General features: G+C 44.9%; 9 protein-coding genes and 1 non-coding gene across 17 annotated transcripts in view; 3 read left to right on the top strand and 7 right to left on the bottom strand.

Annotated features, from left to right (window-relative positions):
- kat7b (K(lysine) acetyltransferase 7b) overlaps positions 1 to 18,917 on the bottom strand; it is a 19,319-nt gene extending 402 nt beyond the window's left edge. Inside the window, exons 1-15 of one of the 3 annotated variants that reach the window (XM_068737022.1) lie at positions 18,719 to 18,917; positions 16,773 to 16,917; positions 14,621 to 14,848; positions 11,213 to 11,497; positions 11,023 to 11,105; positions 10,443 to 10,529; positions 9,022 to 9,120; positions 8,821 to 8,931; positions 7,757 to 7,948; positions 6,388 to 6,477; positions 5,773 to 5,913; positions 5,400 to 5,493; positions 4,861 to 5,007; positions 1,388 to 1,494; positions 1 to 1,178 (exon numbers count right to left, since the gene is read on the bottom strand). The exon at positions 1 to 1,178 is cut by the window's left edge and continues 402 nt beyond it. In XM_068737022.1, the coding sequence (XP_068593123.1) occupies positions 1,080 to 1,178; positions 1,388 to 1,494; positions 4,861 to 5,007; positions 5,400 to 5,493; positions 5,773 to 5,913; positions 6,388 to 6,477; positions 7,757 to 7,948; positions 8,821 to 8,931; positions 9,022 to 9,120; positions 10,443 to 10,529; positions 11,023 to 11,105; positions 11,213 to 11,497; positions 14,621 to 14,848; positions 16,773 to 16,917; positions 18,719 to 18,733 (1,923 nt within the window). In that variant the 5' untranslated portion in view covers positions 18,734 to 18,917 and the 3' untranslated portion in view covers positions 1 to 1,079. The remainder of the gene's footprint in view (positions 1,179 to 1,387; positions 1,495 to 4,860; positions 5,008 to 5,399; positions 5,494 to 5,772; positions 5,914 to 6,387; positions 6,478 to 7,756; positions 7,949 to 8,820; positions 8,932 to 9,021; positions 9,121 to 10,442; positions 10,530 to 11,022; positions 11,106 to 11,212; positions 11,498 to 14,620; positions 14,849 to 16,772; positions 16,918 to 18,718) is intronic. The other 2 variants (XM_068737024.1, XM_068737023.1) reach the window with 2 other exon arrangements.
- Positions 18,918 to 19,430: 513 nt separating this feature from the next.
- Positions 19,431 to 30,187, top strand: aldh16a1 (aldehyde dehydrogenase 16 family, member A1). 2 transcript variants are annotated; one of them, XR_011105395.1, is made up of 18 exons: positions 19,431 to 19,673; positions 21,657 to 21,756; positions 21,858 to 21,984; positions 22,063 to 22,220; positions 22,306 to 22,383; positions 22,643 to 22,830; positions 22,980 to 23,138; positions 23,408 to 23,566; positions 23,794 to 23,950; positions 24,239 to 24,314; positions 24,462 to 24,567; positions 24,671 to 24,807; positions 25,154 to 25,324; positions 26,063 to 26,267; positions 26,418 to 26,603; positions 26,766 to 26,891; positions 27,046 to 29,685; positions 29,866 to 30,187. XR_011105395.1 is itself a non-coding variant. In XM_068737035.1 (17 exons), exons 1-17 carry the CDS (start codon positions 19,584 to 19,586, stop codon positions 27,211 to 27,213), a joined length of 2,391 nt encoding a protein of 796 aa, XP_068593136.1. In that variant the 5' UTR covers positions 19,431 to 19,583; the 3' UTR covers positions 27,214 to 30,187. The 2 variants fall into 2 exon arrangements, 1 of the variants encoding a protein (XP_068593136.1); XM_068737035.1 differs by having other exon boundaries at positions 27,046 to 30,187.
- A 2,061-nt stretch (positions 30,188 to 32,248) lies between these two features.
- On the top strand, positions 32,249 to 34,066 carry LOC137892108 (ferritin, middle subunit). Its single transcript, XM_068737029.1, has 4 exons — positions 32,249 to 32,574; positions 33,057 to 33,203; positions 33,380 to 33,505; positions 33,628 to 34,066. Exons 1-4 carry the CDS (start codon positions 32,473 to 32,475, stop codon positions 33,781 to 33,783), a joined length of 531 nt encoding a protein of 176 aa, XP_068593130.1. The 5' UTR covers positions 32,249 to 32,472; the 3' UTR covers positions 33,784 to 34,066.
- A 5,243-nt stretch (positions 34,067 to 39,309) lies between these two features.
- Positions 39,310 to 46,083, bottom strand: LOC137892098 (deoxyribonuclease-1-like). The gene is made up of 9 exons (XM_068737016.1): positions 46,077 to 46,083; positions 45,993 to 46,003; positions 45,741 to 45,829; positions 45,495 to 45,581; positions 43,953 to 44,065; positions 43,453 to 43,565; positions 43,167 to 43,318; positions 42,642 to 42,735; positions 39,310 to 39,500 (listed from the first exon to the last, which is right to left on the bottom strand). The coding sequence occupies exons 1-9, from the start codon at positions 46,081 to 46,083 to the stop codon at positions 39,453 to 39,455; spliced, it is 714 nt and encodes a 237-aa protein (XP_068593117.1). The 3' UTR covers positions 39,310 to 39,452.
- Positions 46,084 to 55,913: 9,830 nt separating this feature from the next.
- On the top strand, positions 55,914 to 57,758 carry trir (telomerase RNA component interacting RNase). Its single transcript, XM_068737013.1, has 3 exons — positions 55,914 to 56,738; positions 57,087 to 57,158; positions 57,257 to 57,758. Exons 1-3 carry the CDS (start codon positions 56,448 to 56,450, stop codon positions 57,362 to 57,364), a joined length of 471 nt encoding a protein of 156 aa, XP_068593114.1. The 5' UTR covers positions 55,914 to 56,447; the 3' UTR covers positions 57,365 to 57,758.
- A 64-nt stretch (positions 57,759 to 57,822) lies between these two features.
- Positions 57,823 to 67,413, bottom strand: LOC137892094 (ubinuclein-2-like). 2 transcript variants are annotated; one of them, XM_068737010.1, is made up of 17 exons: positions 66,720 to 67,413; positions 65,625 to 65,758; positions 65,402 to 65,503; positions 64,511 to 64,642; positions 64,287 to 64,393; positions 63,218 to 63,728; positions 62,953 to 63,023; positions 62,728 to 62,857; positions 62,388 to 62,494; positions 62,136 to 62,246; positions 61,588 to 61,731; positions 61,374 to 61,424; positions 61,229 to 61,271; positions 59,740 to 61,047; positions 59,344 to 59,551; positions 58,733 to 58,801; positions 57,823 to 58,490 (listed from the first exon to the last, which is right to left on the bottom strand). In XM_068737010.1, exons 1-17 carry the CDS (start codon positions 67,081 to 67,083, stop codon positions 58,444 to 58,446), a joined length of 3,639 nt encoding a protein of 1,212 aa, XP_068593111.1. In that variant the 5' UTR covers positions 67,084 to 67,413; the 3' UTR covers positions 57,823 to 58,443. The 2 variants fall into 2 exon arrangements, with proteins under 2 accessions (XP_068593111.1, XP_068593112.1); XM_068737011.1 differs by lacking the exon at positions 58,733 to 58,801.
- A 1,721-nt stretch (positions 67,414 to 69,134) lies between these two features.
- rpsa (ribosomal protein SA) lies at positions 69,135 to 71,848 on the bottom strand. Its single transcript, XM_068737050.1, has 8 exons — positions 71,782 to 71,848; positions 71,043 to 71,212; positions 70,768 to 70,886; positions 70,213 to 70,458; positions 69,777 to 69,905; positions 69,515 to 69,677; positions 69,392 to 69,412; positions 69,135 to 69,272 (listed from the first exon to the last, which is right to left on the bottom strand). Exons 2-8 carry the CDS (start codon positions 71,173 to 71,175, stop codon positions 69,178 to 69,180), a joined length of 906 nt encoding a protein of 301 aa, XP_068593151.1. The 5' UTR covers positions 71,176 to 71,212; positions 71,782 to 71,848; the 3' UTR covers positions 69,135 to 69,177.
- Positions 70,535 to 70,675, bottom strand: LOC137892141 (small nucleolar RNA SNORA62/SNORA6 family). Its single transcript, XR_011105396.1, has one exon. It is a non-coding gene; the product is annotated as a small nucleolar RNA SNORA62/SNORA6 family (small nucleolar RNA).
- A 1,334-nt stretch (positions 71,849 to 73,182) lies between the features above and the next one.
- Positions 73,183 to 77,963, bottom strand: LOC137892107 (mitochondrial glycine transporter A-like). Of its 3 annotated transcripts, none has more exons than XM_068737026.1 (9): positions 77,895 to 77,963; positions 76,760 to 76,918; positions 75,897 to 75,997; positions 75,480 to 75,604; positions 75,197 to 75,281; positions 74,899 to 75,078; positions 74,397 to 74,565; positions 74,112 to 74,272; positions 73,183 to 74,021 (listed from the first exon to the last, which is right to left on the bottom strand). In XM_068737026.1, the coding sequence occupies exons 3-9, from the start codon at positions 75,909 to 75,911 to the stop codon at positions 73,899 to 73,901; spliced, it is 858 nt and encodes a 285-aa protein (XP_068593127.1). In that variant the 5' UTR covers positions 75,912 to 75,997; positions 76,760 to 76,918; positions 77,895 to 77,963; the 3' UTR covers positions 73,183 to 73,898. The 3 variants fall into 3 exon arrangements, with proteins under 3 accessions (XP_068593127.1, XP_068593128.1, XP_068593129.1); XM_068737027.1 differs by having other exon boundaries at positions 76,760 to 76,913; positions 77,895 to 77,954; XM_068737028.1 differs by lacking the exon at positions 77,895 to 77,963 and having other exon boundaries at positions 76,764 to 77,129.
- Positions 77,964 to 78,184: 221 nt separating this feature from the next.
- Positions 78,185 to 109,058, bottom strand: LOC137892087 (myosin-9-like). Of its 2 annotated transcripts, XM_068737001.1 has the most exons (41): positions 108,771 to 109,058; positions 97,242 to 97,573; positions 95,410 to 95,566; positions 93,980 to 94,007; positions 93,748 to 93,841; positions 92,496 to 92,516; positions 91,303 to 91,395; positions 91,127 to 91,190; positions 90,880 to 90,978; positions 90,648 to 90,791; positions 90,453 to 90,548; positions 90,060 to 90,331; positions 89,781 to 89,954; positions 89,456 to 89,629; positions 89,190 to 89,304; positions 87,834 to 88,018; positions 87,626 to 87,747; positions 87,460 to 87,529; positions 87,209 to 87,369; positions 86,992 to 87,100; positions 86,731 to 86,862; positions 86,340 to 86,546; positions 86,089 to 86,226; positions 85,803 to 85,926; positions 85,506 to 85,677; positions 85,198 to 85,410; positions 84,942 to 85,086; positions 84,649 to 84,855; positions 84,312 to 84,416; positions 84,004 to 84,156; positions 83,629 to 83,877; positions 83,168 to 83,380; positions 82,871 to 83,083; positions 82,074 to 82,235; positions 81,839 to 81,967; positions 81,658 to 81,746; positions 81,431 to 81,554; positions 81,041 to 81,249; positions 80,525 to 80,633; positions 80,239 to 80,411; positions 78,185 to 79,927 (listed from the first exon to the last, which is right to left on the bottom strand). In XM_068737001.1, the coding sequence occupies exons 2-41, from the start codon at positions 97,566 to 97,568 to the stop codon at positions 79,819 to 79,821; spliced, it is 5,880 nt and encodes a 1,959-aa protein (XP_068593102.1). In that variant the 5' UTR covers positions 97,569 to 97,573; positions 108,771 to 109,058; the 3' UTR covers positions 78,185 to 79,818. The 2 variants fall into 2 exon arrangements, with proteins under 2 accessions (XP_068593102.1, XP_068593103.1); XM_068737002.1 differs by lacking the exon at positions 92,496 to 92,516.
- Between the last annotated feature and the right edge of the window lie 458 nt (positions 109,059 to 109,516).

Below are 109,516 nucleotides of genomic sequence, written 5' to 3'. Positions count from 1 at the left end.
TCTGTTTAGCCATGTGACCCGAGCATTAAATCAATGCCGGGGCTCTTATTCCTACAAACTTCATTCATTATTTGTTTTTTTTTGGCCCAGGCCTTGCCCCGTTTAATCACAGCCAGCTGGTCTGTGTCGGCCGAGGCATGAGTCAATGTGCTGCAGACCTGCGTTGTGTCGACCACCTCGACAACAGAATGAAAAGCAGCACCGGTTCAATACCGGCTGCAGGAGATTGGGTTAGAGGGTGTGCCTGGTGCACTAACAACGCACAATTACTTTCACTTTTCAGACAACAAATGAGGTCGAGGAGACATCAGCGGCGATCTTACGTAGACAGACGTCATCTGCCGCTGCTTAGCTCATTATTTTGTAATTTAGTCACACTGTTGGTTGGACCCTGAAACCGAATATATATATATATAAAGAAATTATGAATAGCTGATTCTCTTCTATGGAACCCCAAAGTGGTCAATATTTAATACGTACAAAAATACATTCAATTAATAAATTGTAAATCAACAATTTGTGAAATTATTAAAATTCTATTTAAATGAGCAAAATATCTTAAAAAGCACGATGTAACATATTAATGCTATTTAAGTTAGTAATAGCGAGTGGCATTCGCTTGTTTACATGTATGACCCAAACATAAACAGGCTGTAGTGTAATATATTGTCCCTAAACTAACTATTTAGGGACATCTGAAGCTGCAAGATTACTTTTGTTTCATTTGCTTCTAAACACAACCATTAATTGAACATTAATGATATGCATGTTTGGTTTTTTTGTTCACTTTTAAGTGTTTATAACAAAAGAATTTTTGTGTAATGTCCAGACAAATACTCTGGACAGGCATCATACCGGTGTTCTCATGTTCCATCTCCATGACAGTGACTGCTGAACCCAGAGTTAGCGGCGGACACGACAAGTGGCTGACGGCGCTGTAGCTGTTGAAAAGGGTTTTGTACAAGAGTGTGTGGGAAGGGTTTAGGCTCAGGGTCTGTGAGCATGCCAGTGTGCGGTGGAGGATCTGTCTGTGTGTATATACGTGTGTTTCTGGGTTTGTAGTGTGAAAGGAAGCTCCTCTACGTCCCTTTAGGCGGTGTCCATTTTAAGGCTTTGGGGTCAATGGTCTTTCCATTGCCGCGTTTGGTCTCCTTGGACTTCCAGTCGTCGATAAGGTCCTGCAGAGAGAAAATGCCCCTTAGTCGGCTGCGCTAGTGTAGAGCTATGGGATGAAGCTGAAATGTGCTCGTCCTCAGTGCGCCAGAAATGAGGCTTTTCAACTTAAATGACAACCAATCAGCTACCAGCAGGGCAAAGTAGGGATTCCCTACCAAACGGTCAGAACAGCATGGAACAAATTTCTAATGTGATGGTTTTTGTTTCCTACCTGTCTCTTTAAAACCAAGTGCTTTCCCTTCCAGTACTTGAGCATCTGGAGGGATTGCAGCGTGCTGACAATATCCACTGGGTTCACCGCCGTCTCCTGACTGATCTCTGTGAACACAAGAGTGGGACAAGACGAGGTCAGAGTGATGGGATCCGGACTGTCTGATTGAGAAGACTTAAATCTTCAGCCATGCTAGCGGCTCTGTGAGGCAGTATACAGCAGTGCTTTGAGCTAAATGCTGAAACCAGTATGCTCAAATGCTCACAGTGACATTACATTACAGTCATTTAGCAGACGCTTTTATGCAAAGCGACTTACAATAAGTGCATTCAACATTGGTAATCAAAAGAACTACTAGTCACCAGAAGTCATAAGTACATTTCCTTTTCCAAACAAGCATCTAAGAGCATGAAGCAGAGCATAACTCAGAGCCAAAGTACAGTGCAGAAACAAGAAAAACAGTTAGTGCTATAAGTAATACGAATACAATAAGTGCAACAAGCTAGTATGAATACAATAAGTGCTAAGTGGAAGGCTCAGGGTAGCACTTCCTGAAGAGGTGGGTTTTCAGCCTGCACCGAAAGATGGGCAGCGACTCCGCTGTCCTGACGTCAGTGGGAAGTTCATTCCACCGCTGTGGGGCCAGGACAGAAAACAGCCGTGACCGGGTCGATCGGCCGCCAGGACCTCTGAGCGACGGGGCGACCAATCGCCCCGAGGCAGCAGAGCGAAGTGGTCGGGCGGGGGTGTAGGGCTTGACCGTGGCCTGGAGATAGGAAGGATCTGTTCCTTTCACTGCCCTGTAGGCTAGCACCAGAGTCTTAAACTGGATGTGAGCTCTTACAGGTAGCCAGTGTAGAGAACGGAGAAAGGAAGTTGTGTGGGAGAACTTGGGGCGATTGAACACCAGGCGAGCTGCGGCTTTCTGGACAAGCTCCAGAGGTCTGATGGCTGACGCCGGGGCTCCGGCGAGTAGAGAGTTGCAGTAGTCCAGGCGGGAGATGACAAGAGCCTGGATGAGAACCTGCGCCGTCTCGTCAGTCAGGAAGGGACGAATCCTCCTGATGTTGTAGATGTGTGGGAGAACTTGGGGCAATTGAACACCAGGCGAGCTGCGGCTTTCTGGATAAGCGATGGACAGGTCCCGGTGCGGGCAACCTTTCCCCGGGAGGAACAGTAGCTCAGTTTTGTCTAGGTTGAGCTTGAGGTGGTGTGTCGTCATCCACTTCGAGATGTCAGCCAAACACGCAGCGATGCGCGTCTCCACTTGGGTGTCACCGGGGGGAAATGACAAGACCAGCTGGGTGTCATCGGCATAACAATGGTAGGAGAAGTCATGCGAGCGAATAACAGAACCCAGAGATGTTGTGTAGAGCGAGAAGAGAAGGGGGCCCAGAACTGAACCTTGCGGAACCCCCGTAGTCAGCATGCGTGGTTCCGACACGGCCCCCCTCCAGGTCACCTGGTAGGATCGACCCGTCAGGTAGGATGCAAACAGGGAGAGTGCAGAGCCTGAGACGCCCATCCCCTCGAGGGATGAGAGGAGGATCTGGTGGTTCACAGTGTCAAACGCCGCAGACAAGTCCAGGAGAATCAGGACAGAGGAGAGAGAGTTAGCTCTCGCGGCGTGAAGCGACTCTGTCACCGCAAGGAGGGCCGTCTCTGTCGAGTGACCCACTTTGAACCTGGACTGGTGTGTGATGAGTGAGGGTGAGTGACGATGTTCAAGAAATAGTTAGGAAATTGCCCAGAGTTAAATGAGATGATTGAAACCACTCTCATGTCTGACAGTAAACGTACGGGCTACGGCCAGCAGCTGGTTAGCTTAGCTTAGGATGAAGACAGGAAACAGCTAGCTTGTTTTGGTCCAAAGCTAACACCCACCAGCACCTCTAAAGCTCACTAATGGCCATGTAATGTCTTGTTTGTTTAATACATCGCCAGAGAATCAGAGATCACAGACTTCACTAACTGAAACAATACTTAACATGTTCGCTAATCTCTACAGACGTGGTGGAGAATGGCGGAGGCAGAGCGGTCGCATCATGGCAGCACAGAGGGTACGCATTTTGAATGTCGACTGGAAATGACTGAGAGGAGTTATTTGTGTTGCTCTGTACGAGTTGAACAGATCTTCCTAAAGGCTAAATGGCATGCAGGAATTACTGAAAAAGAGGACACAAAGAGGGAACAGAGTGTTATCACGGAACTATTCGCTGCTTTGTCACACTGTCGTGGTTGCCGTCTGACCCCGGAGGCTATTTATTTTTTGATGCTTTTGCTACCTCTACTAAGCGTGAATAAAAAACGATGTTTGAATTACTGTGAATCAGTTATTTCTGAACAGTAACTCATCTAAAACTAAGTGCAATATTGTGTCTTAACTAAATGCTTATGAATGCCATCATCAGGTCAAACCTCCAACACTTTTAAGACATTCCCATCAGCCTCAGCTGTACTTTGTGTTTCGTGCGAATGTTAGCATGCTATCACGCTAAACTAAGTTGATGAGCATTATACCTGCTTGACATCACAGATGTAACTGGGAGCATGTTAGCATACAGACATTGACCGTCGTGCCTCACTTGGGACATTTTTTGTCTTTTCAGTTTTACAATCATTTCGTCTGTGCTAATACATTTGGCACACATTTTGGCAAGGTTGTGAGTTTTCCATTTTATTTTCTATTTCTGAACTTCAACCTCAGCTCCTATAATAAACTGTGTTGCCAAAATACAGACACTTGGCCCATTCAGGACAAAAATGTTATAATCACAAATGTTGACCCCACGGCCATTACAGCATAAAATCCTGCATTCTATTACATAAGGCTTTCAATCTAGAGCAGCACCTTCAGAACTGTAGTTCTTACTATTTTGAGCCATTTTCTCACTCGGGGCAAATACATGCAATTCATCTGGTTTCCACTAGGGGCACTGCTGCCATATTATGGAGCAGTGATTGACATAATGCATCAAAATCAATGTTGTTGCTAATCACTGACATATCCCAGACTGTGGAAAAAAATAATAAAAAGATCAGTTTTAATATGTAAACAAACTGGCATTTAAATGGTTAAAATTGTGAAAATGAATGAATATTTGGTATTCATTCCAGGAGAAAGGAGAAAGAAAATGGGTTTGGGATGACCCAGTTTTGCTCGAGTTTAAGTCTTGGGTGCATCCGCCTTCATTTATCACCTGAACGCTGACTTGGAGTGGCTACAGTGTTCTCTGGTCCATTCACTAAAGACAACACGCATGAATGCACATCTCTCTCTCTCTCTCACACACACACACACACACACACACACACACACACACACACACACACACACACACACACACACACACACACACACACACACACACACACACACACACGGTCTTAAATCCCCACTGCCCATCTTTCCTCTCCCCTAGGTTTTCCCCTATCTCTTGCCAGAACTTCGGAGAGTGCGGTCCAGCTCTGACCTTTGATGGAGATCTCTTTGCCCTGAAAGTTGTTCAGGTAGCGCAGCAGCACCTCCTTCCAGTAACTCCGGTAGCTGATGAGGCCCAGGTCAGACAGGGGGCGCTCAGGTGAGCCCACCTTCTCCTCCACTTTGGACAACAGGTAACCTTAAAAGGGGAGATTAGAAAGAGCATTTTTTGTTGGCAACACTCCTCAAGCATTCCTATCTCCCACTGAGGAAATGTAATAAGGATACAGAAAAAATGCAGTAGATGAATTAATGCATGTAATAGCCAAAAAACAAGAGTGTGCTACAGTATCCTCGGAAGGGACAGTTCCAGACAGCCTCCTATATCTGGTGTTATTGTGCTGTGCAGAATCCCTTAGCCTGTGTTTAAAGTTTATGAGGCAAAGACACACACACACACACACACACACACACACACACACACACACACACACACACACACACACACACACACACACACACACACACACACACGCGCACGCACGCAAGAACACACAAAGAGGAATACACACACTGGGCGTCTGCACTCACTGAAGTCTATGAGCATCTTGCCGTAGCCCTGCCTCATGTACTGCGGCATGGTGAGAATACAGGACACGTTGTAGTTGAGGAAAGAGTTCTTCTCCTGCAGAGGGAGAATAAATCCGTAAACAGGTTTGGCTGAAATGGCTTTTTCAGGGGCCGATATCCGTACTAATAATTTGGAATCTGAGGAAGTTGATATTTTGAGCTGATATTTACATATTTACACAGGCAGAGGATATATTTCATGGCGGAAAAAATCTGATCTGATCTTTACTTTTACCGATCTCATTTTGGCTGTGCATATTCACTTAAGCTAGTTTCTTTTCTCTGGTAAACACTGGACACTTGTTGTGAAAGTAATCCGTGTCTCCCAAGTTACCTTGGAGAAGTATCCGACTAGATGGCACCCTGTGTTGTCAGCTTCGGTCATGACATAGAAGAGGAAAGGTTCTACATCGTAATACAGAGTCTTGTGGTCCAGGAAGAGCTTCGCCAGCAGACACAAGTTCTGGCAGTAGATCTGTGAGCGAGAGCGGTGCAATTTATCAAAGTTTACAGGGAACACAGCTGGCTAGTCTCACACAGACAGATCATTAGGTATGATTCAGGCACAACAGGTCAGAGAGTCCAGAGACAGAGGTCGTACTTTTAAGTATGAATGAAATTCACAAGTGATCCAGACGGATTGCCTTTCACTACAGCGGGAAAAACCCTTGTTTGACTTAAGAATTTAAACAGGAACACCTTGAAGGGATTGATATTTTCTAATTGTTTCTAGTCTCCTAATAAGACCACTGCGATGGCTACATGTGTTATGTCGTAACGAAGCAGAACAGTTCGCCCTGACACGAGTAATTGTGACGCGTTTGTAAAGAGTTCGGTCAGTCCGACTTGGGACAAGAAAACCTCAGCGAAAAAAGTAAGAAAAGCTTACGATAAGAATAGGAAAAATGGTCTCGCGTGATGCCCAACGATAGCCGGGCCTTCCTTTTACCTTGTTCTTCTTTCCGTCCACCTCAAAGACAGAGATGTTCCCCTTCCTGTAGATCTCGTCACCTGGAGGATGCTTCCACACACACTTGGCCTTTCCGCGACAGAGATGAGAAAAAAGCAGCGCAAGTTAGTTTACATAGAAGTTAGCAAAACATTTTACTTTTAGTTTCGCGTGGTGCTCATTCTGGATTTAGGAAAAGAATCAAAGAACAGAGCCAGAGATATTCTGACTACACTAGATCCTCCCTGTTTGATAAACTGCCCTCATCTTAGATAAACCTGTAAGCGTCCCTTTAAACCATGATAGTGAATCTTTTTAATCCCAGTGGACCGTTCTTAATTGATATTTCAAATTCTAATTCTCATTTCAATAATGGCCACAGTCTACTACAAACAGTGTTGTGGCCATACATTTGTTTGACATCCGAGCTCCAAACCATGAAGTTCAGCAGAGCTCCCGCTCCGGTTAAAGGTCCTCTTTTCGCTTCTCTCACTCCAATATAAAAAAAACGGTGTGAACTGCATGAAGAGGGCAAAGTTATACAGGCTATCTAAATAGAGTCTGCATGGTCTAGGAATACAATTATGAGTTGCCTCCGGCGTCGAGATAGTAAGGTTATGGTTGGAACTAAGGCCCAGACTCATTTCGTGCCACAGTCCATTTTCACTTTGATGCTTCAACATCACTGACTGGAAGCTTCAATCTTCAAGCGATCAGAGACATTTCAGCTACGATGAAGTACCGCTCCCTAACCTCAGCAGGCAGAATTTGCAGTATTTGCTCGTGTTTCTTCAGCCTTATTATTGAAATGTGGGATAAGGATAGACAATTATCAAGGAAATACTGAAACAGAAGAATGCAATTTCTGTATCCACTTTTTCTAACGACGCATCATCTCCACAGTGAAAAGACCATTGAAACTTCAAAGAACCGCCGGACACATTATATATACTGCATGGTTGCCAGACATGAGACTAGTGTTGTCACAATACCAAAAAATACTACTAAAAACAGTGTATCTGCAGGTCTAAAAACACTGAATTAAAGACTTTTACAACATAAATGCAAAATGGAATTGGATTACGGTAAAAGTTGCCAAAACCAAGAAGTTTGTGAAAGTACAGTATGCATAAACTAGCAAAATTACAAGACAAAGACGAAGGGTTCAGAAGTTTGCTGTGTTGTATCAGCCCCACTCTGTATTAATCTGACATTGGACATGGGTGACCAGGAGGAATTGCAAGTACGGTTTCAAGACACATTGCATTGTGGGATTGTTAGTAAAAAAGGTGCATGAGATAGATTTCAGACACAGCCATTCTCTGATTTCAAAGGACCTCAAGACGCTCCGCAGAAAAAGCTGCCTCACCATGTGCCGCCGCAGAATGGTCTGGCTCTTCATGTACTTGAGGCAGAACTCGCACATGTAGAGCCTCCCCAGGCGGGCGTATTCCTCTGGGTATGGGGAATGGTACCACGTGTCCAGCTCGTAGCGGCCAAACACGATGGTCTTTATCATGTTGCTGCCCTCCGACACCTGGCCGGCCAGCCGGAGTTTCTCCTATAGAGGCCAGGACAGGAGGAGAAAAGGTACAAAGAGGACGAGAAGGAAGGAGAGAAGAGAAGAGAAAGAAGAAAGGATCCCGATTATTCAGGGAAGAGGATCCGGTGAACCAAAGATCACACGTAGGAAAACCTCAGTGGAGGCAACCAGCCCGATAAAACAAGAACAAGATGCAGGAAGAAAGATTACGATGGGGAACAAATAGGAAAAGGTGTAAAATGAAGCTCTGAAACTAATTTACTAAGTTTACATGTTAACTGCAAGGATTTTTAAGACGTGGCAAACAGAAGATAACATTTGGGTCAGAATTGTGCCCTTTTGGTCCCGAAGTATTTTTCAAAATCCATGAAACTGAATTTAAGACTTAAATAGTGTGAAACATGATTTAAGGCCTTGAATCGATGGCAAAGGAATTTAAGAGAATTTAAGCGGCGTTACCGTGCAATGAGAACATTACTTTGACAAAGAAAGTGTACCTATCTTACGTTTTTAAAGAAAACCCAACAGCAGCTTGAAACGCCAACTCTGAATCTATTGTGAGATTTGGAAAATTCACATGCCATTTGTAGGTAACCAACTGAAACATACAAAACCTTCTGTGCGATTGGAGGATAATAATGCCTTCTCATCTCAATGGGTCACAAAGTAACAGAGCAGAGGAAAAATAACCAAACACAGAATAACAGGAAGTGATTGTCCAAACTACCAAAAATATCTCAGACTCCTCCTGTGGCTGCAGAGGAGGGTTTGCTGACTGAAACAGAGAAGAAGAGGAATAATGCAGAAAAAGGTAGGGGGGGGGGGCAAAAAAAACAAAGGGAAGCGGGAAAGAGTAAGGGAGGGAGGTGATGATGACTTTTCTCTCTTACAAGGTCCTCCGAGGCACGTGCCTGCGCTTTCCTGAACAGCTCGAGGTCGTAGTCGCTGGTGATGTTCTCCAGCAGCGGCTCCCTGCTCGCTCCGTGGCTCTGACGGTGGTCCTGGAAGTGGGGGGGGGGGGGAGAGACTTTTAAAATATGGAGGTGGAGGTGTATGAAAGGGTTAAACACTTTCAGTTCTCACACACTTACCACGTACTTGTCCTTCTGCTCCTTATTGAGGCCAGAATTCCTCTTCCTCCTCAGCTCCGTCACCTTCTCCTTGTAGCGCAGCTGGCGGTCTGACGGGGCCTGAAACCACACGGACACAAACACTTTAAACAGGGAAGAGGAAGAGATGTATAAAGAAATTATGTGCACTGAGATAGATCAATTTCTATTAACACTGGTGTTATTGATATTGTATTACTGCTTGATGTAATGGAAAAAAAATAACAAAAAAAAAAAGTACATTGCTTTTAACTGCTCTATTGGTGTCCCGCAGGGAACTATGCTAGGACCACTTCTATGTAGTCTTTATATAAAAGATATGCCTATGTCTGAAGAGATCCAGCAATATGCTGATGATACAGTCATCTATACTCACGGTTGCCATATATTAAGGCAAATAGTCTGGTTTTATTTCAATAACTTTTGATTTATAGGAATGTCAATAAACTCCAAAACAGCTATGTTCTTGTAAACCTATTATGAGTAGATGAAACTGAGACTGAGACATGGTATTATTGTCTTGTTCATTGTCTCATGTTCTTGCCCATAAGACTTCATTGATGTATGGTATGGTACAATAGTTTTCATTCTCCAATACTCTCAAGGTTCAGCTGTTAATCTGTCTGTTTTGTTTTTCTTGAAAATATGAAATATGAAAATATTGTTAATTTGGGATACTGTATTTGTCCCTACAAGTCCAGTAATAAATGTACATTATATACATATATGAATGCTTTATCGTCTCATATTTCACATATTGTTGAATGAGCTGTGCACAGGCTAACAAAATGTAAATGAATTTACTCTTTAAGTTCTGGACCAGAAACCAAACGGCCTTCAGAACCGGTAAAAAGTAGGTTTTAAATCAGTTGATATTATTCATGTCCTTGCATGTTTCCTTTTCTACTGACTTACTACGTATAGTTTGCAGCAAACTACCATGTGTTACACTGTGCCATTACTTTTATCCTGCTATTTTATAAAACATGTAGTTCTATTCTAGTTTAGGGGAAACGGGTGAATCAGTGTTCTGCAACAACTCAGACTCATGTTGATCAATGAGCACAGTCCCTGTCAAATGAACTAAGGAATGACATCAGAACCAGGAAGCGTCACTTCACACTCACTGTGACTCAACCAAACAGCAAAACAGCAGCTCTTCGTCACTTTGCCTCTGACGCTGCTCCACCGAGGAATCAGTGTGATCTCAGACCTGAGGTATTACTGCTTATAGAGTAATTCCCGGTGTGTGGGAATTTCTCTCACCCTTACAATAACATATATGTGTACATGTATCTCTCTGTTTTAGGTGTGAGCATGTGTCACCGTTTGTTCGACCTGTCAGATGCATTTGCTGTTTATATCTATATGTGTGGGTGTGAGTGTGTATGTGTGTGCGTTACCTGGTTTCTTGTGGAGTGTCTATTCTCGTCCTGGCGGTGTGACAACGTCCTTTCCTCGGCCTGTTTGTCGCGCGTCGATGCCTTGCCCTAACAAAACATCAACACTGTGTCTGCCACCAACGACTCACAACAACCCCCACAGCGGGGAAAGAAAAATAAATTGCGCCAACCCCCTCCGTGTTCCTGGAAGCTTCGCAGCTTGACAACTTGGATTTAAGTCTGTTGGTTTCGTCCACTGGACACTCGGCCGCAGTGCGATGGCTGAGATATTTTCCACAGAGGAAACTTGGTTTGACTAGTGAGTAATATCATAAAAGCACCAAAGTAGCAGAAAAAAAATGTTTTACAGATGTTGTCAGAAACGTGACAAAAAAAAAATGATAAAAAAGGAAGATAACAGAAAATACATGAAATGATCAGAGCTTCCAGTGGAATATTTTTCTGTTTTAAAATAGCTTTCAACGTCATGGTTTTTACACCTACTTCTTACCCTGGAGTCCCTGTGGATATGTCTTTGTGCGTAAGTGTGTGTGTGTGTGTGTGTGTGTGTGTGTGTGTGTGTGTGTGTGTGTGTGTGTACCTTGCATTCATCAGCAGAGAGATTGTGGTAGAGAGGACATCCCGATATGGAGAAATGTCTCTCATGCCTCCCCGTTAGATGACCTGAGAGAGAGAAAGGGGGAGAGATGTACGGAGAGCTAAGGGTTGGTGGGTGGTAGCGGGACGTCTGGTCCAATAAAAACCAAACGTTGCGGTGTTTGTGCCCTCACCCAATGAGTTGCACCCAGGCGTGGGACACTTCATGTTGAAGTTGTAGCTCTCGTGGAAGCGCCGTCGTTTGGGCCGGTGGGAGAGGTCGTGGGCGGCGGCCTCTTTGAGCGACAGCTCTTTGGCCAATCTCTCGTCCTCCTCTTGCGACACTACAATGTCGTTGCTGGACGACACAAGGTCGTTGCTGGGGCTGGAAACGTCGATGTCGGACTCCGAGGACGGGGCGTTACCCGTCGGGGTGCGGGGAGGGGTCTCGTCCCGGTCCGCCCCCTGCTTCAGGTCTGCTGAGCCAATCGGGGACAAAAGAGAGGGAATGATCGCAAGGACGCTGACCTCTGCATAAATCTGTGGTTTTTAAACTGTAAATGACAAGTGCACAACGTTTCGTATTCTCATTTGACTGCCTCACGTTACTGTTGGACAGCCCTTTACAGCAAGGAACAAAAGTCACAAAAAATAATCAATGGAGGCAGATGTAGACCAGCAACTCCAGAGTTCTGCAACGCAAAATTACTGTATTTGTCAAAGGAGTCTGGTGACTTTGAAGAGGCTTCAGTTCCCCGTCAGAAAGGACTGTCTGTCGGCAAGGTAGAGAAGTGGAAATATTCTAAATATAGCGTACACTTATACTGATATTGATGTTTTTAGGTGGTTAAAATAATGCAACCGTCCACAGCAGCACATTGCTTTTCTCCTGTGCTGGTGCTACTGTCTGTTTCTCCAAACTGGAGGGGGGTGTTGACCGACAGCTATTGTAGTTAATACACTCACTATGGATAAGCACCTCATCCAAACCTACTTCCAAAGACACAAAACTGTATCCCACTGAACCCTAATGATCTCATTTCAAAGCCTTGGTTGGAGGTAGATAAAGCATTTTTACGGCTTCCCCAGCGAGAACGTTATCCCAGCACCAACAACACAGAATGTTCAATAACATTAGAGCGTTCATGCAGCCCAGCAAGTGCTGGAGTAAATACAACCACTGTGGGTTGGAAAACAGCGGTACAGAAACAAAAGCACTAACAGGAAAAAATGCCAACGAGTACAATTGTTTTATCATTTTTCAATCTTTTACCGCAAATCTATCTAAAGGGATTTCTCTGTAGGCTGCAAATGTGACCAGCAGTGGCAGCCAGCAGAGAAATCCAATAGTAAAGACTGATGTTACTGCAGCAGAAGACCAAACACCCGTCTTCTGCTGCAGTAAGGCTGACAGGTGAAGGGGACACATAGAAGCCCCTCTCCTCTCCTATTTTTCCTCGTCACATTGTAGTTTTCGGGCGATTTCTTTTAACTCCAGAGATTGCAAACCTCTGCCAATAATGCTAAACAACGTCTTGAAATTTGTGTTAAACCCTGAAACATCTTTCCCAATACCACATGCAAATATGACAAACCCAGATATTCTGCTGAATCTAACCAAAAACCCATCGACTTTGAAACGAGGGAACCGGAAGTGGCAAGAAATACCATCTAATTTCCGGGTATTCCTGCAGCACTCCTATCCGACAATTGTGAGGAATTTAAGTTTAGAAGTACAATAGTTTGATTTAAAGCACACCTAAAGAAAGTATAAAATATCATATGTTCACAAAATATTCACTTATGAAATGTATAATAGCTTTACAGTATATTCACTTGTAAAGGATGGTATATATTACTTACAAAAGTGTTAAACCACACAATCTTAATCAATTGAATGTATTAGACTAGAAGTATAGTAGTTTAGAGTAGAGAGAGGGCAAGGAGAGGAAGGGCGAGAGTTTCAGAGTTTTTCATGACCATATATGGAGATGTGATGGGTCGGAGGTGAATCGGCGCCGCGGGAGACAGGACGGTGGTCAAGCGGGGGTCGGATGGACGGAGCTTTTAGGAGGAGGTGGACCAACGGACATTACCAGGATCATCATGTGGACCAATGGAGAGCATTGTCTGAGGCCAGGAGGAGACAATTGAATTTTAGCCAGCCACTGAAGTTGTTACTAGATTTTGAATGTAAACCGTTGACTTTTGGGTATAAAAACATTGTTCGGAGAGACGTTATTCAGTTCTTGGCGATCTTCTTTACTGTAAACTGGCGTTTGTTGGCCGGTTAGGGGGGGAGTGTTTGAACTCGGTTTTGCGATTCCTTACTGTCGACAGAGTAATTCAGTTTGTAATTGTTTTTTTAGCATTTGTGAATTATAAATACTTTTTCATTGTAAGCCGGATCCAGCTGATTTTTCTTAGCGTGACTTCGTTGCTCAAACAACAACGAAAGAGCGAGAGGTCCGCGGCCTCCTGCGAGCAGAGGTCTCACTCCATTACAGAATCCAAAAATCTTCATGGTCTATGTCAATTTGTCACCTATGGAGGAATTAGCCATAAAATCTGGTGTTCCACAAGGGTCCGTTTTAGATCTTGTGACGTTTTTAATTTGTCTAACGTTTGTAAACTGGCATCTAAGATTTGAATTTGCAAGCATCAACAGTATCTTTTATTCTCACAGAAATCTTGATGAGAATTTTATAGTTCTCTGCTCCACATATCTGGAACAAAGTCCCAGAAAGCTGCAGGTCTGCTGAGACCCTCAGCTCCTTTAAATCAAGACTGAAGACTTCTCTGTTTGCTGCTGCCTTTAATTGAACCACATTCAAGGATATTAATCAAACTCCTGCATTTTACTACTGTATTGTATTTCTTACACTGCTTTTTAGTGTTTCAATGAATGTTCTTAATTGTTTTTTAAATCTCCTTTTCTTTTTCCTTATGTTTTAATGCTTTTACGTGAAGCACTTTGAATTCCCTTGTTGAAATGTGCTATACAAATAAACTTGCTCTTAATATCGTTTTGCTGTTTGACTCCCTGTTGAGGCACCAAACGATATAGTTGAACAACCAACCAATCGAAGGCGCTGACACATCTCTTTTAATGGGTGCAGATCAGCAGCTCCTACAGCGTGTGAAGTTAGACAACAGATCCTGGTTTCCCCGTGAGGTAATTCAATTATCCCAGCGACAGAAAACACAAGGTCACGATATGTACGGAGACACGTTCGTCTTCATTATAAATCGGGAACACACTGTGATCACAGACGGGGCTCGTGGCATTAGCTGAATGGCACTGAATGAACCACGCAGATAAGACGCTCTTCTTCCTCCTTCCACCCTTCATCTTCACCTCATTCCTTCTCTCCTCTTCCAGCTTCCTTTTATAACCCCTTCATCTACTCATCAGTCTTTCCCTAACGCCCTCGCACTCCTCTCTGACTTTACTGCCTAACTTCCACCCCCTCCTCTTTTCATCTCTTCTTCCTTCTTCTGTGCCTCCGTTTCAACTTTTAATGGAAAAGGTTGAAAGTATCCCTTTAACGGCATGTATAGGTGTAATATCTAAGACATACGGGAAACACTACCGGGCTCACCATTAGCCTCGGTATCTGAGCCAGACGACCTGCTCTGGCGCAGTGGGTATTTTTTGGCCGCGGTGTTTGTCGCCCCCTGCTGGCTGCGTGTGATCCTGCGCCCGGAGGAGAAGACGGACGCTGCCACTGCTGCCGCCGCCGCCGCCGCCGCCGACTCTGCCGCTGAATCCAGGCCTTCGTCTGGACCAGTGGCCGCAGGAGAGCTGCTCCGTAATGAGCTGCAGTTATCTAGAAGAGAAGAGATCACTTGGTTTTAGATACTACCTACAACATTAATATACCGATTCAATATTAATACACTTAGAAATGTAATGTGGATGCATCTTACTGTTAATGTTTCTTCACATTTATTTCCCTTTGCAGTATTGCTACTTTTAGTTGCCTACAATTTTAGTGGGCTTTTAATTGACAACTATTTTGATGATTAATTGATCATTTAAGTTAAAAATTGTGAGGATTTGCTACTACAACTTCAATAAACTGCTCAGCTCTTTGATTTGAATTCACATATATTGTACATATATACATATTTTGATTGTAATGTTCTTTTATATTTACGTCTCTTGATGTTTGCAATACTTGCATTTACTTTTATTTAAATTTTCTCTTACTGTGTTTATGTTATGCACCAATGCAAATGTCTTGTATGTGAAAACCTACTTTCCAATAAACAGGATTCAGATTCTGCTACTCCTCGTCTCATGTAACAGTCAAATGAGTATATTTGGGTTTTAGATAATTAGGGGTTTCATCATGTCAGCAAAGATTAATCAAGAAAATAATCAGCAGATTAGATGATAATGACTCTTAATCGTCTACCTGGAAACTTATCAGAAAAAATTGCAGCAAAAACTTAAGTTGACAATCGACTTAACTGCCTTAAAAGTTTCATAATTTCTAGATTGATTCATTTAAACCTGAGCAGTCTGTAACGGACTAACTGCAAGCAAAACAAAATGGTAAGAAGAAGACAGAGATACTTGTTGCAAATGGCCTCAATGATAAAGAAGAGATTAATCCCGTCGCAGAAAGGAAGACTGAACCTTTGAATACGCTTCTTTTTGAGAAAAAAAACAGCCTCTGTGCTCTTTATTAAGCCTCTACAGGGACGAGGACAGCGTAGCCAACTCCTCTCAGTAACAATAAGCAGAGGAAACAGTGTCGCCTTTTATTCCCCCGCTGTAAACCCCCCGGCAGCCACAGCGGAAAGAGGTCACACAGGGGGTAGGGGTAGTGTCTATGTGTGTGTGTGTGTGTGTGTGTGTGTGTGTGTGTGTGTGTGTGGGTTGATAGACACTGTTGAAGTGGGGGGGGTTGAAGTCTGCCCGTGGTCCCTGAACGAAAACATCCTCCCTCATTCAAATGACACGTAAATGAAATTATACTGTAAATGTCTGGCTCTGTAATAAATACATATGATTAAATGTGTATGAAATGAAGAACATAACCACAAAAAATTCACTACAAATAAAAAGCAGAAAACAAAACTGTGTTATAATAAATGGATTTAATTAAAACCAACCAGGAAAACTGGCCAAAATATATATATATATATATATATATATATATATATATATATATATACACACACACACACACACACACACACTTCTAACTTTCTAAAGTCCAAGGGAAGAAAATACTGGTGTTATTAAATTAGGCTTTTAACAAAAAGTTACAACCATGTTGCATGGGTGTCACTTTGAAGTTAAAATGTAAGGTTTATAATGTGTTACAGTGCAGCAGTTAGACCCAATGCAATGTTAACAGTGGAATGCTATGCTAAGCCAGTCAACACATGGCTAAAAGCGAAACTAACTAATTAAAACTAACTGAAATTGAAATTACAACCGACCCAAGCAATTACTTCAACACTCCATGCATAGTGTATGAGCTATAAGAACTATTTTGATAGAGCTGACACGTTAGCATGTAGCTCACTGATGCTAACCTACAAACTGCATTTAAGAATTCCTTTCAGTGCTTTAAAAGACCCTCATGTTGTCTCTTATTCCACAATGTATCATCCCTACCTTCCTATTGTTCTTACCTATTAAATATGAATACATGGAATTAGTTAATAATATATATTTTTTGTTCTTCCTATATTGGTCTATTTAAAAAAAAAAAAAAAAAAACTTGAAACGTTTACCTTGTGAGCTGCGGCTGAGGCGCAGTGAAGCGCGAGTCAGGCGCGTGCTACTGCGCCTGTGCACGCTCTCGGAAGCTTCCGCGTGCTCGAGATCGGCGGAAAAATCCGAGTCCTCCGTCCCGTCCGAGCTGCTGCCGGCGGTCCTCTGCAAACGACAACGTTCATCAACTATCAGCGTGATTTAAGTCAAAAGTCGGGACTGTCACCAAAAATAAGTATCAGACGAGTTAGCAAAATTCTGTGAGACTGATGTTAGCAAAGCTTTGTGTGTGTTTGTTGTTGTCTGTTTGTTTTATTTTACCATCGGGTAATTCAGCAAGGATCCCATGCTGGGGGAGGAGCATCACCCCCTCCACATCTCCTCCGGCTCTGAGCCCCCTCTTGCCACGATGGACTTTATGGTCAATAAATACTCAAAATAAGGCTAATCGCCATCAGCACGAGTACAAGCCGAATCACGGTGATCGCATCAATTGTACCAACCCCAGTTTGCCACAACGCCTGAGTGCACCTTCCGCGTGAATCTCCAGTTTGTAGTCAATTAAGTGGACTAGAAGACATTTACCAACAAACAAAAAAAACGCCCAACAACTCGGCAAAGACAAATGAACTAATGAAACGTCCCATGAACTTGTGTCTCTGCATAATTTGTCGTGTGCAGGCTGCCTATGTGCCTGCCACACGGAATGAATGGGGTGATGCTCACCTCACCCCACCAGAGACACAAAAATCCGGCAGGGTGGGGGTGGGGCAAGAGGACTCGAGCACTAGCCAACATGTCATTTGCATTGATATGAAGAAAAAAAAAAACATTTTGTACCCTTTGAAATAATAACCAAAATGTGATGTTATAGGACTAGTCAACCCACAATTGTTTAATATGAATGAATGTGGTGCAATAATAATGTGTATATTCTTCTGTATTTTATTCGTTGCGCTTAATATTTAGTTCACAATCATTTATTTATTTTACTAATTATTACATATTACACATTGATTTTACACAGGGCCACCCAAGAAAATATATGAATAGGATATGATAACCTTTTATTGATGCACACGGGGTAAAGTATGTTACAGAAAAAAAGTCAAATTTAGAAAAGCTACACCATGAATCAAAATGATATTAAAGCTACTCACAGATGTCAATTGTGCAAAATAAGTAAACATTATAAGTTTACTTATAGGCTACTTGTCTATTAATTGTCTACTACTTAATTGTATTAAAAAATAAAACTACATTTTAATAGCATTAGAAGACAGTAACAAACAATATACAAATGAAAAAGATTCTACACTACAGCGTGGACCACAGCGCACATTCGACGTTAAGCGCGTTTGACAACTTCACAACAAGAAACTGAGGACCTCATTTACATACGGCCAATCACATTAAAGAGGAGGCGGGGTTTGAGAGAGTCGGACCAATGAACGCAACGCTTGTCCAGATTCTGTCCAATGACAGCGTTGTTTTGGTGCGGACGCTTCGTTTCCATCCTCGTACTCAAAGGACAGCCTGTTCCTTTTCCAACAGTTAAAGCGGCCGTTATTGACACGAACGGAGGTCAGCACCTCCATGCTCTCCGCCAGCTGGTAGAAATCTGACCAAATCTCGTAAAGGCCAAATGTTCAAAGCTCTTCTCACTACACCACGAGGAAGTGACGCTTAATACACTGCAACACATTCTAGCAACTCAGCAACAAACATTAGCTAGCGTAGCTTTTAGCATCAACACAAGACTGTGATAGCTCAGTCGAGTGACTCTGCAAACGTCCGCATTCAACACACACCCACAACTTATTAATGGCGACTTGTAGAATCGCGTTTCAGCTCACATGCGGTCGGAGGTGTTCCCACACAGTTAGATGTTTGGCTGACATGAACTGTGACGTTGTGTTGTTGTGTGTCCGATCTGCAGCCTAACGGCTGCAAACAGCTGTCTTACCTTTCTCCGGGGCATTCTCAAAGGTGTTACGTGTGTCGCCTGTGGCCGGTTACTACTCCCTACTCTGGGGACAATTTATTTCAGCTTGTATAAATGATACGAACAACAAATCACCAGCTTTTGATATGAGCCAACTCAGCTGAAAAAGGCGCACCAATTTGTCCGCACTTCCTTGTGAGTACAGCGCAAACTCGTTCGTTTTTCGGGTCCGTTGACAAAATGCCTCCGTGTGGAATACGAAGCTGCGGTGGTCCTTTGATTCAACATATAATGACAAGAGTTGTAAAGTATCTACAATTTCTAAAATTTAAAGTTGACAAACAGTTATTATAGGTCTGTTACTAAACTGTTATACAATTAGCTGCTCACAGTAATTACAACCGTTCTTTAAAACGAATCAAACGTGTCACGTAGCACAGAGCGGAACCACCTGCTAAAACACAACTAGTGTTTTAACACAATTTTAAATCTAAAATATGTATTTTAAATAGATCTCGGTAGCTTACAAACACACACACACTCACACATTACGTTGTTCGCTTATCCAGTCTAATAAACGAACCCTGAGAAACCGGACACGACACCGGAAGTAAGCAGAAAGGAAACCTCTCGCTCGACGTATGTCACGTTATCTCTGCACGTTCATTTCTACAGCGCAAGTTGTTCCAGTGGGCGGGATGCTAGCAGCACGTTGCATTTGACGTGGAGTGGGACCACAGTCGCCTTCCTGCCAGCCCTCTCCCCTCAATACGTTGCAGTTACCACACTATAAACATCAAAGCAAACGTTTTCACCCTGAACGCAAACCCAGAAAACGAATACCAAGCGCCAGGGAGACGTCTATCCTCACCGACTTGTAACTATTATGGCTGGTAGCACCACCAAGACAGTGCACGATATTTTCCAAAGCATGGAGTACGGACCAGCGGCAACTTCCAGCGCTGCCACTGCACAGGTAAAGCTGTCAGCTTCATTCACGACAGAGGGAGAGATTGAACGGCATTGGTTGCCATAAAAGTATTCCATGCTGTTAATGGGCTAATATTATTAGCATGTTGTACTGCATTCCGTGGTTGGCGTCTCTCGGGGGTTAGCATAAGGTTGACCCCATGTGAAGTTCATTAACTGTTAGCAGTCTGTAACTCACAAGACAAACATGTGACTTAGACTGTACAGCACTAGTTATGAAGTGTCATGGCTGAGGCCAGATGTTTGGACACATGTTTCCTCTAAAGGGGATTTTTTTTCCCTTCACAATTGTTCCCACTCAGTGTCTCTCAAATCAAACAATTAAGACTTCCGGATGTAAGCAGGTGTTAAATGTGGGTTGGTCGGTGTCATTGGTTAGATTTTGGTTAGATTTTTTTTTTTTTTTTTTTACGATAATAATGTGTTGGTCCATTTTGTTTAAGGATAAAAAAAAAAAGTAGTGCAGTCACTAAATGTGTTGTCATGGTAGTTTGATATAACAGCTCTAATATTGTGTTATAGTTGACCTCATGGCTGCAGTCTGTCTTCATACTGGAGCAGGAGACTGACTACAGCCGATCAAACGATGCATGTTAGCTGTGGACTATTCTAACGTGACATCAGACCTTCTGCACAGAGACGGTCAGCTCTGTACTTTGGTCTTCATGTCTGTAAATAGTTGACACACTCCGCCTGGCGTACCCGTCTTGTATCAGTCTGTCTGAAGAGAGTTCTCTCGTACACAAAGGTTTTGAAATTGTGCACGTGAGAACCTCAGCCCATCGCAAGCTTGTGCAACATGTGTCTCCACTGAGCTGAGAGAGATTGCAGTCAGTTTTCATGCTCCAGTGCATCCTCATCTTTTTCTATTAAACCAGGGCATCCTTTTTTTTTTTTTTTTCATGCTCACTCACATAACAGCTACAAATGACACAGACGAAATCCGTTCTAAGAGTTTATTGCAACGACTTAACAAAACAAGTAAGGTCGCTGTAAGACGTGTGACGTGTGTTCAGTGTTTGTTCTTGTGTTAAAGAGTCAACTTTTCATCTGGAAATGTGTTGAAAGTGTATCGGCGTTCCAGTTTGAGCTCTATTTACAGTCTATATCTCTGAGTGCTGTGTACCTGGAAAACTCGCCTGCTGGAAAGTGTGTGTGTGTGTGTGTGTGTGTGTGTGTGTGTGTGTGTGTGTGTGTGTGTGTGTGTGTGTGTGTGTGTGTGTGTGTGTGTGCGCGCGTGCGTGCGTGTGCAGTGTTACTGCACATTCATATGATTTACATTTGGTTTTTCTTTCACTTGGATTGGTTTGGAAATGTGACATGATGAACTGTAGAACCATTTTTTTTCCAGTCATTGAAAATGAGAGGAAAAAGTCAAATGTCCTGGAAAGTCATACGTCCTCCTGGGAAATTATTCCAATATTTTCCTTTGCCCGAGAATAAACTACTATCTAAGTTGCACTCAAAATCATATTCATTTTCAAATTGTAGTTTCTGGACGAGAGTATTTTGAATAGGCGTCTCTAGATTATGTGAAAACAAAATGTAACAATTAAATGCATGGATATAAATTTACTAAATTATTATTTATTATTATAGCAAAGCTAATGAATCGTACACCAGCAACGTAGTCAAATACATCTTTAAAATGAACAGCAACTACAATTTCAAGTGTACGTTTCTTTTAATGCAGCAACAAATTGGTCAGAATTGAAACGGAGGTTAAAATTCCAGTATTTGTATATAAACAAAGAATTTAATTCAATAGAATTTGAGTCAGTATCAACCTGATGTTGGTATCAGGTTTATACTGAGCTGTTTTAAGTCCCATCTGCTTATCAAGACATATTTTTCTTAATGATGGCAAACGCCCTCAGCCTGGCTCCGTCCTCAGAGGTGGCTTTGGTTGCCATCTTTTAGGCTTCCTCAGCAGCTAGAGCACCGACTGACGCTTCCTCTTCTCCGCCAGGCCTGGCTGGACCACCATTCCCGCTCTCTGGGCCTGTTCATCGATGGCAAGTTTGTCCGTCCGGCAGACCGACAGAGTCGCTCCTTAGCTGATTCTAAAGGTAAGAGCAGCCAGAAATCACCGTGCAAGAAAAACCCAACACAGCTTACAGTTAGCTCTTTAAACCAAAAATGTGCATGCATGTTCTTCACTGCTCTCCAGGCGGTAACGTGTGCAGCACGGTGTGCGCCGCGCAGGACGACGTTTCCCGGTGTGCCTCCTCTGCCGTTAAGGGCCACAAGGCCTGGGGGGACCTGAGCTGCTGCCAGAGGGCCAAAGTGCTGCTCAGGTAGGACAAACCCGCCCCTCTCCACATCTCGGGAGCCTCAGAGCTGACTGATTTAACGGCCCCGCTCTGTGCTGACAGGTCGGCGAGCGTTCTCGGGCAGCACGGCCCGTGCGTGTCGGAGCTGTGCGAGCTGTGCGAGGCGTCCTGCTCGCCCTCCAGCCTCGTGCGACTGCTGCAGTACTACAGCAGCTGGGCGCAGCTCAGAGACGCTCTCATCGCCGACTGGACGCCACTGGGTGAGCTTAACGGGGGATTTGGTGTTAGTATTCATTTTGGGTCGAGTCATTTATTTATTTATTTTTAACCTTTATTGTTTCCCAGGTGTGGTGGCAGTGGTCGCCTCTGATGACTGCTCTCTCTATTCCCTTATGCTCAAAGTCCTGCCAGCACTGGCCATGGGTAACACAAACACACACACACACACACACACACACACACAATTAAACACACACTGAAAAAGTTTCCTTATAGCTTAGAATAGAAAGACGAGGGACATCAGCAAATTTAAGGAGCCAAATCCATTAAATATGTGGCGTTTTTGCTTATGGATAATTTGTTATCAAATTTGCCTAAATTTCCACCTCAGATCAAATCCAATTTTTGTTCACAACTGTTCTGAGAGGTGTTTTGAGTTCTGATTTATTCCGCCTCCTTCCAGGCAACTCCGTCGTCGTCGTCCCTGGTCGGACCAGCGCCCCCCCAGCGCTCCTATTGGCGCAGCTTTTTCTAGGAGCAGGACTTCCTGCCGGGGCTCTTAATGTCTTAACAGGAAGTGACATGTCGCTGGGTGCCAGCGTGGCGCAGAACGCCAGCATCAGCTACGTCACCTACAGCGGCAACAAGCAGGTACGGTCGTGAGGAAACTGGCGTAACATTCCCGACCAGAGCGTTGACAGCCCTTCTATACATTTGTTAGAAAAAAAGCTTTCAAAGCTGTTTGAAATGTCACCAACAGTTCCTGCTTCATTACAACAATGTTTCTCTCTCTCTTTCAGGATGGGCTGTCGCTCTGTAAGGCCACAGCAGGGATGGGCGTTCCCGTTTCTGTCTCCCCGAACATCGGCGCCAGGTGTCCCTTCATCGTCTTTGAGTCCGCCGACATCGACAGCGCAGTGGACGCAGCGATAGAGGCGGCCTTCAAGAAGAGAAGAGAGGTGATTTGCACTAAAGAGTATTCCTCTATAGAGTCAAGGCAGCACATTGCTTTGCTCCCTTGCTGGTACTCCTCTCTGTTTCTCTAAACTGGGGGCGTGCCGACCGCCATCTACTGCAGATACACTGATTATGCATAAGTGCCTCATACAACCCCACTTCGAAAAATCCAAACCATCCCTTTAACAGTTTCCCCTTCCTCTCTCTCTCTCTCTCTCTCTCTCTCTCTCTCTTTCTCTCTCTCTCTCTCTCCCTCCCTCCCCCCGCTCAGGTCCACTGGGTGCTGTGCGTGCAGGAGAGTGTGCTGGACAGCGTTGTGGCCCGTCTCAGGCACCGTATGGCAGGGATGAAGTGTGTGGCCCTGCACAGTGACGGGGACCGGGACCTGGTGGACTCTGCAGTACAGGAGGCTCAGCAGCAGGGGGCCACGGTTAGTCGGTTAAGCGCAAAGAAAAAGCTTTATTAGCTGCAGTGGTGGTCCAAATACGTGACTGAGAGGAGAGTAGGTTCACACCGTGACTATAATCGAGGCGATAGAAACTAACTGGACTTGATTTATATTTATTTATTTTATTTATTTATTTATGCCAAGGCCAAGAAGTAGATAATGAGCTGTGACCTACAGTTTTCTTACTTTTTCTCTCTCTGGCCCCCCAGCTGGTTCAGTCCTGCGCTGCCCCCCCTTCAGGGGCTCAGTACCCTCCCACGGTGCTCTGCGGGGCGGCCCCCTCCTCTCCGTTTGTGGTCAACCCCCCTCCCGGACCGCTGCTGCCTCTCATGACCTTCAGAAGCAACACAGAAGCGGTGGCCCTTGGTAAGGGAGCCTCCATGAATAGTTGAAGGAGTTATCTCACTTTGGACAGTTAAGTTCCCTTTCGAACGCTTTGTGAGAGACCTCGTTAAGATATTATATGTAGCATTTTACCGTTGTTAGTTCACCACACTGACTGAGATTTTTTAAAAAAACGTCTATTGTATGAGAGCTTGTCGTGGCCTCTACACTGCATTTCCATTGTTTTGTGTTCAGTAAAACAGACTCCAGAGGAGTAAAGCTCTTTGTATTTTACTATTGCACCACAGTGACAGTCTCTGTTCTCCACAGGGAACCACAGTCCTCACGGCCAGGCAGCCTCCATCTGGACTGAAGACCTCACACTGGCTTTGGAGGCGGCTAAGAGGTTCCTCTCCCTCCTCTTTGTCTTCTTCCACAGTCACCTCTTTTCTTTTTACTTGTACACTTTCACTGTACTAAATGTTTCCTATATATCTGTTTCCTGTCTGCTGTGAAAAGGATCTTTTACTCCCTACTGTTCTCTCCTCCTCAGTCTGTCAGTGGGCTCAGTGTGGGTGAATTCCCACTCGGTGTCTGACCCCTGTCTGCCCGTCTCCGGTCACAAAGACAGCGGCACCTGCACTGACGGAGGACAGGAGGTATTCACTTACAGTTTTGACTTTGTCCCGACTCCCTTCGCTGCGTTGCTTAATCACCAGCCACAGGAGCAAACCTAACGACCTCCTCTCCGCTGTCTGCCAGGGTCTGTACCAGTTTCTACGCCCGTCCTCCTCTTCCTACCCTCCTCTTCCTCGCTCCTCCCCTGTCTTTCTGGACTACTCAAAGTTTGGAACAGCAACATCCCCGGCTATCATTCCTGATGACTCCGACTCTGCCAGGTGGGTTTATAATGTTTCTACTTTAAGTCGTGTTCATAAGGTATCACAAGGCATCACAGCTGCACATTAGTAATATAATATTAGTATCAGGCCTGTACCAAATGTATTTATTTTTTATTTGAAACTTTTATTGACTTTTTTTTGTATTATGACGTCAACACCCTAAAAAACAATTAAAAGAATCCTTGATAAAAATCCTCAATTTGAATAAAGTTATTGATCGGATTGAAAAGGTTATTTTTTTTAATTCTGGAATGAAAGAAGTAAGTCATTTAAATAACAGCACACATTAATATATGCAGGGTTAATGCATATCTGTCCACATGCCTCCCTCCTCTCCCCTCAGTGCTCCAAAGGTCCACCTGCAGTTTGTCGGCGGTAAGCCATGTAAGTCCGTGTCTGGCTGCAGTGTGGCTGTGCAGTCACCAGGGGGCGGCGGTGTTCTAGCCTACTGTCCCGATGGAGGCCGAAAAGACGTCCGAAACGCCGTGGAGGCTGCTGTCAAAGTCCAGCCCGGGTGAGAGAAAATTAACAAATCGCCGACTGTAAATAGGTACTTACTGGGTTTTCAAAGTCACAAACCCGAGCCCATAGTAGACACAGTCACACATCCAATGTGGTAAAGAGCTGATGCACTCACACAACACTGTTTTTTGTCCATTTGGATATACCTAGGCAATATAAACAGTTGCAACAAGGGATAATATCAAGCTGAGTAATGATAAATACTAGAAAAGCAACAAGTCAACAACATTTGCTCACCGCACTAAATAAACAGAACAAATTATTCAACGTGGCCGAGGGTGAAACACCCTTGATTTCTTACTTAAAATTGAAAACATATTTTTCAGGCTAGACAGATCTTTAATCCACTTTTGCTCATAGAAAACTTTCAGAGGTGAAATTTGGCCTTTATGCTCTCAAGGACACACGTGAGTACAATCCAGAGAGGGAGCAATGTATTTCACAACCCAGTGGGCTGTTTGTGTGTTTATCACCAGTCAAAGTCCAACATTGAAATTGAATGAGTCATACGCAGAATACAAACAAAGCACATGATGATCATGCTGAAATCCAATAAACATACAGCTCTTCATGTCAGTACACATAAACCATCACAAGTACAGTATTAGCTCAGTGCATGTGTCTGCAGGGTCGTTCCTAACCATCATTCCCAGTTTACATATCTTAACCAAAATAATAGTTAAGATATATTTATCATTTCATTTCTCTAAACGTCCTTCCCCTCCTCTAGCTGGATGAAAAAGAGTCCGTCTGCACGCGCTCAGTCTCTCTACTCTCTGGCCAAGGGCCTGGAGGCCAAGAGGCGGGACTTAGCTGCATCAATCAACGCTCAGACCGGCCTCTCAATGGACGAGGCTGACGAGGAGGTGGAGCTCAGCATCGCCAGGCTCAGTGATTGGGCGGCTTACTGTGACAAAATCCAAGGAGGAACTCCGGTGAGGCTTTTTTTATATCGTACAAAGTTTCTAAAAAATACTCTTGTCCAATGATGCTCAAATGAGATGATTGTCAGGACGCTTGGCATCATTTTCTGTCTGCATTATGAATAAACTGCATTTCTTTGTTGTCGTGTCGCTCTCCTGCAGCCTCTGCCACAGTGTGGCTCGGCTCTCTCCCTCCCCGAAGCCCTGGGAGTCGTGGGGATCGTCCTCCCCGACAACACCCCCCTCCTCTCCATGGTGACGCTTCTCGGGGCAGCCGTCGGCAATGGCAACGCCGTCGTCATGGTCCCCGGTCAGAAGCATCCACTACCGGCCTTGGCGTTCATTCAGGCAAGTGACGAGCTGTTAAACGTGCTGGACGGCAAGTTAGTCAAAACAATAAGTTAGAAAAAATGCTTCACAATAAAAGCTTTTACCACAAAATAGTAGCCAAATACCAGAGCGAGTGTACATGTATCTATAAACAGAGATTTTCCTCCTCTTCCTCCTCAGGTGCTCCAGTCTTCAGACCTGCCAGCAGGATTGGTAAACATCATTACGGGAAGTAGAGACCAGCTGACAGTGGCTCTGGCTACTCACAGCGTCATCAAGGCCATCTGGTATTGGGGCAGTGCCGAGGTGAGCACTGCACACCAACACATGCACCAGTGTTCAAATGTCAACTCGGCAGAAAAGAGGCGTGGGGTTCGATTAAGTCTTCCCTTTCGAAGTTAACAGTAGCGCCGCCCACATACGATGATCTTCACCCCCGCTGTCTGTGTCCCTGCCGTAGGGCTGTCAGTACCTCCAGTACTCCTGCACCAGCCCTCTGAAGACCCTGCGCCTGTCCTGCCAGAAGGAGGATGGAGGGAAGGACTGGGCTCGGTCTCACCCCTCGCTCCTGGAGGAGATGTGGAGAAGCGGCGTCCAGTGGAAGAGTGTCTGGATTCCGACTGCATAAGAAGACGAGAGGAGGGGGAGAATGAAAGGGGGAAGGGGACAGGAAAGCTAGATAGGGGGAGAGACGAGTTGCCGATTTCCACCGTTTTAACGTCGGCCTGTAGAGTTAAAGTGTGAATGAAGGATCAAGAAATGAACTGTGATCATAATAATGTCAGGATGTAGTTAACAGTGACCAAACGAGTATCCCCAGTAATTATTTGGGGGGGTCTGCTAAGCCCAACCTTTCTTAAATACTGTTGCTATGTCTGCCAAGTTGCACGGCATATATGCAGCTTTCAATGATAACTGGGTCAGATTTATTTCTCAAAATTGAAAACAATGTGTCTCTGATTTCAGACAGAGGTAGACAAAAGCAGGATTCTCATTTCTAGATGACAACTGTCGATTTTGCAGATTTTTTTCAGCTGTAGCTAGCCAGCTAATTAAGGGGTTTGGCGAACGTTCAACTCGGATGGCTCCTTTTTTTTTTTTCTTTTTTTTTTCACTGTTTTCCACAATTTCTTATTCATGTTTTTGTGGAGTCCTGTGATTGAGAGATTTATTCCAACATGTTATGGCCAAGTAGGAAGTTGTATGAAGTAAAGAAATGTGGAACCAAGCAGCCAGCCACAGAGACAAAACCCACATTTTATAATCATGGAAATGTTATCATCATAAAACACACAGTCAAAGGCTTTTCAGGTCTTGTCAATAGCTTGTGGTTTCAACAGCCCCAAGATCTCATGAAATACTTTATAAATGAACATGCAACTTTAATATTAAGGTAAAATATGAAACTCTGTCCTGTTATCTGTTTAAAACAAAATGCAACTAAATGTTAAGTTTCCTTCAAAAATATCAAAATGCTTCTTAACATCAGAGACATGAAGGCTTTTGGTCCGTCAGCTGGGATTTATTATTAACAGGTTATGAACATAAGAGGTTAAATATATTAACATATTCAAATATTTCATTTTAAGAAAACTTACAAATACAGGAAAAACACAGATTTTTACTAAAAACTTGAAATAGAAATACTTTGAGATTCACATGCTGGCTGATGTATTAACATAGCATTAAATAACATTGTCACATACTAAAAAGGGTTCATCAGATCATTGTTGGTTTTGGTGTTTTGACAGGATCTCTTGATAATTAAAAGATATCTCAGACATGGGAAACATGTAGCTGTCAGTGTTACACTGATGTGCCAAATGTGTTCCAGTTTAGGTCAGACGCCACAGCACGATTAGTGGAGCTACAGCACGGCCCTTCTGACTTCCTACCTCTATTCTCACGTTAGTCATTGCACCGCTGCTTTGTTTAAAGTGCCTTGACACAAAGGTCAGCTTTTGTTCTCCAGACTGATTTGTAGGAAACTACGGAAGCCCAGAGAGGCAAGTGAGAAAAAAGAAATTCTGCTGATCACTTTTCTGTCTGTTCTCCTGTGTTTCTGACTCAAATTAGAGTGAATTATTCTTTTTCTATGTTCCTTAATTTTGTTTTCATCTGTGAAACATGTTAAAATGTTGCTGAGTGTTTCTTGTTGTAATGCTGAAGCGCACTACTCCCACATGTTTTAAATAGGACTAAAAGCACTGTTTTCTCGTGTGTGTGTGTGTGTGTGTGTGTGAGTGAGTGAGTGAGTGAGTGAGAGAGAGAGTGTAAGTGTAAGTGTGTGTGTGTGTGTGTGCGTGCGTGTTTGCAAGTCATGCAACATTAGTCATGTTTTTCTATTAGCTAGAAGTGTATTTTAATCGATGCTAATCTGCCATTAGGGAAAACATCTGTTCTTCAGTCATAAACACAGGAGACAAGGCAATTTAGATCAGACTTAGAGAATGGATCACCAGAAGGGAAAACATATTCTCACCCGCCTCTCAGGGCTTCCGTAGAACGCCTTAGATAAAAAAAATAAATTAAAAAAAGTCTTTAGAATATATATATATATATATATATATATATATATTGAAGTGACAAAGTATCAGAGGTACAATAGCAGATTGGTTCATTAAAATATAAATGTCTCGGTTGCATTTTGTCCTACAATACATCCCTTTTTTCAGTCTACAAACTGAAACCACATCTGCCTTAGAATTCTGTCAATGACTGTAAAAAGATCCGTTTTTGTGTGAACGCAGTCTGAACATGTACTGTACTGCATATCTTTATCACTGCTCATTATACTGTAACCTTTTTGCTGAGGAAGCACACAAACATTCCCTGTGAGATCTGGTTTGTTTCCATGTCTAAGTTCACACTGAAGTGTGTGTGTGTGTGTGTGTGTGTGTGTGTGTGTGTGTGTGTGTGTGTGTGTGTGTGTGTGTGTGTGTGTGTGTGTGTGTTTCCAGACAATGACTGTGGTGTCTCGCTGTATAAAAACCATAATTCAAATTTCAGTATTCAATCATTTCCCAATTTGGGAATTTCTACACTTGTGTTTTTTTCCAGAGTAGTGCGCTGCGTTATGGACGGTCGCTCCGGCCTGTTGGTCAGTCGCTTTTGAGTTTACTGTCATTCTAGAAGAGATTTGTAGTGGTCAAGTCCAGTGGACACACTTTGTTTAAATCAACAACGTCATCATTCAGTAAAATCCTGTCTTGTTTCAGGTTCCTTTTTTTATTTTTTTTTATTGTCTTGTTCCTTTTTTATTTTCTCAAACCGGTTCCAGCCGGCTGAGCCCTGCGGTGAAGTTGCCGTCAGACACACCCTTCGGTCACAAGACTCTGCCCTTGAGACTGTGGAATGCTGAGTCACAGCAATGACACAGCACAAACCTCAGCTGAACCTGACACCACTTTTGTGTGATTAAGGCCGACTAAACTTGCTTCGTGACACGGCACAAAATAGAGACGGCTGCTGTCCGAAAGTGCCGAGTCACTTTATTCCAAGTATGAGAATGTGGGACATAAAGTGAGTACAACCATAGAGATTGTGCTGTAAGGGCAAGTTCTTATCTTTTCAAATAAAGTTTAATTGCAGGACAGGTTAAAGTGCTTTCTATTTTTTCATGCAGGTTGAGATCCTGCATACAAGAGTGATGTAACTTCTGTGAAAAGAGCCGAGTCATCATCTGCTTCTGAAGCCAACAACAAACCACATGAGCGATCCTAGACGTTTCTAGAACGAAGCCCTCCTGAATACTGCAATGTAAAGAATATGGCTCGGACAAGACGGGATGAGGGCGAAGTAGTCGAGGTGTTTCCTGAAAAATGAATGCATCTTCAGAGAGCATGCAACAAAATGCAGCGATTCTGGAGGGAGATTGTTTATATTTGAACTCAACACTCAAACAAATACCCCCCCCCCCCCCCTCCATTTCTACCGTCCCTCATGCTCCCACAAGCCTCTTTCTCGCCGTGACCTTTCACCTGTCCGATGCACAGGCACGAACCCCCCCCCCCCCCCCCCCCCCCGAACAGCTTAGCGGACCGTGAGGAGATACTCGCTGAAGTTAACAAAAATTGGATCAGAATCGCTGACTTGCACCTTTAAGAGTTTCTTTTAGTGGTGCGCTAGCCCTCATGGAGCCCAGACTTACTGTGTGCCAGATGAGACGATAGGCCTCAAGGAAGCTACTGCTCTTAAGATCTGACATGATCACACGTTAGCCCTCTCGTCAAACATTCGTACTGTAGTTTTAGCTGATACTTAACTACCACAATTTTATACTATTTAAAAAAAAAAAAATCCGCACTACAAGTAATCTTCACCAGCAGAATTAAAATAGCAGTTTGGAAATGAAATGTAATCGTTGTGACCCTTGACGTCCATCTGGCACAAGTGGAAAGCTATCGGCTCAAAGTGCTGTATCACTTTGTTAAAGATGATGTCTTGTGTTATTTAAAGCATGATATTCAAGTGTACATGAGGACAAACCTCAGCCCAAAATCTCAGTGTGTGTTTCAGAGGCTGATAAATAACAGAGCATGTAGACTATTTCAAAGTCCGTTCCAAACAGTGATCAAATCACAGTTTAACATTACACCGTCATCCAAACCGCCCTTTTTAGGGACACCTAATGTCACTTATCTGACTCTCACATTAAACGGATATGAGCATGCATAAAGAAAAAGTCACATTGAAACAGGACTGAGGTTTTTAGAAGCACGACTTTCATTAAAAAACAAAAAATGATCACCAACACTATGTTGTGATCATTGCTTAGAATATCATGGCTCCCCCATGTTATTCTAAGCAATGCTCGGACCTTTCAGGCTTTTCAGACTCTGTCGTGTCTCGCAACAGTGCTGTGGTGTTGAGTAATGCAATCCAACCTTGGTGGAAAACACATTATCAGCAGTTTTGAGATGTTGCGTTGTATAACGAGATAAAACACGTTGAGCTGCATCAGGCCAAAGTCAACTACATAGCTAACCAAGGTCTATAGAGATAGATGTAATATTGGGTCGCTTTATAGAGAGAAGGCAAGGTCAGAACTTAGTCTATAATCTCTGTTTAAAAAAATCATAAAAATGTCAAGAGCACTAAACAGAGGATTCTAAGTTATTCTGATGATTATCATTTGCAGTTGCAAGTTATTGCATTAACGATTTTGAGACAAGAAACCGTTTTCTATTTCTATTTTAATATGCCCTAATGTATTGTAGTTAATACAATAACAGCAGAGGATTTTTGTCGACATGTAGGAGTATTCCGTTTTTTAATCTTTTTTTTTTTTTTTACAGATTTATATCTTTATGCTGTTTGTAAAAAGGGAAAATGATAACTTCACAACCCACCTTTGCACAAATACATTGAACACTCAACCTATTCTGTATTTTAATTTACATTCAAATATAATTCAGTTTATTGTCTTTTGAGATAATACAAAAAAAGTGCTTCGTCACTGCAGCTGTGAATAAATCAATGGAATGTGAAAAACCTGTTTATCCCCGAATGAGGAAGAGGGATACGATACAGCCTCATCCCTTGTCTCACAGCCTTGCCACCGTCATGTGCTCTCTGAGCTCAGTGATTGGCGGAAATGCGTGGAGTGACGTAACGTGTGTCGCGAGCTCCGGCAAGGGTATAAAAGCGCGGAGCGAGACGTCTACCATTTCACACCAGGGAAAGAAACCACAAGGAGTTCTTGCTTCAACAGTGTTTGAACGGAACTTCTTCCTTCGTCCCGCGTACTATTCCTTCTACTCTGCATTCCGGACTCGACAAACCTTTACTACTTGAACACTACCGATAAAGTCGCCGTAAAGCTCTATTTTTGTACCGTTTTGCTAAGAAAAAAAGAGGAAAAAACCCGCAAGAAACGCCAGCTAAAATGGAGTCTCAGGTACGTCAGAACTATCACCGCGACTGCGAGGCCGCCGTCAACCGGATGGTCAACATGGAGCTGTTCGCCTCTTACACCTACACTTCCATGGTGAGAATAACATTTAATTTATTTTGTCTTCGTAGTATGTATTAATGTCTGCTAAGTATCTGCATCTAATTTGTCTTAATTTAAAAAAAAAAAAATTGGCTGTTTAAAAGAAGAAATATAAAATACAAATTGTTTTATAAGTAAGGTAGCACTGTTTCTCTGCATCTCTCACTTTATCTGATGGTTGCCAGATAAGGAGTGTTTTATCCCCCACTCACGACATTGAGTCAAACATGCTGCGTCATGTTTATGCTGTTAGGGGTTGTTTTGTTTTTTTTAGTTGTAAACTTCTTCAAACATGACTCTTGTCTGTGTCCAAACCAACTGGACCTCAAAACAATGACTCATGTGTCTGACCACTACTTGGCTGCATAACTACTGTTTGTCACAACCATTTTTTAAAAATTTTTAATAATGGGTGAAGTCTGCTAATCACAGTCCCTAACCTCCGCTCTTCCTCCCCTCTTGTCCCTTGTTTACAGGCCTTTTACTTCTCCCGTGACGACGTGGCCCTCGAAGGCTTCGCCCATTTCTTCAAGGAGAACAGCGATGAGGAGAGGGAGCACGCCCAGAAGCTGCTGGCCTTCCAGAACAACCGGGGAGGACGCATCTTCCTCCAGGACGTCAAGGTTGGTACACGCTGTAGGACCCGTTGAGACGAGTCTGCTGCACCATGAACGTCTAGGACACATAAACTGGGATTAACGTGCGGCAGTGTGACACTCGGTCCTTCCCATTTACCACCTGTTATTGTTGTTCTCATGACCATTCAGTCTGCTATAATTGAATGTTTTTCCCTCTGTAGAAACCAGACCGTGATGAGTGGGGCAGCGGGCTGGAGGCCATGCAGTGCGCCCTGCAGCTGGAGAAGAACGTCAACCAGGCCCTGCTGGATCTGCACAAACTGGCTTCTGACAACGTAGACCCTCATGTAAGTGTGAATTGGAGCCGAGAGGTCTGCCTAAGGCGGTCCCGGCTACGCCACAAACTTGTGTGCTCTAGCATTCGTCGGTACTCGTAGTAATCTCTTTCTCTCGCGTCTCCGTTCCTCAGATGTGCGACTTCCTGGAGACCCACTACCTGAACGAGCAGGTGGAGGCCATCAAGAAGCTGGGCGACCACATCTCCAACCTCTCCCGCATGGACGCCAACAAAAACAAGATGGCGGAGTACCTGTTCGACAAGCACACCCTGGGGTCAAAGAGCTAAATGTGCGAAGTCTCAGGGTTGAGCCTGGAGTGAAAATGTGGCAGACGCACACAGGCTTTAAACGCACCCTTCTGCTCCAGTGAGCCTGAATTTAAATCTAATCTGCTTGACCTGTGCAGTTGATGAGTTCTGGTGGTGTCACTGGGTTTTTTAAATGTCATTTAAGGATAGATATTTATAAGGTGGTGACTTTGCCCTCATTACCTATAAATCTCCTCTTGTGTGACATTTTAACAACTATTGTGACTGTTTCTGTTAATCTGAATAAACATTTTGAGCTGGACTGTTGTCTGATCTGCATCTGTTACGCACCCTTGTCATATTGACTTAAAAGCTGTTATGTTTACACACCATTTATTAAACCAAAGTGCTGGTTAGTAGGGTAACTCCTAAATGGGGCTAATCTAACTCTTTCCCTTATGAAGTGGACATCCCCATGAATGGCTACACTGCCTTAAATCCACAAGAACTGCCATTGAGTCGCCAGAGCTTAACACTGTGGTTTCTCCTTGTATTCCCCACGCACTTCAATGATGTGAAAGTCCTGATTCCTCCCATGCTATGTTTTCTTTTATCACTGAATAAACTAAGGAATTCAAAAATGGCACACTGCCACTACATGTTAATTATGAAATTCTCTGACTAAGAGTTTAAGTGACATGTTTTTATTAGCCTGCATTGTTGGAAGGAACACTTGTGTACAGAATATATCTAATTTTGTTTATACAAATTTGCCACAAGGGGCTCTGTACAGCCAGGTCTGAAATTATTTATTTTACTGTGGCTGGTAAGTATTTAAAGAGATGTTTGACACATTTAGAAATAATGAATTACTGAGTGTCATTTATGAAATGGTCAGTCACAAAAAGCCATCAATCATGACAGAACTTGGTGGAAATCATTTCGCAATGATAGTATGTCATTAGTCAGTGTCATGGTCCTGGCATTTGGTTGTAGAGTTTCCTGTTCTATTTATTTTGATAAGTTCACTCACCCTGTCATGATTGGTTTAAATCACTGTTTTCCCGCCTTTTTGATTGTCTGCACTGCTCTGATTAATTTCACCTGTCCATCGTTCACACTCTCCTCCCCTTGCGTATTGAGTCTGTTTTTTCCTCCTTGTTCATTACCACTTTGTCCTTGCACTCTGTGCTCAGAGTTCTCTGGGGTCAGATCAGTCTCGATAATTGCAAATGCACACAAAGACTCACAAATGCAAACGGAACAATTCACAAATATATTCGAATTACAAATGCACACAAAGATTGACATAAATTTGACTCACAAATGCACGCAGAACGATTCACAAATACATTCCAATGCACACATAAATTAATTACGATTTATATAAATGTAAAAAAAAAAATCACAAATATATTTCTGTATTTGTGTGTGGATGTTTTCCATTTGTTTGTGGATCGCTCCACATTTGTGTGTGGGTTTTTTGAGACTCGCCTGACGCAAATGCGTTTTTTTCAACTTGGACCTCTCCGTAGCCAATCAGATATCAGCCTCATTTTCAACCAATCACATGAGCGCAGCTCCCCCCTCCCCTCCCCACGAGGCTGCTGGCATTAGAGTTGCGCAATTAGCGGAGGCAACAGGTCAGAAGTCAGCAAACAATGGCGTCTGGTAGTGGCAGCGCTCTGAGTGACACCTTGAGGTGGTCTGCTAGTAACCTGAAGTGAAATGATTTCGTAACTACGCACCATTTCCTCTAAAATCTCATCTGAAATTAGACAAATTGTCTCATGACTGTGATTTGAAGTTGGCCCATGAATGAGCAACGGATACATAGTTCGATAACTTTTTGATCTTTAAGTAACTTTTAAATGCCAAGGACTTAAGAGCATACTGACCGAATCTGAAGTCAATCGGGTCAAATCTCTGGGAGGAGTTCGTTAAAGTATGACGCCTTCAAATGGTCCAAAAACGTCAGAAAATTCAAATGGCCCACTTCTTGTTTGGTTTAGTGAAAAATTGCTGGAGGATTTTTTTTGTACGTCCCATTACGTTCCACATACCTACCAAATTTCATACGGCTAAGTGAAACCCAATGTTGGGGCTACTCAATAGGGGGCGCTATCGAGCCAATATTCCATACTGCAGCTGGACACCCCAATCAGCCTTCAATTTGTGCAAATTATGGCTTGAGTGCCAAATTTCCCAAAATTCCCAGTATCTCAAGCGCCTCCTTTTTGCAACGAAACGCGCACGATAATAATAAACATTAGAATAACAATAGGTCCTCTGCGCCAACTACGTTGGTGCTCGGTCCCTAATAATGCTCTTTACGCTAAATTTCACCCCACTTATGTATGTATGTATGCAACTTAAAAATAGTAACATAAGATCATTGTACCATTTTTTAGATAGATAGATAGATAGATACTAACTTTATTGATCCCGCGAGGGGAAATTATTTTGTTACAAGCAGCAATAGGTTACAGAGCAGCAATAGGTCACAGGTAAAAAATCTTAATATTATATAAAAAGAAAAAGAAAAATACAAGAAAAATACACGTCACAATATATACAGTTATAATATAGTAAAGATGTTATATAAAAAATGCACACTATATACACAGTGAATAGAACAGAATAATATTAAATCAACTAAATAAACAGTAGTGCAGAGGTTTAACGATTTGATTTGGCCCGAGGTGATTTATTGTACAGTCTTATAGCGGTAGGCAGGAATGTTCTCCTGTACCTGTCCTTATGACAGCGGAGCTGGATCATTCTGTTGGACAAAGTGCTCCGCTGTCCCTGCAGTAGGTGGTGGAGAGGGTGGTCCTGGTTATCCAATATGGATGATAGTTTCTTCAGTGTCCTCCTCTCCACCACCTGTTCCAGACTGTCCAGTTTACAGCCGATGATGGAGCCGGCCTTCTTAACCAGTTTGTTAAGTCTGTTGGTGTCTCCGGCTCCAATGCTGCTCCCCCAGCAGACTACGGCGAAGTACAGTGCACTGGCCTCAACAGATCTCCAACATCTTGCTGCACACGTTGAAGGATCGAAGTTTCCTCAAGAAAAAGAGTCGACTCATCCCCTTCTTGTACACAGCGTTGATGTTGGCCTTCCAGCTCAGTCTGCTGTCGATGGAGACACCCAGGTACTTGTACTCCTTCACCATGTCCACATTCTCTCCCAGAACTCTCAGTGGCTGTGGAGCCGTCGTCCTCCTCCCGAAGTCGACCACCATCTCTCTGGTCTTGGCCACGTTCAGAAGCAGGTGATTTCTACTGGCCCACTCCACAAAGTCATCCACTACTGCCCTGTACTCCTCCTCCCGTCCGTCCCTTATACACCCGACCACTGCAGAGTCATCAGAGAACTTCTGCAGATGGCATGACCCTGAGTTGTACTGGAAGTCAGTGGTGTATAAGGTGAACAGGAAGGGAGACAGAACAGTTCCCTGTGGGGCTCCAGTATCACTGACCACCGTATCAGACAGCACACGGCCCAGTCGGACAAACTGTGGTCTGCCTGTGAGGTAGTCAGTGATCCAGGAGACAGTGGACGCGTTAACCCCCACCTCCCGCAGCTTCTCACTCAGTAGCACTGGTTGGATGGTGTTAAATGCACTGGAGAAGTCAAAGAAAGTGATTCTCACAGAGCCACCGGTTCCATCCAGGTGCGACTGAGCTCGTTGCAGCAGGTAGATGATGGCGTCGTCCACTCCCACATGAGGCTGGTATGCAAATTGCAGAGGGTCCAGTGATGATTTCACCTGCAGTCGGAGGTGGGCCAAGACCAGCCTCTCCAGCACCTTCATCACATGGGATGTGAGGGCAACTGGTCGGTAGTCATTGAGGCCAGATGGTGTCGTCTTCTTAGGAACAGGAACCAGGCACGACGTCTTCCACTGCACCGGGACTTCCTCCTGCTTCAGGCTCAGGTTGTAGAGGTGTTGTAGGACATCAGACAGCTGGATGGCGCAGGTCTTCAGGACCCTGGGGCTGATGCCATCAGGTCCCTCAGCCTTTCCTTGGTGGAGTCTCTCCAGCTGTCTTCTAACCTGGCCAGTCGTCACAGAGAGGGGGGGGAGAGTGGTCATGGTGTCGGTGGTGGAAGAGCCCTTTGAAGTAGAGGGCTCATTGTCCGTGCCGCTCACCAGGGGGGACAGAGGGGGGAGGGGAGGAGGCAGCCGAGGTGTTTGTGAGGTGAGGTGTGTTGAGGAGACAGATGAGGGCTGTGAGCTAAATCTATTGAAGAAAGAGTTTAGCTCGTTGGCCCTCTCCAGGGAGCCCCCTGGTTGTCTCCCTCCAACCTTGAAGCCAGTAATCAGCTTCATCCCGGTCCACACCTCCCTCACAGATGCCAGGAGTGAAATAAATCCTCCTCACCATTTGTTGTGGTTTACAAATGATGAAGAAGTTGGAGAACAATTGTTCATCTGTCCACTTCACAGACCACGCCAGAGCGATCACCAAGTCCATGATGAGGAAGCCAACCATCGACAAGCTGACGTCCAACAGAGATGCCGACATCAAACACTTTGGAAACTTCATCACCAAAGACTCCATTCAGAAGTCGCTGGGCATGTATATGGAGATGCTTAAAAAGAGAAGGGGCTAGAGGAGAGAGGGGAAACTAATAGAATGATACATGCGTTTGGGGAGTTTGTGACACTAGTTGAAAAACGGATCTGCCTTTGGTGTCACATGTTCATTTGTGTCAATTGTGCTAAGATCATTGAGTACAGCTCCCTGCAGCAGCTCACCTTCACTGTTCAACCAGCAAGCTCGTGAAACACTCACCATAATAAGTAGTTTGTTTGTTTCACTTATGTAGCAGAAAGGAACAACTGCATTTGGTTGCTAACCCTGTGTTGGACAATGACAATAACTTAACCTTGAACCTTGATAGACACCAGTGATTCAGTGACAAAAATGTTTTCTATCCAAATTTCTAAATACTTTATTTAAAGTTACATCAATCCGTTCTAATTTACCATTAAACCATATTTTGTGAAATATTCAGTATGCTAGTTAGCCAAAGCTTCACAGACCTACTGTGCCCAGTTACGGTTGCTAAGCTGTGATTGGACATTTGCTTTTCGGGGGAGGTCTTTAGCGAACAGTCAGTTATTGCCACAGGCCGGTCTCCACTGAGTGCCTAGCCTTGCTGTAACTTCAAGAGCCATAACTAATGAAAGTAACTCTGGGAGCATTTAAACAGCCCACAGTGGGCGATGCCTTTGTGATCTCACAGTTTTATTTACATTTAGCCTGAAATATCTGAAGCAATGATAGTTTTTGTTGTCAGAGGATTGATTCGTGTGATTAAGGAATGAAATGAAGCTGTTAAAAATCACATCGTCACTTTCATTTTTAGCCGTGTACTTTATCTTTAACAATGATCCTCATAAAGTCTCTTTCAGACGTACTGCTACTGCTGCTGGCGTCACGACATGCAGATAGCTTTAGTTTATTGTGCAACATTTTCGATACATACCTCTGAAAATTGTGCTGCTACTTGATACAATGAAGGTGAAACATTGAAAAAAATGACAAAACAGAATAGCAGAAATAATTTGTTTATTTTGGTCTAGTCAATTCAATGCTGCATGGTTGCAGCGGGTTGCACCCCCATGAGTCATCATTATCCAAATTCACCGTGGAGGTCTCTGCAACGGTTTTGGCAGTCGTGATTCAGGTACTCTTTTACGCCAGCGTCACCTCCACAGGGAAATGGTCGCTGACAGCCAATGCCTGAGAGAGAGAGAGAGAGAGAGAGAGAGAGAGAGAGAGAGAGAGAGAGAGAGAAAACATTGTGGGTTTCCCCTGTGGCACAATTTCTAGTTGGTCCAGCTTCAGCAAGATGTCCTCGGTTCGACAGAAAACAGGTTTATTATGTTTTGTAAAACTCAAGTCATCAAAACACCCTCTTCACTTACATCACTGAAGGACTACACACAGTACTGGTTTTGCATGTTTCAGCACCATCAACCAAAACTGATGACCATTTACCAAGCATGTATGTGTGCAACAATTGAAATAAAAAAAATAAAAATGTGCTGCATTATTTGGGGCCCTAAGCTAAACTATTGCTCGACTGGTCTGGGAATTTCCTTAAGTCTCCTTCGGTTGCCTGGCAACTGCTCAAAGGAAAGAAACAGTCCAGCACATAACCTTCCGTAAAATCTGATTATTTGGTGAGTTGAGGTGAACTTTGATACACTGATGCGCAATAATCATGCTCTTCTTGGCAAAACTGCCCTGTGTAGGTTTAGGCATTAGACCTTGACTAGTTTGGGCCAGTATAGCCCATTGGTCAGGGCATAGAACCTGAACAACTCAGGCTACCAGTACCTCGGTGAGCATGGTTGCTGGCCAATCCTTGCTCTTGAATGGCTGCGCAGGGCGGGTCTTGCCAAGAAGAACACTGGGATTCATAACAACGTCTTACTGACACCTCCTCGTGTTCACAATCTGTTTCACCTGTAACCTCCCAACAGGGATGTCACCGTGCATTGACCAAGCCGTCACTATACTTCTACATCACTGCTGCAAGGAGAAAACCATTGAAATGGAACAGAAGTAGAACGCAATGAACGGTTTTGTGTTCATTTGACCAGCACAAAAGAAAATTGTGATTTTTGATAGTTATGGTAGCTTGTCCTTCCCTGGAGTGGCGGGGAGTAAGACCCAGAGCTGCTGCTGAGCTCATATTCTGTAACCAGTGTAGCATTAAAGCATGCTGGAACTAGCAAGCTAGCCACTTAGTCAGCTGTCCACTAGTTAGCTAGCTAATTAATGCTGGTTACAATAAATGATCCATGGCAATAGCGATGTGCTTTCCTACGCTGTGACAAGAGGATGAAACATGAAGTGGTTTGTAGGATTTAATCACTGCAAGGAGCTACTCTTAAATACTCATGACTAAATCATTGCTTTTACAAACTTGTATAGAATTTGAAAAACAAAAAAATTCAGATCAAGATTAGAAGTCATTCATAATTGAGATACAACTAAATATCGTCTCTAGAGCAGCAACTGTAATGTTTATGTGCGCGGCCTTTGGGGGAAAATGAAGGAACCAACAACGCCACCTGGGGAATCACACCCCAGGAAGTTTAAGCTTAACCGTAAGATATCATTTCTTTTAGAATTGTTAAGGCCTACAGATTCATTACCATTATGAGACAGAGACATATTTCCTAAAAATTAACCAAAGGTTTTATTTAAGGAATCAAAGAAAATAGTCAAATTTGCAGGGATGAGAGCCGCGGGGAGGGAATAATATTAATGGACAAAAAAATGACTGGAACCAGTAAGGGATCTTAAATAATTATTACATATTAAGCTATAAAGGCCTTACTAAAAACTCTAAGACTACATTATAATATAATATCCTAAAATGTCCTATCCATCATAAACTAAGCAAAATGGCGGGCTTTAAGTAGAGGCCACAAAATAATACAAATGACCACCTTATATATGGGGTACTAACATATGCAGTCACTCATCGACGGCACAACGATGATGGAGCTTCTAAAAGAATTTCCAACCAACATGTTAGTCCAGAGTTATTAAAGGCGGCTGTATTTCATAACGGTTGGCATGTTCCTCTCATTTCATGTCACTTCACTTCCTGCCTTTGTGTGTTTTCCCGCCACAGTGATTGTCTGCCCCGCCCCTGATTGATCCCACCTGTGTCCCATCACCTACACCTCCCCACTGTACTTGAACTCTGTGTTCCCCTGTCTCTGTGCCGGTTCATCTTAGTCCTTTGTGTCCAGCGTTTCAGTGATTCTCCTAGTGTTATGTTCTCTGCCTGTTTTTCATCGACTACGTTTTTTTGTCTGATTCATTTGAGTGCCTTTGAGTCCTGTTTGTCCCCGTGGTTCATTGATAATATAGTATCAGTCATTGATTCTGTCCTCCTGTCTGCTTCGTCTCAGCCAGCAGAGAAGTTCATAAGAAACTAACAGAAACAGACTGAGGACAGACAGCTTCGGTTTTAGCATGTTTGTAAAAAAGAAAAGAAAAAGCTTTTGGCCGATCGTTGTGTTTGTTTAAACATAGCAGCGGTGGATGAGAGGCTGCGGACAGAGCAGATTGAATTAGGTTTCACTTTCGTTTACATGTTCATGTTCGTTGAACAGATGTATTGATAAAGTTTTGGATTTTTCCACCGCAGCCTCTGTGCTCTGTATGCTGACTTAGTTCCATGTGTGTGTGAGTGTAGTTGAAGGAGATCAGCCCTGACAGACAGAGCAGAGGAGATGCTCCCTGCAGCGTGATAATAAACTACACCGAAACATTACAACGTACTAATAAAAAGCACCAGTAACGTTGGAGCTTATCACTACCTTTAGTTAAAGAAAGGCTCATGGCGGTGCAACATGGCGGACTCTGTGGAAGAGGACCCGCTTCCTATAAAGATAAAAAATGTCTTTTTCTAAGCTAAGTAAAGCATAAGCCTTCTTAGTTTCAGGTCATTATACACTAATAAAAACAAATGTATGAATATTATGTTCTATTTCTGCCTATTAATCTACATTCTTGACACACTCTTCCTTTCTACTCATTTACTCATTTACTCTCTACACTTCGTAACCGTCAACCATCTGGTTGGAGGTCGACACGCTCTACTCACTGAGCTACAGCCGCCTCAAAATCAGAGAAGAGGTCAAACGATGTCTGCCACGCCCACAAATTATGCAGTCGACATCGTCACATTTGGGGAACGGTCCTGGATGATCCACCTTTTTGATCACTGATTCTCCCTTGCCGTGGAAGTATAAATTTAAACCGAAATTAGCCCGCTACAACGGCCACGATGACAACGGCACACATAACAATGTGAATTCTAGTATAGAGGAGAGTTAAAGCTAAAGTTGTTTTTACCTGTGGCAAGTTGAGACCAAAGGCCACCCTGAAGTTGTAGACCCCAGCACTGTTGGGCACCACTCCAGCGTTCATGGCACCAGTGACCACAATCCTGCAGATACAGGAAGAGGAGTGGAATTTAGAGTCTGTACACCTGTGTGTGTGTGTGTGTGTGTGTGTGTGTGTGTGTGTGTGTGTGTGTGTCTGTGTGTGTGTGTGTGTGTGTGTGTGTGTGTGTGCATGCAAGTGTGTATGCGTGTGTTTGTGTGGTGTGTGTGTGTGTGTGTGTGTGTCTGTGTGTGTCTGTGTGTGTGTGTGCGTGTCTGTGTGTGTGCGTGTGTGTGCGTGTGTGTGTCTGTGTGTGTGTCTGTGTGTGTGTGTGCGTGTCTGTGTGTGTGTCTGTGTGTGTGTGTGTGTGTGTGTGTGTGTGTGCATGCAAGTGTGTATGTGTGTGTGTGTGTGTGTGTGTGTGTGTGTGTGTGTGTGTGTGTGTGTGTGTGTGTGTGTGTGTGCATGCAAGTGTGTATGTGTGTGTGTGTCCACCTGTCGTAAGGTAAGCCTGTTCCCACTGAAGTGGCCGCAGCGTTGTTGATCAGCCAGTGGAACTGCGGGTCCATGAAGAGGCGGATCTGCTGCCATCTGGGGGGCGTTACGTAAGTGCCTCCAGCGTTGAAGTCGCCCAGCAGCACGATGTTCTGCAGAGAGAGCAGAAATAGTTTCAACCATCCCCCATCTCGTATTTTAACAAATTAATCATCCTTTACACTCTTTTTAAAAAAAATTCCACCAAATAATTGGTTTTGCGTGTTTTCTGGAGGAGAACATTCACATTGGTGTTCCATTGATTGATGACATAAGTCGCCACGTCATAGAGGGCATCGATTTGCTGCACAGCGGCTGTTGGAGAGGTGTGCTGGGGGATCAGAACAAAGTTCCTCACAACTATAAAACAGGAGGAAGGAGAAAGGAGTGAGTGAACGAAGAGGGAAATGTGAGATGACAAGAGACAAGTTGATGTTTTGGATATGGCAGACATGATTCATATAACAAAAAAGTGAGCTCACTGTCTTTTAAATGTGGCAGGACAGAGTTGCCGGCCCTATGTGGCTGACATAAATACTGTATGGCAGTCAGATTTCAACTGAAGACAAAACAGTTTTTAAAGGGGCCTTGGTGACCAACGGATCGTGACCTCAGAATCTCTCACACACGTCTGGTGTTTAGCTCTCAGTTGGTCGCCTAACAAGAGAGGCAATCTCCATCACTGGCGTCTGACAGTGAGAAAGAGTTATCGCTCTCTGTTCTTTGCCGCACTCTTTCAGAGCGTACCGGCTTGTTGGGAGGAGAACTCGACCATGAAGGGCGGGCGGCTGAAGCGACCGTAGAAACCGTAGGGAACGTCGTTGTAGATGGCGGATCTAACCACGGCCACCGTCGTCGTCCTGCAGAGGAAAGATAGTACTTAACCACATCTCTCACTAACTGTAAACACATTGCCTTTGAAGTAGTCTTCAAAAAGCGGTTAAAGCTCATCAACCCTTTCCTGTAGTCAGCTATTCACAGCATCGCTGGAGCATTTTCAGAAGTCATTTATCGGTCCTGTGACCACTAGGGAGCAGCTTGACCGGTCCTGAATGTGTGAATGGATGAATGTAATGTGCAGATGTGTCATGTTTTTGGTTTTTTTGCCCAACAAATGTAAGTATAATTACCAAAGGAAGTCTGTGTTACTAAATACAGTTGGACCAAAAGGTATTCTGTATTCACCAGTATTCTTTGCAGAAATTAAATTTCATGATGTGTTTGGTGTTTTTAAAGTGGGCTATTTATATAGTAGCTAGTATGGTGGGCTATGCTGTATATTGTGCATGTTATGCAATTATGTGACACTCCATATAATATGGGAATTTCAAATGCATTTTAATTTTTCACAACACATCTGCAAGTAATTTGCATTCAAAAAGGAACAGTGTGTAGGATTTATCTATTGGCAGAGTGTTGTTTGAATGTTTTCATCACCTGAAACTACGAATCGTTGCATTTTTGTTAGCTTAGAATGAGTCTTTAGCTACGTAGAGAGTGGGTCTTCTCCTTCATGTTTCTACAGTAGTACGTGACACATGATCACCCATATTTACTGTAAACTCCGATCTGCTAATATCTGTACTGAACCATCTTTCATAAAAACCAGTGGTGGGGAGTAACCGTGTTGTGTGGATTATGTTGTGGAACAATCTGTGGATTAATCTGTGGACTTCTTGAGTGTGTCGAGATAAACAGCGATACTTTTAGGAAGAAAGGAAGTTGTTTCACCAACTTGTACGAGGGAATTGGATCAATAAAAGCTTTCTTGCTTTCACCTACGTCGGTGTGAGTTATGTGCATAGGACCAGAAACACGTCAGTTACTTTACTTAAGGTTACTTTTCAGATTGTGCTTTCACATACAAAACATATAACATACATTATAACATGAGGCATTGGTACAGATTAAATTAGGAAATTAGATATCAATTAGTTGAAATTGGCTCCACCAAGACCAGCTAACAATAATAATCTAGCATTGTAATCTATTACTCTGACAGGGCCCAGTCTGCTGCATTATGTGGTTATACTTGTGATACTTTACGTTTTTCTGATAATACTTATGTATTCGATGTTGAATGCTTGTAGTTGAGTATTTTAATTGTAATGTTGGCTACTTTTACATAAGTAGTTTTCTGGCACTAATCGCTGACAATAAGGACAAAGACACTGTGCAGATCTGAAGTATAACTTTAAAAGAGAAATAGTTTGTTTTCTGTTCACTGATGTGGGATCTCAACGGAGGATTCCAACAGAGGATCGGTTGTTTTTGCCTCTCTCTGTTTACCTGTAGAAGAAGGCATATTTCTCCTTGTGTACATTAGGACCCAGAGGGTTGCTGGCGATGTAGTCGTACCCGTGCTGACCACACACACTGTGAAAACACACACAAACACACAGATGTAGAGCATCATTTTGTTTGTCTCAAATCATAATGTGAGTTCATGAGCCTTCCAACTTAACTTCTACAGAAGGTCACTATATTCTGTGTGTAGTAATATAAGCACTATATAAGGTGTGTGGTTAGTCTAACCCGTTGACGGCCGTCTTGAGTCTGTTAGTCACTGTCTGATCATTGTCTCTGACCTCCTGGATCAGAACGATGTCGTAGCGACAGACAATCTGAGAAACAGAAAACAACACATATCTGATTAGAGTTCTTGCGGCAGTGCCGTCTTATTATATTAGTGGTCTGTTTAGTTTCATTCGATTCAAGTAGAGTTCTCCTGAAACTATTGCAATTGAAGGGAGGCCAGATGTCGAGTAAACCTTGTGGTATTTTAACGTTACTCAGCGCTGTTCAAAATATATCCTCTTTATATTGATGAGATACAGTCTTAAAAAAAGGAATATTGGATGCCAAAAAAACAAAACATTTTCAGACCGTGCTGATTTTGTTCATGAGAGCCGCGTTGGAGGATTTCTGGTTTCCAAATGTCTGGATGTTGAAGGCTCCCAGCAGCAGCAGGGAGGTAGACAGATGCAGCAGGGCCGACAAGAGGCCCAACACACACACCCAACGCATCCTGGGCCAAAGAGGTCACATTAGTGTGTATATTTAAAATTCATCATTCTAAATCTTGATTTTATGACACATGGACAGGTAGCATGTAATAGTTATACTGCATGCTAGAGGAGCCTGAAAGACTCTCTGCCCAGCTGTGGGAGTCAGAGACGCACCAACATCTGCACCCCTGGACACACGACAGCAGGATCTCTATTCCTGTAAGTTTATCTCACTGCGAGTCGACAACCCAGCGTTTCATGTGCTGCTTTTTGCAGAGGCATGCTGGGTAAATTATTACTCCAGCAGGAGAATCATTATTCTGTCACCCTGGTCACACTGTTGTGGAGGTGATTCTTGGTACAAAGATTTTAAAATACAGTGTGGTGAACTTTTTATTATCCTATACGCATACTGTTGCCATATTTTACATTTAGTCAGCCATATCCTGTGTTTAATGAATCATCTTCACCTTTAAAATAACATCTTATTAAAGATCAAGCAAAACCAGTCCCTGTGTATAATGTTAGATAATCTGCAAGACTTGTTCTCCAACTGTGTAACAAAAATAGGTTCAAGATTATTAATGCTGTTAACACTTAATTCCTAGCCTAATTAAGTATGTTATGGAATTCAAAAATAGTAATAAGACAATCTTTGACTTTTTTTCATCCTCAACATTTGTTGGGCTACGGTGTCAGAATGATGAATACAGTTTGAGAACAAGAAGATACAATATAGGATGATTGTTTCCTTGGCAACTCTCATGTTTTTCCCGAAAGATGTATAGGTTTTAGGCGTTCTATTATCTCAATTTGCTTGCGTGCATAAAGCTGCCGTAAATAGGGCACAAAAAAAAGACTGGCCCCCCCACCAGGTTTGGGCTGAGCCCCGAATGTTTACAATGTCTGGATCCGCCCCTGCTGTGTGACATTTAGAGTGTGTACTGCTAAATGAAATACATTTTCTGTCAGCTCCCATGTAAAGGTTGCATGCAAACGCATTGAACCTGACAGTAGGTGTATGTGGAAGAACTTTTTGGGAAAATATTATGGAAGTAAAATTCCAAATGACAACTTTTATTTGACAGCTTTTGAATACCTTGCGGATTCAGATTATTAATAAAAAAAAACAAAAATTATAATATATGTCTTATTATCGATAAAGCTACATGTAGGTATATACAGTACATTTGTTAATATTAGCTCTGCCTTTACCACCTGCACAATTAGTGACTATTACATAAATCCATAACTAATTTGAATAAATTAGTCTTACTTATTATTCTATTAAAAGTGATAGCTGATAGCTTAAAATAGTGTTTGTCAAGTTTGTCCTTTCTGTAGGACTGGCAGGGAGACTCTATAAATGGCCAGGTCTGGTTTCCTCTCACAACTGCCTGTTTATGCTGTCTACATATTCAACAGAACATTCCTAAAACTAAAAAGAAAAACTTAAATAATCCCCTATTCATTCTCTATGTACTGTATTTTATCTATCTATCCATTTATCTATCTATTTATTTATGCATATATGTATTTATGTATTTACTTACTTACTTACGCCCCCCTAATATAATGGTAGGGGAAACACTGTAAGGTAATAATGATAGTTTAGTGTACATGGGTAATGTAGTCAGAAATAACAACATGAAGCTTGTTTATGTGGAGCATTCTCGTTGGACTAACACACTGTGACACATTAACACAGACTGGTTTGGTGTGAAATCATTTCTGTTTTCGAGTCTGCATGCTGTGAAGGCTTGATGACAAGAGATGGACACAATGCATTCTCTGCACGCGTTTATTTCTTTGTTTTCAATATAGTCTTTGTAGGATTTAACTTTTTTTTTGTGTGCAGCCAATAACCTGGAGAGGAGACGGCATCATGTGTCTGTTCTGCACATCAAGCACCTGACACCACTTAACTTTGTCTAGTGTGTGAATTTGTTCAACACCATAAATACAATGTTAGGACATATAATAAATGCTCTATTATACACCATATTGCAAATAAATTAATTAATCAAAACATATTGCAGCCTTACTATTATAGTGGTACAAAAAGGAGTTATCAGTACAGACTCAAATGCACTAACAGGTACGCACGGCCAAATCAAGTCCTGTGCGGAAAAAAATACCTTTAATAATGACGCATTTTAACTTTTTTTGGTAATATGCATCTAATTATCTGATATAATGTAGACAGACAAAATAGTCTGTAACTTCAGGTACTGAAATCTTTCACCTGAACTATTTTTTTTTAAGATTCAATTTATTTGATTATTTACTAAACATTTTTAGTTTTGTTTAAGACAAAGGTTTTTAAAGGGAATTGGATAGAAAAATGTAATGAAAATTATAAAGTGGACGCTGGCTGCACACTCATGACTGAGAATGAAGATCAAAGTCATGTCAGGCAGGGACAGCACTGTGGATTTTTCCTTTTTGACCTCCTGATAGAGGCACAATAATACTCGGACTGGTACGTTCAGGGACCTGAAACAACAGCTTTTTGACAACTGTCAACCGAATAGGCAGAGTGGCGCACACACACACACACACACACACACACACACACACACACACACACACACACACACACCTCATAATCTCATAATCTCTCACATCCAGTTTAACAGCATACACATCCTCTTGGCAGAGCAAAGGAAGAACAAAGACAAAGCAAACATTTGCCAAAATATCACACTTTAACAAAGAAACTAATTAATAAAAAAATGCTAATTAAATAGACAATTAACATACCTTTCTTTGCTCTCTGTTGGTCTCCGCAGGTGTGAATGAGTGACGTGGTGCCTCCCACAGCTCTCAGTGAAGTCCAGCTCCGCTTCCTCTGCCACGATGACATAGAGAATGTCAAGCTGCTCTGTGGTGATTGGTTCCCAATCGAGTAAGCGTCACGCTCAGCGGGGCCAACGGCGGCACTTGTTAGAGTTGTCGTAGTTTGAAGCAAGTTGTCAGATTTGCATCCAAGTCTGAAAGTGCCGTCATCGAACATTTCTTCATACTTTGTAGGGTGAAACATTGAAAGAAAGCATCAAAAATCCAACTTTCTTTTCAGATTTACATTGATATGCACTTATTCACTGCACTTGTGCCTCCACATTAGTTGACTATGGCATGAATATTGGTTGCACTTTGGGGCATTCACAATGCTGGCCACTGGAAGATCTGGAAAACACCTTGGTAGTTCTCGTGCGCCACCGTCGACACACCGGCGATAATTCAATATGAGAATTTATCGCCTTTTTAATGGAATCATGTCGTAATGAAATCATATGTTGAGATATCGTGATACACAATCATGTCCTCTTCATTGATAATAACACTAACATACTAATTCAGATTTCTGTGCACTAGAGTTCTTAATTAAAGGAGAAAAGTACTTTTCACTTGTCAATCAATCAATCAGTCAAACTTTTATTTCAGGGTCCAGATAAGACAGGACATTAAATATAATAATCTGCATACAAAAGCACATTAAAGGTACATAGACACAATTGTACCAATGTCTCTACAGCTGGGATTAGCAGCGTATAGTACTTATTTCACACTAAAGTATACAAAACCATGTGGTTATTTCAAATAGACTTTATATGTTGAACTACCAGAAAACAGATCTCTGTCATATATAATTACAATGTCCTGTTTATGGGGGACATTGCTTTGCCCGTTGCTCATATGGATGGAGTAAAATTACAGATACGTTGGAGATTTAAATTGCGATGTGGTGTCATAGTTAAACCTGATGGTTCTAACAAGGTTAACAAGAACATTTAAGAATGGCGCTTCACATCAAAAGGTTTGCAGACCCCTGGAGTAGAGGAAGGAATGAATATAGTTTGTATTATTGCGTCATGCATGTAGCCTGATGGGCTGACAAGACACCACAAATTCACATCAGAGGGAACAATATTAACCATATCATAAAAACGACACCATAGACAAATTAACACAGTATTAACGCTACTGCAGATGTAAAAACAAAAGCAGTTCACTTACCAAAGCTGCTGTTGACTATTTAAAGACAAAGTCCATCCTTCTTTCTTTGATTACAAAGAGTTTAATGGCGCGGTTGTTCGGTACATCGGTGCGTTTTAGTTCCAGCAAGAGGTCCTTTTCGATCCATGGACACCAGTGATGACAGTCAAGCCTCCCCAGTTGTAGTTGTCGTCCCTATTTACTTAAACTGCAAAGGGATTCACTTGTAATTCTGAAGGCCTCCGGGCAGATTTTTTTAACCTAGAGACAGCATAGGGGCCAAATCTGATTGGATAAAAGCTCTACTTAAAACAAGCAGTGCTGGAAGCAGAGCAACTGAGCAACACAGTATCTGTGCAATGAGAAAATAAGCTAATGGGAACAAATATCTTATCTTATGAAAAATAATTAAATTATAAAATAGCATAACTTTGTGTTTGAGAAATTCACTCGAGGCCGATGTAAAAGTCATTATCACAGGACATTTATTCTTGCAAGAAGGAGACAGAGTTGAAACATACAAGTCATGCATCAAGGCTGCTCAGAGGTCTGTCTCTGGGTCTCTGTTATTTATACTGCGGATAACACACAAGTGCGTTTGCACAGAATCATTTGCATAAAGCTACATGTCTTGAACTTGTTCTTCTCCCCTTCCGCACAAACAAACGTCATCTTGACGTTTAGTAAGATATACAATCGGCCCTTACAGAAGGTCACAGTGACTGCTAAACGAGGAACATCTGAGATACCAAGTGTGAAGAGACACAGGAGCCACAGACTTCACGGAGCCTTGTATGTTAAACCATAAGAGCTGATCATTCTAAAAGTGATTTTTCTCCAACAGTCTCCTTCAGTTCCCATCACGAAGGCTGCAGGTTTTAGCCAGGTGGACTCTGAGAGGATTTGCCTCAGACAAAGAAACAGCTTTTGTCAGTTTTGGGAATGTGGTCCTACTGCCGCACATTCATCCCAAATTATGCTTCCCTTGAAGCCCCTCTGGGAGCATTGATCCATGGAAAAGGCCTCTCATCACATGACAAACTGACCTGGACTCCTGAAGCAGAAGCAGCCTTTACTGACTTAAAGCTAAAGTCAGCACCGACTTTGGGTCTACCCGACCCCACACGACCTTTCACCCAAGCCGTCGATGAAAACAATGGGTGTATGACATCAGTGCTATTGCAACAACATGGCGACAGATTGCGACCAGTAGCGTATTTCTCAGCTAAACTTGACCCAGTCGCTGCTGGACATCCGTGGTGTCTCCGAGCAGTGGCTGCAGCAGAAAAGGCATTGTTAGCATCTCGCGATATTGTTGGTTATGCTCACGTTACATTGCTCGTTCCACACACCGTCTCTCTGATTCTACTCGAGCAAAAGACATCCCACCTGTCCGCTGTCAGGTGGCTTCGATATCACACCATTTTACTTGACATGCCGAATGTAACTGTGAAACGCTGCAATGTTCTCAACCCTGCCTCTCTCCTTCCCGGTCCGGACGACGGCGAGGAGCATAACTGTTTGGCAGAACTCCAGGTTTTGTGCACTCCTCGCCCCGACCTCACTGAGACTCCATTGGGTAACTCAGATCTTGTTTTGTATGTTGACTGTTCCGCTTCGCGGGACCCATCCACAGGTACTAACCATGTTGGTTTTGCTGTTGTTTGAGACTGGTCCACCCTCGTGTTTGGTTCTCTTCCTCACCACTTCTCTGCACAGGCAGCCGAACTGGTTGCTTTCACAGAAGCATGTAAAACCGCAGAGGGTAAAACTGTCACCATTTACACAGACTCCAGATATGCCTTTGGTGTTGTGCAGGATTTTGGAACGTTATGGCCTCATCGCAAATTTCTAAAATCTGATGGCAAGCCTGTCCTTCACCATGACAAAATTTGAGAACTACTAGATGCCATTTTGCTCGCCTCTGTGCAGCACACACACATGATACAGACACTGTCTCGCAGGGGAATGCAAGGGCGGATGCAGCTGCCAAAGCAGCAGCTCAACTACCCCTGCCGAACTCACCAGATCCTAATTTTCTCTCACATACAATGGTTCCACAGCCTTCCTCTCTCTCAGCTCTCCAATCCATGTCAACATCAGCTGAGCGGGCCTGACGGTAAGCCGTGCCTCCCCAAACACCTTTTCCCTCATTATGCTAAGCTATCACATGGCTTTGACCACGCTGGAAAGGGCTGTATGTTAGACTTAATCAACACTCATTGGTTCACAAAAGGCTTTTCGGCCTATGCACAAAAATATTGTCAAGCCTGACATGATAGTGCTTTATTTAAAACTTGCCCACCTATGCAGATTAATCCGGCTCCCGCACCGCCGCTGGCAGACACTGACTCAGTAATGCACGCCCCTAATGCCACCTTTGTATGTTTCAATCATACCTACGGTAATGTTTCCCTTGGGACAACTCGCCTTCGATGTAAAAAAAAAAACTATACTCACTACCCACCAAATAATAAATAGTAATCGATGGAAACGCGATGCATTTGACGCAGGTCTTAGACCAGGGGTATTTAATTAACATTCCAAAAGGTCCAGATAGAGAAAATCTCCTCGGGCAAAGGTCCGAAACATTACAATAATATCTAACTTGCGCTATTTAGTGCCGTATATATATATTCAAGAAGCCTAGTAGTAGTAACAACATCTCTGTGTAGCCAACAACTGTCAAATCAAATAAAGAAAGTACACATCAATTATATTTTAACAATTATTATTCTCAGTTTTAAAATTTAAGTGGATGGATTATAAATAATACATAAAAATACATAAATAAATGTTCTTCTCATTTCAAGTCAAATAAGGGCTGGATTAAAGAATAACTGACATAACAGAAAGCTTTTGAAAAATGTGCATCTTAATAGCAGACCACCTCAAGGTGTCACTCAGAGAACCAGGACATTCTGATGTAGCATTTCAAAATTAAAGCCCTTCAAAATCGCATGCATGAGCTAACTTCAAATCACATTAATGAGGCAATTTGTCTAATTTCAGATTAGATTTTAGAGGAAATGGTGCATAGTTACAAAATAATTTCACCTCAGGTTAAAATGAAGTAATTCATTTTAGAAAAATTAATTTCACTGAATTGCCCTGCAGCTTTAAATTCAGTTAATTCAGGTGTGAAGTGATGTCAATCAAAAAAGCCACATTATTATATTGTTGTCATCTTCTAACAAGAGAAATGTGTGAGCATGGACTTTATGTGTGGTTATTAAACTACTTGTTTCAGCTCCATTCTCTCTGTTAACATCATAGTTGGTCAGTGAATTAACCTGTTAGGATTCTGGTCATATTGGGCTCTTAGGTTGTTTATTTTCTGTGACTTCATTTCAGATGTGAGTTGGTACGTTTGCTCAAAAGAGTTGTGCTTTGTCTCGTAGTGGCGCTTCACATTACCGCTTTCAATAATCGCCACGGTCTCTGAACATATGAGACACACTGGTTTTAAACTGTCCGTGGGAAGAATGAACCTGTGAAAGAGTCTGTTCATTATTGTTTAAAGACTCTGGTCACTTCTCTCTCTCTTTGGAGAACGCCATGTGAAATAACTTCTCTGACTCACGTAATAATTCTTCTACTCCTCGTTCTCTTTCCTCGTCTCCCCCGTGTGTGTACATCTCACTCGAGTCAGGAAACTTGTCAGAATAACCATATTTGATTGGCTGCGCTGCATCACGTGATGTGATTTACGCCGCTGAACAAGTGCCGTAAAGGCTGGAAAAGCTGCGCCGGTTAAAATAAAAATGCTCCGTCAAAATGTAATAATTCTCAATTATCTATCGGTTTTAGGTCCTGGGTCCGGATACAACGGCATCTGGGTCCGGATCCCGACCGCGGTCCCCCTATTAGTGACCCCTGATATATACTATTGTAATGATCTAATGTACAATGGTCAAGGGGAGGAATGTAATGGTATTTTTTACGTAGTATATATATTTCTACTTAGTATATGTTTCTACTTAGTATATATTTCTATTCAGTATTGTATGCATGCATAAGTACTTCTGCTCTGAACTTTGTTGAACTGCACCACTGTGTCTCTGTTGTAGAAAAGAAGTATTCTCTCTTTCCTGTTCACATAGATAACTAACTGTGTTTTGAGAATGTTGTATGAGAATATTCCAGCGCCAAAGCCTTCGGGCCGCTTGTTTTGGTTGCTGGCCGTTTGTTTTCACTTGTTGTTCCTATGTCTGTAACATTGGCCATCGGCCCCCACCTTTGCTCATTCTGCATAAAGAAAGCTTGTTCATTTTTTTCGAGGTTCTTCCTCAATGAGACTGTAGTGTGTGTGTGCGTGTGCTCCAGCTCCGGCTCCCTGATGACTGATTGAGGGCACCTGGGTGAAGGTGTGGGTTTGACTTATATAAGCGCCTCCTTGCTCTGACCTCACTCTCACCCCTTCCTGGCACCAGACCCTGGTCTTCTGTTGGATTTGCACATTACGTTTGTTTCGTGTCATATAATAAACTGTAACCTTTGGTGTTTTGGAACTAATTTGGTGTTGTGTCCCTTATGTTGCGACTTCCGAGCCGGTCGGAACAACAGAAACATTAAGTTTTACAAGTAAATAGATTTGACAGTTGCCTCTCGTCTTGTACGGCGAGAGCCTGGAAGACTTTCAAATCGCACCCTAACCCGCTCAGACCCCGCTGCAGCTCTCTGTCACTGCTCAGCTCCAAAGCGTCATCGGTGGGCTGCAGCAGCTGTTTGCCACTCAGACCTGCAGAGAGAAAGTGTAGACGCTGACTACAAGTGTTGGCTGAATCAAGATGTGGCACTGGTCAAGAGAGTAGGGGTGGGAATCACCAGAGACCACGCGACAAGATATTATCGCCATACTTGAGCCACAATATGATCCTAGTGTAAATATTTTGCAACGTGACGAGCATTGTGATGACATATATCATTTATTACCTTTTTCTCAACTGCAAATTATGTATGTTTTATCTAAAAAGTAAAAAGTTTTCATTCGGTTCACCTCACTTTTATTGCAGCAAAATATTTTTTTTGTGAGTCATAAAGACGTTTCATGAAGCATAAATGTTGCATCATGCACCTGACAAACTGAGCTGTTTGTGAGTCCAGCTCACTGACTTTACCCATGACCAGGAAGAACTTCAGCACCATCTGGTGGCCTGATAACAGCAACTGTTACCAAAATTTGTATTGGCAATATTAATATTATATATAATAAAAGATTGATACTTGGCATCCGTGTATATCAATACAATAATGCAAAAATATCTAAATACAATGCTGTACAGATGTAGCTGTAAATAAGGTCAAATGGATTATTCACAAGCATGTTTTCTGTGTCCAAAATAAATTAAAAACAAAAATGCCACCAAATTGTGAGAGAAATGTCTTTAGTTTTAGTCTTTGATCTTTGTTTGCTGAAAAATGAAATGAGTTATTACTGGCAATGACTGATGCCTTTGAGTTGAAGAAATCTCTGACAACATGAAGACAAAAAAAATATATCAATTCTTTGATTTTCCAAAGTAAAAGTCAGACATTTCTTTTCAGATCTAAGTCATTTCACTATGTTTATATTTAAAGATGTCCTGAAAAGCTCAACAGTAGTCTTAACAAATTCGCCAGTAAGGACTCTTAAATATCTGCGTCACTTCCGGCACACCAGGGGACGCTACAGCCACATCGTGACGTCATCAGGGGGAAATTAAACATGGCCGACAGCAAGCTCTAGACGGCTGAAGTTAGCGAAAAGCGTGTGTAAATTCGGCGAACCTCTGAGACTTTGCTGCAGGCGTTTGAACTGTGAGGTACACCTTTGCTGTATCGTTATATTTGGATACGTCTCACACATGAATTGGAGGTTCAAGTTGAGTTTGTTCGTCTGTAAAGACCTCACTAAACCGGACATTAGCCCGCGGTGTTAGCCACGTTAGCAGCCGGACCAGCGCCTGCTTTTGTTTTTGTCGGGAGGGTGTGCTCTAGAGGGCTGACGTTGTGAAGCCTTTTTAATTATTTTTCCTTTTTTACCCGACTTGGACTGCAGCTGTTTAGGTGGACTGAGTCCGGGGCTTTTTGTATTGTGTTGTGGGTGGGGTCTAGCCCGTCTAGCAGCGTGTTAGCGGTGTTGTTCATTCAAGGCCAACTTGGCAACAAAGCCACACTTTTCAGACTACGGACACTTCACTCGACTCGAGCCGCTGGACCGTCGTATCTGCCTCTGAACATTGCGCCCGGCAACATGGATCCAAAGCGCGCACACGGCAAACCTCAGACGAGCGGCAGCAGCAGCGACTCCAGCTGCGGCAGCCCCGCGTCCCCCTCCGGCAGCCCCGCGCCGTCGGCGAGCAGAGCCCCGGTGCCCGGGGGCAACGCGTTCGCCAACGACGGCAGCTTCATGGAGATGTTCAAGAAGAAGATGGAGGAGGAGGCGAAGAGGAAAAAGGAGACGCAGCAAACAGGTGGAGAGGCGAGAGCCACCGAACAAGGACAGACACCAGTGGAAAAGAAGCCCCCTCCCGTGACGAGCTTTGTAAGGGGTTTGGCAGTTGTAAGATGAGATAGCAGTATTTCAACACGCATCCAAAGTGGAGCACCATTGACAGTCTCGCTCTGACACTAAAGTTATTACATCCTGAAATAAAGGCCAATATTTCAGTAGTACATGCCAGTGATTTGTTTTACTTGTTCTGAACACATTGTGGCAATAATTGTAGACCAGCGAAGACTATGGATGCTCCTTTTTTTACTGATGATGGTTTCAACCGGTGGTGCGGCAAGAAACTAAATGTAGACCTTCTGCTCTGGTGTAGTCTCCTTCATTGACAGTCCACCTGCAAGGGCTCCTATAACGGTTTCAGTCTTCTATCCCCTAACCCAGGTGGGGAAGCGCAGAGGCGGCGTGTTCCTAAAGACCGGCGTGGTTGCAAAGAAGCAGAACAACGAATCAGAAGTGAGTGGAGATGGCGGTGGGGGTGGGGTGGTGGGGGTCAATTTGAAATGTTTGGACTTTTGACTTTAATCACTTTGCGTTTTTTCCCTCTCCCGCAGGGCATGCCAGGCAAGAGCGATGCTTGGTCAAAGTATATGGCCGAGGTAAAAAAGTACAAAGCCCACGAGTGTGGGGACGACGATAAGACCAGGCCTCTGGTCAAGTAGGGTTCCGTGACGCGACAAAGTGTTTGTGAGGTGGACGACCATCTGGGAGAAGCTCCGGGACGGCCGGCCAATCCTGAACCTTCTCATACTGCCAGTTCAAGTCACCCTCCGCGGAAAGCCCGTCACAAACTGCGTAGCTTGAAAGGGCCTTTCCCCCCCCCTCTTTATTTTTATTTTTTTGTATTGTTTTTGTCTTGCTTGTTCTTTGTTGGGACTCTGGTAATCTGATGTCAAAAGGTGTTTTGGAAACTTGGCATTCATTATTGTTACGTGTTTTCTAATTTGTCATGTCTGGGTTAAGTTAGGGTTCATTAGCAGTTGGATTTGATTTAATAGTCAAACCAAGGTGTCAATTAAATCTACACTGCCCATTAATGTGTGGTGTTGTGCCTCAGTTTTGTGTCGTAATAGTCTCACTTGACTTCACTGCTGTCAAAAGTATAAACTTACCAAATATCTCCACGTTGAAGGGAAAGAGTTTTAATTAAAAGTAGGTTTGAGTTCTATACAGACCAGAATTCATTCAAGAATTCAAGTACAATGAAAAAGTGTACAGCTCTCGTTGAGAAAAGAAAAAGCTCAATCTATTTGCAGTTTACATTTCTTACAGGTATCAGTGATAATTACATTATGATAAAAACAGCACCAGATAGACACACTGACCATGCATCAGAGAGGGAGACATACAAAAGGCACACGTTCAATCCCACCTACCATTCAGACACACACGCACCTAAAAATCCCATTCGTTCCTTCTCCCTGTCCACAGTGATATAGGTCTATGTTGTAAACATTGACAACCTGTATTTGTCATTTCATTGAACAATTCCATGAATAGTATTTAAAAGTTATCAAATTGTTTTTAAAAAAAGTTATATTCAAACTGCGGTGTTCATGAAAAGTTGAGCCGATCTTTTCAGATCAAGTATCTTAAGTGTAACAAAGTCCTCGGTTCAGACCTGTCCACCTGTCACCAAAAGTCACGTTCACGTCACATGGTCATTTCATTAGACAGCGTCCCCCCCCCCCCCCCCCACACACACACACACACACTTGGGGGACTTTGAAATCCAGCTGTATCATAGCGTCTTCCTCTTAGCGTCTCCTCCCTGGTTTTGACTGACATCTGGATGGGAATGATACAGTTTTTGAAATGTCAGTGAAAAGCATCAGACAGAATAAAACATTACGGAGGTCGGACGAGATAAAAATGACCACACAGAAAGACATGCCACCACCGACAGACGAGCAGAGAACAGGACGACCCCGAGACAGAGAACAACAGACACTTGGAAGGGGGGGGGGGGGGGGGGGGGGGGGGGTTAATGGAGCAGGCTTTTGAGGGTGGAGGGAGGGTTCAGATTTTACCTGAGAAAGCGAGCTGCAAGTGAGGAGGCAGAGCAACCTGAGACCCTGCCTGGAGACTCTTATACAGATCTGAGGAGACAGGACAGGGGAACAAGAACCGATGAGGGAGGGGAGGAACAGATGGAGAGGGGAGGAGAAGGGGGTGGGGGGAGGGGAGAGAGAGATGGTACAGAGGTGAAGGGGGCGGGTGATGACAGCCAAACGGAGGAGGGGATTGGGCGAATGAGGTGAGGTGGTGGGGGGGGGGGGGGAGTAACCAAGACAGGATTGGGCAGCGTTTTGGCAGAGAAGGTGGGGGAAAAGGGAGACATTTTGGGGAGAAATGAAGCAAAAAGAATGGAATAATGTCAAACAGGAGAAAAATCACAAGCTTACATTTGACACACGATATGATGGTAAAACAAACGGTGCTATGACATAAAACACAAAACAAAGCCTACGCAGAAACACCAGACAAGGCAGCGCCTGCCCCAATGTGTAAACATGAATATTTCACTTAAATAAACATCACATCATATTTAGCAACCTGCCACAGATTGTAAATGTACGTGTGGTGCGTCGTTTATGTTTCAGCCGCGTCCGTGTTTCTGCCCCCTGCGTGCGTCACTCACTCTGGGTCAGGGTGGAGAACGACGCGTTGCTACTGGCCGCCGAGCCGCCGGCCGCCGTGCTGGAGCCCGCCGTGCCCAGCGGGGGCAGGTTCAGCAGCTGGGGGAACTGGAAGGGTAGGGATACGGGCACCAGGCCCCCGAGCATCCCGAACCCCAGAGGGATCGACGAGGCCGAGCCCAGCAGACTGCTGCCGCCCGCCGTGGAGACCTGAGCAGAAGACGGGAGAGGTTGTGTCGGAAAGAAAAACACGTTCCCTCTGTTTGTATGCAAACACGAAACTCAGGGCCGTAAAGCGGACAACACCTCCACCAGTGAAAGTGTGGAATGATCAAACTACGGCACAGAACATGTGAATGTGTTCAAATAATTCATTGAGACAAAAAGGAAGCACTCACTACAGGTTTTGATCTGGACATGCTGGCAGTGCAAACCTGGGGCAACTGAGAAGAGACGGATGACGCTGGGACAGACGCGACCGGCTTGGCCCCCTGAGGTGTCCCGCCCCCCGGCCTCTGACGCTGGCCCTGGTTGGCAGAGGCTATTGTGGGGGAGGCACTGGATCCTGAATGCTTGCTTATGGATATGGTGTTAATAAGGCTGGCGTTGGTGGTGCTGTTGTTGCTGAGCGTCTTCTGGCCTCCTGCAGGAGCGTAGCTAACTTGCACCTGCTTGCCCGCTCCTCCTTGGGCACCTGAGAACACCGGGCGGTACCCGACTGCGCTTTTGGCAGAGTACTGGTGTAGCGGGGGGTTTGCCTGAGACCTGGGGCTTATGGAGACGGAGGGCGAGGCTGAGGTGGTGACGGTGGGGTTGAGGGGGCGCGGCGTGAGCTTGACGATCGGCGGGATGCTGCTGTGGGCCGACTTGGTGAGGGTGGCGTGCATGGGGGTGATGAAGTTGGACTGCGGCCGGGCCTGAACCCCGGAGAGAGTCTGAGTGAGGGAGGGGGAGGATTTGCTCAGCGGGGTGTGGGGCAGGCGAGACGTCTGGAAGGTTTTGGGGAGCATGTGTGAGGAGGACATGAGGGCGTGCGACCGAGGCTGGGGCGACGCGATGATGAGAGTGTCGCTGCCTTTATTATTGCTGCCTTTGAGGGGGCCGGAAGTGGGGGCCCCCGCCTTCGATCCCGGGGCCACGAGCGGGGACGCGGTGGGCGGCGGGCGCGGTTTAGGCGACGACGCCGAGCCAGGCATGTTGGCCTTGGCCACGCCCACAGCCAACGTCCTCTGAGTGTTCAACACCGAGTGTCTGTGCACCTGCGCCGTGCCCTTGACGAGCCCCATCCCGTCCGCCCGCACCGAGGGCAGCGGGGCCGAGGTGACGGAGAGGGGCCGAGACAGAGGGGTGGAGATGGACGAAGAGGTAGAGATGTAGTGAGGTGCGTTGGAGCTGGGGGTGCCGACGGAGTTCTTCTTCTGCTGCTGCTGGATGAGCGGCGAGACGTGGAGCGAGGAGGGCTTGGTGGCAGCCTTGGGTCCGTCGGGGGACGGGGGGTTGTCCCCGTGGGCCAGGCCCTTGGCTGCGTTGCCGAGGATGGCCAGGGCCTGGGAGATGGAGTCCAGCGAGGGGGCCGTCAGGTCCTCGTCGAGGGAATCCACGCATATGGGCTCGGACGGGGACGGAGGCGGTCGCTTGGCAACCTGGGCCGCGGGGGAGGGAGTGGTGCCCGCTGAGGGTGTGGACCGCTGAACCCACGCGGCCTCCTGGTAGTACACAGAAACATCAACACAAGCTGTATTTATCATAACCGAAATGCATCGCACACTTCCAGGTCATGTTAAAAGGAAGAGACGAGTGTCCGTCGTGTAATAATCCTATGAAATGACACTCATGTCTTTATCAAGAACCAAACTCTTTACTGTCGATATGAAAGTCAAGTCTCACCTTTGGCTTGGCCTTGGGAGTAGTGACCATCCTTTTCTTTGCACTGGAGCCCAAAAAAACAACACAAAAGGAGTGAGAACAAGCTAGACAAGAGTTGGCTCTAATAATATATTTATTTTTTTTCATAAAAAGTCACGTGACTCACGTGTAGCCTGTGAGGTGACCGTGAGCCATGATGCTCTCTTTGAACAGCATCCTGCAAAACAGAAAAACACACGTCACAAACATCAACTCCAGAGAGATTCATTGTGGAGGGAATCTACGAAAAGAAAGTTCAAGCTGTTGCAGAAGACATACAAGGCAGCGCTTATCTATTGTGAATACTAACCAACACATAATAATCCTCAGCGGTCACGTACCTGGCCTGCATCCAGCCTTTGGGCCAGAGAAGTTTGACTTCGGTCTCCATGAAGGCTTTGAGGTAGTCCTCTAGAGACAGGGAGTTCTTGCCCTCCAGCTCATAGCAGCCCAGCTTCACCCGCACCAGGTTGCACAGCAGTAACCTGCACGCGATGGAAATACTCCGTCACAACGGGAAAAAAAAAAAAAATCACAGGTACATTATGTGCATTTTCAGTGATGGTGGAGCTGGAATGACAGACGGACGTCGCGTCATTCACTAAAATATGTTCCTCTCTGTGGAAATGTGATTGATCTATCTGTGACAACCGTCTCTCAAATACTTAGAAATTACAAGAAATTGATCATATAATAAGAAAATAAGAGAAACTACCACTGTCACCAACCAGCAGTGACTAATATTTACATTATTCAGGGTTTCAGCCACTTTAGTCGTTACCTGACTGGAAAATTGGTTTTCCAAAACAACAGTTTTCCAGGACACATGGGTTCCCCTGTTATTGCCACTTCCACAAGAAACGAGCCTCCCTTCCTCCCTGAAACTGACCTGAGTTTGTCGTCCCACACAAACTTCTTCCGAGGGCCCATCACCCTCTTCCCTGGCTTCTCCTCGTCGTCGTCCTCTGACCCGTTCTTCTCTCCCTCCCCCGACTGCTGCCTGTGAGCACAGAGATGAACATCGGTGCATCACAACAACTTCATAGAGGATGGAAATACGATTTTTTTTATTTATTTTTTTTAAAGCAAACAGATTCTGCGATAAGCTGCGAGTCACGGCCGACTCTATGAGCGTCCTCACTTTGCCACCTTGGCGATACAGTCCATGTTGTACCGGGCGATCTGCTCCGGCATCACGCTGCACACCGCCAGCTTCAGCTTCAGCAGGGGCGTTCGGAGGCGGTCGTCCTGGGAGACGGGGACAGGCACAGTCAAAAATAACGCACACACACACACACACACGCTAAATATAGAATCAGCAGACCTGGCAGCAACGAAGCGCTAACTTAACAAACAAAGTGGTGAATTATTCCATGGCCAAACATTGCACTTTACTGCGACTTCTAACCATTGAATCCTGCACATTTTTTAAAGCAAATCAAAACAGACATGTTAAGAGCAGACAGCAGAAAGCAGCGCACCTGGATGTTGAGGCTGAGCTTCTTAAGGCGTTTGAGCAGAGCTTCCTTATTGCAGGGCACAAAGGCCTCCAGGTGGGAGTAGACGACGGCGCGCACCTCCGCCGGCTGCTCCTGAACCTGCAGCTCGATGCTGCCGCCGAGTGAAGACACGCAGAGACGAGCGTGAGAGGTTTACAAACGTGTTGTTATCATTTAAAAACAGTGAACATCTGGCACGGTACTCACTCCAGCAGGATGTTGTTCATGTCCAGTGTGAAGAATTTCTTCCTTCCCTCCGCGTCAAACAGACGGGACGCCTGTGTGAAAGGGACAAGCAGTGTGTTCATATTTCATTAAAGGGAGGATGATCATGATGCTCTTTTTTTTACCCCACTATATCTGTAGTACTATCAAAAAAAAAATGATCTGCAGGTTAATCACTAAAGAAAGGAACTCTTAGCTGCAGCTCCGATCTAACACACGTGATCCAGCGGAGTGCTGAAGCTCGTACCGATCTCAGGTCTTCAATGCGCTTGGCGAGCGGCGCCGGGAGTCCGCTGGGCAGAGGGGGAGGGGCCATCACGGTGCCCTGCGACACTCTGCTGCCGCCGGCTTTGTGTCCCATCCCAAAGGAGCCGTTCTCTCCCTGCAGGGGGCTGGAGGGCTGAGGGGAGTCCAGCATCCCGAAGTCCAGGTCGCCCATCATGTCCTGCAGGATGTCGTTGTTGGCCGAGCCCAGCAGCGACATCACGACCGGGTCGGCGGCCAGGTCGGTCATGTTGCACTCGTTGCCGCCGGCGGCCTTGGACTGGGCGTTGAGGAGCGCGCTGGTGGCGATCGGCGCTTTGGCGGCGGCGGTGGCGGCGGCGGTTACGGGACGCGGCAAACCCACAGGCACCCTCTTGCGCAACTCCTCCTTCTCCCGGGTGAAGCGACGCAGCATGTTGGCCAGGTGGATGGAATCCTTCATCAGCTTCTTCCTCTTTTTCTTCTCCGGCCGATGGACGTTCAGGGCCGACACTCTGCCAGGACGGGAGCATAACGAGGAGAAGGGCGGTTCATTGACTCGCGTGGAAAACATGAATTGAGTTTAGGAATTATGGGAAATCAAGAGCAGGGAACTAAAAAAAAATATATATATATATATATATATATATATATATATATATATATATATATATATATATATATATATTTATATATATTTTTTATATATATATATATATATATATATATATATATATATATATATATATATATATATATACATATATAAAAATATGTCAGCGTTCACAAAGAGAAAAGCAGCAAATCCTCACATTTGAAAGGCTGCAATTGACATTTTCTTACGATCAAAGACAAACAATTCACTGACTTTCTATTGATCAACTAAACAATTACTCAACTCTTTTATTTTTATATATATAAAAATATATATATATATATATATATATATATATATATATATATATATATATATATATATATATAAATAAGAGTTATTGCTCCGATGTCTGCGGTCGCTCAACAATCTGCTCATTAAACTGTTGTTGTCACAAGCTTGTGATAGAAACACTCACCCGGGCTTTGGTACTTTGTTCTTCCTGGGTTTCTTGTCCTCCAGAATTCCACCATCTTGCTTTTTTCGACGTTTCTTTATCACCCGCTCCTCGCCTTCTTTCGTCTTCTGCAAAACAGGTGCAGCGGTCGTTTTTTTTTTTTTTTTAATTCAGAGGAATAGCTCAGAAAATGGACATATTTGGCTGCGTATTCTTTACAGCGTGCCTGAGGCGCGAGAGCCTACCTTGAAGCGATTGTCGTCCGCGCCGGCGTTCTCTCCCTCGGAGTCGGACGCCGCTCTGAACTGCAGCGTGCCCGTGTTGATGTAGAAGCCTCCGTGTTTCGTGGTGAGGGAGGCCGGGACCAGCTCGTCATACTGAGGCCCGCAGAGAAGCATAATTACCGTTAGTTCTCCTTCTACTGCCGCGCCAGCCTTTCACCACGGCTCAGAATAACAACGAAAGTCCCAAGTTTACTCAACATGATACTTAACTGTGCAGCACTGTTAGTATACAAGAAGGTAAAGACACGAGACGGCATCAAACTGCAACCTCAGACGACCAATTCTACCATTAAACTTAACTAAGAGCGACAAACGTTTTCCTGGAGATTTTTGAACTTTTTTTTTTTTTGGTCATGTCACGTTGCATTGTGGGACAATTCCGTCCACTACACCATACTCAAATACATAAACAATTAAACAAGCAGAACTGACAACTTTATGTATTAAACTTGAGTATAATTATTGTGAAATAATTAAAATCCACTTAGAAAATGTAGAAACTGGAGCTGGGACAAAACCACGCTCGATCCCAGTACAGCTGCAACTATTAACTGTCAATTAAACCATTTTCTGATGTTTTACAGACCAAACAACTTGTCGATTAATCGAGACAATAGTCGAGAGATTAATTGACAATGAAAATAATCGCTAGTAACAACCCTAGATCTCAGTCAACCCTCAGCCCGAAACAGAAAACTTCAGAACATTATATATTTCGCAAAAAAGAAAAGACTTTTTTTCATTTTGATTTAAAGTCTAGGCGGTTTGCTGACTATTAAGCAACACAAGTGACCCCACATGAGTAATGCAGAAAGTGCAGAGCGCGCGTGTTTCGTCAAAAAGGGAACTCACCGCCTCTGAATTGTCGATGAAAGGGTCCGTCTCATCGTAGCCATAGCCGATGTCAATGAGGTCCTGCATCCTGTCCTTCTTCTTCTTCTTTGGCACACCGCCCTGCAAAACAAGAGGCGAAACACAGAAACATTTTAAAAATGCATACATCAGACGTCCTTCTGCGTTCACGCGGTTACAGCTGTCACAACAGATTTGTGCGTCTTCAGAACACGACTCTTACATATTTGTTCTCAAACTTCTTGGCCATCGCTTCGACCTCCCGTCTCTCGCGGTCATCGTCAGCGAACGGGTCGGTGGGGTCCAGGGGGGGGGCGAGTCCTTTGGGGACTGTTGAACCTGGGAGCTTTACCTGAGGTGGGGGGGGGGGGGGGAATGAGAACATAACGACATGAGAGCAAGTGGCTTTTTAATGTTTTTCTCTGTAGAGTGCCTATTCTCGTGAAAAGGGATCTGAACCTCATCAGACAGGATGTCTTTAATGGGGGCAATGAAATTCTATTACATGAAGATCGGGTTACTAGTCACGAAGAGAACTACAACAACTGTGAAAACACTTGTTTAAAGTCTCCTGTGGCTCCTAGCGGAGCTGTTAAACATCTGGGGGAGTCTGAATTACTGAATGAGGGCGTGGAGTTTTATTCCGTGTCCACGTCATATCGGAGTACTCATAATTACGACAACACAAAGTTGTAATCACAACTTGGACACGTTTGACTGTTCTGAAAGCTCCGCTACATCTGCCTTGACGCTTCTTTGTTACAAATAATCAAAACAAATGTGGACGCCTCACATCAGCCAAAGTAACTCGAATAGATAATAGTGTCTGAAGTCACACTTGCGTCACCCATACTTCCCATACGACTTGAACGCAGCATGGAGGGTATAACAGAAGAAGAGGATCCAGTGTTTCTGGGGTTTCACTCACACAAGGGATTTAAAAGTCAAGATTTTTTTTTTGTCTCTTGTGAATCCCCCACCTTTATAGGTATGGAATTAATAAAAAAAATCCCTGGATTACTCCTTTAAAACACTTTCCTGACTTTAATACCCCGTCCAGACTTTGGCCCAAGGTCACAATAAACAAACAAATCAATATTGAGTTATAAACAGTTATTATAAACAGTTAAATAAACAGTTATTAACTAGGTATCAGCCTTATCAACGCCACCTATGCGCGATAAACAACACATCCAAAGTTTGACACCTCAGCCTCACAACAGCAACCAGCACTTCACTTCCGAAGTGATGCCAGGTTAGGCCCCTCCCGCTCCCATCATGGAGCCATCATGGAGCCTACTGTGTGCTCTAACCTGAGTAAGAGTTGTGTTGACCAGCTCGCCGTAGTTGAACTCGGAGGACCCGCGGTCACTTGGCTCTGACAGCGGGAGGTGGAGGCGGACGGTGGGTTTCACCTCCCCGGTCTCTGCGTCGCATCCCTTCGCGTTCACGTTACCGAACGGACCTCCGCCACCTCCCGACCCGACCGCCGCCGTCGCCGTGGAAGCAGCAGCAGCAGCACCGCCGCCGCCGCCGCCGCCGCCACCTCCATCTCCATCTTTCCCAAAAGTGATGTCGATGGCCTCGTCTTCGCGGCGGCGCTTCTTGCTGGACTCCGGGGTCGGCGTTGGGGTGTTGAACGACGAGATGGTGACGAACGGTACTTTCCTCGGCTCTGCCATTTGACGCTGTCGGTTCGACGACCGGGCACGCGGCACTCCTCTCGAGCCGCCCGCTGGCTGGAGAGCTAAAACCTGGAGATGGTCGACAAGTAACGTTAGAGCTAGCTAGTTGCTCTGCTAGCTAGCTTCCTCAGAATGTGTGCGGCGGGCAACACAATTACTTTTATCTCCTCCCGGCCCGTATTAATCCATACAGTAGTGTCCGCGGCAGAGCCCCCGTCACCTACGAGGGACTTAAACTGTGAGAAATAACAGTTTTGAGCGCTTCCATGAAATTGGAGGTTAGCTACCGCAAGGAGGATTCTGTAGTAGCCATCTTGATCATTATTATCATTATTCAGTGGCTGGGCGTGCGTATGAAAGGAAAGCGGAAGCCGGGGAGGAAAAGGAACCGTGTTTGTCCAATGGCAGCGCTGAAACACGCCCACCTGACAGACAAGCGCGAATGTGCAGGAGGACGATTGTTCTGTACGGGCGGGATGTCCGGACCCCTGAACGCATCACCACAGTTTACTACGGGCGGGATGTCCGGACCCCTGAACGCATCACCACTGTTTACTTCAGGCAGGAATTATCTGATGCTTTTTTTTCTGCCCTGGTTGCTCGTAAAATCCGGAAATTAAACCAGACATCCCCCATCTTCCCCCTGCAGCTAAAGAGGTGAACTTCAGAAGTATGAGTGAACTTCATCTCTGCAATGTGCTCTTAAAATAAAGTAGACAATTATGTAATCCAGATGCAGAGACTACAGATTAAAATTTTGGAGTTTGAATTAATGCTGTAGTTAACACTTTTTAAAAACTATACATGCCAAGTTCGAATTGCGTTTTAAGAACGGGGATATTGCGTTTCTCATAAACAGTTTAATTATTTTACAAACCTTTCATTCATTCGTTTATACAAGCAGCTTTTTTTAAAGTATATTTTGCTATATCATTTGCTATATAAGATATATGATTACTCTGATTTCAGTATTTGTGTTGGTATAGTTGTATGTGCTTGTCTGCTCCGGTCAAGTTAAAGAAAAAAAAAAACACGCAGAAAAATCAATGAAGTGCTGAAAAATGCAGTTTTTGATAAGTTAAAATCTCTCAAATAAAGCGATTTCATGTGTTTCAAGTGTTCATAGCACTTTTAATGCAGACAGCATTCCAGGTTGAGTTGATTCAGGTCATTTAAAATGAATTAATTTTTGCAATATGAAAATATTAATACATGTCAGACTTTTTGTCCAGCCGAAGTGCTAGTCTGTGTCAGTAATGATATCAGATCACACAGATTGTATCAGTATTCATGTATCAATCTCATTTAAATGCACTTTAGTATTTTCATTTGAACAGACTGCAAAAGTGTTACACCGAAACAGCCTCATTTATTGCAGCTATATTTAAATCTACTTCGATTGGCTCAGTTACCATTACCTGTTTGTTTTTTTCATGGTTCTCCTGAGCTATCATTACAGGTCTACAATTTATTGCTGTAGTCTATATTAACCTGATCAGCTGCAAAGACCCAACTCACTTTACTTCCACACACACACACACACACACTTTACTGGTCTTCCTGATCTCTGTAATTTAGCCCTTTTCTTCTAATGTGACCTGAGTTTCAGTTGCTGGTCAGTGACCCTTTATTCTGCAATGTGCAGCAGTCATTTTTAAAAGGACGTTGCAACATTTGGGGTCAGATGATTTAGGCTGAATAATGCCCAACACAAAGTGGTCATGTCTCCCTTCACCTGTACTGGAGCTGACAGACACCACAACCACATGACCCTATAGTCACATTATAGTCACCATTTTACACTTTTATAGTTCTCACTAAACCGTATCAATGTATTTTGACATTTGTGGTCATTTTTACACCTTAACCAGATACATGGTAGTGAATTTATTCTGTATCACACAGAATAAATTCCTCTTCTATCAGCAGTGTGATGGATTTGTACCATACCGGATCAACTAATTGAATATTGAACAGTGGTAATGTGAGTACACAAAGTGTCACAAGTTCCACTGGCTTCATCACTTTAAATAAACAGAAAAACAAAGTCAAAGTGTGAAAACACTGTTTATTGTTGCCATAGCGATCGATTTAAGCCCAATCGGACGTAGCGCCACCCCAGTCAGATGCCTGGGCAGTGGGGGCGGTGGACCAGTCCTCTGTAGCAGGCTGGGTGCTCCAGTCCTCTGCAGGGAAGAAAAAAAATAATAGATAAAATGGATTTAGCATCAAGTAGTGAAATGAACACTTTGAAGTGTTCAGCTAATTTTTAGATTCATTTTAAACTTAATCAAAAATATCTCACCTGCTTTAACAGCTGGAGCAGCTGTAACAAAAAAAGAGAAAAAAAGTTTAGTGTCAAATAAAGTACAAACATTAAGTGGAAGGTTCGATTAGGTTGTTTACAAAAGGAAACTAGTGATCTTACCGGGGGCAGGGAACTGTTGGATGGGCACAGACGGCACAGCAACACCCTCAGACCAGTCGGCCACCTCAGGCTGGGTGAACTCAGCAGCGGGGGCGCTCCACTCACCCTGGAACTCCTCCTTCCCAACAGCCTTCTCAGCTGCGGCCTGCTCCTCCTTCTCGATCTGCATTGACAATGTGTGCATTAGATTGTGTAAGTCAACCCATAATATGCAGCAACCTCAAGCCACCGCAGTTCTCAAGGCGCACTGTGTTCGTCTCACCTCCTCGGGATCCCTGTAGAAGTACAGATCTGGCATGACCTCCCATGGGTGCTCCCTGGAGATGGTTCCCCTCATCCTGAGAACCTCCCTGGCCAACATCCACCACATCAGACCCACAGAGTGGTGACCCTGCACAGTCGCAGATAAGCATCAGAAAATCTGCATTATACACATGTATACTTCACAAGGTCCACAGGTGGGACACCAAAATATTAAAAAGTTTGACATTTTGTGGCAAGACCTCTACTCTCACCTCCTCTGAGTGGTTTAGAGAGAGGCGGAGTGAGAACCAGCATTATTATTTAGCACACGTCCTACACCCAACACTGCACAGACGAGACAGCGCCGGGCTCTAACGGCGTGCAACAGTCAAGGATTTACCCAAGTGACAAAACGGAATATGTTACATATGATCGGTTTCGTCAGTTGTTCTCACCTTGTTGTTACAGGGGATGGCAATGTCCACATATCCCAGTGGGGAGTCAGTGTTGCACAGGGCAATGGTGGGGATGTTGACGTAGGAAGCCTCAGTCAGTGGCTGATGGTCAGCACGGGGGTCTGTCACGATCAGGAGACGGGGCTCCCTGAAAGCCGCCTGGATCTGATTGGTGAATGTACCGGGGGTGAACCGACCGTGGAAGGTGGTGGCACCGGTGGCAGAGGCGAACTTCAGCACTGCTCTCTGAAGAGAGACCAGAAAGAACAAGTTACACTCGGGATCAGTTACATTCTGATTCTTATTCTCATGACACAAATTGAATTGTGGCTCAGGTCACTATCAAACTCCAGTCATGGGACAGCTTGTCCTAATGGTGTTAGCGAAAACCCGGCCGGCTCACTCTCGCACACTTCCGACACCTGAACACCGACATCAGTGCCCGGCTTTAACAGAGTGCTTTTATCACAGTTTATGTACCAGTGTCTCGCTGTGTAAACGAGCGATCACTACAGTCTTAAAGGAAAGTAATTCATCGAGGGAGTTTCACTTTACCTGTCCAGTGTTCCTGGAGGAGATGACGCACACATCAGCTGGGTTTTCAATGGCAACAATGGCCCTGGCAGCAAGCAGCAGCTTCTCCCAGGTCCTCTTCAGGTTAATGATGTACACACCTGGTGATTGAGGGAGAGCCCCAAGGCATAAGCAGAAGGTCTAACTTCATTTACATTTAGAACTTATAGGACTACGGTGCAGATAGCCATAATACTTTTTTTTTTTTAAAAACACTGCCAGGTTTGTTTTTCAACATTTCACTTTCTTCCACTCACCGTCACTTTTTCTCTTGTACACATACTGATCCATCTGGAAGTCCAAGTTGGTTCCTCCCAGATGGGTTCCTGCCGCCAGGAACTTCAGCACATCCTCCTCCTTCATTTGAAGGACATCTAGACCTCCGGACATCGTGACCGCTTTCCCTGCGTTACGAGTTATGGGAGAGCTGGATAAAGAAGAAGAAGAACGGGTCAGATAACGCGGCCGGGTTGCGTCTAAAGTGCGGAGTATGTTAACAGTTCGAGACGAATTATATGCTGCATTACACCACAACTATATAAAACTATTACTTCTTTAATTGGGCAAAAACCTGAAGCTTATTAGGCTTCAGCATACCAGGCTTCAGCATACCGCTAACTAGGCACAGACACTACCGGGTTATGGAAGAGCGTAAACCAAAATGCAAACAAAAGTGTGTGTCTACGTAATTTTACTCTTATATCTCTAATGTCAGATTTCTAATTGTATTTAATTTCGGTTAGCTGCCAAAGTAATCTCATAGAAGTGTTTAGAGTCATGCGCGAGGGGAACACTACGAGATGAGCGCGTGTCAGGGGCTAGCAAGTTAGCTATGTACGTTAGCATATCTTCTTTGGGATAATTTAACGTGAAAAAGACTCGATAGGTCGGGGTTGTACCGCCTTATATCGTGCTTTAAGAGCTGTCTGTCATCACGTCGTCTTCCAGGCGTCATTTTGAGTTTTATTATCGAAATAAAACGGATTAAAAACTCACCACGAAACAACGCCGTATGGAAATCTGACCACACGGTGAAAAAGAGGGCGCTGGGAGGAAATGACGTATTATAAGTACCCGGCTTCAAAGCCTGTGATTGGTTGGTTATTGTGGGGGGCGGATATCGTTTCCCTAAGTCCACCACTAGAGGGCGGTGTTGTGCCATATGCTGTAACGATGGGAGCCGAGGTAACCACAGGTCGGATCGCGGGTCGGATGGGTGTCCCATATTAAGACAGTGGAGATGGAAAGACCATATTAAGACAATGCCGAGACACTGACTCGCCGGTTAAAGACTGACCCGTGTTGCAACTCTATTTGCTCGAGATAAAGAGTTCCAGGCAAAGAGAACACAACGTGTACACAATGTCACAACGAGACATAATTATAATAAAACGTGTCTTATGTGCAGAGCGTTGAATTCTGTAATTCTAAAAAAGGACACTGCAGACGTAAATGACGCAGCGACAGACACATAAGCAGATAGGTTGATTGGGAAATGTGTTGATTCAAAACATTAGAGGCAATGGATCCTACACATAAGGCTAAAAAAAGAAAGAGTGAGAGTGATGTGTCACACGGTGGAATTAACTTCCAACGGTGGAGTTGTTTTCTGAGAAAGAAATCTGGATTGCCAACACATACAGAGTCGTTTTGGTCACTCGTCTGATTTATTATGCTCCCATTTTATATCCAGCCTTTCAAACTGTGGTCCATAATTCAGTCAAAAAAAATTCACAAATCAGTCACCAAATGAATGATTTGCCAGTTCAACGGTGGAAACACTCATTGGGTTTGACAGTGTGCCATACAGCTCGTCAACACGTGGCACACATACGGTGTGTAGCCTGCAGTCAAATGAAGTTTAAAAGACAGATTATTGATATCAAGCTTTCAATTATTCACGTGTGTGTATGCATCCAATAAAAAAAATCAACCAAATTAGAAGAAAAATCTAAATGAGTCGTAGTTTAGTCAGCATATATATATATATATATATATATATATATATATCTCTCTAAGAAGAAGCACTTTATTTTCACATTTTCATTTAGAATTATATTGTTTATTGTTATGCACCAATCACCAAGTCAAATTCCTTGTATGTTCAAACATACTTAGAGTTTCTGATTCCAAATAATAATTCCAATTATTTCAGCAGATAGCGCACGCTCAGCAGCTTAATGTCTTACTTTAAACATGTCTTAATCCTTCACTCCTCGCCCTTATTTCCTATTTGACAGCACAAAGATGAATCACCGGGTTGGAAATGAGCTGAATATCAGACCCGTCGTGTCACGGCGACCCCTGTACAGCCTGGACTAATAACTCAGTGAGTCGTGAGACACGGGCGCTATCTGGATCATTGACGCTGATAAAATGAGTAAACCAAGACTCATGTTCCACAAAGCACAGTGCTTTACTTTCTTTACTTAAAACGGTAAACATCTTTACATCAAAGTACACTTCAGACAAATATCAGAACATTTTAAGGCAGAAGAATGTAAAGAGTTAATACACAAACACACATTTTGTTTTACAGGGAAATAAAAAGTACGAATATGAACAACATTGCGTGGTTGGAGAGGCATTCAAGAGTCTCTCCAGTGTGCGTGCGACAGAAGCGCAGGGGTCAAAGTGCGTTGCAGAAGTCTGAGCTGCATCTGAGACACCGTCTAGACTAATGCTGTGTCTCTGCAGTCTCATAGAGATCACAGCTGTGACAACAGGACACAGGAATTCCCACAGAGGCCAAATAATCAGAATTATTTTTAAAACTTGATGTGCAATACAAGGCGTCATATCGTGCCGGTGGGATTTTAAATTACTTTCTCCAGAGCTACGAAGCACTGGCCAAAGATCTGCTTCCTGAACTTCAGCCATAAGCCAGCAGAGCGCCTTTCACGGAGCAAAGTCTCCTCACCTGTTTCGTAATGTGCCTGTTAGTCTTTAGACAGCAAGTGCAGACCGTCTTCATTCACCGGTCTGCATCTCATGTGTTCTGGTGAAAGATCTTAAGCTCTCATGAGTAGCTTCCGGTTTCACGTTGGCGTCCTCACTCTGTGACTTGAGTTTGAGCTCTTCTCTCTCTCTCTCTCTCAAGCTTCTTATCAACTTCAGGACTCGAGTCCGAAACGGGCCATCATCTGCTCATACACGGTCCATGCCATGGCGGCGATCATGGTCCTCCTCAGGGCCCGTGGAACTGCCCCTCTGAAGAACCCCTGGAGTCTGTGTTCCTGAGAGGACGAGACGGAAGACCAAGGACAGTTAAAACAGTCCGTTCAAACGGATTTGCCCAAAAGCAAAAGAGGGAGGGAGACGGTTACCATATAGATGTATCTGATGGCCTCGGCCGTCCTCAGCTGTGGATTCACTTGGACGTGTGTTTTGACCACATCGGCAGGCTGGGTGATCAGGGAGGCCAGGATCCCCGACAGGATCCCACAGCTGAAGTTAGCCAGGGGGGCGGAAGCAGACGTGCTGATTTCTTGAAGGAAGATAGACAGTGGGTATTTCAATAAATACATAGCCTAAGCAAGACCAACAGCTACTGTTTTTAAATTAAGATTTAAAAATAAACAATGACATGCTGCAGGTTGTTGCTGAATGACCTTTTGGCAGCGAGGCCTTGGTCTGGCTGTAGAACATGACGTAGAGTCCAGAGAAAGGAACGTCTCTGAGCAGAGTGGCCATCAGGCCCGAGAACAGAGCGGCGGGACCTTCAGTCCGACACACGCTGCGCAGAGCGCCGGTCACGCTGCCATAACTGTACCGGCCGCACTGAAACACACACACACACACACACACACACACACACACACACACACACACACACACACACACACACACACACACACACACACACACACACACACACACACACACACACACACACACACACACACACACACACGTTGTTTAGTTTAGTATGCACGCAACACACTCGTCTCAACACAGACAACACGCAAAACGAAAAAACGTCAATGAGCCAAAAAAGGTAAATTAGCCAAAAGTTACGGAGAAATTGGTAAAATAATCAGTTAAAAAGGAACGGATAAACATTTGAAACAGTTAGCTGAACACACGCATGTCTGTCCGTCTGCCTTCGCTTACTTCAAAGCGCGTCTTGATGACAGTGACCGGCAGCATGAAGACCCCTGCCACCGTCCGGGCCCCGCCTCCCAGCAGCACGGCCCCCATGGCCCCCGGGCTGCTGTCCTGGAAGAAGTGCTCCTTCAGAGAGTAGTAGGTGCTGAAGTAGATCCCCACTCCCGGGATGGTCCGAGCAAAGGACTGCAGGATGGATGGGAGGGCAGAGTCAGGAGAGGGGACATTTTAATACACTGAGAGGACTTTCAATGGGAGGAGGAGGGGGGGGGGGGTGTAAAAGACAGAATAATTATGTTCTAACCGGTGAGACTCCCTTCCACAGTCCCAGCAGCCTCTCTGTCCGCACCACGCTCCGGAGCACCGTCATCATCCCCACTCTGCCCGAGCTGAAAGAGGAACGCTCAGATAAGCTGATGGGGACATAATGAACGCTGCCTTCATGCGCGATAACAAGGATTAGCCGAGGTAAAACGTACTATTGTGTTAGTCCGGTCAACACGGCAGTTCTTTTTTTTTTTTTTTTTGGGAGGTCGTAAGGCAACACCACATGTGATGCAACGGTGCGTTCGTGTACACGGACTCACCCGGGCTGCACGCTGCTCTGCAAAGTCTGCAGACGGGTCTTGATCAGGTCTAGAGGCTGGAAGAGCAGCGTGGAGCAGGTCCCGCTGACGGAGCCACACATGAAGGCTTTGACGGCCGGGTGGGCCTGAGGAATAGAAAGAAACATTTGATTTCGTACGCAGCATTACTATCGCGTGCTTAAGTTATTTTCAAATCATTTGTGTTATGATCACATTCTTTAAAGAATTTATTGTGAAGCAGCTATTTTGTTGATGAGCCACAACATTACACACTTTATCACTTACGGTAGTTAAGATGTAACATGGTCCGAGCGGTCGCGGTAGTAGTGCTACTATTCCTAACTGTTGTAATGTTATTTATTCAAAATAAATGTTTAGATCTACTAGAATCTAGTTCATGTTAGAATCTAGACTCACCAGTGACAGTTCCATAGTTTTTTTCGGGACGGTGAATACTCGTCCTCTTTTGTCAATCTGCCGCTCTGCTGCTGTCCACTCTGAAGCGTCTGTCTGCACACCTGAAGAGGAAACAATGAGAAGTGGCCGTTCAGTTGTAAGGTCAGTCTTGCCATACAGAGTCACTCTTACAGGTACATGTGCCCTGCTGTCTGCATCAGGATGAAGATGATCTCTCTCTCTCTCTCTCACTCACTCACTCACTCACTCACTCACTCACTCACTCACTCACTCACTCACTCACTCACTCACTCACTCACTCACTCACTCACTCACTCACTCACTCACTCACTCACACACACACACACACACACACACACACACACACACACACACACACACACACACACACACACACACACACACACACACACACACACCGTAGGCTAAATATACAGATCACCTGACAGACACTGTGCTTCCCATTTGCGACCACCGGACAGACAGCACAGAGCTACTTATCGACTAACCGAAGATCGTTGTGCTACATATTAGGATGGATCTGGTGCTTGTGAACACATGATTAACTAATGCAACGTGTGTGTGTGTGTGTGTGTGTGTGTGTGTGTGTGTGTGTGTGTGTGTGTGTGTCTCATATCATCTGACCATGCATTCATAGGGTGCATGCAGCTCAACCGTTTCAACAATCAGAACCAGGTCGGAGATAAGCTACTTGAGATACTTGCTCAACACATGATAATTAACTGACCTATGGGTCTCATGGTGTGTCACACTGAGTGATAGCTACAGGCAGGGCCAGAATTATCAATTTACACAAAACAAACTGCCTAAGAATACTTCAGGTGTGTTCTTCTGTAGCTTACCCGCCTTCAAAGTTGCAATTTTGTGTTCAACGAACACAAACACGACGCGGTTGACAGAGCGCCTCCTGTGTGATTAAAACAGGTGGTCGTCTTCTTCTTCTTCTTCTTCTTCTTCTTCTTCTTCTTCTTCTTCTTCTTCTTCTTCTTCCTCCTCCTGCTCTGAAAGGACAGCGCGCGGATCCGCACCTTACCAGTTAGTGTCGCAGTCAAGTTTTCTCTCCGTCGAGGAGTTTAAAAAAAAATAACACCGACGAATTTAAATGTCAGCGACAATCCTCCCGCACACCTGAACGCCACTCCTCACTAAAGCGCTGTGCTGCGACAGTGAAACACTTTCTGACCGCCTCATTGAAAACTCAGACCGGCCGGTTCCTGCTCGATGACGCGGCGTTTCGAAACGGTGAGAAAGCCCCGCCCATCTCGGAGGGGCTGGCTTCTGATTGGTTAAACAGCGGGCCGTTGTGTCACTATTAAAGGGGCACCGCAAAAATGCTTAGTACCTGAGATAAAAACAACAGAAAATGTGACGAGTCTTTTATCCGTCATTATAAACATGTAATAAAACATCATGAACATGCTGCTTGGTAGACTTTATGCAGTTGAGATCAACAAACGTACATTCAGTCAAGAAGAACTCCGTCTTTACGTCAATAAAAGTAACCACCACCACAAACTGCTCTTTTACAAGAAAAAGTCGACATTTTACTGACGTAAAAGTACATAAGCTTTATCAGCAATTAAGTGAAAGTACCGAATGAGTCCTTTCCTAAAGAGTTGTACAATTATTATAGCATTGCATCACTTTTATTAATGCTTCAATGCGTTGGTTTTGTAAGTGAAACAATATTAATAGTTGCTCTTTTTTAATATTGATGTATAACTGGAGTAAAAATGTACATTATCCCGTGAATTCTAGTGAAGTAGAAAGTATAAATACCCAAGTAGCTTATAGTCCTGTGAAGTAAATTTACTTCATCACTTTCCCCCACTAGCTATATCAAGACACTAGATCTACATTTGTGACAAACGTAACAGAAACTACCTACAAACAAAACGCTGTATTATAAGTCGTAGTTAGTCATGTCTTATAGAAGAAACGTGCGTCATATGAAAACAAAGAAAAAAAAGTTCTCACCCAAATGTCTCACGCAATCCTCGTTTACTATATTTTATTCCCTTAAGAGTGAAACCGGTTCTGACTCGCTGTGTCCCTGTCTTCTGGAGAAACCCCTACTGCCCTCTGCTGGTGAAAGCGCATCATTTCATAAACAACAACAACTTCAGTCTGAGAGGAGTCGAGTTTTGGACTTCAAACCTGACTTTTACTAAACACATAATCCCCAAAGTATTGACTTAAAAAAAAACAACATCTCTGAAAACAAACATCAGTACGAGCCAATGATAAAGACACAGGCAGACAACATGTAGCGGTTTAGAAAGCCTCTTTAATTGCAATGATACCAACATTTCACAATATGATTTTCCATTCCAGAGGTGCAGACAGACAAACCTTAGAAAAGAACTGAGGAGATGCAGTTTTTTTTTTTGGATTTCATTTGATTTTTAGTGCGAAAGAGCGATTGTTGTTTTTTTGTGTGTGTGTGTTTTATTTTTTTTTAATCTGTGAGCTGTCATTAACACATTCCTCTCACTTCCCAGCAGTGTGAGCCAAAAGCAGCCCCCGAGCACAGCCTGCGAGGGGGTCTCTATCAAACCGCTCATCCTACACATCTGCTCAATGCCACGACCACATGTTGACTCATGTCTACACAAAGCCCCGTCAGCCAGAGTGCAGTGTGCATTGGTTACAGTGATGAAGTACTTCCCCTCAGCAAGCTGTGCTCTGAGAATACAGTGTGTGCTGTGAGTAACAGACTACCCCGTCACCCCATTGAAACTTGCACATAAACAAAAACACTGATAGTGATAATAAATGTAAAAAACAATAATCAATGCATGTCCAGGAAAAAAAACAAAAAAAAAAAGCCAACAAAACCCCGCCCAGTAGAATTCAGCTGCATTTAAGGCCTTAGTGTGTGTTGGCAGTCTGAGCGCTTACTGACTGAGCACGCAGTCTTTCCAAAACCTCCAAGCTTCTCCGTCAATGAAAACACTAATGCAGTGGTTTATAATGTCTAGGCTTAAGTGTTTTTTTTTTTTTTTTTTTGTTTTCTCAACTCAGTGCAAAATTAAGAAATTTCCGCACAATCAAATGCCTTCAGTATGCGTTAATGAGTCCCCAATTGTGTCACTGGAAATCCGCCTTCAATTTTTCCACAAGGAATATGTATGTGTGTGTGTGTGTGTGTGTGTGTGTGTGTGTGTGTGTGTGTGTGTGTGTGTGTGTGTGTGTGTGTGTGTGTGTGTGTGTATATTACATTATTAAGCCCCAAAAAGCGTAGTCACGAGTACTAACTGCAGCTAAATTGATAGGATACATTTCCGCTTATAAACCTTCATTATAAACTGAAGCGAGAGCGCGAGCATAATAAACATGAAGCACTTCCATTCTTAACCATTATCATAAAAAAAACAAAAAAAAAAACAACAACTTCGGCATAAAATACAATTCTATAGATTGAGATATTACTTTGGTCCCCTTCCAGTAATCTGTCTTCATCCATGTAATATTTCTCTCTTTCTTTTCTCTTTCTTCAATTAGAAAAATAGATCCCAAATCAGGACTAATATATTTGTAATGTTTCCTAACAAAAATATTAGATTTTTCCCAGAGAACGAAAAAAATGAAGCAAACAAAACAAAATTTGCCCCCCCCCCCCCCCACCACCACCAAAAAACCCTTGTCAGCATGGCGATTGTCCGAGTTTACTGGCTTCTGTATGTGTGAAGGTGTGTTAAGAATGCATAGATTGTCAATGGTAAAGAGATCAGACTGTCACAGGGCTAAACTTGGAGGAGCGGGTCGAATCCCTGTCTCTAAGTCTGACTCCTGTGTGTTCCTGCCCGCTCAGTAGGTACAGTAATGTGTGCTCCTAAGTGTGTTTGGATTCGGCCTATTCGCGGTGCGGTTCTAAGGAGTCGAGTGGCACGGTGGAGGTTCATTCGGGCTTGGGCTCGGGGGTCTCGGGCTTGAGCTCGCTGTCCTCGTCGCTTTCGATGCCCGCGCGGGGAACGGTGCGGCGCACGGTGAAGGGGAAGTCGCCACGCCTAAAAAAAAAATAAAAAAAGGAAAAGAAAGAAGCGATTCAAAACTTAAGTACAGAACCACTTAAACGTTTTGAGAGACACATTTAAAGACTTTGGTCTGATGGAAAGTTCACTGCATTGAAACTCAATTTGATCATCATGCTTGGCACTTTAAAGGCCACTGTCCTGCATTTAGTTTCTTGTATATAGTTGTTTCGGTCTACTAGGATCCATCTGGTCACCTTTCTGAATGAATGACACCTTCACCTGCGTCATCAGATCTGTGTAGAACGGATAATAATGAAAGGACTCTATAGTCCCTTTTCCCCCACCTGAGCTTGTTCTTGAGGGTGGTGACCTCACGGGTCATGACGTCAGCCGACTCCGAGGCGTCCTCCAGCTCCCTCTGCAGCTTCCTCCGGTTGGCGTTGGCTCTCTGGGCCTCTTCCTCAGCCTCCTCCAGCTGACGCTTCAGCTGCTTCATACGAGAGTTGGCCTTGTCCACCTGCAATTTGGACACGTATAGCGTTAGCCGTGCAGAAGAGTACCGATGTCCGTTCTCCCGGATGTGGGCTGCGACCATTGTTATGTTGACAGCGGTGACGGGGGACCTCTGACCTGGTCTTTGTACTGCTCCGTGTTGCGTCTCTCGTCGTCCACCTGCAGGATGACTTCCTTCAGTTTCTTCTCGGTGCGTCTCACAAGCTTGGTGGCGCCCTGCCTCTCCCTGAGTCAAGAGCACAGCACTGGTCAGACTAACGTCACATAATGTGGGCTGCTGTAACCTGGTGGTGGAGGAACTATTTAGATCTTGACTTTACAACTGACAACTTTCTTCGTCTTCACATATTTTCTGCAAGCGGGTGGAATTAACAAGCTAGCTAGCTAAGTAGCAGGGAGCAGGCTAGTTAGCTAGCTAGCTCGTTCCACCATGCTTTAATGCTACAGTGGTTAGAGAAAATGAGCCGAACAACGAGCTGGGTCTAAGAGTCCCTCCTCCTCGCTCTCTGCCGCTACACCCAGTTTGTAATACTGCAGATATATAAATATTGCAATACTTTCATCAGTGGGCCATAGGCTCAGTCACCAATGTGTCTTTTAATGCAGAATAAAAGCCTTGGCTGAGGCTCCCACCTGGTCTCCATGTCCAGCTGTTCCTCCAGCGCAGCGATCTTTGACTCCAGGGCAGCCATATTGGCCTTGTACTTGGACTTGACCGTTCCCTCCAGCTCCTGGAGCTTCAGCTTCAGCTCCTTGTTCTGACGCTCCAGCTGGCACCGAGCCCCCTCCACACGCTGACAAGTACTGCGCTCCGCTGTCAGCTCCACGTTCATCTGGTCAGACTAAAAGAAGAAGAAGAAGAAGAAGAAAGAAAAAAGAAGAAGTTGGACAGGGACTCTTCTCTAAGCCTGGGGGTTTGATTGATTTAATAACTTTAATAACCATTTTTCACACCACAAATGGAAAAAGAGTTTCTTCTGGAATGACACTATAATGAGCTGCTGAATATTGGTGTCCACAAACCTGCAGCACTGCTTTCTTCAGCCTGTCGTTGGTCAGCTCAGTGTTGCACTGCTCCTCCTCCAGCTCTTCCTCCAGCTGAGCAATGCGAGCCTCCAGCCGTCTCCTCTCCTCTACAACCACAGCACTGAGAGATAGATCAGAGAAAGGTGGGGAAACGGTCAACAACAGGTGATGCACACAACAGACAGTTGGGCTTCTTTTTTTTTTTAACTTGAGAGATGTCTTACTTCTTGCTGGCCTGGTTGTTAATCTCATCCTGCAGTTCGTCTCTCTCCTGCTGGGCCTGTCTCTTTACTCGCTCTGCGGCTGCCAACTCCTGCACAGAGGTGACCGAGGAAAGAGCAATAAGATTCAGTGTGCAACATAGGCAAGGGAGTAGAATAGAGCGGGAGAGGAGCGCGTGCCCACCTCCTGCATCTGGATCATCTCAGCCTCCATGCCCTTCAGCTTCTTCTCCGTCTCCTTGCTCGAAGCGAGGATCTCCTCTCTGGACATGCGAGTGTCCTCCAGCTCCCGGAAGAGATCCTTCATCTGGGCCTGCGGAGTCAAGGGGAGTCAGTCAAACAGAGTCAGAGGAAGCTGTTGTGATGTGGACCAATGGCTTTTTTTTGTCGTATTGAAGACATTTCAACAACCGACTCACCTGGAGTTTCTTCAGCTGTTTCAGGGCCTCGTCGCGGTTCTTGTTGGCATTGTCGATGCCCGCCTCCAGCTCCTTCAGGTCCAGCTCCAGCTTCTTGCGCCCGGCCATGGCCGCGGAGCGCTGCTTCCTCTCGTCCTCCAGCTCCATCTCCATCTCCCGCACCTGATGGATGCCAGTTTGAGTTCAGCCGCTTCCCAAAACACAAAACCAAGACGCTGCACCCGTATGCTTACACCCTCTAAGCTGTAACCACATTTAATTTAAATGATTTTAAGACATCATTGAGTTAAATTAGTTAATTGCATCCATTTAAAATTGTGTCTAAATGTACTAATTTATCTCTGAATGTGGCAACAGCACGTGCACTTTCATGTCATGCATATTTTCAAATGATTGTCAAGGTGGAAAAACAGGCTCTGACGGCTTCCATTCAAATGTCAAGCGAATTTTAAGCCAAAATAGAAATGTGAATTAGCCGCATTTCCATCAACTGATAACAAACTTGGCTACAGCGGAGTTTGGTCGGACGTTGGCGCTATAGTCCACACGTGTCTGTAGTACTCCAGTAAACAGAGTAGAAGAAGAAGTAGAGGTCGCAAACGTAGCTTGTTTCTAATGAGCAACTGTCAAAAGGTTTGAACCAACTGCACGAGTACACATGGTATTTCTGTCTGTAACCAAACTGTTCTAGGACACTATATACAGACTGTTCACCAGTCTAGAACCAACTTCCCACAGGAAGCAGAAAACAGAAACCATACAAACAAGATTTGGTTCAGTCTACATCCCATTCATACCTGTTTGACCAGCGCCCTCTTCTTCTCCTCGCCCATCTCGTCCCGTCCCGACAGGTCTCTCTCATACTGGGCCTTCATGGCCTGCATGTTGACCTCCAGGCGCAGCTTGGCGTCCTCGGTGCCCTGCAGCTCGTCCTCCAGCTCCTCCAGCTGAGTCTTCATCTCCTCCAGCTGCTGCTCCATCGCACGCTTCGCCTTCTCCAGCTCATGGACCTGCAGGACAAAGAGAAGGATTTTGTGACGGGGTCACTTCGGCACACAAAGACTCCTCTGAAAACACACATTTTCCACACTCACGCTCTTGCCGACGTCGTCCTTAGAGGACACCAGGTCCTCCATCTCGGCCCGCAGCAGTTTGTTGTTGCGGTCCACTTCATCCTTGATGTCCATCAGAGAGTCCAGCTCGCGGGTCAAAGCCAGTGCCCGGGTCTCCTTTTCGCGGGCCTCTGCTTCAGCCTTGTCACGCTCCTCTGCATAGCGGGCAGAAATGTTCTTCTCCTCCGCCAGCATCTGGAAAAAGTTGGGAAGACACGTGTCAAATCTTTAGAAGTCCATGAATAAAGTGTCGCACACGCACACGCGCGCACGCACGCACACACACACACACACACACACACACACACACACACACACACACACACACACACACACACACACACACACACACACACACACACACACACACACACACACACACACACACACACACACACACACACACACACACACACACACACACACACACACACACCCCTCACCTGGTCAAACTTCTTCTGCTTCTTCTCCAGGTTGGAGACAATCTGCCGGAGGTGGTCCTGGTCTACCAGCAGGTCGTCCAGCTCCTGCTGGACACGCGTCTTGGTTTTGTCCAACTTCTCGAAGGCGGAACATTTCTCCTCCATGCGCTGGGTCAGACCCTCCAGGTCCTTCTGAAGTCTCTTCTTCCCCTCCTCGGCGGTCTCCAGGCAACCCGCGTCCTGCTCAACCTTCTTCTTCATCTCGAGAAGCTGTACGGAAAGAGGCGGCGTGTCACTCGGAACAGTCAATGCTGTGAGGCTTCATAAAATATCCCCAATGGAGGCAGCAATACTCAAAATGAGGTTTCTGAGCCGTGTTCTGTTTTTTTTTTTTACCTGAGCCTGAACGGTTTGGAGCTGCTTCTCCACATTCCTCTTGGCCTCCTCTTCCTCCTCCAGCTGTTCTCTCAGGTTGTTCCGGTCTTCCTCCAGCTGGCGCAGACGTGTGCTGTGGGACAGCTTCTGGCGAGTCTCTTCCTGGAGCAGTTCCTGTTGTGAACGTGAGCATGTGCCGCGAATTAGACGCAGCAGATCATTTCGATTTTTGTGATATCAACGATTTTAATATCTTAAAATGTGAGCAATTTACCCGATCAATCGTACGACGCATTTTTAGAAATAATTAAATTAAAGTCGGTGCGTACCTGAACATCCTGCAGCTGGGACTCCACAACAGAGCAGTCTTTTGTTGCCTTGATGGACTTGCCCTCCACGTCGTTCAGCACGGCGCTGACGTTCTCCAGTTCGGCCTGTGGACAAAAGGCAACGAGTGAACCAGTGAACAGAACGCGTCACCTAATCAGTGTTCCATCTGTATGGACACAGAACAGCCGGTTTCATAGAGACTTAGCATCACAGAGAAGTGATCATTTACTGACCACAGACGCGAGTCGGAGCGCACGCACAGAACAATCGAACGGCACTGACAAAAAGAACAAGGAAACGGTCACATCAGTGACGAAGGGTTGCAAAGAGACGTACCTGCACTTTGGCCAGTTTCTCGGCCTGCTCCAGCCTCTGGCGCTCGCTCTCCGAGTGTTTGAGCTGCAGCTCCTGGACCTGGGCTTCGGCCTTCTTCCGGCGATGCTCAGAGTCTCCCTTCCCCTGCATCAGCGTCTGCAGCTCAATGGATAGCTCGTTCCTCTCCGACTCCAGAGCCTGCTTGGCCTTCTCCATGGACACTTTGTTCTGCGGGAGGGGGAGGATTGCATTAAGTGATGTCCATTAAGGGGAAAACAAAGTAGTTCTGATAAAACAGACTGATAGCGGTTTACCCTCTTCGCCTGCTCCAGCTGCTCGTTGAGCACGTCGAAGGCCTGACCGTGTTTCTGCCTCATCTCAACCAGCAGCTGTTCGTGAACTTTGGCCTCGTCGTCCAGAGTCTTTTTGAGATGTGCCACCTCGGTCTCGCGCTTGGACCTGAGAAGGGAGAGCAGAGCTTAATCTCCTCGTGTCAAGATGGATAACGGACTGAAAAAACTCACAGCGTTACTTTAACCGACATGGCGGTCTCCAGATTGGTATCTCTACCTGAGCTCCTGCTGAGCGGCGGTGGAGTCCAGAGTGTCCTCCAGCTCAGTCTTGAGGGCCTCCAGCTCTTCTCCCAGGTCCCTGCGGTGTTTCTCTGCCTTGGTGCGCGCCTGCCTCTCCAGCTCCAGGTCCTCCTGCAGTTCAGAGAGCTGAGCCTCCATCTCGCGGATCTTTTTCTGCGCAAGGTTCTTCTGCGCCGCCTCCTCCTCGATCCTAACGAGAGGAATAGAACAGCAAAAAAATGTGTAAACAAAAGTAAAATGACAAACAATTAATAAAAACAAGGAGCGGCAAAGTCCCATACAGACCTGGCCAGAGCTGCCTGGAGCTCCTCCTCCTTCTTGGCGAGTTGGGCGCGGAGCTCGGCGATCTGGGCCTGCAGCTCAGCAATCTGGTCGTGGATCTCGTTGAAGTCGCCGTCCAGCTTGCGCCGGTTCTTTTCCAGCTCCTGCCGCTGCTTCTCCTCCCTGCGCAGGCGGTCTGACAGAAAGTTAAAAGAAGTTTATCGCGAGGACAAAGAAGAAGTTTGAAACTATAGTAACACCTGTTTAGGACAAGTGGGATCTACAACAGCTATAATGTAAGTGATCGTGTTCTCGTCCTACCCTCCAGGTCTGTGATCATGGCCTCGTGTTTGGTCTTGAGTTTCTGCAGGCTCTTGGATTTCTCCTCCTCCTCCGTCAGGTTGGTGGTGAACTCGGAGATCCTCTCCTCCATCAACTTCTTCTCCTGTATTCACAAAAAAAGCGGGTCAACAATAGGTATCCCCAGAGAAAGGGTTAAATCGAGCCCCGTCTTCGGTTTGCCAGGGCGCTTACACCGAAAACAATACCGAGCAATCGCTACGCCAGTTGACCGATCTAAGTGTCCCTCAGTTCTTCCCGTCCTAACCTTGTTTAGTTTGTTGTTCTGGTCGTCGAGAACCATGACCTCATCTTCGATCTTCTTCATCTTGGCCTCCAAGGTGACCTTCTCCAGCTGAAGCTTCTGTCTGGCCGCTTCCTCCTCGTCCAGCTGCTGCTCCAAGTCCTGCGAGCGCATGAACGTTAGGAGGGCAAATCAAAAGGGCAACACACACACACACACACACACACACACACACGTCTAAATCAGTGGGTGGAATCGAGGCGAGTAAAACTTACTCCGATATTCTGCTGCATCTTCTTTTTCTCAGACAAGAGGTGCGAGGCGCGCTCCTCCTCCTCCTCCACGCGGGCCTCCAGGTCGTGGAGGATCTCCTCCAGCTCCTGCTTCCTGGCGGCCAGACGGGCTCTCATCTCCTCCGCCTCGGCGCAGAGCTCCGTCTCGGCCTGAAGCTGCTCCTGCAGGGCCATCTTCTCAGCACTCAGCTGCGAGTGCGCAAAGAAATTACGTTAATGACGCAACGGCACTTATATGATGTTCAAACAAAGCAACTTCCCTCATTATCCATCAATGCATATTCTATGCAGGTCTGTTCTACATTTCATACCAATTTCCTAAAGAGGAAAAGACAATGAAACGTAACAGAGATTGTGGTTTCTTAAGTTGTACCTGATGCTGTTTTTCCTCCATCTCCTGGAGCTGCTGCTCGGCATACAAATGCTTCTCCTTCACCTTCACCAGCTCGTCATCCTTGGCCAGCATCTCCTCCTCCTGCCTGCTGACTTGCAGCAGAGGCTTCACCTGAGGACAAAATAATGGAAGTTAGAAAGGACAATTAAAGGAAAAAAAAAAAAGGTGTGTGTGTGTGTGTGTGTGTGTGTGTGTGTGTGTGTGTGTGTGTGTGTGTGTGGGGGGGGGGGGGGGGTTTACCTTGGTGAAGAGCCTCCACCACTGCCAGTTCCTGAGTTTGAGATACGCGGCGCAGTTCCTCTGGATCACCTTCATCGCAGTCAGCTGCTGCTGTCTCTTGGCAAAAGCCCTACGAAGCAATGTTAGTTAGGAGGTGCAGATTTTTAAAAAACTTTTCTTGCACAAGCTACTAAACAGGATCTTGATAACAGTCGAGTCACAGAGCGCCCTCTCTTACTTGCGGGCCACGTAGCCTCTGCACCAGGCCTGGAAACTGATGATGATGTCCGTGATCTTCATGTCTCTCTCCTCCTCCAGGTGAGCGAGGACTCCCGCCCTGAAGAAAACTTTGCTCTGGCCGATCCGGAACAGGTTGGGATCCAGCTCCAGGCTTTTGATCTGACGGGGACAGGAGGCGCACGGATCAAATTAAACCGCAGAGGGACTCGTTAGCGCGGAGCTCGGTTGGAATTTTTGTGGAGCCCTTACCATGAGCACGCAGGCCTGCTTTCCATCCATGAAGCCCTTGGGGATGGCATTGGGAGTGAGGATTTCATACCTTGGAGGGGAAGCAGACGATAGGATTTATTGTTTTTCCTGACACACACCTACCACAGAACAAGGCATGCTGGGAACACTGTTATCGTTCGGTCACCTCTGTCTGAACTCCTGGAAGACGATGCGGTTGGGGAAGCCCTGTCTGCAGATACGGATCCCCTCCAGCACGCCGTTGCACCTGAGCTGGTCCAGGACCAGGTGGGGGTCCAGTTTACCAGCCTGAGAACGGAGAACGTTTACTTATAAGCAGTGTGAACGGCGCTATTCAACACAGTGGGTAATCTAAAAAGGTATAGTACAGGTACCTTCTTCTCGTGGTTGGGGATGATACAACGGACAAAGTTGGGGTTGGTGTTCCTCAGAGTTGCCATGAGCTTGGACAGCTGCTCTTTGTACAGCTGGCCCACCGTGCGGAACATACCCTTGCGGGTCTTGAAGGCACCGGGCATCTCGGACATGGACACCTTATCCAGACCCACGATGCGGTCCACTGAAAAGAAGAAACAATAAGGAGAGAGGAGAGACATTGTGTAAGAAGCCAGCGGATTTTAAATTTAAGCATATGAATATTAAAACAGGCAAACTCAAACCAAATGCAAGAATGACTATGACCGTTGTGTCTCCTCTTCCTTTTGGGTAAATCTACACCGGGAGAGAGAGAGACAGTGGAGGCGGCTCATAACACCAGGACCAGTGAAACGCCACACAAACAGAGTGAATGCTGAGGGAGGTGGGAATCAGGCGTAGGACAAGAAAGGAGTCACCAAAAAAAAAAAAAAAAAGCCAGTGAAGCATGGAGAGATTACACACCATAACGAAAACAAAAGTCAGTGCAGTGAATGGAAGCGGCTGGTCAACCATTGACGCCGTCGGTTTGTAGGTCTCTGAGTGAAAAACGTATGTGTGATGGTTCAAATGAATGTGTGTGTGTGTGTGTGTGTGTGTGTCAGGAAAGTGGCAAACTGAGGCGGTTGCAGTGTGCATGTTTTTTTTTTTTTGTGGTGATTTATTTTTTAAAAACACACCAAACCCATGCAGTATATACCCATCGCTGCAGTACCCATGACCAACACCAGGAGTCCCCAAACAACACTATTACACAGGGGGGAAAAAAGGAGAGTTCAATGACAGCAACAAGTGGTGACCAGAAGTTTTTGTTTCTGCAAGACTCAGACACAATCTTAATCGACTGAAAGTTTAAAGCTAAAACACAAGATTAAACATTTAGGAGAAATGGAAGTGACGGCAGTAAGGGATTCATGTTGGGGGGGGGGGGGGGGCATGTTTAAAAACAGACAGCAGGAATATGAATAAGAGGAAAGGACAAAATAAATGAAAAAAAGAAACCTCGTCACCTGAGTCTGAGTGAAGAATAGGAAAACGGTGATAAAAATAGGCTCTCTGACAATTCAGTACCTCTGAGACCAGTAAAAAGAGAGAACGACAGACAAAAACGGGGCCGAACAGAGGAAGAAATGGATGGAAAGAAGTGGGATTTGAGAAGGTAAAAACAAAGGTCCACACACCAGACAATAAAAGAGCAAATAAAAAAAACTGTGAAATGTAAAAAGGGAAGCTGACATGAAATATACATATATATTCCCACTTCCGGCGTCACAACCGGGAATCTGTGACGCCGGGTTTATCTGCCTCAAACTCACCGTCCCTCCAGAGCTCAGACACAAACTTGTCGGTGGACTGGTTGAGCAGTGAGGCCACGTTGTCGTTCAAGGGGTCCATGTTCTTCATCAGCCACTCGTCTGCCTTGTAGTCCACCTGAGGAGTGACATAAAGGAGGAAGACTCTCTCTTACAACTCTGGGACATTATCATAGAGTTCGAGAACTGGACGATAGGTGAAAATGAATGGACACGTTGGGGCTAAAAGAAATGGAGATAATGAGAATGCATCGTGATGAACCATTTACCTTGCCAGCGTAATGGATGATACAGAAGTCAGCCTCATCCTTCAGTTTCTTGGGCTTGAAGAACTTGGGGTGAGTGCCCTGCTCCTGGAGCACCTTCTCCACAAAGCTCTTGTCTGTGGCTTTGGGGAACCAGCACTCCTCATCCAGCAGGGCGAGGATACCGGGGGGACTGGCCTGTGTGCAGAGGGGAGAGTGCAGATCTTGAGGCATGAGATAGAAACAAATTGAAGTTCTTAACATGGTGGAAAGAAGTGCACAGGACTTTATGCCGGGTCACGTGGGGAGACGAAAGCCGCACAGGCGTGTGGGATTTCCAAAAACTCACGGGTTTCTCAATGAGCTCGATGCAGGGCTGCAGGTCCAGGCCGAAGTCGATGAAGCTCCACTCGATGCCCTCCCTCTGGTACTCCTCCTGCTCCAGGATGAACATGGTGTGGTTGAAGAGCTGCTGCAGCTTCTCGTTGGTGTAGTTGATGCACAGCTGCTCAAATGAGTTGAGCTGGGGTGGGGCAAAGGAGAGGAGAACACCGTCAATCAACAGCACAAATAAAAACATGGACAGGTCAATCACGCTTTAGAATACACTCTCAAGCCGCGATTTTACCTCGAAGATCTCAAATCCAGCGATGTCGAGGATGCCGATGAAGGAGGCTCCCTGCCTCTTGGTCTTGTCCAGGGCTTTGTTGATCCTCATGACGAGCCAGCGGAACATCCTCTCGTACGTGGCCTTGGCCAGGGCCTCCACGGCAAACTCCGCCTGCTCCTGGGTCTGGGCCTTCTGGACGTAGTCTCTGCCCACCTTGATGCGGGGCGACAGGATGGCCCTGGTGAAGTCCGTGACGTTCATGCCCATGAGGTGGCTCACCTTCTGGGCAGCTGACGAGTTGAAAGAGAGGGGAAAAATGAGATTTAAGATATAACTGCAGGTTCATCGACAACTCATGAAGGTTCTCCGCAGCGCCGACGGACAGCTACTTCAGGTGAAGCTCCGACGTACCGGTGTCGTCGGGCATGGAGGCCTGGTCTGTGTGGCGCTCCTTCTTGAAGCTCATGTTCCCGAGCTGCAGCACAGAGGCCACCACCTTCAACAAGCCTGCACAAAAAGAACAAGCAGGAGCATAGACATGGTTTATTGTTGCACTGAAACAAAAAACTAGTTGTTCTAAAAAAGGTAATTTGCCGTGTGCCTCACCTATTTGCTCATCCTCGGGGATACTCATGATCTTGAAGGCCTCCAGAGTCTCTGTAAACAGGTCCTTGTCCTGCTGCCCGGGAATGGTGACGTTCCCGTTGGAGAGGAAACGGTAGTTGTTGTAATTTTCAAGGAGGAGTTCATCTGAGAGGAAAGAACGGTCGCAGTGAGTCAAGTGGCAAAAGACAACCTGCTGTCTTTAAAACAGAGAGGTACGCGATGCGTCGCTTACTGCGCAATTTATCTCCGGCCCCCGTGAGCAAGTAGTAGAAGATGTGGAAGGTCCTCTCGTCTTTGGCCTGGCGAATGGCACGGGATTTCTCCAGCAAGTCTGGTGGTTAATCTGTCAAGGAAAAGGTTTTCCCCCCGATACTACCACGGCTGCGTTTGCAAATCGTCACGAGACGCGAAAAGAAAAACAACAAGCACTAAAATGTCTTCCAATGTATAAAGAGAAGCAATGACCGCATCGAGGATACAAGTTTCAATATTGGCACCGACGATGTAACCATTGACATCAAAGTTGATCCTGATGAATTTTCCCTAGAGGAGGAAAAACAAAACAAAAGTTAAGAGAGGCTTGTGGGAAAAGCCCAGCAGGAAAACAGGCAGTTAATAAGAGGTCTGAATCGCAAGATGGAGCGCTGAGTCTTACGAAACGGGAGGAGTTGTCGTTCTTGACCGTCTTGCCGTTGCCGAAGGCCTCCAGGATGGGGTTGGCCTGCAGCAGCTGCTTCTCCAGCTCCCCCTGATGGACACGGAGAAAACAGCAAGGCAACGTTAAAAACACTTTCCTTTTGTCCGCCAATAAATCAGGATGGTTCTCATCATGGTTTCAGATCTAACTGCCGATGCATCTTGAGAACCTCATATTATGATCCGTCATTCATTGAACAGAACGCTGATTCATTGTAGTTTGCTTCTTTTGAAAAGAATTATGCCGACATACTTACGTCTGAGGAGAAGGGAGAACACGGAGTGTACGAAAACATAAAGTGATCAAAAGGAGGGATACCATACACACACACACACACACACACACACACACACACACACTGCACCCAAGCATTTCCTCCCCCCACACACACATATAACATCATGTTAGTGCCCAAATCTACAAACACCTAGAGACCCTGTGACCCTCATCAGTAACCCGTCACCTGTTACCCAATGCAAGAACAATCCAGTGAACCCAAAGCACAAAAACAAACAAACAAACAAACAAACAAGCGATAATTTTCTGCTTCAAACTTCGTCCTTCAAGCTTTACTGGATTTGGTTGAACTCATTTATTTCCCCAAAAAACGGGTTGCTAAGCATTTGTTTGAAGGACCAGGATTATCAGTTAATTTCAAACTGTGCTGCAAATCTGATTCTGGACTACCGTTCTTTCACTGAACCTCTTGATCAATTAAAAAAAAAAAAAAAAAAAAAAGTATGCAAATAGAGAAAAGCAGTCACACTTTGGATTCGGACAGAGTAGCAATACAGATGATGAAAAATTCAACCAGACAAACTCATAAATACGTCTCTTAGAGCAAAAATTGCTGGGTTTTTTTGTTCTTCAGCAAAGGCCCCTCCCTCTTATCCTTCCATTGTCTGGCTGAATTTTTCACAGGAACATTAAAAAGGCTGCCACCGATCTGCAAACAAACTTCCTCCCTTACATCCTATTGGCTGACAGGACACGTCGCCTCTGCCCTCGATTACAAAAGTGACTCCCACAACAGTGCGCTCCAGCGAGAGGGGAAAGGGAGGGAGGGAGGACGAGGGGCGGGGAGGAGGAGGAAGGTGATGACAGAAGCAGGTGGGGAGGAAGAGCGAATGGAAGGGAGAGAGTTAACTCACATGTGACAGGATCGAGCTGTTCTGTTGATGGGAAGAGAGAAATATGACAACCTCAACAAAAAGGGGTTTGATGGATGTGTGTTTTCATCACTACGCTGCTTTCAGCGACATTCTGTCATAAAGCAGGCAGGCGAGAGAACAGCGGTGCAGCTCTTCCAGCACTCGACTGCTTGATGGTAGTTTTATTTCTGATGAGAAGGTGAAGTTAAGTCAGCAAAGCCAAATGCGACACATGTGCAGTAAGACCTCTGGCCTGTATGAAATGTCAGAAAATCTGCACTACTGTTTCTCTGTGCCTGCAGGGCTATAGAGAGGGGAAGTCCCGCCCCTCAGGTGGACCGCCATGAGACCTTATTTCCAAAAGAATTAAAGAATATGTCCAACGGCGAAAAAGAAGTAACTTTTTGATCCCGTTGAATTGTGCCATGAAATAAACACGTGATGTTTGTCAAATTAAAAGCACAAACAGAAAGTATTACACTGTAATAAATACGTAATTAGAAAGACTTCACAACCAAAAGTCAAGTAAGTGACGTCTCTCTCTGAAGCTACGATGCCGGTGTGTTTCGTACCGGGATGAACTCACACCAACAACGGGTAAAACACACATCAGAAATGATAACGCTACATCTGTGCATGGAATACAGCTAAGTTAGCTAGCTAGTAAAAGGTAACGGACGTGTTTAAGATGAGCGATGTAGTTCACCGAGCAGCTTCACACAAAACTGAACGATGCTACGACAAACTGACGTTCAAAATAACATTTTAAATTGACAAACCTCATTCACAGCACAATTCAAACAGGATCTGTTGCCATTGACCCCTGTTCATATTTTTACCAAGTAAGGTCCTATGGTGGATACCGGAAGGGGCGGGACTTCGCCCCCGTCATCGTGAGTGCCGCCCATTTCCCTTTGAAAATAAGCTGTTTGAATACAGCTCATAATGCGATGAAGGATTAACAATCATGTGCACAATCAAGTGCGCACACGCACGCCGATGCACATCACAGTCACTAATTAAAAAGTTGGTCGGTCAAGTGTGGAGAAAAAAAATGAGATGGAAAATGTTGTTCCTGGAGGACCAATGCCTTGGAGGAATTTAAGGATTGTGCCTCACCTGCAAATAAATCTAATGAAAAGCAACAGGAGGGAGTGAAGTGAGAGATAAAAAGGCGTGACTGGGAGGGATTTAAAGAGTAATGGAGGGAAGGTTTGAGGGAGGAACTGTGTGGATCAGAGGCAGGACTGACCTGGTCTTTCTTGGTCTTGTGAGAGGAGGCCACGTGAGCCAGATACTGGATCACCTTCTTGGTGTTCTCTGTCTTTCCGGCACCAGACTCTCCTCTATGAGACAAAGAGAAAAACTATTTAGAGAAGGTAGGTCCAAAAAAAAAAAGAAAAAAAAAAAAAAAAAAAAAAAAGCAGAGCAAAACAGCAGAAGTGTTGTCACTGTAGCGTGTCATGTGGACGTTTGTAACTCACGTGCAAAGAATGGACTGGTCTTCCCGATCTGCGGAAAAAGACGCAAATGTCCATTATGGAAAATCCCTGCAGAACAACTATGCCGCTTGTTCTAAGTGAGCATGCGTTATCGGTGCGGCGCATACGGTTTTGTAGTCTGCACAACAGGAAGTGCATTGGCCACAGACAGGAAATCAATATCCGGCTTCCTGTAACAGAAGTGCTGCTGGGTTTCAAAGCAAGCAGCTAATTACCCTTCACCTCCCACTCTGCTGGAGCCAAACGTGGAGAGAGAAAAAAAAAAAAGGAAGAAAGAGACGAGGACGACTGGGACAGAGGGGAGGTTGTTTTTCCTTCAAATATTTACACAATGCGATTTTTGATAAATGCATTAATCATCAGTATATAATATATAACGACCAAAGCTATAACCCTCTGGTAAGTGCAGAGGATGACGTCACTTTACTGTATCGCAGCCTTTGAAACCAGGACAAGACTTCTCAAATCTAAGAGGATACCTAGATACGTCGGCACAATGCCCAGCTCTACCTGTAATGTTGAGCTTCTGTTGTAAATGTTGATTAAAGTAAAGGAAAAAAAGCACTACATATTTAGATGATGTGGCAAAAGACCACAAAAAAAAATATGACATATGCAAGACACAGGAAATGGAGAGGAAGATGAGAATTTAACAGGATATGATTCAAACATGACCGCTGTAAGCTGCGCTATTAAAGACATGAAGGAGTACCGGGGTCACATAACATGGTAGACAAATAACTAACTCGATCTGTGGTTGAGGGTTTGTAGAATGCTTCACTAGAAGTAAACATTTCATTTAGTAAACACACATTACACATACAAGTTGTTTTTGGGGGGTTTTTTTAACCACGTGACCCCAGAGGACCTCGGTAAAGTTCAGCTGCATCAGTCTCAAGAACAAACTCAACGAGCAAGATTAGATTTTTTTTTTTTTTTTTTTATGTCCTCCGTATATTCTTCCAAAGAATGTGGCCAACGAGCCGTACAGGAGTCACACAGGCCTCGTAATTTAAAATACAACCTTTCTGAGCTACAATTGAGAGCGTCTGGTATTTTCGGAGGCCGGCGGGGCGAGTAAATCATGCGCAAAGCTCCGCAAGCGCCACAGCCAATCCTCTGCAGCAACCGGCCCCCATTGTCTCCAGTTTAATATACCAGCTCCTCCCATGCACCTCGTATCGTTTGTGTTTAAAGCGCAGTTACTGATGAAATAAAGTGCCTGTATTAAAGTATAAATACGTACAACCTAATCTCTCGGGAGCCTTATAGTTTACAGCTCACTCGGAGAACAGTGGCTTCATTGACAATACAATCTTATTACAAGCTCGGGGGGGGGGGGCTGCAACGGGTTTTAATAAAAGCAAAAAAACGTTTATTTTGCTATACCTCGTCGCGGCGACACGACTTACCCTGCATCATGCTTCTGTAGGCCGTGTCGGTGATGGCGTAGATGTGAGGCGGCATCTCGTGCCTCTTCTTGCCCTTGTACATGTCGACGATCTCCTCGGAGTAGATGGGCAGGTTCTTGTAGGGGTTTATGACGACGCAGAAGAGACCGGAGTACGTCTGCGGGGACGGATGGAGGCGGCGTTTAGAGAGAGAGAGAGAGACAAAAAGATGCACTTCTCCATGGAATAAGAAGACGTTTGTGGTGGGATACATATTATTATTTTAGGTCTAATCCAAGAGACCGGACATGACCAAAACAAAAAGTCTTTACTTAGTGTGCAGATCATGGACTGGGATGCTGGATGTTTCACATGCTACGTAGTGTAGAGCTTCACCCAAAATGTGCTTCTCTATAAAACACAGAACTTGTGCTCGGCACTGATTCAATAACAAGGCTGCTGCCCCCCCCCCCCCCCCATCAAGACTGAGCAGAAAAGTTTCTCATGATTTTGCATTTGTTACCCTCCTGCATCATTACATAATCTCAACCGCTCCCTGCTGCATGTTTAGACGGATGATTGGCAGAGGCGCTGCGATACTGCGGCCACTTCACAGGTCTCAGGTCTACGCAGCAGAACAGTCTTCTTTGAACGTTGAAACCCTCCTCCATTCCTCTCTATAAACTCCACAATAACTTTTCTTTTGTGTATCTAGACGCTCATGCAACCATAACTCCAGACTTCTTTTTTTTTTTTCCAGTGTCCTGCATTCCTGCGCTGCCCTCCCCAACATCTCTGTACTAAAAGCATGTCTCCCTCGAGAAGCTGTTGATCTAAAGAAGACTACAGAGCCCAGAGGCGCTCTAACCAAACCGGGGGCTGACCGGGTCACACACACTCACACTCACACACACATTCACACTCACATTCACACTCACACACACACTCACACTCACACTCACACACTCGAGAGCAAATCACTCCCAGCCCACCACATGGGGATAAATAACATGAATTATGTGGGAAGTAATTGCAGTTACAACACCACTGACGTTCCATGTCCAGCGTTGCAAAAACTGGACCATGACGCCCCCCCCCCCCCCCCCCCCCACCCCCCCCCCCCCCCCCCCCCCACCTCTCGTACTCTGGACTGCATTGTTCCCTGCAGCTTCCCGTTTACAAGACAGCTCCTAACACTGGACGGGCTTGCATACCATGAGCATGTTAGCCGTGTCACTTTGTAGTACAATGGGTTGTCTTCAACAATGGGGCTTAGGAAGATAATTAGGAGGAGATAAATTGGTTTGGAGGCTGGCTATGACGGGTTGTTTTCTATGAGGAAAATGCTTTAAATAAATGGGATCAAGGTCCCCTGATGACCGTTTGGTGGACAAACATAAGGAAACATTAGCGTTGGATTTGCATCGTCCTTGGAAAATTAACGTGCGACGACCGCCTCCGTTGGAGAAAGCAGCCAAATCGAGCCTCAAAATTGTGAGATTTCATCAAAAATATTATAATCTGCATATCTAAAATGTTACCTCAGTGCAACTGTGAAGCCATGATTGACCAACATTGGTAGCACTTGGAAAAAAATGTCAAATTTGTGTAAAATAAATCAACAAAATTCAATTTGCGTTTTTTTTCTTCCTTTTATGATTTATGGCACGGTGACTGAGTTACACTACACTGTTTGAGTTCTCTCTACTTCTAGCCATGATTGTGCCGTTATCATAGAGGCGCAGGACTTAAAGTAAAATGCGACAAGAGCAATAAACGCCCCAAAATTGGTTCAGAGGGTTAAGACGGCTTCGTTTAACGCATTTTGCATCCCCGACAGGCTTCCTACTCACGTAGATGAGACCGGAGTAGTATCTCTCCTTCAGGTTGTGCAGCACCGAGGCCTCGTTCAAGCAGGTGAGCTCGGCCATGTCCTCCACCTTGCTGAACTTGGGCGGGTTCATCTTCTGGATGTCATCCTTGTTCACCCGGATCTTCTTGCCGGAGTCGGCCAGCTCCACCACGCACTCGTCGCCGCGCTCCTCCTTCACGGAGCCGGCCTCGAAGCCCAGGCGCTCCGAGGGCACCCATACCAGCTTCTTGGTGGCCCAGTCGGCCTGTGCCAGCGGGTTGTTGACCACATTGCGGTCCACGTACAGGAACTTGTCTGCGGCGGACATGGTGGCTGTAGGAGAGCGAGAGAAATTGTTCGTGGTTAATGCTGGGAAATTAAGAAAATCATAGACAGAAATATAAAATTCTGATTTATACGTTTGTTATCCATCACCATATTAAAATCAAGTGTTATTATTATATTGCTGCACGTCCTCAATGATGGTTTTGTCAACAGGACCAGACCTTTGCTATCCTTCCATGTTCAACATGCAATCTCTGTGGAATGAAAAGGTCTGACGGGACGAACAACAGGAAGAGTCTGCTCATAGTTAGGTCGGGTCGACATAAAACACAGCCCTGTCAAACGAGGCTCTGTGTTACTTCTTGGCAAACTGCTGTGAACACACACATTTCCAGCTGCCGGACCATCTGGGGGACAGAGAAGAAACATTTCCCCAGCAGAGGTGCCTCCAGTCTGACAGAGCGCTCCGGCAAACTGGCCGTCCGCTGGTGGGCAGCGCGTCTTGGTTGTTTTGTTTTCTACCGGTTGGTTGTGCTCAGAGAGGGGGGGGTGCGGGTGATCTTGGGAGAGATGGCTGAAACCTCTGCATGACTTATGGGCCCTTGTCAACCAAATAGTTCCAGGGGACTAAACCCAGCAACTAAAATGAGAAACAAAAGTCTCTTATTTTACGTAACCGTTTGTGTTTTTGCTGCTTCAGGAGGAACCATAAAGATAAAACGGATCAAAAAGGAGTGAAAAGCAAGTTTTGTTTAAGAATTTTTTTGTGTGTTTGTATACAATACCACAGAAACATCGTGTTCCGTGGAGCTACTATTAACGGTTTCCTGGTTCTCTCTTTGTTTTAGTGCAGAACCGCATTGAAACAATCGGTAAACAAAAGTTTTGATTTTCACGGTCGCGCCTTCTCTCGGTCGCCGACCGTGTCTTCACAAGTTTCCTTTTGTTAGACTTTGATGGCCGTGTAGGTTTATTCTGAAGTAAATATAATACATTCCTATCCCCGAATATTTACAACTAGCCACATTCAAGTGAGGGCAGAGGAGGTTCGCGTTCGACCGGGTAGCAAACCTGCAAACAGGCTTCTACAACCGCAACGGTGTGTTGTGAGGAGCGACTGAGAGGTGTGTGTGTGTGTGTGTGTGTGTGTGTGTGTGTGTGTGTGTGTGTGTGTGTGTGTGTGTGTGTGTGTGTGTGTGTGTGTGTGTGTGTGTAAGTTTCCCATAAAACTTGCAATGAACAAAAACATATGGCATTAAACGCTGCATGCCGAAAAATTAATATCAAACGCAACTACACTGCAGATCAAAAAAAAAACCTTGAATCTGCACAAGCTGCTCTCTTGCTTCAACACGCCTCTGAAAAGGCTCCCAGCACAACGTGTTGTTGACAGGGAGCGCTGCGGTTTAACCTACATAGAAGGTGACCGGACGAGTATTACCGGAATCGAGGAAAAAGAAAAGAAAAGGGAGAACTCGCCCAAATGCGAGCGCAACTAACTGAACGCGATGTGCTTTCACTGACATGACACCGTTTCCTCAGCGCCGCCCGCTGTCATTCCCTGACAACCCAGAGAGCTTCCCTGTAAAGGTAGTTTGCGTATGCCGAGTCGCTCGTATGCAAACGCTAGGGAAAAAAAAAATAAATAAAAATCACAGCAGAGGTCGGGTCCAGCCCAGTGTTACATTTATCACAGTGTCTGAAATACTGAAATATTAGCTGGATGTGTCCATGAGAGTTATTTCTGCATCGCGGTGTTTTCTCCTTTGAGATGAAGTTCTGGTGTCAAACTCTCGACTCTCTCACGGTCGACATCATTTGACACTGCTTGCACAAAGCACACAGCGGAGCGGAAATACACTTATTGAAGAATGCGTGATGCATTATGCAAGATTTGTAATCATAAAAAAAAAAAAAAGGGTGTGCGCCTTTCAACAATGTGGTAGAAAACTTTTACAAGCCTGGCATTTCATAGCTTGATCACAGACATAAATCACTTTTTTAAAACATGGTATTCCCTAAACTTATTACAGCGGATAATCCTAATGTTACTTCATAACTAATACTATCATCAAAACACCCAAATTTGATTTGAGGAATTCATGTTTTTTTAAGTCAGGCCGACTATAGTATCTAAAGGATACTTCAAACGTCAAAGTATAGCCCAACTGATTATAGATTTTTGAGAATAAATCTGATAACAATACAACAGCCGATAGTAATTCCTTTTTGTGAAACATAAATTTAACATAATATAATCTTAATATGGATCTCTTCTAATAAACGTTCGGTGCTTTCTGTTGGTCAAATTATGTAATAATGACACCTGTAAATGACCTAAAACATTTTTTTTTTTTTTTTTTAAAGTACAGCAAATTCTTGTTGACTGGCCAACACATATATAGATATATCTACAACGAGTTAATATCGGCGATATAGGCACGGCCGTTCTCAAGCTCTACTTCTGACAACTGTTTCCTCGACAAAATGCAAACCAACTTGGCAGCATTCCTCGTCCGCACTGAAAAAGAAAGCCCCTTAGTTGCTGCGTTTAACGAGGTTATTATGTCCCGCGTCCGTTCCAGCACATTGACCCTGATCTGTGAGAAAGAGAGCAGAGGGAGAGGCATTCTTCTCATGACCCCCCCCCCTGCCTCTCTCCGTCCTCCATCATCGCTCTCCGTCGGGCTGCAGCCGACGGCCGTCACCGCCGCTCAACCCCGCCTCCCAACTCATCTCCCGTTTACCGACCCCATCCCGTAACGGAACGTGGGGCTAATTAGTCCTGCTTCGCCTCTCAGCTGGCTCCGCGCTCCCTCTTCTGCCTTCCCTTACCCCTCCTCTCCCTCCCCAGAATCCTAACATCCCCCCCCCCTGTTTATCCAGTCTTTTCAGGGTCGCATTCCTCCCATGCTCACCCTTTATCAGGGAGAGACGGCGAGCAACGGCATTCCACAAATTTCTGTCCTCTGTGCCTCCCCTCTTACGGTTCTCTCAGACCTGTTCTCTGGCCTTCCTTCCCGTTTCCTCCCCCATACTCCCATCACAGCAGCAGACCATGTGTGCCTTTGGAAGTTTGGTCACTGAGGGGGGGGGGGGGGGGGGGGGGGGGGGGAGGATCAGCATCACCTCACACAAGTGTCAGCACACCCAGAGCTGCAGAGGTCCATCAGACCTATGCTCTATTAGTCCCTGTGAGTAAGTTCCCATGCTCCTTTAAACTTGACATGCGTTTTACTCGCTCCAGTGCATGTGGATGAGTTGGCCCCTGTGCTAGGGTCGAATACGAGCCATAACTCACTATAATCCCCGTAGCTTTGTTGTTTTGGCAAAAACAAGAAGTGAAGTGGAGCAGGCTGAAAACGCCCAAAGTTCTGGTGTTGTTTTTAGCTTGATATGTCGTTATAGTCGAGGTGCAGGGAGACTTGTCGGCCCTTCATTGTGAATTAATCTGGCAATATATCCTGATATGAGACTAGTTATCGTCTTTGATGTTGAATATTGTAATAAGGCACACGTGTTGTCTTTTCCTGGTTTTTAAAGGCTGCATTACACAGCGATGACATTTTTTTTTTTAACTACCCAGACTGTTCTAGTCGTTGTATTATTTGCCTTTACCCACTTAGTCATTATATCCACATTACCGAGTATACATCAAAAATGTCATTGTTTATATATTTAGTAAAAGCACCAATTGTCGATATCGATAGACGTATTTAGTAAAAAAATATATCGCGATATTTGGCCAGACCCACTGCCAATCATTTTCCAGATTAACGGTTTAAAATGTCAGGAAACGAGGAAAAATGCCAACAAAAATTAAAGTCATCCTCAAAATGACATCTTTAAATTGTTTTTTGTTTTTTTGTCTGACCAACAGGCCAAAACCCAAAGATATTCAGTTTACCATCACATAAAACAAAAAGAGACGTAAATACATTTTAAACGAGGGATTGTTTGGTATCTTTGCTTGAAAAATGACACGATTGTCAGAAAATGAACGAGCAACTTTACTGACAATCAACTGAGCATTTCAGCTCTAATTTGGACCTTAATTGTAGCAAAGTCTGTTGATATCTGCCTCAGTGTGACTCACATATTTGCCACAGATAACTCAAGTGACACACTTCAAACCACCTCCAGAGAGTAACGCTAGGTCTAAAATTAGTCCAACGGCTATTCTAGTTTGACAAGTGCTGCTCTATAATTGAAAGTAGAAGAAGAAAAAAGCGGAGGGATAAAGACCTCCCATCAGACAATGTCAGGCGTAGGCCTAGAGGAGGCTGACCGTTGACTTGACTTTGAGATGAAACGGTCTTCATTGAAAAGGAACCCCAGCTTGGCTCGGGTTCCTGCTGCCGCCCTGCCAAGTCCTCCGTAATCCTGTGAGAATCAAGCTTTCTCCGATTCCTTGTCGCTTTGCGACACGCTCAGCTGTGAAAAGAGTTCACCGTCTATTCTGCCGAGACCCGTTCACGACGAGATTAGTCGACCTAGATAATCATAACAAGGATTACTCGTTAATTGAACACATGGCAGCAGGAGGAAAACACAGTCAACCCGCAAAGACCCGTGACCTTTATGAAAGCTGACTGAGATACCATTAAAGGATTATGTCTTAAAACGAACGCCCAAATGAAAACAGAGTTAGCGGCGTCCTGTCAAAGCAGCAGAGTTCTTGAAAGAGGAACCGTAAAAAGGACGAGGACGTTTTTTTAGGAACCGGCCTCATCACAGGGACCAGAATGTGGTTACAGAGAGGAAGTGATGCAGAGGCCAGGACTTTGAGGAAGAGGAGGAACAGGGAGAGGAGAGGAAAAGGGAAGAGCTACAAAGTGTCCTTTTCAGTCCTGGTTGTCCCGTTTAGAAAGCAGGTCAACCTTGGTCTTCATAAAACTGAGGCCATCCACCCACCAGTCAGACTCCCCCTCCCTCCTTTCCACCTCGGGGACTCTCCCCGAGTTACTTGTAAAAACCAGGAGACGAGACGACTTCTACCAAAGCGTGACCGTGTACAGTCAAGCCCCTCCTGCTCCAGCTAAAGGGAGCCCATAAACCAGCTGTGCCGTGTCGACTGCCCCATTGACCGGAAGAATATTAATAGAACGACCGAAAAGTCAATAACGCTGCACTCCCCACCGACTGCTACATCCCAGCTGGCTCGATGCGAGCCGAGGCTGCCCGTCCTCCTCACGCTGTGGATGTTATGTTCACCCTTGTTGGTTTGGCTTCATCCGTTTAGATAACCAACAAACACTCCAATGGGGTTCAAGTGTCAGCCCCTCTTTAGTCTTGGCTTTACCACTTTCATCCCCCTCACAGCACAACGACCTCTCCCCCTCTCTCTCTCTCCCCCTCTCCCCCTCTCTCTCTCCCCCTCTCTCCTTCGCCCTCCTTCTCTGGTAGCGGGAAGGGTGGGGCAAGGACGCGAGAGGGGAGGAAAAGAGGAAATGACAAACTGAGAAAACTATTTTGCCATTTGTGGAACTTGTTGTGTGCGAGTCTTTCAAAAAGGGAGAAAGGGAGGGAGGGAGGGAAGGTGGCTTTTTTTACTGGAGTGCACGCTGTGCGGCTCGGAGAGGCAAAATTAAGCCCTTGCTGGAAAACGGACTGCGCTGCATGACAGATCCAACATCACTTTCCACATTACTTCTCGCATTCCTGCCCCGACCGGGATCCGGTTTCACTTTGAACTGTAAGCCGGTCGATGCCATCGACCGTTTACAACCAGAGGCCCCTGCTATAGGTCTGAGTGAAGCTCTCGGCACATCGCCTACACCAGTGGCTCCCAACACCACCAGTCATGTACCAGATAAACAGGATATTATAACTATTAAGACTATGCAGATATAAAAAGGGGGATGTTACGATAATGTTAGTTATTTGATCAGCACCCAGGATGGGGAACCATTGATCCACACAACTGCTCCAAGTCCGCATATCAAGTTTTTTAGGCTATTTTTAAACATTCTGAATGTCAGTTTTATACATTTCAACTAAATCTGATCAATGGGAGTCAGACGGCAGACCGACTGAACGCTTAAGTTAAATAGAGGGAGAACTGGGTGTTGCTCTGATAAGCACATCATTTCCGGGGTCATAGAACAAATTCCACATCCATCAATTAGACAGCTATCCCGTTACACCATTGAATGCACTATTGACTGGTTATTTGACAAAACAGAGCAGATACCAGGGCGCCCCATTACTGGAGCACTCTGCAGTATTTACCATTAGATAAATAGATAGCTGGTTACGTAAGCCTTTCTAAGCAGACTGTGAAAGAATGCAGAGGGGAGTTAAGATACACATTTCAATATGTCAGCACAGCTTTTTTTTTTTTTTTTTTTTTTATATGAGGAATGCTAAGCTGACACGGCAAACAGACCCAGTGAAGAAAATCTGCTGTTACCACCTCACTTCTGCTCCTTCAACCTTTGTGAATTACCATGTGGCTCTTCTCAGCTATATCACCTCTTATCTCGACCTTAGAGGCACTCCCTTTGAGTCACTCACAGACTCGAGACTTATCTCGTCAAACAACGCAAGCGCCGACCTCCTGAGAGCCACATGCCGGATCGACAGCCTGGGCGTCTGGTGCGCGATGCAATTTGGACAGAGATGGGAATAAAGCGTCCAATGGGAGACAGGAGATAGACGCGTTAAGCAGCATGTTTCAAAGTTCACCGAGCGAATGTGTGTGTGGTTAGAGCTTGCGCAACACATTCGCCCACACTTTTCTATGGGATCACAAGCCAGGTGTGCAGCTCACACACACCTAAAATCACCACTGAAGCTCTAGTAAAATGTATGGCTTTACTTCCCGTTTCAAATGCACTGAACCTTACAAAAACTATTTCCTTCAAGGAAGTTATGTGAGGGAAATGGAGAGCCACGGTGCTGACTATCACCTCATTCTTAAACAAACAGGAAGCCGGGGCGTTACACCGGCAATGCAGAGACTTCAGTAATCATTGATCGAGGATTACCTCACCGTTTACACCACAAAAAAGAAAGAATTATCTACAGAGCCACGAGTAATCATCGAGCCTGGTCAAGGTCCCTCCGTCCAGATCAAGTCATTTCTGTGTTTAGTCCAAGTCGGAGCGCAACCATTTCCTGGTATTGTTCGGTTCCATTGAAACCTTACAGGTGCTTGCTGGGAGGGGGAGGAAAGGATGGGGTGGTGGCAAAAAAAAAAAAAAAAAAACACAAGCAGAGGAAAAGAGGTGGGGGGGTGGGGGGGAGCTAGACAGGGAAGAAGGGTCTGAATAAACAGCTAAAAGATGTGGGAAACCCAGAGAACGCATTACTGCAGATTTGTCCTGGAGCCCAGTTGGTTCAACCATTCTGACTGAGGCAACTTAATTATGCCGCTCATGTCGACTAGAAGAAATATGTTTGGGGAGGACAAAAAAAGACCAGACATTCAAGAAAAAAAAAAATATGCTTGAAAGAACTGAATTAAAGGCCTCCATTAGTGATATATGGCACATGCAGGATGTGTGCAAGTCTTGTGTTGGATACCGTCTGCATCACAGACTCTCATGTCAGCTCTGCCATGGTTAATGGAGAATCTTAACAGTCTCCGCTCTGACTGGAATGTTTTGCCCGCATGAATGAATCTCAGCTGACTGCGTAGGAAATCCAGGCATGACCCCCTCGACCAATCATCAACGACGTCTAGCACTATAGGGGCAAGTATCACCAGAACACGCTGGAGTAACGCACCAGAAATGAAAATTGGCACAGTTCAACTGGCCAAAATGTCACAAAAAAAAAATTAAAAAAAATCTCAAAAAGTTTCCCCAAAGCCTTGCTGACACTTTCAAATACAACCAACTGTCCAAAACCAAAAGATACTTCATTTACAATCATTTAAAGGCAAAGGAAACCAGAAAAAAATACTCTCCTTGCTTAACGAAAATAACCACCGACTAACCAATAATCAAAATAGTTTCATATCATTACAGCTCTTGCTCATTTTTTTTTTTTCCCCCTAGCCTGTCATCATCCGTTTCTCTCCTCTTAGCTTCGCAATCCAAATTAAAATGCATGATCGAGCCTACGAGGGCAGTTAGACGGGCACACAGACAACATATAAAAGATTACAAACACCTCACATTTGTCACAAGAACCTTGAGAGTTCATACCCGAAGACAACTGCGGGTTGCGAGGGACATACTGTGTCACGCTGCACTCGTACTTACAACAAAAGCAAAAAAGGGGGCCAGCGAGTAATCTAGGCTCTCAGCCACGACGAACCTACCTTCAATCAAAAAAAATCTAAAACAACCACAGAACGTACACCGGCCCCTTGTTCACATTTTAAGATGCCTGGGTTTCATTTTGCCTAGCCTAAAGTACGTAACCCTCCGGGGGGGGGGGGGGGCAGGACGGACATTGCTGACACACGAGTGATGGAATGTAACGATCTCTGCGGGGTGCTCCATAACCGCGCAGAAACTGGCAACAAGTGAGAAGAACTGGCCTCCGGGGAAGCCGTTGCACAATGCATTGCAAGTGCTTAATCCATGACTCAAATCACAACAACAGGATGTGACATTGTACATGTCACTCAACGTGACCCTTTAAGGCTACATATTTACTGATGCGTGTCTTTCTCGAGCCACGCAGCAAACGACTGGGCCTGCTCTATGACGGCGTTATCATCCGGAGCGATGGCTTCGATAAAACAAGCAGCATATGACTATACGCACAGACAGTGGTTTGTATATCCCAGCCACTGTTAACTTTTCAGCATGAAACATCATTTGCACAATCATTTCTATGTCCGAGTATTCAGTGAGGTAATCTCACACTGCGGTTTCATAGCTTCTTGGCAGAAAGCATCAGCTGACCGTAAGCGTATGGTTCCGATTGCTACAAATGAGAGCTCTCTCTCTCTCTCTCTCTCTCTCTCTCTCTCTCACTTTTTTTTTCACAACGAGAAGCAGGTTTCGGGTGAGTGGACGCCAGCCGTCGATGCCCGGAGACGGCGCGCTAATGCCCAAGCCCCACACACACACACACACACACACACACACACACACACGGCCGGCCAATCGCACACTGGACGTCAGCGGGCATACCAGAGACTGTTTGCTTCCCAGAGTGCAAACACAATGATGTGCCGTCTGACAGAGCAAACACAAATTGCCCTGACAAAAAGCACACTTGTGTAGGTGTGCAAAGACGAGGCACAGTTAGGCATGATGAGAATGTGACACTAGACGGATCGGAGGAGAGTCTGCGGTTGGCTTGTGGGAGTGAAAATATCAAGTGGGTTGATGTATTGTTTCTTTTTAATTAGGTTGAATTAATGGAGGTTGGTTTCCTGTGATCGTTCATGTACTGGCTGAAGAACATGTCATAGGTGTTAGGTAATATGTGGGGGAAAAAAAATAAAATAAAATATATATATATATATATATATATATATATATATATACACAGAAGATGTTCCTCTTTCCTGATCTATTGTTCACTCCAAATACTTTCACACTTGTCTGAAACTCTTAACTCATGAATCCGTCAACTCAGTTAACTGTCATTAACATCATGTTTGCACTTTATTTACCCAGTACTGTCACCTTTTTTCTCCAGGTATTCATTTTACAGTTGCTAATTCCATACAAACTGCACACACGTTTGTCTGGAGGAGGGATCCCACCTCTGTTGCTCTTCCTGAAGGTTTCTCCCCGTTCTGCGTTTCACCGTCCGTGACGCCCTCTCAGGCAAAATTGTGATTTGTGACTTCATATATATATATATATATATATATATATATAAAACGGTCCCAACTCGTCTTGATATTGATACGTCCCATAAAATCTCTCATGCTGCCTAGCCGATGTTCATCACAGTGGGCCGCACTGTAATTACAAGCCAGACCTGGTCATTTTCAGCTGGCGTTCTGTCTTGTGGATTTCAGAATTCATTCTGGCTAACTGATACAACAACCAGTGTCGATTAACCCCTGTGAGATAAAGTCTGAGTCATCACCACACCAGATCCTGGTTTAGAGTCTAAAGTGTGATCTGAGCTGGTCAAACCTTAATTTCTGTACTATGCACCGTGTGCTTGGAGTAACTTACAAGCCAAACTTTTTTTTGGGAGGGAAACACTGGCTTCATATCAGGCATTCAAATGCCACATCCCAAACATGTTTAATGAAGAATTGTTGTACTCCTCTCGGGTCCAATATTGAGCTATATGTGAATGTTGTACGTTTCTAATATCTATTCTATGCTCCTATTTGGCCAAGTCTCTCTCTCTCTCTCTCTCAAACAAGATAATTACTTTATGGTAACATTAAACAATACACGTTGATAACAGCCCATATTACAATTGCATATAAATGCTGATATACTTTGAAAACATGCTCCAACTCGTATGACTTCCATCAAGAAGGCCCTCCTGCAGAGAGGTCGTGGTCAAACTATGATGAAGTTGATCAGCTATGCGAACCTCTTGGTGAACTAAATCAAAGTCAACGGTATTCATCCTTTGCTGGGGGGGGGGGGGCCTTGAAAACCCCCTTCGAGGGCCCCAGAACGCTTCACAGACCTGCGTATGACATTAGTTTAGTGAGGTCGAGCTGAAGAAGCACAGCGCCGGGTTTTTTTTTTTTTTTTTTAAGTCCACCGGTAAACCAGTGACGTCATGCCGCCAGCCAGACAGACAGACTTCATATCAGTGGCCACACACAGCGTCCGTTTCTCACGAAAAAAAAAAAAAAAAGTTCAACTACAACCACATAGCGTTCATAAACTACCCGGTCTCCACGACGGTGTACACTTAGTCTAAAATGCACTTTTTCCTCCATTTCCCCTCGCACTCAAACTCTCCACCGGCCTTTTTCCGCAACTCATTCAAGCGAATCACTTCCTGCCTCCACCGTTATGGCTTTCAACGTCTAGCCAGCTGCCACAACGCGGATACTGTACGTGACGCCATACGTCCCGCATATCGCATACATTGTACATGTACGTTCATTTGAAGTTTGAGAACAATAAAAGTGTTAAGTCGGGCCTTAAAAAAAAAAAAAAAGAAACCTCGGTTTAAATCTGTTGAGGAGGTCCCACTCCACCCTTCCCTTCGCGGTTGCTGAAGTTGCGGCAACTAGCAACCGTGCTTCCTGGTTCGCTGCACTTGCCGGAGTGACGGGCAGACTGAATGAGTTTATGAAAGAGTACATGGAGAGAGCATGGCGGACAAAAGTGTTCAAGTTCCAAAATATTACCTGCTTGTTCGGGTGCAGGACGCCTTTCAGGAGGGGGGTAGCTAACAACAACCGGGTGGCTCAGTCAGCTCTCCGTGAGTCAAACTTCTTTTCCCGTCGACAGCAGCTTCGCAGAGAGTTCAGGCTAAACTACAGCGCTCGCTTCCTCCCTCTCTTTCTCCACTCCAGTCACTCTTTCTATCTCTTTTTTTTTTTTTTTCTCCCCCTCTTCCTTCTGCCCTCCCTCCTCTACTGGCTGCTAACTGGTTCGCGTAATTACGCTCAGTACGTAGCCATCCGGAGCCGGGGCGCGGTCCAGGACCAAGGCGGGCCCCTGTTCGCGTGCACCGCCCCTCTGGCCAATGGCTGCCGCGCTTTGATAATCCGCACACTTTGGACCAATCAAAGACTCGCTGGAGGGGTGACGGCCACTGCGCAGGCGAGGGGCGCAGGGAAACGCTGAACTTGAAAGAGTTGGGAGGAGGGAGGGGAGAGGGGTACAGATAAAGCTGTGTTTAATGAGAGAGGTATGTGCATACTAAGGATTTTTATGACCATATAAGTAGCAGTCACCTCTCAGGATGGACTGCATCATCCAGGGCCTCCCTCGTGTGTCAACATGGTCTAGTCTGACCACCGTCTGCTTTGAAAACAAGTAGCGGTGATGGCTCCTGTTTGATACTCTTTCTGCTGTAAGGCCGCCACACATCCGACAAATCACTAGTACTGCTGCTCATGTCATTAATGTGTTTGTGTTACATCAAATA

Source organism: Cebidichthys violaceus, unplaced genomic scaffold (genome assembly GCF_023349555.1).
Source record: "Cebidichthys violaceus isolate CVI_PGR_0920_01 unplaced genomic scaffold, fCebVio1.0.p SCAF_75, whole genome shotgun sequence".
In the NCBI taxonomy this organism is placed as follows: Eukaryota; Metazoa; Chordata; class Actinopteri; order Perciformes; family Stichaeidae; genus Cebidichthys; species Cebidichthys violaceus.
Note: the sequence above shows the minus strand (reverse complement) of the source record. Positions and strands in the feature narration are given on the sequence as shown.

Bases quoted from the DNA above. Each gene is read 5' to 3' on its own strand.
- LOC137892094 (XM_068737010.1), bottom strand. From the start codon at position 67,083: ATGGCAGAGCCGAGGAAAGTACCGTTCGTCACCATCTCGTCGTTCAAC. The intron at 61,048-61,228 runs GTGAGACTTGAC...GTGTACTACCAG, and splicing joins CTCCCAAGGCCAAGCCAAAG to GAGGCCGCGTGGGTTCAGCG. The intron at 59,552-59,739 runs GTGAGTGCTTCC...TCTTCTGCTCAG, and splicing joins TGTCCAGATCAAAACCTGTA to GTCTCCACGGCGGGCGGCAG.
- rpsa (XM_068737050.1), bottom strand. From the start codon at position 71,175: ATGTCCGGAGGTCTAGATGTCCTTCAAATGAAGGAGGAGGATGTGCTG. The intron at 70,887-71,042 runs GTGAGTGGAAGA...CTCAATCACCAG, and splicing joins GTACAAGAGAAAAAGTGACG to GTGTGTACATCATTAACCTG. The intron at 69,906-70,212 runs GTGAGAACAACT...GCGACTGTGCAG, and splicing joins CCATCCCCTGTAACAACAAG to GGTCACCACTCTGTGGGTCT.
- LOC137892098 (XM_068737016.1), bottom strand. The intron at 43,566-43,952 runs GTACGCTCTGAA...CCTGTTTTATAG, and splicing joins GTTCTCCTCCCAACAAGCCG to TTGTGAGGAACTTTGTTCTG. The intron at 39,501-42,641 runs GTAAAAACAACT...TCTCTCTCTCAG, and splicing joins TTGGTCTCAACTTGCCACAG to GCATTGGCTGTCAGCGACCA.
- LOC137892087 (XM_068737001.1), bottom strand. From the start codon at position 97,568: ATGTCCGCCGCAGACAAGTTCCTGTACGTGGACCGCAATGTGGTCAAC. The intron at 84,417-84,648 runs GTACGTCTCTTT...TTTTGTCCACAG, and splicing joins AGAAACTGGCCAAAGTGCAG to GCCGAACTGGAGAACGTCAG. The intron at 79,928-80,238 runs GTGGGGGAAAAG...TTTTTTTTTTAG, and splicing joins ACCCTCAAGAACAAGCTCAG to GCGTGGCGACTTCCCCTTCA.
- aldh16a1 (XM_068737035.1), top strand. From the start codon at position 19,584: ATGGCTGGTAGCACCACCAAGACAGTGCACGATATTTTCCAAAGCATG. The intron at 21,985-22,062 runs GTAGGACAAACC...CTGTGCTGACAG, and splicing joins AGGGCCAAAGTGCTGCTCAG to GTCGGCGAGCGTTCTCGGGC. The intron at 22,384-22,642 runs GTAACACAAACA...GCCTCCTTCCAG, and splicing joins CCTGCCAGCACTGGCCATGG to GCAACTCCGTCGTCGTCGTC.
- LOC137892108 (XM_068737029.1), top strand. From the start codon at position 32,473: ATGGAGTCTCAGGTACGTCAGAACTATCACCGCGACTGCGAGGCCGCC. The intron at 32,575-33,056 runs GTGAGAATAACA...CCTTGTTTACAG, and splicing joins CTTACACCTACACTTCCATG to GCCTTTTACTTCTCCCGTGA. The intron at 33,204-33,379 runs GTTGGTACACGC...TTCCCTCTGTAG, and splicing joins TCTTCCTCCAGGACGTCAAG to AAACCAGACCGTGATGAGTG.
- trir (XM_068737013.1), top strand. From the start codon at position 56,448: ATGGATCCAAAGCGCGCACACGGCAAACCTCAGACGAGCGGCAGCAGC. The intron at 56,739-57,086 runs GTAAGGGGTTTG...CCCCTAACCCAG, and splicing joins CCCCTCCCGTGACGAGCTTT to GTGGGGAAGCGCAGAGGCGG. The intron at 57,159-57,256 runs GTGAGTGGAGAT...CCTCTCCCGCAG, and splicing joins AGCAGAACAACGAATCAGAA to GGCATGCCAGGCAAGAGCGA.
- LOC137892107 (XM_068737026.1), bottom strand. The intron at 74,273-74,396 runs GTCATTCAGCAA...TCTTCCTTCAAG, and splicing joins CAAGGCCTCGCTGCCAAAAG to AAATCAGCACGTCTGCTTCC. The intron at 74,022-74,111 runs GTAACCGTCTCC...TCGTCCTCTCAG, and splicing joins CCATCAGATACATCTATATG to GAACACAGACTCCAGGGGTT.